The sequence below is a fragment of the Lichenostomus cassidix genome, chromosome 1Aa (assembly GCF_008360975.1).
Source record: "Lichenostomus cassidix isolate B80296 chromosome 1Aa, HeHo_3.0, whole genome shotgun sequence".
Classification (NCBI taxonomy): domain Eukaryota; kingdom Metazoa; phylum Chordata; class Aves; order Passeriformes; family Meliphagidae; genus Lichenostomus; species Lichenostomus cassidix.
The window spans coordinates 52,916,744-53,060,922 of record NC_139480.1 but is presented as its reverse complement, the minus strand read 5'-3'; the positions used below and the strand labels follow the sequence as shown (position 1 = coordinate 53,060,922).

The 144,179-nt window shown below is 40.7% G+C and overlaps 1 protein-coding gene and 1 long non-coding RNA gene across 6 annotated transcripts; one reads left to right on the top strand and one right to left on the bottom strand.

Annotated features, from left to right (window-relative positions):
* The first annotated feature begins 24,853 nt into the window (after window positions 1–24,853).
* MPPED1 (metallophosphoesterase domain containing 1) lies at window positions 24,854–84,643 on the top strand. 5 transcript variants are annotated; one of them, XM_085048986.1, is made up of 8 exons: window positions 25,461–25,833; window positions 33,898–33,982; window positions 37,041–37,305; window positions 42,244–42,429; window positions 55,510–55,731; window positions 74,173–74,288; window positions 78,821–78,934; window positions 81,970–84,643. In XM_085048986.1, exons 3-8 carry the CDS (start codon window positions 37,154–37,156, stop codon window positions 82,086–82,088), a joined length of 909 nt encoding a protein of 302 aa, XP_084905112.1. In that variant the 5' UTR covers window positions 25,461–25,833; window positions 33,898–33,982; window positions 37,041–37,153; the 3' UTR covers window positions 82,089–84,643. The 5 variants fall into 5 exon arrangements, with proteins under 5 accessions (XP_084905114.1, XP_084905113.1, XP_084905112.1 ...); XM_085048988.1 differs by lacking the exons at window positions 25,461–25,833; window positions 33,898–33,982 and adding an exon at window positions 24,854–24,953; XM_085048987.1 differs by lacking the exons at window positions 25,461–25,833; window positions 33,898–33,982 and adding an exon at window positions 25,308–25,446.
* A 34,503-nt stretch (window positions 84,644–119,146) lies between these two features.
* LOC146443872 (uncharacterized) lies at window positions 119,147–130,292 on the bottom strand. Its single transcript, XR_014856112.1, has 5 exons — window positions 130,014–130,292; window positions 128,046–128,132; window positions 127,069–127,187; window positions 125,244–125,471; window positions 119,147–119,465 (listed from the first exon to the last, which is right to left on the bottom strand). It is a non-coding gene; the product is annotated as an uncharacterized LOC146443872 (long non-coding RNA).
* Window positions 130,293–144,179: the final 13,887 nt, after the last annotated feature.

Genomic DNA, 144,179 nt, shown 5'->3' with positions numbered 1-144,179 from the left:
GGCAGTTATCTCTACCTCCCATCACCTGTTACCCATTCTGCCAATTTTCTTTTTTTTTTAAATGGAACCCATTGTTTGGGTGGATCAATAAAAAAGCATATAAAGAAGATATCTGCATGTGGTTAAAAGGCTCTAGAATTGTTAAGGCTTTTACTTTCAACAGAATTTTGAGGGACAGAGAAAAATATAAAATATTCCTCTTAGTTCTGCCCAAGTAGACAGGAGTTGCACAAAGCAAATCTAGCTCTGTGCTTCAAAGAAATGACCATGAAGAGTGCAAGTCTGCTGGAGATAGCTGAAAAAATGCCAAGTCAGTGAACTGTGAGAACAATCTAAGACACCCAGTCTCACCAGGAATGTAAGATGTGCCACCCTGGATCAATCAATTAAACTCCACATGAGAGGAGTATTTTTACAAATACATGGAGCAAAGGAGCTGAGAAAGTTATTTGGGATGTCTCCCGTGAAGTGAAATTCAGAGGCAGACTGATATCTATTTCAGGACAGTGTGAAAGAAATGTATGCTGCTCCTAGCAATGAGATATCCCTTCTGTAGATAAAGTGAACAGTTACAAATGATGAATTTGCTTGCATAAAAGAAAACCAAAACAAACAACAAAACTAAACCAATCACAGTGAAAATCTGTTTTTTATCTGAAGGGTACATTTAAATTCAGCTGCATATGACTGAAGCAAATACATAGTTTAAATCTTCCTGGCTTGTCCATTCTTCTTTATTTAAAGCATTTCTGACTCAGTTTCCTAGCAAGATACTCTGAGCATATAGGCAGTTGAGAAAAGTTACATGTAGTTGAACTTAGTGAAGATATGAAGTTTTGATATTTGAATTTTTTTTCCAAAATTTGGCTTTTCAAGGTCATGCAAGCATAAAAAAAATCTCAACTTCCATTTAGAAAAAGGGAAAAAGAAAAACGTTTTTAGCCCCTGTGGTTGCAAAGAAAGATTTTGGAAATATAGATCATAAAGTCTCACAAGGCAAACAAAAAACCTATTTGTATTATTTTAAAACTTCATCACATTTTTTAAGCTAATAACATAATTTGGGGAGTGGGGTGGATATTTTCTCCATGATATTTGAATGCCTGGTTTGGAAATGCTGAACTATATAGTATTATTTTCTTCTTATTTTGTATTTTCAGTGTTGAGGCCTAAAATCCCAAGTTTCAGCAGAGTAGAATGCTTTCTTCTTCTCAGGTGATAAATCCCTGACAATAATGGAAATACTGACAGAACTGTAACTATATTGTCTCAAACGAGTCACTGTGATTTTTAGTTTCTAATTAAAAGCATATTTCTTTCAAAATTGGCTCTTATATAACTTGTAAATCATTTTGGTGGCAGCTCAGAGGGAAATAAGGGGAATGTTGACCTTGGCAAGCTTGATCTTGGCAAGAAAAAAAGGATTTTCATCTGAACTTCAAATTCTTAAAACCTCTTTATGCAAACAATATATATACTGGGTCAAAGAGTTCTTTAAAAGAAGAAAAGTATGCACCAGCAAGTTTGAAGTTGCAAACAAATTGACAGGTATTCTGCTGCCTCCCTGTGGAAGCTGGGATGCTTGAACGAGAATTCCTTTTGAATCCAGAATCAAGCGCAATGTCATTTTTAGTTCAAACCAATTTGCAAGAGTATTTCTAATTCTTTGCTGGGTTTAAAAGCACAAAGACTGCCCTGGAGCTGAACAGATGGATGCTGTTGAAGGACATGGGTAGGGTGGTGGCCATGAAGGGGCTATGGGTGCTGCACAGGCCCTGAGGGCTCTATCTGATGCTGGAACAGTGGCCAAGGCTACTTTGAGTGATAAGGAACCACATCCTGCTACACCTTCCTACTACTTCTCTACTAAGCTTAAGAAGAAAAGGAAAAAAGTTAATTTTCCACTGGTTTAGCCCCAAATCTGCTCTCTGGTTAGTGCAGGTAGGGAAGCAGCAAACTGGCGGCAGTGCTGCCATTGGGTTCCATTGCTCTGTAAATGGAGCATCCACTTTGGGTCTCCCTCACCCCTGTGGAGCACAACAATGTGTTTCTATTCTCTGCCACATCTGAGGAAAAACTATGGAGATAAATAACTCTGATCCTCCACTGAAAGAGGAAAACAATACTCATTTTACAGAAGACAGTAGCAAACCAAGGGATTTTGGACAAATCTCCTGTAGGGAGTGAATTTCTGGAGTGAGCAGCACAGGGGACTGTGGGAGGAGAAGATGGGGAAGCAGTGGCACTCCTTGGCCAGCACTAGAAGAGATATGAGCCAGTGCTGACACAGCAAGCACTGCCTGCCAGAATAAGGTCATGTCAGGATCAGCATTGCCTGCCCTTCTGTAGCACTGAAAGGACCGATCAGATCTTTGTTGCTCCTCGTCTCATATTTCTACTTCCAAAATTTCTTCAGCAACTGGCACTCACTGCTGTGCGATCCAGGTGCAAGTGAGCCTAGCCTGGCATTTCAATTACAGAAGAAAGAAGAGATGGTGATCTGATTCCAACTCGTCTGAGCCACCTGAGTGAGCTAAACCATCCTCTGGGGATGCACTGCTCCTTACTTAAGAATTGAATTACATTTGGGGGGAGGGGAGGGATGAGGAGGTGGGAGAAAGCTTCCTCTAGAGATTATAAAAAAACTCAGGAGAATTTCTTGATTTATGTGCTTGGAATTATACAGGATTAGTAACAACTGGATGAGCAAGGGCTGGGTGTACACAAGACACCACTGATTGTTTTAGCTTCTCTGGGGCACTTTCCCAAGAATCATGATAAGGTGAGCCCACAAGAATGCAGGTTCAGTGGGGATTTATGTCATTTGTCCTCTAGAAAGGAGACAGTCTGCTCTCCAGGCAGAGGCCAGCACAGACTGTGAGATTATTGCCTCACACTCAAGTCCTCCAAAAGATCTCGATGAAGCCACCAAAACTGCAGAAAGCCACACCATGTGTTCTGCCAAGAATTAATGACGTATCAATAAGAATAGGTATTCCCAGCAATAATTTCCCCTAGAAATTTTCTGTCATATCTTTCTCATATGGCTTTAAACACAGCATGCCTAGTGCACAGAGAAATAACAAAAGGCAGGACATCACCGAGCTTGGAAACTGCTCAAGGAGGTATCTGAGCAATCCACCTGCAGAAGTAGCTTAATCTTCAAATAATCACGGTATTTTGTTTTATTAGCATTAAATGTTGCCACAGGCTGTAAAATTATCAACTCCTAAAAGTATAAGATTGCTTTCTTGGCACAAAGAACCTCAATCTGTACTTAACTGTCATATTTCTGACCACACTGATGTGCAAACATTAATTCCAGGTTTGCTCCTCCCTTTCCCTGATGCCTTTTTAGTCCCTGTGAAGGTCACATACCCTCACAGGGAGCCACTTGTTCTGTCTAGGATGGCCTCATGGCTAGGGCTGACCTGGACAGTCCTGGAACATAGGCTTTACCTAGAAACCACAGCCCCACTGAGTTCCTAATTGCAGAAAGGGCAAGAAGGACATGAGATCTCACCCGATTTACACCCTACGTGCCAATAATGGGAATTTTCTCATGCAGACCAGATGTCAGTTGAGCAAGAAGCAGCAGCACAAGCAATGGCTCCAGTTTCTGCTTCATTATAACTATGGAAGCTGGTTGGCAAGATTTTTTTGTTCGTGCCAAATTTCTCACATTTTATTTCTGCCTCTGTTGAAACTCTGAGAGAAAATTTCAGTTTTCAGATTTTGACTTTCATTTCTTGACTAAAAAAGTGAAACAACTTAAAAAAACCCCAGCAGACACTTCAGGGAAAGGGAAAGTTATTTGTAACCCTAAGAAAAACACTACTATAATTCCTATTACCACCTTTTAAAAGAAACACTCTGAGTGCTATTTGCTGTCTTGCATCTGTCTTTCTCACAGGAAGAAGTACTTAAGTACTTGGGGGGGAAAAAAGGATTTTTGGAGGGATTTATTTCAGTTCTGTGATCCCTAAACCCCTTCTTCTCAAAGAAAAGGGCACAGAACTCGAAATAAGAGTGTGTGGGAAGAAATGTTCTGTAACCATCTTCTTCCATGGAATAAAAAGGACAATGTAAGTAAGGAGAAAGAAGCCCTCTCATTTACTTGCTTCTCATCCATTCTCCATTAAAAAAAACAGATGGAACACCTTTCAAGTTAAACAAAGCAGGCAATCCCCTTTTCCAAAGGAAAATATAAATTATGGAGAAAAACAGGTTTGGTCCTTTCTGTTATTTATGCCCTTTTTCACCTGTGGGTAAGGAAAAAGAATGGGAAAGTTTTGCAAAAGCAGGAATTCTTATCCCCTTTGCCAAATGAAAGAATATTACTGTTTTTAATGAGTCAAATGGTCCTGTTTATTTTTTTTTCCAAAAGCCTCAAACACTGTCTCAAAGCCTTAAAAAAAATCCATAAAGTATTTACTTTTTAATGCCTCACTTCTGAGGCTACATCAGTGATTAATGAATGACCTGGAAGATGCTATCTAATGACTGATTAATAGATTGAGTGAGCAGCTTGTGTTTTTATTTGTCCACCTACCTACTTATCACTGCCTGGACAGTGCCTAGGTGTTTCTTCAGCCTGTGGCTCTCAGGTCAGACTCTGCTTAGCATTTTCACCTAAATATTAAAAACAAGGGGCATAAGGATGGAGAACTTGGTCGAGTGTAGAGACGAACTACTACAAATGTGTGTGGTGTGGTCTTTTGCAGAAATACTTCAGTGCACGTTTAAGATTTCCAGGGCTGAGGATCTGAGCAGTGTCATAATCTCCTTCACTCTCCCAGCTACAATATAGTTGCCTGAAGAGTTCAAACAGACAAAAGATCCTTGTATTTCCTTCTTTTGAAAGAGGACAAGCTCCTACAGGACTTCTTTTCATGAGGCCCCATTTCCATGTAGGACAAGCTGTTGGATCCCAGCTGTTAGCAGCTGAACACAGAGCCCAGAGTTTAGCCAAACATCTGACCACACATCTGTGGAAAAAATGTCTGAAGCAGGCAGATTTTCCAGTTAGCCTGAAAGAAAGAGGGATAAACATGTTTGGGCTGCAGCCTGTGTGTCATACAGTTCATTTATCCCCTTTCATATCTTTTGGGAGGCAAAGGAAACAGCTCAGTTTCTCACTTCACCTACACGTGTGATTTACTTGAGGACCTTCTCGGCCCCAGCAGATTTTGGCTAAGTGGCACTTGAGCAATCAGGTGCTTTGGAGCAGAATGAACACAACTGTCCCATGGAAGAAACTTCAGGGAAGCACCAGGCAGCTCAGCTCAGCAAGGGCTGTGAACCCTTCCAAAGCTGTGAGGGAACAGACAGCAGCACTGTGAGAAACAAGGCGGTTCTGGTCATCTTATGGTGACTGATCATAGAATTGTTAAGGTTGCAAAAGTCTTCTAAGGTCATCGAGTCCAACCAGTAACCTTGCACTGACAGCCCCACCACAAACCATGTGCCTAATGAAATTAATAAGGTGAATGTGTCTTTACAAACAGACCATGAGAATCGGCTTGTAGACAGGGCCAGGAACTTATAGATAGGGAAGTAATGGAAGAATAACAGTTCTAGAAAATGTTGCTAATTGACGCAAACTGTTGTTCAGCCAAGGCCTAGTTAAATTTCTGAACTTAGAGAAAAAGAGCAAAGACTGAATAGAATTATGAATAGTGTTTTGTTATAAAAGAAAAAAGAAAGGAGGGGGCGTGTATATTACAGGGGAGCATAGAGTAGGCAATTCAGGAGGTCTGTACTTTCCAAGTACCTCAGCCTATGGGGAAGAGGTTGATGCATCTGGGAAATCAGGATAAAAAGGAGGCTGCATCCCCCAACAATTTCAGAGACCCCATGAGAAATTCCCCATGGCCCGTCCCTTTATTTGAATACAATTACAGGACTCCTCTGTCCACTTTTTGGACATAAACCTCTGGCGTAGTGCATTTTCCCGCACGCTAAGCACCACATCCACACATTTCTGCAACACCATAAGGGTTGGCTAATCAAACCCTTCCCCGGGCAGCCTGTCTCAACGCTTCGCTACCCTTCCTGCGGAGAGTTTTCCCACCCCGCCATCCAAATCCATGCTCCGCGGCGCTATTTGAGGGCTTTGTCTGAGGGGAAAGGCCCGGGCCGCCGAGCGCCACCAGGGGGCGCCAGCACCCCGCCCGCCCCCCTCAGGACCCGCGGCGGGACGGGGCCGGCTCGGCGGGAAAGCGAGGCGAAAACAGCGCAAAAAAAGCAATGTAAAAGCAAAATAAAGCTCAGTACCTCACAGAAAATGCCTTCCTAATATCCCTCACCTGACGAAATATTCTTAAGAGCCTGGTTTTGTAAATTAAAAAATAATTTTAAAAAAGTTTGGAGGGAAATACCTGAACTAAACATGCTTTTTTTAAAAACGTAATTTGAAAGTATTTTTATAACGTATTTTTCTTATTTTTGACTTTGATTACAGGTATTAGGAAGAACGTGTGAATTTGAGTGCTCCCTGAGTCGTCGCCGTGGTGTAGGAGAATATAATGTTTTGCTTCAGAAATAACGATGAGTAGTTGTTTCTGAATTCTGATTGAAACAGCTGCTTGTTTCGGTTTTAATTAAAAAAAAAAAAAAAAGACATTTTGTCACTTTGGTCTAAAAAATAAAGGAAATCTATGAGTACTACTGTCTTGTTCTGAAATAACAGGAATAACATACAGAGAAATGGAACAGCAGAAAAATTAAGCCTGTGAAGCAGATCCTTGCCTCTTTTTTTCCCGGAGTGAAAAATATTTCACTTATTAAGTATTGATTTAAATTAAATGGATTTCAGTTTAATGAACAAAATTAGATTTTTTTTTTTTAAAGTAGTTCTTAAATGGCAAATTTCTGGCCAGCTGTGTCAGTTCTGCTGTATCTGCAATAGCCTGCAAATGTCTCAGTTTCAGGAAATGGTCCTTTATTTCTTAACAGTTTTGAGAATCTGTTTCTCTCTACCTAGATAAGATTGCCTAAATTATGATTATTCTGTAGAGAGGGTGGAATACAGCTTTCTGTGCTCTCATTGCTCTCAGCAATGCTGCTTTTAATGACCTTAAGCCATGCTACAGAGAGTAATCACTGAATTCTACCTAAAATTGTTTGGGATTTTTTTGTTCCTTTTCTGAAATAAAAAATTATGTTTCAGAGAGAAAAAAAAAATGTTGCCAGAAAAATAATACTCATTCAATGCACTGATTTTTCAGCAAAATCTTAAAGAATTCTCCAAGAGGTTAAAACTACCGAGTTGAATGAGTTTCTTATCTTCTCCTATTCCTTTTAAATAAACACGTACCTAAAACAAAAGAGTATCTGCCTAAAGGAAATATTAAAGAGAAATCATCCATTTTTTAACTCGCCTTTGATTCTCAAACCTTTAGAAATTTCTATGTTCAAACAGTTCTCTGCAATCACAAAAGCTGGAAAAAATCACAAAAGCTGAAACCCAGCCATTTTTGAGAGGGGATATAATTCTGATTCCAGCAAGTGAGGGCAAGGAAAATGCTACACGCTGTGGCAAGAGAGCAAACCTGGGGCTCACACAGTGGGGAATGGGGTCTGTAAGACGCTCCACTGCCAGTGGGGAGGGAGTAAAATCAAGGAGGAGGTAAAGTACACAGTCCAGTGTCCCCAGTGTCCATCACAGGGGGCTCTGGGCAAAGCCCACACATGGCTATGATGAGCAACTTTGAGCTGAAGGACATAGCCCTGACCCACCGTTTGCTTCTTGGCTCCTGACTGCTAAACCACCCTCAAACTTTGCAGGTATTTATACATGACCCGCTGTTTTCAAGGGGGCTGGGGACCTCTGTTCAGCAGAAATTAATACATTATTTAATTTGGAAAGCATATTAAATTCCTTTTTTAGTTCATTACACTTCACTCCCCAGTGAAAGCAGCTCTGTCATTACAAGTAAGATTGCTTTGATATTTACCTGAGCTCAAAAAATGCCATTTCTCAATCTTACTGAAGACGACAAGTAATAATTAGGAGGGGGAACACTGTCTGAGGAATAAAGGATAATAACAAAGGCAGCATTGCATCTGTTGTTAAAATACTGAAATGAAATAAGACTAGGCATGTACCATCCCATTTTCTCTTACAAAGGGTATGGATTTAAGGCTGATTAATATCTTGTATGGCATTACCACCAGCTTTTTTTAAATGAATGTTCTTGCCAGGTCAGATTTGGGAGGTGAAAGGAGCATATTTATTTTTAAATTTCAGTCACAACAAAGTTAAAATAACACAGGTACATCTGTGTGCATTTTCTAGTGACTCATGTATCACTCACCCACCAAGGATCCACATCCATTATGGATCAGGGGAGGCACAGAGCAGAAAGCAAGCACTGGCATGATGTTCCAGGTACAGGGTGAACACAGGGTTACACCTCTATGGCTCCGTTCAGTCCTCACCATTTGCCATAACTGTTTTATCATAAACTCTTCACATGCAGAGGCTGCTCCTCCCCATGAGCACAGAGTGCCTGGAATGGTGGAGTTTTGAGATCAGCCTAGGCTTCTATGCCCTGCTCTAATGCAAATAATAAATGAAAAGCTTATTGTGCCTTCGTGCTGAAGACAGCACCTCAAACACAATTGTGATAAATGCAAAACAATCTCTCTCATTTTATCCAGGTCTCTTTTTGTTCTGCCAAAGCCACAAACAAAGCAGGAAAGAAAAATAAGGTAAAAATAGCACATTTAGTCTTGTATTCCTAGTAGGGCTTTGATGACAACCACACACAGTGGATAATATATACTTCATTTTCCGGCTAATAACATGAACTATTCATTCCTTTCCAACACACTACTCATTCCAAAAATATTTCATGTATGTTTAATATACTGATTATTTCCTCCATCATGTTACTAAAGGCAAATTAAATATACCTAATGATCCCTTCCAGTTCTATAATTCCTTTCACCCAAAGGTCCTAAAGCATAATACAGTTGTTAATTTGCCATGAAAAACACCCTGCCATAGAGCTGTGCTAATAAATGATTTTGGTAGCTGAATCTAATATAGATTTGGTTTCAGTATGACCCACAGTTACACTTTTAGCTTTAAGGAAAGGAAAAACATTCCTTTTCAAGTAAAAGGGAACATTGTGTTTGACCTGAAGTGTTTTATTTCCGAAGAATGAAGATTTGGAAAGAAGTGGCTAGACTAATAAGGAAAGTTTTTCAAATAAAGCTGAGATTATTTGGCCTTGTGTAGTTTAATGGTTAGGACAGTTTTGGAGAAAAAGGAAAAATAAAGGGAGTTTGAAGATAAGTCTATTCCAAAAAAATCATCTTCTCTCTAGTTAAGGCTTTTCCAAGAAAAGAGAGAATCCATGAACCTCCCCAGAACCAGGCATCAAAGGTATGAATTAAGGTTTGCCTCACAGGGACTTTAGGTACAAGACAAAGTTTAAGGGCACAGAGCATTGCATGGAAATCCTTTATGTGGCAACTCAAATATCTCATTTTCTCTCCTATTCAGATATGTCTTTGCTTTTTCCAATAGTTTGTTCACCCCCTCTTTTCATCCTTCCCCTAGAATTATTTTTTCAGCGAAAAAAGTTTGTTCTATCCTATCCTATCCTATCCTATCCTATCCTATCCTATCCTATCCTATCCTATCCTATCCTATCCTATCCTATCCTATCCTATCCTCTTCTTTGTTCAGTTCCTTTTTAGTCCAAGTAAATCAAGGCATAAGACTGCATGACTCAAGCCACCAAACTCTGTGAGTTTTAACATTCACATCAGTGAAAGTTGCGTGGCATCCAGACTCACTTATGGGTGGAACTGAGTCTAGACCAGAGAATCTTACTTTGTTGTGACCTTGCTACAGCACAGAAGCTTCAGCACAGCTGCAGAATTAAAAGGCTTAGGGGTTTTTTATACCTTCATTTTGGATAGTGATAAGCACGATTCATTTTCTAGTTGTCCTTTTATGTGACTTAACATTATGGGAAGTAATGAAACAAAATTAAGGACAGTAATTAGGAAAAATTTAAACAAATAACAAATTTAGGAAGCTGGAAATCATTGCATAAGATACATACAGAATATAATAGGAGTTTTGTATACAAAGCACCCAACTTTGTAATATCTTCTGACTAAGCATCCCTTTAGTAGATTTAATTTTAGCATGTTTGCAGCATCTTAAATGACATTTTCCTCTCAGACGCTATTGCTTTGTGATTTGGGTCTCTTGAAGATTAATTTATCTTCTATTTGCTAGCCCCAGATCCATAATTAAAGTCCTTCTATTAATCTGGGCATGGTGCAAGTGCTGAGAAAGAATCAGAGCCTGCTCCATGAAGCTTATATGGACACTGCAATTCCATCTTGTTTTCTTCTTTTACCCTGAATTTTAAGTACCTCACTTGTTATTACTCATATTTAGACAAAGTTAGCTCTGTGGTTCAATACATTCACAGTAAAATCCAAAAACATGAGGGTTACGGTGTGGGTGCAGACCTCATTTTACAGCATCCCATTACAAGTCATGTTTTCTTAGTGTAATTACATTTTAGCTAAAGCCCTAACACCATCAGATATCAAAAAGATACTTTTACATCACTGTCATTTCATCCTCTTTAGAGAAATAACTCAAATCTCACCTGCTTCAGCACACTGAGCTCCTGCCTTTGAAAGGATTTGCATCATTGAAACTAAGCAGAGATTTTTCCAACTTCCAGACCTATTTAAACAGCTGCTACTTGTACTGCTCCCCTAATTTTGCTTTATGGTTGGAATAATATCCAAATTTCAGGTCTCAAGTGAGATTTTTAGTGGTTGTTTGGAGGTTTATTTATTTATTTTTGTTTAGTCTTGCTTTTTTAAAGTACCCAACATTATCACCAAATTGATTCACACTGTCTGAGCCCTGGAATACCTTAACAGAGTGCCCAAAGTCCTCAGTTTAGACATATTATGTTATTGAAGCATCCCTGTTAGTCAGTTGGCCTGCCCATGTAGCAATGACTGGGTTGAGTACTTAGCACTGTCTAAAATGCAGATACAAATGTGACCCCTGCCACCAGAGCTCTTTTCTTTTTCAAGAAAAGCAGTAAAACTGAGAAAAGAAGTCTCAAACTTCTCCCTCTATACACACTGGTACAGAACTATTCTTTCAATTGCCTTGTGCTAAGTTACAATATCCTCAAACCCACAAACTTGTAGAATTCCTTGAAAGCAGTTTACATAATTTTCTGTGTTCAATGGATACAAACACTTGGTTTTTTTGCAGGCCTATTTTGGCAGGCGATGATCTGAACTACAAAAGACAAGAGGAGGAATTCGCATGCCACTGTTATGTTATACTCATAGTAACTTAAGAGAGTGCTGGTATAAGAATGCATTCCACCCAATAAAAGTAGTAGAAGGTAAGGCAACATTATCAGGAACGACAGTGAGGGGAGATAAACACAGTGTGCAACAATAAAACAGCTCCAGTTTTGCATCATGTCTGCAAACATTAAAAGCTTCTTTGTCGGATTTTCACTCGTGCAATCATGTTCTCAATGTGCACATGCACGCATCAATTTCTCCCAGAGTACCTCCACAAGTCATTAAGAGCTTTTTGCAAATTTGCCAGACAGCAAGGCTTCCAGACTAACTGAATTTTTCAAGCATTAGTGAATTCAAGTGACCAGAAACATTACAATTACCTCTGCTGAGGAAAAGAGGGTTATTTTTAGATGCCAAGGATACATGTGTGTAAGAGTGACCATGCAACTATATCAATCATGAAAAAATTTTCAGTCAGAGATTGCTCTTCCATGAGATGCCACAGTGAACAATCTCCAAGTTCATCTCCATAAAGCACCAGCATATTTTTGATATTTAAGGACTGGACTGTTTCTTTTGGACATTTAATAACATTAATGGCAAGAATCAGAAGAATGAGAAGATTACTGTGGTGCAACTGATAAGTGAGGCTGCAAGGCACAACATCCACACAACATTCCAGTCACATAGGTTTGGTTAAAAAGAGCAGGGAAGAAGGATGGTTCATACCAGTTTGTAGAAACAGGGTGTTTGCTGGGTTCAAGCTGACAGATACATCACCAGACAGGCACTGAGAGCTGAAAGGCAACTGATGACTTTCTGCTCAGTGTGAAAAGCCAATACAACAATTTAAAGTGGAGAGGGGAAGAGAGACTGAGCGGTAAGACTGACATCCAAGGACTGTGGCTTCTAATGGCTTAGCTTGAATAAGTAAGGTTGCTGTTATAAAGCCAAAGGAGAACAGATTGTCGTATCTATGACATGAGACACAGTATGGCAAGGACCATTATTTTAGCAAGAGAAGAAGCCAGTCATGTTTTGAAGAAATATTTGGCAGAGTGGGGAGAAAAAGGAGTGAGGTGTCAGACCATGCTTCTCAAGTTGTGAACCCCTTAGACTAGCTTGGCTTCAGCCTGCTTGTTATCCTCTCTCTGCATATGATACCACCTTTCACATGATTAGCAAAAGCAGCTACGTCACCTCTGCTTGAAGGGGGGAATGTCAAACATATGGCATCTCTCTCAGAAACAGGAAGGCACTTAAGGATTAATTAATCATCTAGAAATATTACCAAACCTACCTTTGCTAGGGGGTATAAGGGCTGTTAGATATTTTAATTACATGGGATGACTGCTGATATGTACATACTGGGTTTTGACCAACAGCCATTGAAAGTGTAGAAAATACAAGCTGCTGAGAAAACACATAAAAAATAAGGGTTTAAAAAGATGAGACTAGAGGAATGATCTGCTTTGAGAAGAGAAATTTGTGCAGAGAAAAAATGAAAAGGGCAAAAGTTTAAAATGTAAAGAGCACATATTTAAATCAGATTTTAAGGTTGAAATTTCAAATAAACAACTGCTGATCTCAAACAGATTGCAGGAAAATATCAGGGAACGTAGGTACAGGAATACACACAGTCACAATCTCAGTTGCGTGTGTGTACAGGAAATGGGAATATAGAAAAAGTAACAGGGAAAACACCAAAAGTGCTTGGCAGCTACCAAGTGGGGAAGGGGACATGAAAAGAACAGCCGTATAAGTTCAGTATTATGAAGATCACTTGTATGAAGACCACCTCAGTCAGAAGCAACTCGGAGAGGTGGAGGGTCTTGAATATTGCAGTAAGATGTGGAATTAACCCAAAGTTGCCCAACCTCCACTTGGATTTGAGTATGTGCAGCAGTGGAGAGGGGTGCTGTATTGAACAGGTTGAACCAGACAGTGACAAAAAACCAATGCAGTCAGAAGGAGTAGACTGGAGAACTGAGACCCTTGGGATCACACAGCGGGTTGAGAGTGGACAGGGTTAAAGACAGGAAAAATGCAAAGGGTTGCATTCCATTTGCTCTATCAACACCTGCAGGAAAGGGGTAACAAAATTATCATCAAGGCAGAAAAAGAGGAAAAATTCTCCTGTAAATCACAAAAAGCAATACAAAATTAGGTAAAAGGGTGGAGCTAAGAAGAATAAAGCAATGCATGAAGCAGAAAGGGGACCAACATTTCAAGGTTGAAAGATATCTTAGGGTCTCATTCTGAGACATAATTTGTGTAGGGAAGATGGATGAGGATGCAGTGTAAGAACAGTTTAAGCAAAGTAACAAGAGCCAAATAGACTTTTCTGTGTATCTTCAACACCACAGGTAGGGTTACCCCCCAGTGTATTTCTTCTTTGCTGAAGCCATTCTTTTGAGAAAAAGTATTCTCACACCTGCCTGAGTGTTGAATGCGTGGTATTTTCTGTCAGAAGAAATACAGTTTTCAAGAGTGCAAAAGTGAGTTAGCATTCTCCCTTGTAATACTATATGAATAAGGTTAGCTTACCCGCCTACACTTAGTACATTTAACATGTTGAAGATAAATTGACTCAATAAATTCTCCTGTCTCAGAAACAGCGAGAACAACATGTTGATGACATTGAAACAGTAAAAGATTGTATTCTAAATGTTCCAACATCTTTGACACATTATTTCCAAGGTTCTAACATCAGTGGCACAAGATTCCTGTTTTCCAGCCTTAATAGTATCATCTTTCATGCTTTTTCTTGGCACCATGAACAAAAAAGTTCCTCCTTTGGAATTTGCCTTTGTGCTTGTCCCTATTCCTTTACTGTGAAAGGATCCACGTCTCCCTGTGCCAACATTTTTTTTCTCCCTACTGTCCATTTGCAAACAACAAGATGACAGACTGGATCCATTCAGTGGATAAAAGAGAGAAATTGTCATAACAACCCGAGCAAGTAACGCATGTGTGTTATAATACCTCTTACCTGCTGACTCACAACTTTGGGCACTGCAGGTTGTTCCAGCTGGAGGAGAAACTGGTTGGTCAGCTCTGATACCATCCTTTGACCTGAACAGAAGAGGATTCAAATAGCAGGAGATTGTCTCTGCTCACAATGCCAGTCATCTGACACAGTTCAGCCCAAAAAACTCATCAGCTTTTTTGTTTGGACCATATTCCCTAAACTTGTTCATTTTTCATGCTTCAGTTTCTCTTGTCTTTTTCATACACTCAGGGTTCCCACTGAAGACTCTTTGTATCTTTGATTCTGGACAATGAGCTTTGTTTGCATTGAAATCTCCATCGCTTTTACCGCAGTGTTTCATGAAGAAGCTTTACAGCTTCCTATGGCTTAGTAGAATTACAAGGGAGGCATTAGGATCTGATTCAAGGCATTTCACAGCCCTATCTGTTAACTTCACTTACTCATCACTGCAGCTTAGGACAGAAGGTTGGCTGCATGCAGGGACTTGGGACTCCTGACAAAAGGCTCCTGAGCAGTGTCAGGTGTATGAACAAAAATTTCTGGCTGAGGCACCCCACACATTGTGTTCTACTAGGGGGAGGGGGGATGCTTCTGACTGAAATGGCCTTTGCAAATTTCGAGATTGACAAGTATTCTCTCAAATTTTAGGATGAGAAAGGGAGAGGAACAATCTTAACTATGGAAATGCTCTCAGTTGGACATGACAATTTATTTTGAGGACTGAGCCCCAAATTATCTTGAATGACACTGCTTGCATTCACATCAGATCTATAGCTAAACCCTATCCAAGGTTTAGCTGGTTTAAGTTTTCCAATCAGTTTTGGCTCAAAAGCAAGATTTGCAGTTCAATGGAAATTTGAGGGGGCTTTTCAGACTTGATTTCAGTCCAAATCAAATCTAAGTGAGATATTTTCAGGAATTCTTCTGAACTGGAAGTTCCCCAAACCATTCAGCTGCTCAGTGATTATCACAGATAAAATGAGCATTGACTTCACAAAGCAGTGATAGGGACTCAAACTCCCAGTTCCAAGTAGTTCCATCTGTGATGTGTTCTGTGGGGAGGACATGATAAGCTCCAAAGTTTGCCAGAAAACTTAGGAACTATCTTAGACCCAGTGAAATCAAGCAGGGCTTATGATGCTTCTAACAAATCCTCTTTGTCTGAGGAATGACACTTGCTACTGAAAAAGAGTCATCTCTGGCACGTCCTGCACTCCTGAGCTCTCCAGCTGAGAAACTCCAAGCTTCCTCTGAATCTCTCCATGAAAATTAAGGTCTGGTGTCTTGTCTCAGCACAGCACCCATACCCAAGAGTAGGGAAGTACTCCTGGCTCACACACTCAGAACATCAGTAGTAGATAGGCCCATTTATCGCAGGCCGTCTTTAAAAATATTTGGCAAGTATAGGACACTTTGATTTTTCTGCCTTTGGAATTAAGGGCTTCTGAATGACTTAAATAATTGTTGCTCCACAAGAACTCCAAGTAGAAGATTTCCCAAAGTCTTCAACCCCTAACCAAGAGTAAGGAGCACTAGCCTACACTCCTACAGGTTCAAAGAGGATTAAAAATGCTAATTTGTGCCTCCTGTTGATAAGAAAGCCAGCTGAACTGCCAGCATCCACTCTGAATTTCTCTATCTCATCAGAAGTTGTTGCACCGAGATGCTAGGTATTTAATGGATTTCCTATAGTCTCACAATCTAGACAAACACTTTTGATTCAAAACTTCTTCCCTGACCTGTATATGATTCACCCCAAAATTTCATAGCCAATTAATCCTCTTCGCTATAGTCTGTTCTACTTTGTATCTGTGAGGAAGCAACCTGGGCAGGGCTCTTCCCTAAGGGAAGGTGAGCCAAGGGAATGCTGTGGCCAACAAGGCAGGTGCCTCACTGGCCAGGCTCCATCCCACAGAACTCAAGGATACCTGGGGGTACAAATCCAGAGACAGTGGCCAGGTCCAGTGAAGAATCCAGATCTTGAGGCAAGACTGTGATGATAAGGCAGGTTCAGGTCAAGTTAGGAAGTCAGAACACGAGTTCAAATCTGGCTGCACTGAGAGCGGATCTTCCTATGTCTCAGCAGTTCCTAGCAACATCTACTTTCATTTGTAACCCATGCAAATGAAATCACACCACTTTGCAACACCTGCCAGCAGTTTTAAAATGATGACATTACACTACATCCTTCTTTTTCGGTAGATCTAGAGTCGGCTAATAAAGCTTATAATTTTCTGCTTTCTTCCCATCTTTTTTACAGAATTTGATGCTAAACTCTGAGCTGTTCCACTGTGAATGGAGTTTTCACTCAGGTACACTGGGACAGATTATATTCCAGGATGGCTGTTGCAAATAGCACAGTACTCTTGTATCAGATTCTCTCTGTGGGAATTGCTCAGTTTCTTGGGAATCCCTGGAGCAACTGTTCCACTGGATTTGCACTTCTGAAAAATACAGGAGAGGAGGAAAAACATGCTCATTCCCCCAAACAATCAATTCTTTGCTCCTTGCTTGTTTAGACTGGCATTTGCAATCAATCCCACAATGAAGCTATTTTGGACAAGACATCAATAGCAGCCAGTGTTAAGCCTGAATCCATGCTTCTGGGTTACTACAAAACCGTAGCTCCAGTTATTCCAGGCTGTAGTGGAAGGAAGTTGCCCCTCTGTTTTTGAATCTAAAGAACCACTGCTGGCCCATTTCAGCAGCCTCTTTCCTACAAGTATCTGTGAACATACTCTACAGTTTTAACCACTTGCAGAACATAAGATAATTTTTCCCGCGAGAGTTTAGCCTTTGACTCTTAATAAGCTCTCATCCTCTTAAGTAATTTTAATTCCCGTATCAAAACCCAGCCCATAAACAGTAGCATCTGTGTCTAATTGAAAATGAGGTTTGAAGCCCTGGTCAGTTAACAGAGAAAAAGTCAAAAGAACCATTTAATCTCTGAATGCTAAATCATGCAATGACCATTGAAATAACATTCTTTTCCTTCCCCTTTCATGCAAATGTTATGTAATATTTCAAAACACAGGAATAAACCTCCTCTGGTAGGTTTAAAGTCCCTCAAAACTGCACATCTGGAAGTCTCAAGAGAGCTCTATGAAGTCCAAAGATCTTAAGAGCAGAATTTCCCTCCCCACTCTTACATGTGCCAGACCTAAATTCATTCTTTTTAACACAGTCCCTATTGCTTTGGGTGTATTTTCAGGCCAGCAGCCTTGGGCTGATCCCAACCTATTTGTAAATATATCTAATTTTGTTCAAAGATACTAAGATGTGCCCAGGGTGTTACTTAGGTGCAGTGGGTAAGCCAGGAGTAGTCCTGGACCAAAGCCTCCTTTAGCAGTCCCTCAAAAGTAGCTGCCCACTATGACAATCAAAGGCCACCATAGTAAAATACTGCAAACCTTGCTTGCAATAAAAGCATTTTCTCTCATTTTTAGGGCCAATTTCTATTGCCAGTCTTCACTCAATATTCAGCCTGAATATCAGATTAAATTTTTACAGAGTCTTGGGAATCACCTATTCATGGTAACTCAAAACAAGTCTTTTAAAGTGTTCAAGGTAGTTTCTACACAGGAACCAAATCTGCCATGTTTTTTTTTTTTTCTAACAAGAATTATGGTTGACACACAAGAACAGCTGAAGGCTCAGTTATGCCCTTTCTGGTATGTTTTTTTCCATGTCCTTTGTGGCCTCTTCTTACTTTGCTTGATGGCAAAAACAGATGAGGTGGGTGTTTGATGTGCTGTTTCTCCCTCTGAGGGCCTGGAGCTGGCTTGGAACACTGCAGCCTTGATCTTCGCTGAATCAAGAAGAAAATCATGAAACTCAACCAAAAGGTCTTTTGGGCCATTTTGCAACTGCCTGTTTAAAGCAACAGTACCATATCAGAACAAATCTAACAGAACCCTCCATCTCTTTAATGTTTCTCCTATACAACTATCCTTTTTCTCCAGTGGGTTTGCATTTTTATGTTTTACATGCTTCCCTTTTTTCCTTTTTGCTGTTCACTACACTTTAGCCACATTAGCAAACATATAAAACATCACCCCTTCTCCAAATATGCAAAAATGTAACACATAGCATCCTACTCTAAACTTTGTCTAAAAGATTATTTCAGCCAAAGTTTTCTTCCTCTGGAAAATTATCATCATACCAAACTGCTTTTGGCATTGTCGGACAATTTGTTCAGAGTTGTGAATTACTTACTCCACAGAACTTACCTATTTACAGTATGTACTGAACAGTTCCTCAGAGAATCTGGCACAGGCTGGATTTATAAGGTACCACCTGTCAGCTAACAGTCACTATTAGTCACCCAAGTTGCACAAGCAGGCAGACTCACTGAGGCTGTTTAGCCAGGCTGGCCTGAGGATTGCCATGTTTGAAGTTATATCTACTTTGGTCAAATATTGGCTGAGGAGGGTCCTGGCTTTTCCATTTTGAGTATGGTGTCCCTTGTTCCTGGCTAGCTGTGTAACAGTCTTTATTTTCTTCTGTCAGCATTTAATCAAACTATTTCTTTGCATTACTGTAAATTTGCTTTGTCTTGGAAGCCAACTGCATTACTTTTAAGGATTGCTTGAAGGATGGGACAGGCTCTCCTGCCAGCCTCAGAGCTGTGCTAACAGAGCTCATGGCAGGCAGTTCTCAGCCTCCTTATAAGTGCTTGCTTCCCATTCTAGAACACTGCTACAAGAAATGAGGGGTTTATGGGGAAATTCCATTGCTTTTCTATGAGCCAGTAGCTTCTTCACTGGCCCCGGTCCAGCAAAACATAGATATATATATTCATCTCCTGATAATTTATCTGCTTCAGTGGTATCTTTGCATTCCACAGATTTCCACAGTGCTCTGCAAGTGAGGTGAGGTGAGGATGCTGCTCTCTCCCTCTTCCTGACTTCTGGCTGTCCTCTAGCCACTGTAGACTTCAAAACAAAGGCTCAAGACTTCCTCAAAGCTCAGGCTAATGCCATGTCCTTCCGGTGGACAAGGCATGTGGTGCTGTTCAAACTGTACATTATGACCTCCAAACTTTCTGCTCCTTATCCAGCTGACCCCTACCCAGGGGGACAGCAGATCACTAGGAGAAGGTAATTATTGCCTTTATGCTTAAACCAAAGGTGCAGCAAGAGAGGAAATGCTGGAGGCCTTCCCCAGGCTGTAGCAGAGTGGTTCCTCAGATACTGGGCTCATCATCTCACCAAAGGCCACACAGTGCAGTCACCGCAGTGCCAGGAAAGGAAAGGAAGACTCTACTCATGTTTTCCTCCAAATGGTAAATCCACACTTCCCCTACCTCTGAATTTCCTTGTCATGATGGGTTTATTTGACTGAATTGTGTGCTTCTCTGATTTAATTGTTCTGTTATTAGGGTGAGTAAAATAAAGCTGCAGCTTTTCTTTTGCTGTATTAGTGCAGTTTAATTACATTTGGGAAAGGCAAAAAGGAGAGTGGGAGCTTGCCAACATTAATGCTGTCTGTCATTCACAGCCCATTGATGACAAGGAGTTGAAAGCTTGGCAGTTACTCTGGTAATCAGCAACCTGGCTGATGACGAATGGAAAAGATTATGTGAAATTTCCTGAAAGGGGGAAAAAAAAGAATTCTCCAAAGAAATAAAATACAAAACGAGAACAAAGGGCAAAAAAACCCCAAACCCCAACTTCTAAATCCAACACTAAATCCTTTTTATAGTGTTTACATGAAAGACACTACATGAAGCAGATAAAATAAATGAAAATTTTCCAGTAGTAAACTGTGTATAATGCCTATAAAAGGAGTATTTTCCTAAAATAGGAGCACAAATATGTCCACTTGATTGTTGAAATGGACTTCTTCCCCTGAGAGGAAGAACACATATCATGGATAAAAACCAACCAACCAACCAACCTTATATTGCTATGGATGGCCTCCCAGTTATGTTTTTTAATTTATAACACTGAAAAGCAGGTAATCTTTTAGAGCTTTTTCAGATATATAATTCTAGAGCTTTCAAAATGCAATACTTTATTTTCTTTTTTATTCTCTCTACTGAATTTCTATTTTTAATACAGGAGGGTGCAGATATTTCATCTTACTATTAGTAGCATAAGCAACTGCTATTCAGGTTTTAGCATTATTATATCAGCCTCTAACATGGTAGTAAACTTCAAGCAAACTCATGTCAAATGAACCTTGGAATTACATCAGTGTTTAAGGAGAAATTCTACAGAAGGAGAAATTCTACATTCTACACAGTTTTGCTGTGACCTGTAGAATGCGTAATTTGGGACATTTCTCATTTGTCTTAATTAAAAGCTGAATATCATTCCAAAGCCATTTTTGGCAGCTTTGGGGAGAAACAATGGTGGCTTGTTTGTGGTTTTGTCCTGTCATTTTTCTGTAGCTGCTGGATATACCTTCTCAGTTTCACAATTCACAGAATTGTGCTTTCGTATTCAAGACTTCAGCCTTTCATTTTGCTCACAATGGGCAAATGAAAAGGTCTTATGGTATCTATAGTATTATTAGACCATATTTTTAAGAATAAGAAAAACCCATACAACTGGACAATGTGCAGCAAGGAATTGTGAGACTTTTGTCCCTTCTATTTTGCCAAACACAGCATAATACAAGAAAGAAACAAATGGCTTTTAATCACGACATCAGGCAACTCAGGCAATTTAAAGTTTACCAGCAGGCAGTGTTGACTGTGCAGGGCTGTGAATAGGGAATTTCTCTTTCACAGTGTTGAACAGATACATCACTATGTGGCTCCAGGCTTTTTCCCCACAGGCAGAGCACCACAGCTCTGTATTTTATGAGGAATTGGAGGGAACACCTAACCACAGCTAAAAGGAGATTGCTAAGGTTTACTGGAAAATTACACCAGGCTGATTTGATTGATAAGTTTAGTGTTAGGAACTAGCTGTGTACTTATCAGATTAAAAATATCACACAGGTTAGAGACCTCCTCCCCACTAACAAAATGACTATGGGCTATTAGTCATTCATCAGCCCCATTTTCAAATTCCTGCAGAAAAGATGTTAAATTTAGGAAACCTGTAATTTTTTTTTTTTTTTTTGAGGGGGGTTTGTGTTAGCAATGTAAAGTTCCACTGCCTGAGGAACAGGTATTTTTTAGATCCTGGACAATACATCATCCTGTCCATGTGATAACCATGCCAGGGACAACCTGATGTTTCTCCGTATATTTCCAGGTTTTATGGACACACAGGCATACATCAGAGACCAGGCACACTACATATCCTCACGTCCTGGCAAAGACCACCCAGAATGTACAGATCAGCTGTTCCCTGCACACATGCATTCCATCTGATCCTTCAGGAGAGTGTGAGTCACAGAATCTTAGGAAGTGCTGAGTGGAGTGCACAGGCACAGATGAGCTCTGCAGGGCATGTGCAGGAAGTCTGACATGTCACAGAAGCACAGAGGATGGAGAACTTTAAGAGAGGATGGATGGCACATTTCAGAGCTATAGGCTGTCACTCAGCAGTGGTCTAGTGCTCTGCTGTGACACTGTGCTGACAGAAGTCTGCACTAACTCTTATCTGTAAAAATCAAACTGCTCAAGAAACGTAAAGAAATCCTAAAGTAGGCTGGATTTGTTCATTTAACGGGTGGTTTTGAAGTAGAGATTTAATTTAAACTACCCATAAATAATTGCCAACCACCAAGAAGCCAAAATAGGTACAAAAATTCAGCTGCAATGATGCCCTGTTATACAGGATTATATTTATTATCCATTTCTGCTTTCCTAAGTGATCGGCTGAATTCCATTTGCCCAACTACCTTTCACTTTAGATAAAGGGGATCATTTCCTCCCCTATCACTTGAAATTAATTTTTGTCTGTTGCTACCTAAGTGCTCAGGTAGAGCATTTTGTCTTCAAAACTAATAATTCAAAAAATAAGATATGTAAGCCCTTCCACCTTGAAGTAAAAATCTCTTTGCTCAACCAAGGGTAACAATTGCTTCATTATGCCACGAATTTGATCAGAATCCCCACAAATACTGTCCTTGCTGGACAACATTATTCCATAATACCTTCCCAAAAAATTAATTATTAAAAAAAAAAGGCACAATTTTATTGAAAATTCGTCTGCACCTCTTCAATTGACACTTGATACTTGAGCTTTCTTCTTGCTGTGGTGCCCTGGCAGGAGTTCAGAGTCAATCAAAGAGATGTTTGCTGCTTCTGAGCTTTGGAAGGTGATGCCACTGGCCTGACTGAAGGCCCTGCTTAAGCAGATGGAGCAGGATGTGACTGATGCAGGAAAGCGATTTTTGAGAGCTGCAGTTTCTTCTGCAGGCAGGGTGAACATATTCTTTGTTTCAATCCATTTGAGTAGCTCAGTTAAGAACTATTAAAGCTGAAAAATCAACATAAGAGTAGAAAAAGTAAGACTGCCTATTTTCCTCTGTCAATCTACAGCTAAACCCAAGTTTGAGAGGATAAGATCTGCTTTCTCTAACGTTGTCAAAGACATGACTACTAGAAATTTCCAATTTAACTCAACTTCTACAGGCCATTATTTCAGTTGTTTCGTAACATAATTTAAAATGCAAACATACTTTTCAGCTATATCAAGCCTATTTGATATAGTTGCAATTCATAATTTTAAATTACCTCAAGTAAATTTTGTTTGAATGTCAGTTTTTGTATAAAAAGAACTTGATGCAAATCACAAATAACTAAAAATGTCAAGTGCTATTCACCATTTTGTAACAATAAAGGGTAAGAAAATTATTTTCTGAATAAAACATTTTAAACCTAGACCAGATGTTTTTGATGTGTACAGTCACAATGTCAACTCTTGGTTGAAAAATCAAAATAGCTAGACTTGCTCACACCGACCAGTTGATTTAGTTTATATGTTCATCAGAAAAGAAAAATCCATTTCTCTTAAGAAAGACAACTAAAATTTTTTAAAAAGTGAAAAGGAGATTTAAATAATCAATATCAAATAGTTCTGCTTGTTGTTTTAAAGAATATTTAAAATGAAGGATTTGCATCCAGCCACCCTTACCCCACGTGGAACATGTAATCAACAATTAATAATACTAAAACCAAAAATAAATAAGAACAATGCTTAGCACATTTGTTTCTTCTTCTTTTTTTTTTTAATAGGAATTTATTACTCATATTTCCCGTGGGGAAACCACACAGCCTCAAGATTTCCAAAAAAAGGTGCCTGTAATTACTTTTCTGAGCTTGTATTCACGCATCTGAATAAGTGAATTGATTGTGAATATGTTCCGCAGCCTCTAATAGGTCCTAACCATTAGGCTGATCAAGAATTTTTCAAGCCCATTTATATTGTTGCAAAAGCGCTGACATTTCCAAATGCAAACTTTCAAGATAAATATCTAAGTTTTGCCTGCAGTGGAAGCTGCGGGTGAAGGTTTCCAGGTCCAGTTTTGGGGTTCTGAGCCTCTGCCCAGGGCATGGGAACTGCTCAGGGGGCACCTGAGGGGCCCAACAGCCCCGGGCAGAGTCTGTGTGTGAGTTTGGCCTCTTCTCGCTAAGGCAGGGCCATGTGTGGGGCTGCATGGCTTCATTTCTTTCCTCCAGAACGTTTCCTAGTGCTGTCTGTTTCATCCTGACACAGAAGAAATGTACGAGGTACGATTTTCTCGTCCAGAATGGGTGTTTTCCAGCTCAGGATTTCCAGACGGCTGTTTGATCATCAGTAAGTCGCCGTGTGTACTAAAACCAGATGTAACTCCACTAATCGTTGCTAGATATCCAGCAAGCTTTCCTGCCTAGCAGGTGATACGGCGACATGCGAGCGGGAATTAAATTTGTTCTTGGAAGGATTTTAAATTCTTTGCGTTTTAGAATCGCTCTGCAGTTGTGCAGTAAAGCCCTTTACATGCAATTTGCCTCTCAATGCATGCACTTAACTCTCCTGCTCTCTACTCATAGTATCATAGGAGAGTAATATTATATATTTATGATTCTACGATGGCCTGATTTGGAAGCAAGGGGAAGCTGCGTGTGCTCGGTGCCTCCGAGAAACACACCAGGCGCTCTCAGGGAAGGGACCTTCCCTCGGCCAGCCCCGTGTCCCCCCGTGCCCCACCAGGACCGCACCTCCGGAGTCCCCCCCGCGCCCTTCCCGCCCAGCACCACCTGCGTTGCCGAAGGGACGGCCAGCGGCTCCCTTGGCCGCGGAGAATCCCCCCGGAGCCCTCCGCCAAACTTCCCCCTGACCGCTGCGGGAAGGAGGGGGACGAGCGGGACCCCCCCGAAAGGCCGGCGCGGAGTTCCTGCCTCCCCGAGGACGCTGCCGAGCTCTGCCCCGGGCCGGGGGACGCAGCCTCCCCTCCCGCCGGAGGCGGCCCCGCGCCGCCCCCGCTGACCCGCACCGCGGCGGGAGGGGACAGCAGCTCCGCCGCAGCGCAGCCCGGCCGCGGGCACGGAGCACCGGGGCCATGCAGCAACGCGGCCCCGGCGCACCGCCGCTCCGGCCGGGCGGGGAGGAGGCAGGGCCGGCGGTGGGGGATTCCTGGCCCCCCAAAGGAGGTGGGGGAGGCGGGGGAGGGGAGGCGGGGGGGAGGGGAGGCTGAGCTCCCGGAGAAGGAGACGATCGCTCGCACAAAATCCTGCGTCCTCGAAGCGGCCCCGGCGGGCAGGGTAGGTATTCGGGGAGGGCACCGCCGCCCCGCCGCCCCCGCAGGGATGGGGGTCGGTGCTGGGCTCCGGGCGGCTGCCCCGGGCGGGAGGATGGCGCGCAGGGCCCGTTCCCGGTGCGGGATCGGGGGAAGGCGGTGAGGTTCGCCCGCCTCCCCCGGCTGGGGACCGAGCAGACGGGGGGGATGGGTCCGCCTGCGTCGCCGTGCGAGGGTCTGAAACCCCCCCAGCCGCACCCCCCACCTACCCACCCCCAAGCGCGTCAGGGCTTCGCTTCTCCCAACCGAGCTTCCCCTCGGCTTCTTAAAAAAATAATAATATCTATGCCCCAAAGCTAGAGAGAGTGAGGCGGGCGGGGGGTGGGGGGGCGAGGGGGGGGGGGAAGGGCTTTTCTGAGGCTCGGGAGAGAGGCGGAGGGAGAGGCGCCGGGAGGCTCGCAGCATCCCGTGCCCCGGCCCTGCTGCCGCCGGCCGTGCGGAGCGGGGCGCGGAGCAAGGTAAGGGCTGGCACCGCGCTCCGGGGAGCCTGCCTGCCCCTCGGGGGCTGCTCTCTCCGGCCGTGCTGCCCGGGGCAGGGCGCCCGCTGCCCCGCCGTGCCCCGCCGCAGCCCAGCCGGGAAGTTACTTTGTTCGCAGAGTTGCCGCGGAGGCCGGGCTGGGACCCCCCGGCCGCTTGTCCCTCGCATCCCCCCGCCGAGCTCAGTGTCACCGGCCGACGCCGCCAAGGAAGCCCCCGTGGAAAAGCCGTGTGCGCCTTCCCCCGTAGTTTCCCCTCGCATAGCCTGGGAAAGGGGTGATGGAAGAGGAAGAACTTCCCTTTGTCATAGGAGAGGATTGAGTGACCTCCAAAGTTTTGTTCCGGGAGGAAACCGCTCGATAAGTTTGGTAGGATTCATGCCGATTTGCATGTAATTTATTGCGCTGTTATTTGGTATCCAGCACGCTCAGAGCAGTGGAACAGACAAAAAAAGGATTGGGGACGTTTAGATAGAGGTTTCAGTGCTTTTCGTTGCTTTCTTAGGACCAGCGTTTTATATTTTGCGCTTTCAGATGGGTAGTGTGGGATACATTTATAAATGTGTATACCTGTCCATGGGTAGCACAGAAGGTATGGATGGAAATAATGAAGAAACTGAGCAGATTTTAAAGATTTCATTCTCTTTGGCGGAAGATCAATAGTTGAAGATTTCTGCTTGCACAGCCTGTACCTTGACAATATCATAATTAAGAGATCTGGTGATAATGTATGGTATTGATAGCTATTCAACTTCAGTTTAATGAATTTTGTGGTTAATTAGGACTAGTGTAAAGGAGCTTTGGATGTTCTGGATAAATTGGTAACTGGGCACGATTATTAAACTTTGCGATTGGCTCATGATGAAGTGAGCTCTCAGTTTTTCTAAGGTGGATATTTGAAATACAAGACTGCATTTTAAAAGTGTATATCTGAAATCTGACTACCAAAAATTATGCATCTTTTGAGAAGACCAGTTAAGGAGTCATTGTAAAATGGCAATCTGTGTTGCACCTATAAGTAATAAACAGTTTCATGATGCCAGGCACTGTAAATTCTCTGGTACTGTGCTACAAAAATGGAGGGGGAGAAGATACACACACGAATTTCTATTTTGTATCTGGATTTCTTTGGAATTATTAAATGTAATAGTTATCTCATGTATGATACATATGTGGGCTGATTAAAATTAGTTCTTACCCATGAAATTTCCATGGTATGTTTAAACAGTTTTAGCTCGGCTCTCGCGGTTTGTTTCATTGTCTCAAGCTATCTGAGACATAAGAATTTTTAAAATTTCTCCTTTGTACATTGTCCCCTCTATCTCCTTTCTTCTCTTCCTGATCTCTTTTGGTCTCATTCAGAGCAGAATAACCGCAGAAAATACCTGTAAATGTTCGAGTGAAGTAAAATGCCCATTTTAAAGATACACAAATGTTCTTGGTGGACAAGAGCCATCCCCTCATGCCCTGTATGAAAACCTTCTGGGCTGCTATTATTAAAATACTTGTTTTGGTGTTAGTTTGCGATGAAAACAGCAAACATTAGAGAATGCAAAGATAAAGCTGGTGCTCTGATCTTTGTTTAAACAGGTCATGGTTTTTATTTAATGCTGCATGCTCATTGTGGGAACTGTCAGCAGGAATGTAAAGCAGACTGGAGTTCTGATTTGGCATACATTCATAGACGATCCTGACATTGATGTTTCTACTTGTTCAGTTAATGGTTCATGGAATGTAGTGTCATATTTATTTAATTGAATGTATTACATGAAATTAGAAAAAAATCTCTAGATTGATGTCCTTCTAGGAACCAAACATGATCAGATCTGTGGCCTCAGGTGCAGTCCTCCTGACCTGAAGAGTTGCACAGAAGCGGACTTTGCTATTTAGTAGAATGTGTAGAAGTGTATAAAGAGATCACAGATTTTTAAGTCAGCTAGAGTTGTGCCTCTGAATTACAAGGAAGGAGACTCAAATCCCCTGAAACCAGGTAACTGCTTAGTCAATTACCAAGTCAGTTTCTTTTTTCAGACATATGGAAACAATATCATATAGTAATCGGAGGGTGTGTTCATAAATTGAGACTTTTAATGTTTTTCACCCATGAAAACAATTTTCATCTCAGTTGGTTAATAAACATAGTAAAAATAATTCAGTGCAGTCTATTTGATTCTTGCTGATTCTTGTTTTGAAGAATTCAGAGGGGATGTGCAAGGTAAGCTGAAGGAAGAGCCTTTTCACATGTTCATTTACGTGAAGATATATTAGAATGTTGCAATGTACAGTATGAGCTTTCAAAATAAGACTCAGTGTAGCACTGGAAACTTTAATTTGGATATTCTGGATCATACATCAGTTTGGGTTCTGTGGTCATTTTCCATAGGTGAATTGGGTCTGTGTGAGAGTGTCTGAGAGCAAAGTGGTCTCATTCTTATTTCTAACTTAAAAGAAATGCCTCATTTTAAATCCTGGATATTCTAGGTTATATTTCAAAATATAAGGAAAGTTCGTAATGTAAGAGAGTTCTCTAAGGTCGGTGGATTGTTGTCCTTTAACTTCCTCTTAGAAAATCATCTTTTCAGTCAATGTTACTACAAATGAAATAGCATGAGAATGTGATGCTCGGGCAAGGTTGCAGACTGACAGTCCATGATAAGATCTATAGCAAAAAGTGGCAGAGCTGCTCCAGGACTGGCTGTTGCTCTGCTTTTTCAGTAGCCACCTCTGGAGGTAAAGCAGTTCATTCTTGGGGACTGCTCACTGCTTGACCTCGTTGTTGAAACTGTCAACAAGTGTGATGGTTTTGCTGTGATTTGATAAGGCAGTGGAAATTGTATTAGGATTAACAATTAGCCATCAGGGTATATATGTGGTAACTGGCAGTCATAACTGATTTAGATTCATTACGGTGACCTAAACAGAAAATGCTTAACATTTTCCATTCAGTCAATATTTAAAATGCTGTGATTTACTGAGGGAGTAAGATTGAGTTCATAATATCATTTAAATATGCTGCATTCTGTGTCATACTAATATCAGTGTAGTAAGGAGTCATCTTTACTCAGATTGAGAGGTGTAATGCAGATATATAAAACACTTCAATTGCAAGTATTAGCCCTCACTTGTTACGTGTCTAATTTATACATTTTTGCTAAAAGCAAGGTTGCTGTATTTAGTGTATATCACTTGCCTTTGCAAGCTTACTTTTTATGTGGCTTGTCCTCTTCACCTTTTAAATTGAGTTCCTCTACCATAGACTCAGTCCAGCTTCCCTTATGGCATTGAGGGTCTTGTCAACGAACCAAAGACTGAAGCCAGCAGAGCAGCTGCACAAGTAGTGTATGAAGGAGGCTGATGGTGACTGATATTTTTTATTGATTTTCCCCTGCTTTTCCTAACTGGCTGTCTTGCACAAGCTCCCTTTTTGCCTGCTCTCGGAGTTGCCTGACTTCGCTTAATGTGCTGCGTAACTCCAGCACCCTGCAAGCCACTTTATTTCTTATCACCTTTTCCCTCCTCTCACTGACTCTTACCACATCTCATCTTCTTTCCACTTTTGTCTTTTGTGATGCTAATCTTGCATTATTTCCCCCTTTTCTGTAAAAGAAAATGGAAGGAGCACAGTGTGCTGCCATTGAACGGATCATTCTTGTGCTGTATTGTTTTTCTCCCACATCCTTTGTTGAGTTTCTGGAGACTGTAATCTGGGGCTGAGACTGTTTTACTGTAGGGTTGTACTGTGTCCAGCATCATTTGCTGCTGGATTTCATCTGGTCTATGGACACTCATAATGCTTAGGTAATGAAAGGATTATTTTGGCTTTGTGGGACAGCCTTTCTTCTGGTTCTTCGGTAGAAAAGCAAAAAATTTCTTCTTGGAAGTTCTCTGTAATGTATTGCTGTTCTGAGTTTTGTCCCTCAACACTTTGTCCCTAATATGAGTAGATCTTGGTGAAAGTTCAAGATACCTTGCCTGATGTAGTGGGGATGGGGTAGATTCAAGCTTAGCTACTGCCAGAGGTTAACTGCCTTATATCTACATACAACAAGAATGACAGTAAAATGTCAATTTCAATATGCTTTAGTGGAACCCTCAGGTTTGACAATAAAATGTCAATTTCAACATGCTTTAGTGGAACTCTCAGGTTTGCCAACACCAAAAAAATCTTCAGATTCCACCATGTTGATCAAACAAGACAGAAGGAAAAAGAAAATAAAAAAAATGTATAGCGAGTTCATTTCAGAACTTGGATATTTTCCTCCAGAATATGTTTACATCTTGATCTCCATTTGCTTTTCATCCCTAAACTGTGTAGTTTTATTTTAGCATTTTTTTTGTTTCACGTGAAAATTTTTTCATCTGTGCAAATAAAATTTTTCAAAGGAGTTTTTTGAGCAGCCAGTGAATCAGCTGATGGACAGTGCGTAGATCTCGGAGCCACGGCTCAGGGGCAGCTTCTCTTTCAGTCCCGTGTGGACCGTGCAGGGGAGTTCTTTGTAGACATGACTTCAGGGCAGGACAGGTGCCTGTTGACTGGTTTTTTCCCTTATTTCAGTCCTGGAGGCAATACCTGGAAAAATAAAGGTGACAAACCCCTTGACTCGCTCACTGAACGTGAACCAGATGGCATGAAGGATTTCAGTGGGTTAGATGGAGCTAAACGAGGGAAAAGTAGAAACAGCAAAAGTAACTGCACAGTAAACATTTTTCAAAGTTTTGTGTCTAAGAGAAACAAAATGTTGCTGTTAATGATTTGCTTGATTAATTTTATAAATTCTCTATCTCCAGGCCTTAGTCGAAAAAGATACACTGATCTCAGAAGTAGTATCAACTATAAATATATTTACATGTAAGCTGTATTCTGCATCCCACCTTTGACACATTTGTGTGCTGGTACTTTGGCATTTAATTCATCTTGAATTATGGGGATAGATAGGCCACTTTTATTTGGTGTTCTTGTCCTTTCAAGATTTGTTAGCATCAGATTTCTTTGTGGAATCAGATGAGGATCTTGGCAACAGGAATGAATTCACAGCCGAGAGGGTGTGGATTGTGCCCTGTGAATTTATTATACATAATTTTCATTGAAATCTCTTTGCATAAAGTGAGTGGCACAGGCAAGTGGCTTTCACCCAGCAGGGCTTGGACAGGTGAAGGCTAGGAAATGAGGAAGTGGCTAGTTGTCACAAAAGAGTAAAGAAAAAGAGCATTCTTCAGGTAAAAATTAAAGCAAACTGTGTCTTAAATAGGTTTCAGTACTTACACAGTCTTCTTCTCATTAATAATATTTTGAAAGATTCAGGATTTTAACCACATGACATGCCCAAATTGCAGACTGAAATGTAGAATCAAATCCCCACAACCCTAATTTGTTCCTGTAGGAATGTCCGTTTTTTATAATTTCCTGACACAACCTGTGTTTTTGGCTATTTTCCTTTAGAATGAGTATTCTCATTTTGGAACTTCTGGTTTTTCCTTCATGAATATATACACATGGTTTACAGTAACATAGCAGATTATGTATTACTGCCAGAGATGAAGGCAAATTTTTTAGAGTGAGGAATGAGTGTTGTGGCTCTTAGATATTTATTTAAAATTTCCTTCCCTAGAGGTAATTACTTAAATAGATTAGCTACATCTACAGGTATTTTTAGATAAGTAAAGGTAATATTGAGTGAAAATAGTGTATTTTTCAGGAAAAAGATTTGGTTTTACTTAAGAAAAATGTATTCATTTAAATATTTCATCAAAATATGAGAATGTTTTATACATTCAGGCATTATTGTATGTAGGATTACAATAATGCTTTTAGCCTTGACAAATACTCAGTTTATTTGTAAATCTTAAAAGCACTCCAATCTTTAAAATATATTGAATATATGGTAAAGCAGAAGTTTAAGGTGAAAATAAAGCAGTATTATTAGATTGTGTTGATTTTTTAAATTGAATAAATGAACAGTTTATTTGTACGGATGTGAAATTGATTCAGAATATGATACTGCTAATGAGCCAAAATAAAATTAAATCTTCGTAAATAGAATATTCAGTTACTGAGTAGTTTTGGGGACCGAGTAGGGAAATGAGAAAAAGTAATTTAAAATCATATAATCATTCAAAATGAGACTAGCAAAGAAGGTTTCTAAGTGGTAACTGCTTTAAATAAATACAGAATTAGATTTCTTAGGTAAATGGGCCATTTTTGTAGTTTCTGGACTCACTGTCTGTATCTTTTCCTCGGTGCTTGGTCAGAACTTTGGTGTAAAGTAGATACAGTATATTTTTGGAGGAAATGTCACAGAAATGGATGTTAGCACATAGTTCCAAAACCCAAATAATTTATCTCATTTCCTACTTGCTGTGTCCATATAATCTTTTTACAACAGTTAAAGCTCAAAAGTATGTTGGCGTTCTTTATAAGGAAAATAATTAGAGAAATGTGTAATATTTATGTTTGGGAGCAAAGGAAGTAACTAATTTGCAGAAAAAAATAATCAGTGAAGAATTTTCTCATACTGTATATGACAGGTCATTATAATTTTCAAAAGAGAACAATGATGTGTGTTTTAGCATGGTGAGAAATACCTTGGGGGATTTTGTTGTTGGTTTTTTTGGTTTTTTTTTCCTAATGCAGGTTAAGGTGACTGAAATTACAGAGAAATAAGATGTTTTATTTAAGACACGGATTTTTTTGCAGGTTACAAACCAGATTGCTCAGTGCCCTGTAGATTGGCAGTTAACAAATACGTGATGTATATGATGAGGCACCGAAGTATTCTTTGACATGTGAAATATGAGGTTCTAAAGAGAAGAGGACAAAAAGAGTAGGATTTTGAACCTTGCAAGTAACTCAGAATTATGTCCCCTGGTTTTGTTTATATGGGTGGAAATGGCTGTGACTTCCAGGGAAAAGATATAGTCACAGGACTGAGCATTATTTGACTGACAACAGTTATCAAATTTAGATTTGCTGGCACAGAAAACCATCTCAGACCTTTCTTAAAAAAGGCTTAGAAGTGCGTATTTAGTTTTATTTGTTTATTTTTTTAAATGGAAAATGTTCCTATCTCTGACAAATCGTATTTAGGAAGCCTAATGATTCCATCAGTGGAAGTGTACATAATCAAACTTAAAATCCACAAGTGTCTCCATGACATTTGATTGTACTGCCTTCCCTTTAAAGCCCTCATTTGTCAGGTGAGCACACCAGTCTGCAAAGGTTTTGGTTTCCCAGGACCTTCATTCTGCTCCAGAAGGTGAAGAGGAGAAGGTATCCCTCTGGAAAGGCTTTCGTCTGCAGAGTGATTTCCCTGGCTCATCCTTTCCCACAGAATAATGCCTTTTTAGGATTACTTCAGTATTCATTTTCCAGTGGCGGAAGATAGCAGACTGATTTCACTGATTGGCCTCTATCTGAAATGGGTATTTTAGCAAAAACCCGTAGTATTTTCAGCCTATTTCTCATGGTAAGTGGTTGCATTGCTAGTTGCAGTATGCTCACTTACTAGTGGTCAGTTTATAGAAAGCATTTTTCAGGAGGTTGACATCCAGGTATTTGTAACATAGCAAAGTTCATTGCTCAACAGAGAACTTCTTTATAGTTTTCTCCCAATTTATGCCTTTTTTTTTTAATCATTATCATCATCAATATTTTATCTTGATTTCTAGTTATTATTTCAGTGACATCTGATTGAGCCCCATTGCTTCAAGCTTAGATTCATACTGTGTGTTGCTGGAATTATTTTCAAGAAGTGTCAGTGGTGTTTTTAGACTTGAGACAAAGAGTCTCAAGAGGTGGAGAGAACAGTGGGGACAATGGAATGAGACATGGGGAGAGACAATGGACATGAGAGGGAGCCTAGAATAAAGCAAAATCTGTGAGTGGAAAAGTGAGATTTAAAAAGAACATTGGGTTGAAATGGAAAAAATAAATATGATGCATAAAAAGGCTGGAAAGTTCATTCAGAAGGGGAAATATTTATGCTACCTATACAAGAGCAGTGTGAAATATAACACCAGAAATTTCAGACTGAAAAAGTAAAAAAAAAAAAAAAAAATCTTAATACGAAGATTTGTTTGAGGACCTCATAAAGTATTTAAATATGTCCGAGTAGTCCTACCTGCCTAGTCCAGTAATTCCTCAGGAGAATTCCTCAGAGTTTCATTCCACATGGTTTATGGCCTGATGTGGAGCTGTCTGAGGACTGGAGCAATGTCCATTGTGCACAGTGGACTTCGGGGCCCATTTGAACACATGCTGGAGAAAATAGCAGGAAAATAATGTACAGAGAACATTCCTGCCTTCAGTAAGAAGATGGCTTAGCTGATTTAATAGATTTTTCTCAGTCTGTGATTCCAACAGCCAGGTTTGTGATATTTATTTTAGTATTCATGTTCTTGCAGTCCTTTTTACATTTCTCTGTTTTTCCCTGGCAGACATCCCGCAGCTCCATAAGTCTGGGGGAAGAGGATGGTTAGCATGTTGTTGCTGTGGGGATTTGAGTCTTAACTCTCTCTGTTGGTAATGCTGGGCATATAATTTTAAAACTTGCATGCTACAGAAGCAGATAATTATTTCCCTGCTGCATTTTACACTGTGGTTTGGGAAAGCAATACATTTCAGAATATTAAAAGAAAGAAAAAGTTATGGTTTGGGGGACTGTTGGAAATGGAAACAGAAAGAGGGGAGTAATGGGTGTCAGTCTGGTTATCAGTCAAGCTGGAAGGAGACAGCTTGTTCTGTCGAGCACCAAGAATGTCAGTAGTCAGCCAATCACTTATGCAGGAAGGAAACCATAGAATGAAAGGTAAGGTTCAAAGACATCTGTGTGTGTTTCTGAAATGAGCTTGAAATAAGCTTGATAGTGAATTACACTCACTGATCTTTTGATCATAGGTGAATTCTGTTTAGTGCAGGGGATTTCTGTGATTGCTATTCATTTTATTTTTACTGCAGGATCTGTCTCCTTCCCCTTCCCCTTCCCCTTCCCCTTCCCCTTCCCCTTTCTCTTCTTCTTTCCTTGTCTTGTCTTTATGGTTTTTGTGTGTCCAGGGTTGGCAGTGAGTGACTGTCACTGAGCAGAAGGCTCAATATGCTGTTGCATCTCTTTTTCTCCCAATCCCTCCCCTCCCTTTTCTTTTACACCAAGGGAAATCGGTTGTCTTCCCATTTTTCACCTGTGTATAGGATGGACTTTCTGCTTCAGTCCATGGCTGCCGTTCTCTCAGGCTGGCCTAGTGTTGTGATTCACACTTGCCCGTGTGCAAGGAGCAATTCCCTGCCTAAAAGCTCTTCAGCACTGAAGGGTGTGTCAAGTGGTGTGCTCCGTGTGTTTCTGTTCCCAAACAAATTTGTCTTTGGAGTTACATGGTGTTGGTTACCCGTGTTCCACTTACCCAGAAAGGAAGAAAGGAAGAAAGCCAAAGAGTGCACACTGGGGTACATGCATGAAAATCTGCTGTTTCTGCAGCAGATTTCACATCTAACTTGTGATAAGTTGTAGGGGACAGAAGCTGTTTCCGAAGCTGCTGTGAGCTCCCGAGGACTTCCTAAAGCTGAAGGGAGATTCCAGGTCCCTAAGGCAGTGCCTTAACTCCTTTGGTAACCTCAGTTGAGTTGTGTGTAAAGTGGGCATAATGCCTGAATTATTACAAAAAGCCTGTGTTTTTCAGGTGGTTCGAAATCCTTATGTAGAGCTGTGGAATCCTAAATTATTTATCTTACTGGAGAATATTTCTAGAGGTCACCAGTTCTAATAGTTTCTTTCAAACAGAAGTAGGTTCACTTAGAACAGTTTGCCCCCTGTAAAATCTCTGACCTTGACTATTCAAACTTCTTTACAAATGCATCATTTAATACTGGAAGCTCCTTAGGGAAGATTCTTCACATCTGCTGTCATAATCCCTTATTTCCTAAATGCAGCAATTTATACTTGATTATTCTTATAAGGATCATGCCTCCCTTCCCTCCCCCTGCTCTGGCACATTCCTTTGTGCTGCTGCTTCTTCTGTAGCCTGAGCACAGCATCTGAGAGTGTTTGAAATCCCAAATTTTCTTTGTTGCTATTCTAGCATTTCCTTACCGCTCCGTTCTAGGGGAGGGCATGTAGGAATCTGCTCCTTTATTCTGAGGCTGCTTTTCTGCGGCTTGTTAGCGACAGCAAGTTGTCATCATCTCACAGCCATTCAGCCAGTAACAAAAACCAAGCTGAATCTTTCATTTCGGCTTCCTGAGAACAAGATTTCCCCAAACAAAAATACCCCACCACTTCTTGGAGCACTTAACATCTGTGCTAGTTAAGCAAAGGGCTGCAGCCCAGATTTTTAAAGATGCTTAGGTGCTTGACTGCCACTAAACTGAATTGGACCTAAGTACTTGTAAATAGCTTTAAAAATTTGAGTGACTATGAAGGCTTCCCTCATCCATCACTCTTGGCAGTGAGGCCCTTCAGAATGGAAGAAAGACACACCAGCATGGTCACATAAAATACTTCTAGTCCTGCTCTCCAAAACTCTGCATGTTAAGTGAATTGGTGCATTGTAGCGTGGCTTTTCATGAAATACATCTGTGAATCACGTTGCTTGTATTCCCTAGAAGAAAAGAGCCCCTGCTTGCATGAAAGTCAATATTTAAGTCAGGCAACTTTTAAAAAGGATGCAAAGTTATACTGTAAAAATACCCACCTTTATAGCTTATAATCCATTTTTTATTAAAACTGGGAAATAAGAGTAAAATTCACATTTAAATTACTTTCTGCTGTTTCTAGGGGATACTCTCTGCATTCTGGTTGGTCTCACTTTGTTCTTCCTCTACCCATTTTCAGTGCTGGTGTTCTAGACTTGCATAACCTTCAGGGAAAAATTTATTCCCAAACAGAAAACCTGTATGGATTTTACATTTTTTAATATTTAGTAACATTTAACTGTGTGCTAGCCTTGGAATCACTCTGTTTTCTTGTGAATCCAGAATTGCTGGGCCAGAATGCTGACTGAAAAGTGTTTGACGAGGGGAGCCCTTGGTATTTGTGTCTTTCACTCAAGGAGTTGTGTTCTCCTCAAGGAGCTCCTTCAGTGTTGCTGTAAAATCGGGATCAGGTGCACAGAAGGCCACACACTCTGTTTTGTTGGTGTAAAGAACAGCCACTTGGAATGCTTCTCTGTAATAAATGGCACAGATTTTTGGGAGATTTAGTTAAACTGGTTCTTGCTTAATTAACTTGCATTGGGGTTGTGCAGAGTCATGTATTCAGTTTCAGGTCTGGTGGGTTTTTTTTGAGGGAGGATGGGGAATAAAAGGTCATCAGTTGGAAAAACATGACGATTCGATGTGCCGTTCTGAATGGCCGTCCTGCCTTTTGGGTTTGGATTAAATGTCTGAAATACTCAAGCAAGGTGCCCCTTTGAGAGTTCACTTTCCCTCCATGCTTCCCACCCTGAATTAAAGTTCATCAGGTCGCCGAGTTGGAAAGGTCTGTGATGAGTTCTTTGTGCACTCTGTCTCCATCCCTCCACCTTCACCTCCTGTGAAACAAGGCAAATTCCAAGTGTCCAACAGCTGCATCTCTCCAATCTGCCCGCAGGCGTTCCGGAGGGGAGCTGTTGGCTGAGGGGATGTCATGGTGCTCCCCCCTGAAGTAGGGAGATAGCAGCGATGGTGGCCTGAGGCAGCCAAGCACGGAGCCAGAGAGCAGCCATGGCCTTCGCCCAGTCGCACATCATGGCAGCCAGGAGGCACCAGCACAGCCGGCTCATCATCGAGGTGGATGAGTACAGCTCCAACCCCACACAGGCCTTCACCTTCTACAACATCAACCAGGGACGTTTCCAGCCCCCACATGTGCAAATGTAAGTGTTACTGCCTCGTCCGTGGGGTGTTTGATGAGCCAGTCAGAAAGGATTCAAAGAATGCTGTTTTGCTGCCTTTCTAATAATAATTACTGTAATGGTGCAAAATCAGTCCGTTTGAAAAGTACTTTTTTAAAGGATGGGAGAAAGATTGCTTCAGTGGTGCCATACGCAGTACTTAGGTATTAAAAAGAGAAATAAAAAACAAGCAGTGGTAATAAAACGCGAGATGCTACGAGGATGATACTTTCTGCAATCTTAATAATGTTTGTTTGCTTTGTGCACTTGCATATTGATGTACATAGCTGCTGAAAATACAGAGCCTGTGTCTGCACAGCACACATTCTGTTGGGTTAGTTATATCACAGCTGCAAACAAGGGAAAAATCATATCAATACGTGAAATACTGTGGGCACCCATCCGACAACTTACTTTCACACCAATGTGCCGAAAATGCCAAGCGCTTAAAGAGTAATTAAAATAATGTGTTTGTTTCTGACTTCTTATATAATGACAACATCAGTAAAATTAACTGCTCTAGATGATTTACTTGTAACGTAAAGTGGAGAATTATAATTACAAAATGAAACCTGCCATAAAGTTTAAAGCCAGAAGGAAGAGCACAACAGCAAAGCTATTACAAATAAATTAAGTATAAAATTCTACAGTAAAATATTTTTATAGCGAATAAAAGTGTCTGCACCATTTTATTGTGTTTATTAAAGAGAGAAGCAGCCTTATCTTTAGATCAGATGGCTGGTTTTCATTTTTTAAAGGGAACCCTTTTCCTTTAGGAAGACTGAACAAATTGTCACCTTGTTGACATTTTTGGTATTTAATATGATTTGATAACTTAAAAACATAGGTCATGTTTTCTGCAGTTAAAAACCTCAGCACTTACGACTGGTTGAATGCTGTGTGTCTGTTTAGTGAATGCTTCTCTAGCATAAATTAGATTATAAAAAAAAAAAATCTGATGACTAACATGTATATCAAGATGGTGAGCAAACACTCAGTATTTGGGGGCAGTGTATTATGGTCTGTGTTGGGTTTTTTTAGATCCTACTGAAATGCAAACAGTAAAATGGGTTGAGTGTTAGCACTGGGAAACATCTTTTGTTTATAGAGCTGGCAAATGGTAGAAAAAGTACAAACAAACAAATGTGGGTTCAGAAATACTTTTACAAATGAAAATGCCAAATGCAGGTTGCCTGATTTGTTGAGGCTTAGCTATTCTTTGTGAATATTCCTACAGCTCCTGGGCATGCAGGAATTTGTTTCTTGGTCTTAAAAGCTGAATGTTTTTTACTGGGCTAAAAATAAGTTATTTATTAGTATTCACTTGGTTCTCAACAATATGCTGTTTAAACTTCTAACCAGTATGAAATCATGTTACTGGAGGCTTAGACAGTCAACTACATGATAGAAACTCAGCACCTGAGCAAGAAGTTGAAAATAAGCTATCCTGAGAAAACAGTTCCTCAGAAGAGTTTAGCAATCTCTCATGAATGATTAACACCATTGAAGGAGCTTGTGCAAATAGAAAAACAGGCCAAATCAATTGAAACATGTACCACAATCTGACCTATTCCTTCTCTTTGTACAGAAATAGTAAATAATGTTTCTGAATACCAGCAGGATTGCTTTTTCTTCCTACCACTGAATAGAATAGTAACAAAGAAGGGAAAAGGAGACATAAAAAGAGTGACAAAAGCACCTTTTATTCACACGATTGTTGTGGGTGAAATCTTAGCCCTGCTTCTGTGCATGCAAGTTTTGTCCTTAACTTCAGGGAGGTGAAGGCTTTGTGCATGGTTCAGAATAGCTCCATTAGTGATGTTGTAGGCAATCATAAACATTTCACATAGACCTGTTAACATCTGAACTCACAGTCAACTGTTTTAACCACGGCGGGAAGAGGGTTGTGTGCTCCTTTTCTCCTGGATTCAGTCTTGCAGCTCTTCCTTGGTGCTCCGTGCAGGTTTGCAGCTCTTTTAGCTCCCATCAGATGCTGACAGCCCTTTCTAGACCTGTCGCAGTCTGGCATGCCTGAGAGATGACTGGGTTGCCTCTGACAAGAAGGGTGGTAAATTCTGCCGGTGTTTTCAGTCCATCAGTCATTTCTGGAAAGTGCCTGTCTCTCCTTCCTGAAGTACTGAAATCTAGTGTATAAACTGACCTCTAGATGTATTTTTGCTCTGAGATGTTCCAACTTTGCTTTTCAGTTTCCCTGCGAGTTTTCCTCCTGATCTAAAGAAAAACAAAAGCATTTGCACGAAAATAATCAGCAGATCTGTATTCCTCTGCTCGTGCTGCAAGCTGTGCATTGGGTGTTGGTGTGACAGCTGCTGTGGGAATGCGTTACACAAGAATATGGGGATTGAGCCTTCAGAAATTATTTCCAGTAATACAACTTCGATGTGTTTGCGAAACTTGACATATGTTTTTACCTATATATGGTCTCAGCGTGTGCATATCACTTCAACATGAGAAATCTGCATCTCATTTATTTGGTTGGGGTTTTTTTTGTTTTGTTTTGTTTTTTTTTAATTGCTGCCCTTTTCCCACGAAAATTCTCTGGCCTATTGCACAGAATTAAAAAGTTATACGTACCTCAGCAACCAGGAAAATGCTGTGCACACCTTCCCCATCCCCATCCAAAGCATGTGCATTATGGGCTGCAGGGGGTTGCCATGGTAAGTCTGCTGTTTTTCCCATACAGCTTCCCATGTAAAATGCACACTGCTCCCTAACACACAACTAACTGCTGTGCTGAGCTTTGAAAGATTTCTGAAGGAGAAGCAGTACTTGCTTTGATGGCTACCCTACCATGAAAAGTCAAAAAGTGGTATTTTAGACCAGCCCATGTCCTTATGTTTGCCAGGGTAGTATCCATGATTTAAAGCTGGCTTAGTAATGCCATCTGTACCTCACTTTGGGAAGTGCTGGGCAGGGAGAGTAATAATTCTGTGTACTGGACTGATGTTTAATCCTTTTAGCTTGAACAGCTACAAGGATAGGAAGGATCAGCTCCTGATCATTTTTATCCACCCATCCCGGTTCATTTAGTGAATGGAGTGCATTATCCTTCACACTGCTCACACCTGATGGCAAATCCTCCCTGCCCAGGCTAAACCCCACCACTCACCACCCACATTCCTTTACACCCCTGCTGCCTCCCCTGCAGCTCATCCTGTGCAGCTCTCCCCCAGAACAGCAGCATTTTTAGCATCTCAATTCTTTTCCTTCATCTGCCTTTCTCCATGTGCCCTGCACGGGGTGTTTCCAGCTGCCCAGAGTCCAAGCACTGCACTTTGCCACGCAAGTTTTGGGGTTCCCACTACATCCTTGCTTACATTTGCCCCTGAAAGGATTGACCACAGCTGGGTTTACTCCTCAGCTCATATTGAGCTACTTTCTGCTCAAAACCTGGAGCTTCAGGAAGACAGCTAGAAGGTGTTTGTACTAAAAGGCTGCTCCTCCAGTATTTCTGTAAAAACCCTAATATTTCTTCTTCCTACAAAGGTGTGGGAGAGATGGGTACAAAAGAATTGGTTCATACTCTGGGTTTGTGGTTACATCGTAGGAAATGCTAAGACCTTTTTCTGTATTTAACAAGATTTCAATGTTTTGGATTTATTCCTCACCCTCTCACTAATCCTGTGAAGTTGTCAAAACCACCTCAGTTTATCCGCCTATAAATTTCATAGCATTTTTTGACACAGAGAAAAGATTGAGTGATTAAAGATTATTATCTTATGTCTTTTAAGCAATCGAGTGCTTTGTGAAAATTTACCAAGTAAACAGAAGTAGTGTTATTAATAGCGAATATCTCTATAATTTTTTTTCAGAGTTTGTTTATGTAAAAGCAGGCTCTGAACTGAAGCACAACCAGCAAGGGACAGAAATATGTACTGTATACTGCAACAGTGAACAAAACTAATTTTATTTGTCCTTTCAAAATAAATGTTGTAAAAGTAAAATAGTTCATAACAATTCTGTATATCTCTCTGGCTTCTAGTGACACAAATATAACTCTTGCATCTCTGGCTTTTTGATTTTATTCCACCACAATTCCCTAACTGGAATAGCAGATACAGTATAACTGCATATAGATACATTTGCTTCTATGTATTTGAACAAAATATGGATTGAGGTTAAAAAGATGGATTTGAAAACGAATATTCCTCCTATAGCAGAGAGGTGTTCTGTGATTTCCTCTTGTAAATCAGAAGTTAGTCTCATCAAACTGGGTCAGATCTTGTAGTTTCCTTGGTTTTGAATGTAGAGATTGGGTTCTGAACAATGCAGCCACACCCCTCACAGCATCGGATTTCATTTAGTGTAATTAAGCCCAGAAAGTCATCACTTTGTCCTCACAATAGTCAGGCTTTAATGTACATTTACAGCTGTTAGGAGAGTTTTTATGTTGCTTTGCATTAGCACACTGAAACATATCTCCAAAATGTGTTAATTAAATTTGCTGGAATTGTGTAACTTGCAGAAAAGAAGTTATAATTAGGAAAAAAAAAGCGCATTTAAATGTATTTATGTATCTAAAATAAATCTTTTCCCTGTGTACAGTGTAATCATATTTGAACAATGAAATGGGATAGTACTATTCCTTTGAAACTGCCAATGCCTTTGATTTATTTGTAAGTATTTTTGTCAGAGTTACTGCTATAGTCCAATCTCTTTTCCTTAATCTCTTTAAATTAATCTATCCACCCAACAAATACTGAAAATGTTGTGATGTGAACATCAAGAATTTTTACACCTCCCATTAGTGTTAGGTTTGTTTTAATAAATCCTGCCATCAGGCAGATTTAGAAGGCTCTGTAATCTTTTGTAAAGGTAAAAAGTAGTATTAGAATTGCAAAGCAGACGCCAAGAAGTGCGTAAATACTTCATAACCTTGTTATGATGCATTTCCTACAGGGTTGATCCGGTGCCCCATGACGCTCCGAAGCCTCCAGGATATACACGATTTGTCTGTATTTCTGATACTCACTCAAGAACTGATCCCATCCAAATGCCATATGGAGATGTGTTAATACATGCTGGTGATTTTACTGAGCTGGGACTTCCTAGTGAAGTAAAAAAATTCAACGAGTGGCTAGGTAGGTATTGAATTCTGGGTGGATTTGAAAGTAAATTTGTTTACTGATTGTGTCTGCCCCTTCTGCCTCCCAGTAAAAACCACCATGAGCTCAGAAATCATGAATATTAATTTGACTTTTAAATTTGAATGGCAGCGAGCAGGAATCAGATTTTTCTCTCGTTAGTTTCAACAAATATTTTTGCATTTTTCCAACTGAGCAAATAGGATTTGTGAGACTATTCATCTGTTCTGCCTTCACACTCTCAAGTATACATTAAGCAGCTTCTTGGTGCTAGCAACAATTCAAGTCACTAGGCCTTTAATGATTTACATAAAACCTCTTCCATACATTGTTACGGCTTTGCTGCCTCCCCGAAAAAGTTGTTGTGACTGAAAACATTCGTCTGTTTAACCCCAGAGGGCTCATAGGTTTGGGTTTTTTTAATATCTGAGGCTCAGCTGCGGCACAGAGATGAATTCTAAACAAAGCAAACCGTGTGTGCCTGTGGTTGCTGCCTTGGATGTAGCAGACCAGATGTAGATGCCTTCTGTAGGCAACTGTTGGCATTGGTAACTGAAATTCTGTTCCACTGGGCAAGAGAGTGATGATTTACATGTGCTTCTGCAATGTTTTGTATATGCTAAAAAAAAAAATGACAGTGAAAATTGGAAAGCATGCACTGTATCCAGACAAAAACCCTCATCAGTGCTGTTCCTGCAGCATTGCAGATACCTTAATTTAGAATAAAAGTGGCTTCTGGATTCTGAAATTTCATTATCAAAAGAAAGGTGAGAGGGAATGAAGGCGTTGGAGAGAGAAAGGACACAGTTTAAGGGTAACGGATTTCAAGTTTATGTTGATTTTCTTTCCCGTAGTTGATATTTTTGCATTTTTTCCCTGTCTTTTTTTTTTTTTCTCCATATTGCAGCATTCCGCACTAGGAAGGCACAAAGCAGACAGATGCATGTAGGCTGAAATGGAATTTCAAAAAGAAAGCCAGGACTTCACAACTTAAACGAATATTTACTAGCAAATAATTATCAGCAAGGCTGATAAATATTTATTTGAGCTCAGGAACCCAATAATATGCCCCACATGGAACAATTGTGTTTTTCTGTGACTCTAAAGGTAGGAACAGCACATGGAATAATACATTGATATAGAGCCATCAACTCTGTTTCTGCACCCAAATGGAGCAGGTTGGTTATAAACCAGCAAGTTTTGACCCTATTTTGTAGGTCTCTACCGTGTATTATAGTAATGTACTGAAACTAGCATTTACAAATCATTCAAACCATATGGTTACCCCTTCTAAATAATCCTCATTTCATTTATCTGCTGGTGTGGGAAGAGAAGTGCTTTGGGATATTGCTGGTGAGCAAGGATGGGGCTGTGCACATGGCTTGCTGCACTGTTTTTGTCTCCAGTTCTCCATCTGCCTCCCTGCTGGTCGCAGCTGTACAGAGTTCTGAAGATGTCTGCAAGCTGAAATCGTCTCAGAGTGGTGGGGACATTTCCCAAGGCATTTCTATGATGGTCTCTTCATCATTTTTATTCCAAAAAAAAAGGCTTCATTTTCTGACTTTTCAGGCATGCTTCCAATTTCATGGTAATGTGTGTTTGGGAAAAGGTGATCTTGGTGCTTTGAGTTGTATTTTTGCAAGAGCATCTTTTGAGATGTATACAGTTAGCAAGTTAAAAGGTTTTTGTTTAGTTTCTTGGCAATTTAAAATAAAGGGAAGATTCAACTTAAATTTTTAATAAAGTTTTTGTTTGCTTGTTTTAAATGAGCAGTTTATCAACTCTTGAGTATCTTGAGTGTTTGCAAAATCTGTAGTAAATGGCAGAATGGTTAAAAGTGTTCCCATTGAAAAGGAATTTCATATGGTTTTGCTGGTTTCCCATTTTATTGTTGAAGGCATGAGTCTCCAACAGTCTTGATTTTTCTAGATAGCTACTTCCAGTACCTTCCATTATCAGCTCCACAGCCAACCCAACCTTCTCCTTCTTCCTTAATATTTCACTTGTTTCTTGCGAAAGTAACTGACAGACTCTGGCACTGACTTTCCCTCCACTGACATCTTTCCTTGTTGTTGCCAGATTTCCCTGTTTATTCCTTCATGCACAGGGCTCACTTTCCCACTGATTTTGTTCTTTCTCTAATCCATGTCTCCTGCTGTCATTAGATTACAACTTTATGCTTTGGAAGAAACACTAGGTTTGGTACAACTTCCCTTGATCTCAGCTTCCCCTCAAGCACCAGATACAAATCCTGCTGCTGCTTTTGCTCCATGTCTTTATGTGCAGCATTGATTCCCACCTTTAAATTTTCTGTTCTGTCATACCCTCTTGGGTCTGTGCCACTCTGGTCTGTCTCTGTTTCATCTTTTCACATGAACTTGCCCTTCAGCAAGTTCAGATTTCATCTTTATGCTTCACATAAAACTTCTGCGCCCGTCTGATGGTAAATTTATTTTACATTACCATCATTAACTACCATGGGCCTTATGGTTCTATCAAGCACATGCTCAAGTGTTGTGCTAATAGAGGCACAGTGGCTTGATGAGTCATTCCCTAAAATCTGTTCTCTCTTTCTGCCTGTCCATGGGTACCCAGCAAGGCTGTTCCAGCTTGGATGATGCTGCTTGCCGTCCCAGTGTTGTCCCTGGCTGGGGCTGGCAGCCCAGGTGCTCTGTTTTGTCTTCCCTTTAGTCACCAAGTTTTGTGCTTCTGACCCCTAAAGCCCTCTACTTCAGTATGTTCTTTCTGGTAATTAACTGTTTTCTCCCATATGTCTTTTTCTCTAAGCCCCTTCTCAGGCAGAGAGTTGAGGTTTTCCTAGGGCTGGGTTGTTTTCTAACTCTGGGGAAGAGATAAAATGTTGATGATCACTGGATGTGCTTATTTTCTCAGCCTTCTCTGGTAGGCAGTCCAGAGGCTTGACAGACAGAGCATTATTTTTTATTTAAGATATGGATTTTTCTTCTCTGAGTTTTTAAACTGCCTTTTGGATCTGTGCAAAGTTTGAGCACAAGACACAGTTTTGCATCAGAGTTCCAGAATATGATGGGCATGGTGTGATGAACTGGGCTTATTTTGAACCTGTCACCTACTAGTTTTATTTGGTATTTCCTAATACTGGAAGAGACAAGTGAAAATTATCATTCTTTATTCTACTCAAGAATTTTTAGGCTTTTTCTGAATCTGCCCTTAACATATTTTTCAGGCTGAAGATTGTTCAGAAGTCCTGTATCATCTGTGTCACTCTTTGTACCTCTTTGTTCCATATCCTTTTAAAAACAGTGAGACCAGAACTGCACATGTTCTGAGAACACTACAGATTTATTCCCTGGCATAATGAAATTTCCTAGATCTCTTTTCCTTCCCATTGTTGTAGATTATTCTGTTTTTAACAGAACAACAAGATGGCATTGTCATAAAATTTCCTAATACAATTCTGTGAACTCTTTCCTGAATAGTAATACCTAGTTCGGAACCCGTCACTGTATCTATAGTTTGTGTACTTTTTCCAGCACTTGAATTATTCTGCATAAATGTATGTTCTCTTTCATCTGTCCTCTTGTTGCCCAGTCATGAAATATCATGATGCACTTTTGCAAGTGAGGTTTCTATTTTGCTAACATTTTTCAGGGAAACTTAGAAAAATAAAGGAGGAAGGGATGAATGGTCAATTTACAAAACATACGAATGATGCCAACCTGCTCATTGTCCTCCCTTCTTTTTTTTCTGAACTGACCTTTCTCCTGTTTTCATATTTCAACTTTCCCCCTTTTTTTTTTTAATCTAGTTTGTTCTCTTACTGTATTTTTCTTCCAAATTTAAAAATTCAGTTTTGGAGAATCAGGGGAAAAAAAAAAAGAAGTTCAAAGAAGAACACATTATGGCAGGACTGAACAGAAGGCCAAGAAGCCAGTGAAACTTTCTAATGATCTATAAGAATGAAGGGTATGACTTCAAACATATGCTAATTTTGCAGCATGTTTAGGGGATTTTAATGATAACACTTCCAGCAGACAAAAACAGTCTGGGGGAATTGTTTCTACATACATGGACCTGTTAAAACAGAAGAGGGTCATGAAAATGATCAGAGGGCTGGAGCACGAGAGTTGGGGTTCTTCAGCCTGGAGAAGAGAACTTCCAATACCTAAAGAGGGCTTACTAGAAAGATGAAGGAAGATTTTTTTTTTAATCAGGGTCTGTAGTTAAAGGAGAGGGGAAAGCAGCTTTAATCTGAAAGAGGGTAGGTTTAGATTGGATATAAGGAAATAAGTGTTTACAGGGAAGTGGGTGAGATAGAATAGGATGCGCAGAAAGATTTAGGATTTCTCATCATCGAAAATGTTCCAAGTAAAGGTGGATGGGGATTTGAGCAACCTGATCCAGTGAAAAATGCCCTGTCCATGGAAAGAGAGGTTAGACTGCAGGATCTCTAAAGACTCCTTTGAGGCCAAACTGTTCTGAGTCTGTTTAATCAGGGCCAGATAAGGTGTTTGATATGATAAGATGTATCATGTTCACTATGCACTGCAGCCTCTCCTTGTCTGCAGCTTTTTCATTATTATTTTTGTTACTTACTCCCTACCTGCATATCAGTCAAATGTGTTACAGGACAAATACAAAGACATATGCCTTAGTACACTCGTCAAATAAGAACTCCAAAACCATCTCTGTTTTTTATCTCCCATATTGCTGGCACTGGAAATAGCCTGCTTGGCTCACTTGCTCACATAATTCCCTTTGCTCAAGCCTGTAATATCATTTCCAAATTGTGTAAGCTCCAGGACCCACTGTCATTTTGAGCTTGTGGGTTACTTTCCTGGAAATTTAACTAAGTAGCTGATCTGTGATATAAGCTGCAACACATACTTCCATATTTTCTCAGAGAACTCTCTTCTCTGCACGGATTGGAAAGATTACTTAAACTAACACATTTTATAATATATATTGTTTCAGTGTGTTTGCCTGAGATTTTCCAATTTTTCTAAGACAGACTTTCTTTTTGAAATTCGAGTTCAAGGTAAATTGGAAATAAAAAAATAGAAGGTGGCTTGGAGTCGGAGTGGAAAACAATAATTAGCTCTTCAGAGTATTTTCCTGAAAATGTTATTACATGCATGTTGTACACACACATGCACAAAAAAGGATCACACTATTTGACATGCACTTCAGGAGTTGACCTAGGCAAACTCAGCACAAAGGATAATATTTTTATTTCAGACTAAAAAATATTTTAGAGTGAAGATGACTTACCAACTGTCATAACTAGCATTACTAGAACTACCTGTTTCTAGAATTAGATTGTATTAGATCTAATCCTCTAGTATTAGATTCTTTAGACAGAATCAGATAATTTTTGTCAATAAATATCATCTCTACCTTTAAGTTCTTGATAAAAGGTCTTCAGAGAAGCTTATGGTCACTAGGCTTAGCTTTACTTTTGCTTTACTGCTCAGCTTTGCAAAATGATGGTAATTATTTTTCTTCCTCTCTTATCAGGTAATTTATATTTTTAAGTACAATAATACATTTAAAAGAGATTAAAATCATGTTGAAGATGAGAAAAAATCAGCTTCAGAGAAGCAAAAGGGATTAGAATTTATATATTGCAGTCATGCCATTTTGACCATCAGTAATTACACTGTTTTTATGTTAATGTAGAAACCCCTTGAAAGAAGTATTTAAGCACTAATTATCTATTTACAAAAGAATGGCTTTGGAAATGCAGTGAAAAACATTGAGCTGTGTAGGGATTTAGAACAGATGTCAGTTTTAAAATACTGAGCATACTAAAAAAAGTGTTGGTTTTTATTGCATTTCTTAAATGTATGGTGGCTCAGATGCATTTGTACATCCAGAAAGGTGCACTGCAACAAACTCTCCCAGTATTTCTCCAGTTCTAGGGAGCTGGGATGTCCTAGGAACTTCAGAATATTAAACTGACTTCTGTGAGTCTCAGGAATATTTAAGTTACATTCCTGTGTTGGAAAGATGATCCAAAGCAAATATTTTTCACATACACCTCCTATGCCAGTGGTGAGAAGCTGTAGAGGTGATAGATGCTAAAGCATTTCTCCTTCACTTCCTCCTTCCAAACACATGCGTGCTTCTGGGGCATCCTGAGCTTGCTTCTTTCCACTAATGGACTGGAAAGTAGCCAAACTTCAGGATTCTGAGTCTGTGGTTTCATAAATACTGAGCCCTGACCCCTCAAATGAGCATGTGAGTAAAAATACACAGTCTTATCCCAGACTAGCAGACAAGGGTAACTTTAGGAAGGCAGTGTGGCCCAGAAGTGCAGAGGACAGCCACAGAGCTGGAAAGGTCTTGGGATGTGATTCTGGGAACTGGCATTGCCTCTGGCAGAGGTATTTGAAAGAGCCTGAGGAAGACAGGCAACCAAATTCTAGTTAGTCATCTTCAGATTTGACAGCCTCTTTATTGTTCCCCCTTGTGAAATTGTGAAAATGATACTTGATCCACCTACCACATGAATGTGTTGGAGGATTGATTATTCTCAGCACAGCCCTTTGAACACCTATTGTGCTGCTCTGTACACAAACATTAAACATGGTTATTAGTGCTGTGCTCCTCGTATGCTGACATGACACACAGCTCTTTGTAGTCTTCCCTTCCAGAAGGTGACAAGTGGGACATGCTGAAAGGGGGACCTGAGGATCTGAATAGGAATCTGTATCAGCCTGCACAGAGATCCATGTAGGAAGTGTAAAATACTTTTTAATTGTTACTTCTTAACTCAGTTTTCCCAGCTCCTTTCCTTTCGTGGTCCCCAGATACAAGTTATAACCAAAATTAGAATAATTTTCAGGGGGCACAACAGCTGTGGTAGAAATTTATCTCCTCAGAAAATTTAAGACTATAAATATCTTAGGAAGTTAAAAAAAAAAAAACCACCAAAAAACCAACTTACGGAAATACTGTGACTTCTGTAGTTGGTGGCTTTTAAGCCATCAAGTGCCATAATCTAAGGGGACACATCACAGGAAGGTTCAGTTCAGGCAGACATGGCAGCTGTGCAATTTTGTAGACATCTCTTGCCGTCCACAGGTGAAGAGAAGGTGCAGATCTGTGTAACCTTTTGTCTTGTCTCACTGCAGCTACTCTAATGGCCTAGTTATGCTTTGGGTTGGTTCTGCATAATTACAGGGTAATTAAATAAATCAGGGTAAAAGGAAGACACTTTTCCTTTAGAAGTAATTTGGACCAATTATGGTATGTGTGTGGGTGTGTATAAAACACAGTATACCAAAGAGCCTAAGTTGGACTATTATCAGGTACTTTTTAGTTTGATTTGCCTTTGTCTGTTGTAAGGAATCCTGTTTTACAAACGTGAGCAGTGTTTTATGTGTTTGCTGTTTTAGTGTTTGGTGTAATTACTGGCTTTTTCAATGCAAGAATGGCTGGAGATGGAAGGTTACAGATGACTTTGGAGGGAGTGTTCATTTACAGTATTATTCCAGATTACACACCATACAAAAAGTATGTTAATGTGAATTTCCCAGACATCAGCCCCAGTGTTTAAACACAGAACTGTCAAAAAGATGCTAAAAAGCAATCTGAGACAGTTATGCAGTCTTTCCACTGTATCACTCACTGCTGTGTTCTAAAAGGTTGAAATGAGAGGGAAGAAGCATTAAGTGGGCACTTACATGATTGTCACTCCTTTTAATGAATACTAAAAATCCTGCTCAGTACAATACCAGGAGAGAAGCAAAGCACATCTGCCTGTGCGAGTTTGCAGTTAGCTTGGCAAAGTTGGGAGTTGATAACAATCGTGAGCTTCAGAGGAAGTCCAAGGTTGATAAAGATGCCTGACTCTTAGTGCAAGGGGAGCCTGGAGCCTGGGCATCACAAATTTGCTCTTGAATTATTTGCAGTATTGGTCTGGTTTACTGGGTTGCTGATAGAACAGGATGAACCCTTAAGCACACAGAATTCCACTTTAGACAAGCTCAGCTGCAGAGAAATAGCAAACAGACAATGTTTCTCAGCAGGCTGCATTATGCAGCCTGGAGTTCAAGTAATGCTTCCCCAGCACTTCAAGTTATTTTGTAAAAATTATGTTCCCCATAAAAGGAACCTACTGGAGTTTGGAAGTTAAAAATTGCCGCAATAATTTTGTAATTGGTGCATAAACATGCAAAAATTAGATGTTCGGTTGATTTTCTTAATTAGTAATCTGCAGTAATGAAAGGAATAAACAAAGATGTTCCTAGCTAAAGAATATATGTGTTCCTATACATATTATATTACCAGAACTGCTGTCATGTTCTTATCCTGAACAAATGAAGGCTAAGAAACTTTCTGGGGAAGGTTTGCTCTAACCTGACAAAACCTCCATGGATGTAGTGAAGAAGTCTGTAATACATCTGGCTATAAGTTAAACAGGACATCCTGGGCTTTTTGATAGTAAAATAATCTCAAATAATAGGAAATCAGATTGATGTAGGAAATTTAGGGCCAAGTTTTTTGTGTGATGGGGTGTTCTGGGAGCAGAGCCACTGCTGCCTGACTGCTTGGATCTTGTCTTGTAGACCTGCTGTGGGTTCCAAGCTGCCTCATTCCTTTGAAACCTCTCCTTCAGACTGGCCATTAGTCACCTTAGACACTTCCAGGAAATTCAAGGGAACTTCATTCCCTTTGAGGGGTCTTTACTCCTCTGCTGGATATAGTAAATGTGTTTTGAATGTGTTGGGCAGTTTCAGATAGATATCGAGTGACAAGCATACAGAAGCATTGTACTTCTGTAAGTTTTGGGTTTTCCCTAAGAAAAAAGGTATCTTTTGCTAAAACTGCTAAATTAAGGGGAAGATAACATGTCTCCAGTATTTTACTGCACACAAGAGGATATTACAAAATGAAAAGGGGAAAACAAGGCAGGAAAGATGAGGAACCATATTGCAGGGAAGGAGGAAAAGCATGGGAGAAGTCTCTTATCCCACATTAAGACAGAGGCTGACAGAGTCGATGGTGGCTTCCCATTCCAAATTGGCAGAAGGCAAAAGTTGAACATGGCCTGAAAGAGAAAGCTCTGAAGCCCAGGGCTGAATTTGAGCCAGTGTGTTTCTGACAGGAATTTTGATTTGTAAATGTTTCCGTTGATTCCAAATCCAAATAGGATGAAGTGGATTGAGGTTGATTATGGAGGAAAATAATTTTAGGTTTTTGCAAGTTAAACATTATGCGAGGGGAAAAAAACCCTTCGCTTTAGAAAAAAAGTGAAATTTTGCCTAGAAATTAAATTTTTATTCACCCCAAAATATTTTAAATGGATATTTTGCTTCATTTTGTTTCCTTGGTAATGTCAGAAGGACTGTGTGAATTTCCAAATATATCCCATTCCATCCAAGTGGTATTTTAATACAGAAAAATATTTAGGTAAAATTTTTCCAACCAATTCTAGTTGCAGTTTATGTCCAGATTAGAGGCATATTTTAGCAGAATCTTCTCAGGTGCCAAGAACAGGAGGATCTCTGGACTTTGGACAAAAACACTTGTCTTGTTTTGGCTGGTCAAAAGAAGAGATCAGACAAAAAAATATAAGTTCCCCCCAGATTCATGACTTTTCTTTTTTTTTTTTTTTCTTTTTTTTTTTTGTTTGAAATTACATCTTTGACTCCTGTAGCATATGTTCTTGCATGTGTTTCTTGGCACTCCTGAAGGGCAGATCTGTTTCTCACATGCTTCCTGCCTTAATTTTTTTTCTGGGGAATTAATTTTGTCCTGGATATGTGTGCAGAATTCCTGTGACAGCCATAAATTTTCTTTAATATCATTGTATACACAGAGCTTCTGTATTAATACCAAGTTTGCTACCTGCCCACCAGCAAAGCCATATGCTAGCATCAAATGTTAATTGGTTATCAGTTGGGGATTTAGTCCTACTCCTCTGCTAAATGAATGGTAAGAGAAACTCACACCAAAGTTAATGGAACATACTCTCTAGTCCTGTTAAATTGCCTGTCTGCCAGAGATTTGTTCCATTGCAATCACAATACAGAATGAGGTTTTGATTTCTTTTAGCACTGCAGGCTCTTCAGAATTCTTGTTTTCTGGTGTGGATTGGCAGGAAGCTGTAGAAGCAGGCAGGATGGAGGAGACCTCTGGAGGGCACTGAGTGCAGCCTCCTCCTCCAAGCAGGTGTGGTTACAGAGCAGGCTGCTCACACCTCGGCCAGGTGAACTCTCAGTGTCTTCAAGGGATGAGATTTCCCAGCTGCTCAGGGCCCTGATTGCACTTTCTTACCATCCTGATGGCCAAATCCTTTCCTCGTAGCATATTCCCACTTGAGTCTGTTGCTGCTTGTTGTACACCTCTGAGAAGGACTTGATTATGTCTTTCGCCTGAGCTCACGTAGTTGCAGACCAGGTAGGGACTGCCCTGCATCTTCTTTGGTTGTGAAGAGACTAGGATCTCACTCTCTCCCCTTGTCCCAACCCCCTTGGCAGCTCTCTAATGGACTTGCCTCAGTTTGTCAGGAGTTTTTCTTTCACTGAACAGCCCACAATTGGATACCACACTCCAGAGGAGGCCTCACAAGTGCTGGATGGAGGAGAAAGATGTAACTAGCCCAGACCAGGGTGTGCTTGGCTGCCATGGCCACAAAGACTCACTGCAGACTCTTCTTGGGTGAAGTTACTCCATCCTAGGTGTAGGTGTGGGAATAACGGATTAACCTGGAAGTGTTTGAATTATCTGCCATCAAGAGCTGTTGGGGTAAAAAATGGAAAAGTTTGCTCTAGGGTTATGTGTAGGAGCACAGCCACAACACCATGTAACAAAAACTGTTTCATGTGCTCTTGGGGATGTCTGGCTCCTGGCCAAGGGCTCCAAATTGTGCAGAAATCTGTTCCTCTCACAGAACTTCATGACAGCAGTGCCCAGGCAGGAACAGGATTTCAAAGATTTATACCTAGGTCTGACTTTGTACTTCAAGAGCACTTGGACTAAAAAACAAAGCACGTTCTAAAGTTTTCTAAGGAGCAAGGTTTGAACAAAGTATTGTTAAATTTATGAACAAGCAGCAGAAAATACCTTGTTAGTCAAAAATTATGATTTAAAGGGTAAAGAGTATAACTGAGGAGACTAAGAAAGGGAAATAGTTTTGCCATTGCCTGGTGTGAAATGAAGGAAAAAACCAAACAACTGAGCTGCATACTCATCAAAAACACAGTTGTTAATTGAAAAGCTGACAGACCTGTAACTACAGCAGTGCTTCTGGCCGCCACTATAATAAATGTAACTGTACATTTAGAGTAATTTGCTAATTTGCCTAAGTAACACCCACAGACAGCAACATGACATAAATACATTAGTGGAAGCAACAACTATAACCAGCTCATACAGGTTCTTGGCTGCTAGATGGATGGATCAGATGAGCTGGAAAAGATTTACCAAACAGAATAGAAATGGAGTTGGTAACAATATTGTGGCATACAGGCTTTCTTTATTCCTTTAAGGCCTATAGATGCCCTTAACACATATTGCAGCATGTAAATAATACTTTAAAATTGTGTGTATGTGTGTACACACCTGCACAGTTGGGGTACACATCTGCAAAATGCTAAGTGTTTCAGAAGCAAAAAGGAGAAATCTTTCAGGCAAATCATTGAATCGTCAACATTTAACATGTAATTATAAATATCTGGAAAGAGTTGTTGGTAAATATTCTAAAGACACGTATGTATTTGGTCCATAGGCAAGAGTGGAACCTGTACAATCAGCTTTCCTAATAGAGGTGTTAACAGGTGTCTGAAACTTGTACTTCAGAATCACTGATGTCTTCATTTGGCAAAGTTCAGCCCTCTGTCATCCCCCTTAGGCTGCCACTATTCTGTCTTCTGTTTCCCTAACTCTGAGTCACACTGTTGCATTTTATTCTGAAGTCCTACTCATGTCAACTTTTGCCATCACATATTAACTGGTTTTTTGCATTCTCTAAATAGCCTAGCTCTAGGTTAAGTTTGGGCTATTGCTAAGGATTTCTATGTTATCAACGACGCATTTCTAAAATTAAAACCCCACAAGACTGCTGTTATGCAAGGTGGGTTTAATTTTCAGTAAAACGTTTCTTTCTGGTCCCAATCTCCTCCTCTGACCGGCTTCATCCTGATACAAATTAACAGTGCAGAAACAGAGCTAATGAATGCAGATTTGCACATTCTGTCTTTGTTTCCTCCCAGATGTACAGAGAAGGTTTTTACTGGGCTCTTTGAGACAGGCAGTGCTGGCTCTCAGGGGCAGAATCCAGTGAATAACCAAATGTGGAGTCAGGTGGAAAGTTTCTGTTTCAGTGCTGCTCTCAGGAAGAGCCCACGTGTGTGGGCATATATATGCTTGCCTTCATCAGGAGGTTGTTCTAAGGTTTTTCACTAAATACGGGTTGTAAAATATTCTTGAATATGAGTCACTTTAAATTATAGTCCATGGATCTGAGGAAGTCACTGAGAAAATGGAGCAGGAAAAAAAGCCATGGGATAGAGGCAAACGGCGAGATTTCACTGTGGAATGTGGATTTTTGACAGCTAAACCAAATCCCTGCCTTGCTTGAAGGCTTGGTATTAATGTCAGGGCAAAGACCCCTCTGGCTGACCCAAGTTCTGAGTGTTAGACCTCGTCAGTACAGGCTGACAAAAACCTCAGCTCTGGGAGAAGAGAGCTGACATGATTTTATGAAGCATTACGGCTGATCTTCTTTGAACCCTAATTTCTGTCAAAGAGTTATCATCACTGTCACAGTAAATGATACTTGCAGCACAAATGGCAATTAACTAGAAGTAAATAGTAGAGCAGAAGTCTGCAGACTGGTTTTTAAGGTTGATGAGTTGAAAGTAATTTCAACACATTAATGCTAAGCATGCTAAATCATAGTGTGCCATGCAAAAGGCAGTAATGTCATTTACCTGAAATCACAAGGAATTACAATAACATGCAGTAGGGTAGGCTCAATTGTTTCAAATATGTGAGCATATTATAGGAATCGATAACAGTTTGTCTCTCTGTTTTCTTTTATCAGATTTTCCATAAAACAAGTAATTTGTTTGTTTTTCACTGTTTTAGGTAGCCTGCCCTATGAATACAAGATTGTGATAGCAGGAAATCATGAATTGACCTTTGACCAGGAATTCATGGCTGACTTAATCAAGCAGGACTTTTACTATTTCCCCTCTGTTTCTAAGCTGAAGCCAGAGAGCTATGAAAATGTACAGTCTCTTCTAACAAACTGCATCTATCTTCAAGACTCTGAAGTGACGGTGAGGGGATTCAGAATATATGGCTCCCCTTGGTAAGCAGGTTTTTAAGCATACATAAAACAAAATATTGTTGATTGCTGTCACATCAGCCATTTTGTCTGCATCAGCTGTATTTGGATTGCTGCGTTAGGAAGAAAAGTAATACTCACTTCGATAAAGTTTTTTATATTTTCTTGTAATGAATCATTCCTGTGACAAAATAATGTACTGTACTGCGGGTATGCTTAACCAAATAATGATGGGGAAAAAGATGGTGTGCTCTTCAAGCTCTCAGCCAGGAGCTGTTGCCTAACAGTCCATGTAGGGGGCTTTTGTGTCATAAAATATGTTTTCTGTACTTGATGAGTTTATCTAATCAATTTTATTGCAAGGGTACATTCTTTTGATAATTTCCATCCTGCAGATCATATTTGAGGTTCATTAGTGTGTACAGCAGTCATTTAATACAGCGAGCTTGTTTCAGCATCTATGAAGGTCTTTTATTTAACATCCCTCAGAATCTTACTTTCTTTTATAAAGCAATAGCTTTCCCCAAGGTCTAGCTGAGCTTCTAAACTAAAGTCAACAAATGAGTGGCAGCTTAATATTTCATGGATTTTGCTTTACTGCACAGTGAACACTTAGAACCCCTTTACAATATTGGAGGCAAGTGGACTTTGGCTTCCTGACTTCCACCCAGGACCTTGTCTGTGCTGCTTCTGAGTCTCTCCCTAATGTTATATTGCTGTTTGTTATTTCTCATAACAGGCCTGTAAATTTGGTCTTTCGTGAGCATTTGGTATATGTTTAAAATAAGTAAAAATGTATTATAAAAGGCAGGTTTTTAAGGGAATATATTATTCTTCCTTTTAAAATCACGTCAGGCTGAAATGTAGCAAACAAGTTGTCAAACCTGATGCATATACCCCAATGTGATCTTTCAGTGTGAATAAACTGTGAAATCTCTTGGATTTTTTTTTTTTAATGAAAACTGGCTTTTTCCCATTTGGTTACTTGAGATGGGTGTTAATTTTGTCTAAGCTTATTATTCTACATTTGTCTAGGTTAGTTTCCCTCTAAAATGCACCCTTCTCTCTCTCCCTCTTACATCTCCAGATCTTTCTGGAGTTTTTCAACCTACCCACCTGCTGTGTTGTAGTTCATCTTCCTCTCATGTATAGTGCCTGCAGTCAACGTGCAGTTTACTTAATTTTCCACATTATTTGGGAAGATGTTAGATGGTATCAGTCCCAATATTAACTTCTGAGAAATGCCACTTGGCATCTTTTCCCATTTTGATGTTCAACTGCAAGTACTGTAATTATACTCTGTTTACAGAATGTCTGGCAACCTCCTATCTTCACTGCAGTGTTTGTAACCAGGCACCATATTTCCAGTGTCAGTAATAATTTTCCAGGCATTAAAGTACCAAAAGTGACGTGGAAGTCTTGAGTGATTAAATTAAAGCAAAACACTTTCTATAAAGTAGCATTACATAGAGGCTAAAGAGAACCATTTGAACTCTATGTGTGTGATTAGATCTGTAAAAACCTGTTGAGAAAACTCTTGTCCACCCACTAACCCATAAATAATGTTTCTGTAAAATCAGATCCTGCCACTCTGCACAAGTTGTCTGAGCTATCTGCCATGACCTATTCTTCAAGTAAAAATACTGCTTTCCATCTTTTATGCAACTCCAGGTTATAGCTACACTTCCACACTCCGTGTTTCACAGTGTTGCTAACTCATCTCCCACCCCCTTATGGTCCAGGAAGCTGCAAGGTCTCCTGAAGATACTTGCTTTCTCCATATGGGAGAAAGTCTTGGTGAAAGTTTTCCAGCCAAACTGGTCTTTTTAGTTGCCATTCAGTGATGACGTTTCCATGCCAGTTGATGACCTGTACCGTGGAAACATCAACAGTAACAATAACAGCCCTTCATTAATCTATCTGCTAGCTGTTTGCTAGATTTCAGGCTGTTGTACACTCCTGTGCCTACTGAGCACTACTGTTCTTTGGCATTTCTGTTTCTACTTCATTCACCCTAAAAGGAGAGATTTGTCACACCCTCTCTGGGAAATCAATCTCAGTCTCTTTCTACATCATAGTAATGTAATTTCTAAAAAAATACTGAAATTTGCTGAACTTTACATGGTGAATCTTTTTCTTTTTGACCTTGCATTATGAAGCTAGTCCTTTAAAAGACATTTATGAACATAGTCAAGACTTCAAAATTGAAAGTTCTTTTAGATCTCAGAACTCAGTAAAAAAGTTAAATTTCATGCAGTTGCTTCTCTGGTATCCTTAAATTATTTTCTGCCTTGAAAATATGCACCTAGCTTTTTGAATGGATTTGTTTAATTAAAGAACTTTTGTGTGCTGTCCTTAGATGACTATTTAATGAGAAGGGGAGCTATCTGGAGATGAATAAACTGGGGCCCCAGATCCTGCCTTTCCATTTCCGGTTACAGCACTGACCTTCTGTCTTACATCACCCTTTGTAGAAATAATTAGAAGCTAGAGAGATCCCTCATTCATAAAAGAGGTTAATTAATCGTTGCAAAGTACTGTGAGAACACTGGAGTAAGGTCTGAGTGAATGCCAAGCAGTATTAACTTGGTGTCGTTTGCCTGTAGCCATCTGCATTTTTATATATAACCTGTAGACATTGGATTTTACTCCTATTTAAAATGTTTTAGTTGCAAATTAAACCAGGAGAGCCTGATTGGTTTGCATAACATGCCAGTCTCTAAGGTCTTTTAAATATGTACCACTTGTGTGTGGTTAAATATTTTTAATAGCACTTGGTATTTTGTCCTCTATTATTATCTAAAACTAAGTGGTTATTTTTAATTGCATAGACGAAATGGGACAGTGTTTTGTCTCAGACACCAATGCTCTAACTCTCCTGGGCTCCAAGGGCAAGAATTCAAGTGCCAGATTGAGCCTCTACTCACTAACGAAAATTTAACTGTCTTAATTGTTAATTACACAAGTATTATCATTGAGCAGGGAGCAGCCATTTTGAAATGCAAGTTGCAATGCACAAAAGCAGCTACTTAGGAATTAATACTTGCAACACCCATATCTTGGACCACGGATTGTAAGGATACATGGTAAGGAAGAGAGGTGTAAAAACGTTAGAAGCTTCATGAGAAACTTGGCACTAGCAAGATTTTCAATGTGTCCAGAGCAATGCTGAATGCAAAGGATGGCTCGTTTTGGCATAGGGCATGATGCTTCTCACAGTGCACCATGCAGGCCTGGCTGCCAGATCTGGATGAGCAGGGCAGCAGTAGAAAGGCAAAATGCTTCACAGAATCCCTGAATCCCAGCATGGCTCAGGCTGGAAGGGACCACAGTGGGTCACATCTGGTGCCACCTCCCTGCTCCAGCAGGGCCATCCCAGAGCTCACAGCACAGCACTGTGTCCAGGGGTGTCTGGAATATCCCCAGGGAGGGAAACTCCACAGCCTCTCTGGTCTCTGTTCAGGGCTCATTCACAGCCCAGGACAGAAGTTGTGCAGGTGGAGCTCCCTGGGCTCAGTCCCTGCTGTTCTCTGGTGCCATTGCTGGGCACTGCAGCAGAGCCTGGCCCTGCTCTGACCCTCCCTGCACACAGGGGCACCCAGGGCTGAGGCTCCTCTCAGCTGGGCTCCTCTGGAGGCTGAGCAGCCCCAGCTCCCTCAGCCTTTCCCTGGCAGAGATGCTCCAGGCCCTAAATCATCTCAGCCTCCGCTGGCTCAGCTTCAGGAGCTCCATGTCCCTCCTGTGCTGATGATCCCAGGACTGGACACAGCTGTCCAGATGTGCCTCACAGGGCTGGGCAGAGGGGCAGGATCACTGCCTGAGCTGCTGGCAATGTTCTTCTGCTGGCAATGCACTTCCTTGTAGTACAGCCCAGATGCTAGGCTCTCTTGGGTCTTCTTCAGTATAACGCCTGGACACCTTGATTTCTTTTTTTTTTTCCCAGAAACTAGTCACAGGAAGATGCACTCTGGTTCCATCCCAGCAAAACTCAGGGCATGGCCAGAACATATTCACAGACCTGGAAACAATCTTGTGTAGACAATAGCAATAGTTGCTGTGAGTGTGAAACAGAAGAATTTAGTTCCCCAATAACATTTACTGTAAAATGGAAAGCTTCTGATTGAAAAGTACTTTTAAATGTCCTTTTTGTTCTGAACTTTTATGAGGATAGTCAAACTGGCAGATAGAATAACACAAATAATTCTATAGAATAATTCCAAATAATGTAATTTGGACTGCTAAGACTTCCCAAAGGTGAAGCCATTTTCTAGAGGGTTTTAGTTTATTTTTCGGTAACACAAAAATCCTAACATAAAAGTAAAAATATAGCGGAGAGGTGGCAGAGAATACATCCTTGGGTTTTTCCAACTGGCTAGCCAGTTCTGGCTGACCAGATCTAGTGGTGGTGAAAGGCAGTGATCTAGTGGTGGGTTGGACTGAAGATCTCCAGGTCCTTTTTCAGCAATCTTTTTGTGATTCTATTAGCCCCACTATGGAGCTAGAACTGTGTCAGGCAGATACCTGAAATGGGCATGTACCAAAAAATGCCTTTCAACAGGGAATTTGCTGTTGATATCGCATTCACTACAAGCAGTAGATGGTCCCAACAGGTGGTTCAGAAGCCAGGAAGCTGAGATAATAGTGGAAGTTTGAATTTGGATTTGAAGCAGAAGGTCTTTTCTGTGTCATCAGACTGGGTACTATCTCTATGAAGACATCATTCATGGAACCATATCAATAATTTATTGGAGAGTATTTGAGTTACAGATTTTCAGTCTTCTACTGTAGTTCATTAGATATGTCCATCTGCTAAAGGACAGGTATTCTGTGTGTATGCTCAGATCTTGTGGAAAATGGCAGGAATTTTAGTGGCCTTTCTATTAAAAGGTGGATTATTGTGCATTAGTGACAGAATAAGAGTACACATTTTACTTGATAGAGCAAAAGAAACGCAAGTGGCAGAAGGAGATCTTTTTCCTAGCTACTGATTTTCCATAATGGTTGTAAGCAGATGTATACAACTGCAGGAGAAATTTTGGTCCTCCTGCTTTCAAACAGGCATACAAGGTGACAGGAGAGCATTTATTCTCTTGCAGCACTTCTTTTCCATTTTCCACCATGTGGAAAAGGAAGGGACAATCACAACTCTCTTGCAAACACATGACAGTTTCATTATTCTAAATGACATATTGGCCTGGATAGCTTAAAGAAGCCCGTTTGGATGAGATTGCCTCCAGACTCATTATCCAGAGTGGATTTTTACTTGGCTTCGATTTTCTGGAGGGACCTATTCCTGTGAAACAGAGCCTCATTTTTCTTTTTGCAGAAGTAAAATTTTTTTCTAGTGTCTATATATTCTCATTTCCTCCTTCATTCTTTTGTTAAAGGCCTTCTGAACTTCAGAAACTCTTAATTTCCCAGTCAGGGATGATGGGAGAGCAAATATTAATATCAGCCTAGAAAGGAATTTGTGACCATTTATCCTGCAGTGACAGATGCCTGGGCTGGACTCCTGGGGCTTTGTAGCTTCCCTTCAGTGGAGCTTGGGTTAGATGTGGCCCTGCAAGTTTCCACATGGACCAACAGCTCTGGTGCAACATGGTTTTTCCAAAATTGAGAACTGAGGGAAGAAAGTTAAGGGTGTGTTTGCAGGGAGCATTTTTATTCCGTTCAAGTCCTGTTTTTATTGAGTTTAGCAAACTGGGTGAAGGCTCTTCTGTGAGCTCTGGCTTTGTCAGAGGAGGTGGCTGAATTCCTTCCAGTCTAAAAGACATCAGCATGTGGGTTGCATTAGTGAGTATCAGCCCCTAGCAGCCTCGACAGGGGTCTTATTCTCCAAATCAACATCATCCCCCTGTGGTGGGAAGGCTGGAAATTAGTTCCAAGCTGTTGTCTCTTTTCTTGGTGCAGTTGTCTGGACTATTCCAGCCAAGTGTCTCTATGCAAATTGTATGTCCAGTGTGGTCAGCAGTGCTTAGCCATGGGTGTGTAACTCTCATCTGAGGTGTTATTTTCTTGTCTGATACATGTTTTATCACAGAGTAGGTGATAAAAGGTGTTCTACTCTTTGCCAAATGTTCTCTTTCTTCTTTGAGTGTGTGCATGTGTGCACATGCACTTTGCATAGAAAGGCTGCTAAATTCCGTGTGTCATCAGGGGTGTTTCACAGACCATGCAAAGGCAGAACTGAGGCAGCCTTATTTTGGTTCCACACAGGCTCCATGCCTAGGTCTCCATTTCAGTGCCTTCCTTCCTCCTCCATCTTTTCAAGAACGGCTACAACAGCATCTTCCATTCCTCACTGAACTCATTTCCATCAGTACAATGATGTAGCAAAGATTTATAGATTCATTTCATGAGAGGGGCATGCTTTTATTTGCCATTGATGAATCGCCTAATATTTACTTTCCCGGACCTTGTACAAATTTTTAGTCATTGAGGTGAACATCAATTAAAATGAAACTGTATTAAAATAAAATATTGACTCCATTTAACATAACAAACCTCCCAAGCTGGGAGTGTGGCTTCCATGCAGAGCAGCAGCAGCAGCAGCTCAAGGTGTTACACTGGGGGTTTCACTCCCTGTAAAATTCACAGAGAATAAAAACTTCTGCCTTTGAAAGTGACCATTCCAATTCTTAGTTCTTATGCCCCCTTTCAAATCAAAAAACCTATTCAGTATCTTGCACATAAAAAAACCATATAGGGAATCAAAATTTTTGTTACTGGACAAAACCATACTAGATGTTTTTCTTAGTCAAATACCTGATCCTTTTATATTCTCTTCTTGCTGCGCCCTCACTTGTGTCAAAAGATAAAAATACAAATAAGTGAACTGCACTTGCTTCTGTACTGTTTTCTGAAGTAAAATTCCCTCTAAAATTCTGGCTAACTTCAGATTTAGTAGATTTCTGAGCAGGTGGCTTGTTTTCATGTCTCAATTTTTATCTGGGTGGATGCAGAAATCCTGGATGTGGATGTATTATAGAGTGCTGGGTTTTGGTTGCTCAGAAATATGTTTTAAAAGTGTTTGTTCCCTGATTGTTAAAGCTGGGAACTATTTGGAGCCGTTTTAATTAGTGTCTTTGAGGCAGGCAATAGAAGTGAGTAATTTAGGTAGACTGAGATGGTTCTTGAAGAAAATGAAAGTAATGAGTGGGAATAATAGACTCTACTCATTATTTAGAAATGAGGCATCTCAGGTTTCAGAAATTTTGAGAGAAATTTGGCATTTAAGCCTCCCTGATGTGGCTGTATTACTAAGGTGAGAATGCTGAAGATGTTTTCTTTCAGGCATTCAGTATAAGGTAGGTAAGGCGTGACACGTGTAAGAAATAGCAACATGTTCAGAAGACAGAAAGCAAAGTTCATCATCCTGTTAAAATATATTATCAGTTTAAAATATATTATCAGTCTGAGGCACATAGATACAGGTTTAATTGTATTTTAACAGAATGTTGGAGTGATATTTTTGTTTCGTCTTTCATGCTTACAAGAAACCATTTTCCGTTTTGGAAGTGCTGCTTCTAAAATACTTAAAACCACAATGCACTGTGGTTTAGTTTGCAGCATATGGAAGATCATAAGTGTGGTTTTTCCTGCAAAATGATTTTGATCTATTAAGCTCAGCTGTTCAGGGAAAGTGGTGCAGAGAACTGAACGATACTGAACTCCTGGAGTGTGAAAGGTTTTCCAGTGGCAGAAAGTGAGATTGAACATTCTCACTGTTTTAACATTAGGAACAGATCACTGGATCATTTTTCTGCTTAGTCTTTTTGTTTAGCTAAATTTTTTTAGCCAAAATTGGTGCATTTGATGTGATAAATCTGTCTTGGAAAGCTTTTTTTTTTTTTTTTTGGCATGACTTGAAAATACAGAAGATGTGAGTATCATTCAGCAGGCACTAAGTATAAGTATACAGGTGCTGTTGCTTATGTGAGCAATCATACTGAATTCAGGAGAGGTCTTTTTAATGAATGCTTCCATACAAATTAAGTGACTGAAATGAATTAGCAAGAATCGTTAACATTTCTGAAAAAAAGTGTATGGAAGAAAATTAAAAATTTGTTAACTCCAGTTGAATTTTCTGTATCATGCTGAATGAGTATAGTTGTTATTAACTAATTAAACTCTGCAATAGGTATGTGAACAAATGAAAATGTAGACTGAACTACATGTATTGTAGTCCATAAATATCATCACAGTCCAACCAATGCAATCAGTTCTGGTTGTAAGGTACTCCTGAGTTACAGCAGTTTAGACTATCCCTTTTTCCCCTTTTTTTTTTTTGCTTAATGAACATTCCAGAAAATGTTTTCTCTCAAATAAAATTTCTTCCCACCATTGCCTGAGGCTGAGAAGTCTGGAACAGTTCAATCCAGAAGTATCACAGTGGAGGAAAATCAGTGATTTGGACACCTCTTGCATGTTGTGTATTAGGGATGTGGATCAGTTTTTAAACTGTGACCTCTTTCAGGGGGAATTTAAGGAGCTAATGAAGCCAAAAGTGCTCTGCATCCCCTTTGCAGTACAGCTTGTCCACTGTGTCTGTACAAATGTGCAGGACACACACGTGCACGAATATAGACCAGAAATTACGTTGATTTCAACGTAACTATTTTGGGCAAATCCTGTTTCTTGAAATGTCTGAACACATTGTGTGGCTTTGTATTTCTTCCTGTGAGTGGAGATTTGCATTTATTTGTTTTTTGATGTTTCTCACTTCAGTTAAACTTGAGAGCAGTTGAAAAATATATTGCTTCAGTTTAATTAGCTTGGTAGAAAAAAGTCCTTTCTTGGGCAGTAATTATTAGTTGTATATTATTAAAAGGAAGTAGTTCACACTCAGTTACTTAGCAGAAATAATTGAATCTTCTGATCCAGTAAACTAGCTCACTTTGGATTCAGCTGGTTTTTAATTTAAGACCTGTAGAAGAGGAGACCTGTAATCTCACCATGGGGAATTGGCTTCACTTTCCTGCAGTTCATAAACCACAAGAGTGAGATTGCTATCCCCCACAGCAGTTTTCTCTTTATTTTTCACATTTGCTTGAAAGTTTAATTTTATGAGACAGAGCTGATTTTCAAGTGGTTTTTTTTTGTTGTTTTGTTACTTCCCTCCCCCCCCCCCATTTCTTTTTCTTGAACAAAAGGACTACCAGCTCTATCTGTAGTCTGGACTGTAGTCTCAGACAGCAGCAATTTCAGGATGTTTCAAAGATGTAAACACAGTTGGGCGCTGCGATGAGCCCTTTGGCGATATTCCAAGAGAAACACAAATAGCCAACTAGTTTGGAGCGGGTCTATGTGGAGCTGATTCTCAGCTGGAATAACTTGGCAGTGCTCCACCAGCTTTTGAGCTGTTTACACCTGGTGAGAATCAGCCTCCCTACTCTGTGGTAGCTTGCATGTGTGCATTTTGCCCAGGGTTTGACACAGTAAAGGTGTTACTACATCAAGAAGGAGATGGTGACTCTGCAGGAACAACTGTAAATAGGGCCACTGTCACAAGAACTAATTGTAACACAGCTGTCTTGAGTTCTTTTTCCTCACCAGATTTTAAGGGGAAAAGTAATTTGCCACTTGTGAAACTGCTTAACATCAGAACACTTCCTTAGGAATTGCCATTCATAAATTATTTTATTTAATAAATGAGCATTGCTGAAAATGAATTAAAGTGAGGATTTTTCTTCACCACTAAGAAAGCAGAGTAAATTGGAACCAATCATAAAATTGTTTTGATTGGGAAAGACATCTAAGATCATCAAGTCCAAACACAAGCCCAGCACTGCCAAGGCCAACACTAAACCCTGTCCCTGTGCACCACACCTATGCATCTTCTGAACACCTCTGAACAGGGATGGGGACTCCAAACCTCCCTGGGCAGCCCCTTCCAGTGCCTGACCACCTTTTCCATGAGGAAATTCCTCCTGATGTCCAACCTGAACCCCCCTGGCACAGCTCGAGGCCATTTCCTCTCATCCTGTCCCTGTTCCCTGGGAGCACAGCCTGACCCCCTGGCTGTCCCCTCCTGTCAGGAGCTGTGCAGAGCCACAAGGTCCCCCTGAGCCTCCTTTGCTCCAGGCTGAGCTCCTTTCCCAGCTCCCTCAGCTGCTCCTGGCTCTCCAGACCCTTCCCCAGCTCTGTTCCCTTCCCTGGACACTCTCCAGCCCCTCATGTCTGTGCTGAGGTTCCAGAACTGGACACAGCACTCGAGGTGTGGCCTCAGCAGTGCCAGCACAGGGCACAGTCCCTGTCCTGCCCTGCTGCCACCCCATGGCTGGGACAGCCCAGGTGCCACTGGCCTCTTGCCCAGCTGGGCACACCTGGGCTCAGTCCAGCCACTGTCCCCAGCAACCCCAGGGCCTTTCCCAGCTTTCCAGCCCAGCCTGGAGCTGCAGGGCTTGGTGTGACCCAAGGGCACAGCCTGCTCCTTGGCCTTGCTGACCCTCAGGCCATTGGCCTCAGCCCATGGATCCAGCCTGTCCAGGTCCCTCTGCAGAGCCTCCCTGCCCTCCAGCAGATCCACACTCCCACACAACTTGGCATCACTTGGGAACTGAAGGTGCACTTGATCCCCTTGTCCATATCATGGATAAAGGCATTTATCAGGGCTGGCCCCACTACTCAGCCCTGGGCACACCCCTGGTGCCTGGCTCCTCCTGCATGTGGCTCCATGCCCCACCAGGCCCTGGGCCCATCCAGCCAGTTTTATCCCCAGTGAAGCAGGTGCCCATCCAGGCCATGAGCAGCTGCTGTCTGCAGGAGAATGTGTGGAAGATGGTGTCAAAGGCTTTCTGAAGTCCAGGGAAATGCATCCACAGCCTTTCCTTCATCCACAGAGGGGTCCCCATGCCACAGAAGGAGCTCAGGTGGCTCAAGCAGGACCTGCCTGTCATAAGCTCACACTGGCTGGGGCTGATCCCCTGGCTGTCCTTCCCGTGCCCTGTGATGGCACTCAGGTCTAGGGTGGATCCCATCCAGCCCCATCGACTTGGCTGTCTCGGTGTGGCAGTCACTGACCCTTTCCCCCTGCACTATGGGGCTCCATTCTGCTCCCTGTCACTGTCTTCCAGCTCAGGGCCCGGGTACAGTGAGAACAGCCTGTCTGAAGGCATTGAGTGCCTCTGCCTTCTCCTCAGTCCTTGTCGCTGTGTTTCCCCCCCACATCCAATAAAAGATGGAGATTCTCCTCAGCCATCCTTTTGTTGCTGATTTTTTTTTTTTTACTGTCTTTTACAGCAGTAAACAGATTAACTTCTCTCTGGGCTTCAGCCCTTCTACTTTTTTTCCCTGCATAACCCACAACATCCTTGTAGTCCTCCTGAGTTGCCAGCCCTTCTTCCAAAGGTCTTAAATTCTCTCTTTGTTTCCCTGAGTTCAGGCAAAGCTCTCTAAATATTCCAACACAGGGATGCACCTGTGTGTGTAAAATATATTTCTGATTATGTCATTTACATCAGCCAAGTGCATTTTTTAAGGTATCTCAGATTCCTAGATAGCTGAAGGAGGGCTGTTAAACATGCACCTTTTTGGCATAGAAAGCTGTATTGCAGGAGTTTGTTTCCACCACTGCGCTGTGGAGTGAATTTAGGACTGTGGGAAAACATAAATATGGAGTTTAGGATTGCTTGGATTTTATTCACTTCAGGTAGACACATGGAATATGAAGTATCAATATGTGCTTTTTTATATGAGAAGTTCATCCGTTGCTAAACTGAAAACATTAAAAATAATGCACTTCATGCTTATATGCACACATGTTGAAATAAAGTATTAATTTTGGAAGCGTTTTCATGCATGTTAAATCAAAATGGTTTTGACTTTTCTAAGTAAAACAAGGTAAAAATTAACAAGAGAGGAAAATCAGAAAAGAAGTGGCAGACAGTTAGTCCATATGGCCTAAATACTCCTAGTATTTTGAGACAAGATTGTAAACCTGGTGAGTTACTAAACTGAGTAACTCTTGGGGGTAAATGTAACTGGAAAGGCTTAGTAACTCAGTGGCTACTGTGAGAGCCTTTTTTATTATTTCTCAGTGCATCTATTACATATCCTACATATTTTAGTCATGTTCCAGCAGGAAGAGCCCCTCCTTGTAAAAAAGGGATATTCCATCTCCTCAGGTGGCAAACGCCTGCAGAGTCTTAGGGGACTACAGTAAACACCAATTAATTGGAAGTGTGGAAGAACATTCTTTTTCTTTAGCTGTCTGGGCATCTGACAGTGAATAACCATAAAGATGCCATGCATAGATGCCATGCACAGATTTTTTTTTTTCCTTCCAGATTGACCCATTCATGGCAAGTTTTATCTTTAAAATGAGATGGTGACTGTACTGTGCACAGAGGGGCTGTTAATTCCTCCCCTACCCCCTCTTGCTGTGGCTGCCAGCTATCAGCATCTGAAGTATGGGCTGGATAACCTGGCTGTATCTATATTTTTACATACTGAGAATCAGAGAGACTGAGGGAACAGGCTCTAAGACATCAGGAACTCAAGACCTTATCTCTGCATTAAGTCCCTAAGACTGTACTGAAAATCTGTACAGTTCTACATCTGCATCCTCAGCATTCAGTCTTTGGACTAATTATTCCAAATTAGCTTCTACCTTTGTTTGTTTTATTATTTTTTAATAATATCAGTTTGGGTATTATCATTTGCCTTCCAGCAGAATGAGATAAACTATTTGCATTTGGTACTGGCGTATTTTAAATTCAATCTTTCATTAATTTTCCTCCTTACCTGTTACCTTCTTGCTTTCTTGTTATGAAGATAAAGTAGATTTCATTTTATTTTTCATTGTTTTATAACAGATTAATGTTTAGAAATGATCAGTTCCTATTAGTCATAGCTCATTCTTTCTTCTTCGCAGTCACAGATGTATGAAATCCTTTACTAAACAAAAGATGAAATATTTCATGTGTAACTCAAATTGCAAGAGAAATAATTACTGACAAAGGGCCACACTCAGATTTTTATCCTTCTTTCCTTTTGTGAAAACAATAATTTAATTTGATTCAGAGTTTCAAGAATGACAATCTTGGATGCAAAGCAAATAAGGCAAACTTCGCCACGGAAGCAGAGTTGTGTGTTGTGGCTGGTAGAGGATCTGAGTTGCATTTGCTGCTCCCTGCAATCTCCTGATGCTCTGCAATCCATCTCATGTCTGAGCACCTCCCTCCTGCTTTCTCCTTTCTACCTGCTGAACTGGACTTTCTGGCCATGTGTTTCAAGGGATAATCTTAGATGAGATTAACCATCATTTCCATTTGTTAGTTATAAGTTCTTACCTTTCATTAAAGAAGACCTGGCTCCAATAATAAGAATGAGAGAATTTAAATTTCTTTTTTTGCATAGTTTAATTCCTTTTTTCACTTCTCTAAAATCATACCACCCTTGTCTCTCTCACGTGGAAGTTAGTTGTAATATAAATCTTCTCATGCTCCTCAGGACTTCTGAAACCTGTGTTTCCTTAGATCTCAGTCATGTTTGGCTCATATGTCAAGATGTTGAATGAAATTTCAAAGCCTCTAAACAAATAGTGCCCTGCCAGTCATTCGTAGCACTGATAGCTGCTTTTGTCCCTTCCCTTCCTGCATTGGATGGCCCTTTTGCATGCAAGAAAGAAAAGATAAAAAGACCTGTGTTATTTCACAACTACTTTAGATGAAATGGCTGATACAAAAAAAACCCCAACAAACCAAAAAAAACCAAGCAAAATACCAAAACCAAAACAAAAAACCCAAAACCAAAAAACACCCCCCCCCCCAAAAAAAAACCCAACCCAAACCAGAACCACCCCCCCCAAAAACACCCAAAAAACCCAAATCAAGCCCCACAAACCAAAAAAACAAAACATAAGAAAAACCACATTTGTGAATCCTTGCTTGGAGAGGAAGTAGAATAAAAAAATAATAGAAACAGTCAGTAAAATAGTTAATTCCTTACTGAGGAAAGGCGAAAAAGGCAGATGCAGTGATGATATTAAGATTATAGCAAGACCAGGAAAATTCAGACCTAAATGTCCAGCACTGAGTCTTCTTGGGCTAGGAATCAGGACGTGTTGGAGTTTTGCCTGTGTTTGCCACTGTTGGATCTCCTTTTGGTGCTCCATGGCCCTTGAGTAGTCACTCCTGCCAGTATGCCTTTCAGCATGGATAGTCCAGTCTTCTAAATATGGAATATCTGCTGTTGCAGGACTGAGAAAGGTGATTTGGTCCATTCTTTTCCCACTGAGCTTCTTCACCGACACCAACCAGTATCTGTTCATTTTCCCATAGGAGAAAAGTGGCAACTGTGGTGGAGAAAAGACTGGAGCAAGTTACATGTGTTTGTGAACCTTTGAAATTTATTTGGTAAGCAGAGGAATTCTAGTGAGAGAACTCGCCTTTCAGCTGAAAAAAAAAAAGTGTAAAGGAGACAATAGAAATTGGGAGGTTCAATGTGTTTCAGGTCTGTACTTTTTGCATGCCCAGGTTCTCTGGAGAGTCCCCCTGAGCTGGTAAGTGCGTGGAGAGGAAGGAAGCCTTTCTTTAGGTTAGAATGTTTAAATTGAAGCAAGGTAATGGAGAATCAAATTTCAGCCTCTCATCGCTTGTAGTAGAAAAATCCATGTACGTTGATAGTTCTCCCAGTCAAGTATCCCATTTTTTGTATGGCTTCATGTCAGACTGAGATGGGTACTGGTGGTTTGAAAATGGAAAACCTTCCATTTTCACATAAATGACAGGTCAAATATTGTAGTGCATCACCACTTCTTACTGTAGATCATATGTAAAACTAAGTAAAGCCCCATTTAAATGACAAAAGGATTCTTGGACTACATGGTAGTTCTTTCCAGTAGTAGCTGAATCAAAGAAAAAAAGCCTGTAATAAATAATTAGAGGGGTAATGGGTTTGACCATTATATATATTTTTTTAATATTACTTTTTTCTGTTACTGTTATAACAGAAATGATCCTTTCAAAGACAACTAAAGTGCTAATGATAGCAAAGAAGGTCATTCCTAGGAGGTTAAACTGGTTTAATTAGAATTTATGAGAAGGTTACTACAGGAGTGCAGAAAGATGTTAAGGGGTTAACCTATAAGAGATTACATTGTAGTCAGTGTTCTGTTAAAGTTTGAATTAATTTTTCCCATGGGTTTTTCACATTCTAATTTTCAACTAAATGAGACATCTGTTTCAGAAAAGGAAAATTTGCTATGGTTGTCATAGCAACTATCATTCTGTAAGAAAATTATTCCAATGGTTACTTTAGAACAGAAAGATAGAAATTCAGTACATAAAGCAACATCCGACTGCTAGCACAAACTCTGATAATTCAGCCCTTTTTTGAATGGTAGATTATTTGACCTGTGAAACTTGTTCATATGTTTTAAACAGAAGGTTAATTGTGCTGTAAACAAATTCACATCCGATATATTTTCCCCCTTGAGTCTTAAATGTAGACAATCATTATTCTTATCAAAATAATAAAATGGTTGCATTTCAGTAGAGTGTCAAGGCACTCAAACTGTTTGCCTGAGAAAGGTAAGACCTAAATCAAAGTACATTTCTACAGATGAGTGCTTCACTTCAAAGGTGAAATACATTAATGATGTATGTCTTTAATTGCCAAATAAATTTTTCTTGGGTTGGCTTTTTTTATTTTTGAGAGTAGTGGATTATTCTCTTGTAGAACATACATGACAATATTTTTTTTGTCAAATGTAAAATACTATTGAAAAATACATTATAAAAATAATTAAACTTTTCCTGAGGAGGCACTATCTGGGAATACAGAAATTCAGTGCTTGATATAAGAATTTAACTTCATTTTCAGGTTCCATCATAAATGCAAATTTTAGACAAAGTTGTCTTTGCATGATATCCAGGGCACAGGCTCGTTAATGGGTATTAGAGAAGAGGGCTTTTTCCCTACTCAGAAACTTTGATGGCTGTTTTGTAATAAATTTTCAGAAGAAGGGACCTGGGGATTTATAAAATCCCTATGTGCTTATAAAGATGGTTTTTGCTTTGGGGGTGGGGGGCACTGAAGTGTGTGATTTGTCTTTCTTCTCTCCGCTGTAAAGCATGCCAACATCCTCCACTGAATCCTTTCTTGGACTTGGGATATATATATTTTTTTTTTTTTTTGCCAGAAATATTCCAGACATTTCCTTCCATCTCGGGATTGTCACAAAAGACAGCATAATGGCAAATCACACAAGTTGTAACATCTCCTCTTCACAAAAGAACAGCTCCAGCATGCATAACTTACCAGCCCCGCGCTCGGCGCGCTGCAGTCACCACAAAGGCAGCGCGGGAGGGAGGGAGGGATGGGGGAAAGTGCTTCTTGTCTTAATAAGCAGATCATGCCTATTCATAAGGGGAAATAGGCTTTTTGGAAAGTGGCTGTGTGTAGTCCAGCCCTGGTAGAGGCAGGCAGAGGCTCTCACAGCTGCGGGTGCCGTTTGTGGTCATCTGGATTTCAGCAGGATTAAGCTGACTTCTGGTGAGACCTGTGGCTGTCATGATTATTTCTCTTTAAAAATGCTTCACTGTGTTCTTAAAATAATTATTCCATAAGTTTTGGATGTTTTCTTCTTGGGCAAACACTGGCCTTTGCCCTCAGTATCTTTTCTGTGTCTAGCACACCTGTGGGATGGTGCTTCCCCTCACTTCCCACTGGGGACCTGGGGACGAGGAGTGGGAGCAGGGATGCAAATCCACTGCCACTGTCAATGGCTTTAAAAACATGATTTACCATGCTGACAGCTTCTTTTGCCACCTATTTGCCCTTGCAAATATTTTCTGTCAGTGAGCTCTTGCTCCTGGAAAGCATGCTCTGGGCCTACAGACAATTTGTCAAACAGTTGTGTATTTTCATCTCAGTGAAGAAATGTACTTGGCATGTAAGGTGTGGAATGCAATCCCAAGGCAGGAATGGATGAAGAGTTCAGAAAAAGCCAACCACAGAATATTTTTGTAAAGCCTCCTATTTCTGTAATATCCAAGCACCTTGCAAACCTCAAGTTTTTTATTTTTAGGGCATTCCTGTTTGGTAAAAATACTCTCCTCCTCTCAGCGGTGAGCTGAATGTAAGGATTGTTACCTGGGAGGAAGTACACAACTTCCATATCACTAAAACCCCCTTTCAGGAAATTTTAAAGGGATAAGGTCTCCCCTGAACTTCAATATAGTCACTGGCAGCAGGAGGGTGAGGAAAGGCTGCTTGGAATGTTGAACCAGTGACCAGAAAAGCATGACTTTGTGGCCTGATGTAGGGATGTGTCTATTTCTTAGCCAGCTGCCTTGGCCTGAGCAATGTAACTCAGAACAAGATTTGTGTCTCACTGCTAGTGCTGTTAGCATCTCTTCTTCACACAATTTCTTCACCTCCCTCATCAAAGCTTCTGGATGCTGGGATATATTTCTGCTCCCAATGGCAGATGTACGAAGTTTCACCGTTTTTTCCCTGGGACAACTGTTCTCAAGACCCTGGTTATCCAGGGCATGTGATGAAGAGGTAGGGGATGAGAAAGAAAGCTTTTTGGTCATCAATAGTTGAGCCTCTTTTTGTCTCTGGAAGAAAATCAGTCTGTTCATTGTTCTTCAAATATGGGTATGGGCAGAAGATGTCAGTCAAAAAATTATTAAAACTTTTGACCTAAAACTAACCCCTCAATTTTTATGTCCTAGAATTGGAGCCTAGTCAGCAAGACATAATTTAACATTGTGATATAATTACTGTGAAATATAGTTTTTTAATCAATGGGATAGCAAGATACAGATAAATTGTGTTCTGACTGGCAGTGTTACAGTCCCGCTGCTCCATGATGAGCTACTCCATAAATATGTTTTAAAAAATGTAAATGCCTGTCTGATAAGAAATCCTGAATATGGAAAGTCTTACTTAAAAGCAAGTCAACACACCAGAGGACAGAAGAAATGTACAGTGTAAGAGAAGCAGCAGCATTCTTGTTCAGATGGGGTGTATCCAATTAGGGAAACAAAGCAGCAGAGATGATGTCTCTGACTTGGGAGCAGGATCTGTCATGGTGCCAGGGTCTGTCCTGGCCCAGCTGGTCATAGGCTAAGGGCCAAACGTGATGGGAGCCAATGTGAAACATAAATCACATGTAGGTGTCTGAGGCAGCTGTTCTTCTAAATGTTGTGAGAGTCAGCGTGATATTCCACACATGGAGATCTTGGTATCCAGGGCTTGTAAGTAGTTGGAGGAATACTGTGAATATTTTACTGTGTGCTGTCTACTGGAAATGGGGAGGACTGTACTGATTTGTCACACAAGTTAAACAGCGCTGGTTGTATGGAAAGAGGGGATTACTGTGCACACACAGAAGAAAATGAATGTTATTTGTGTCTTCAAATTCCATGGTAGTAAAGAGTCAACCTCAGAATTTTAATTAGATAACCAGTACATGGAAGTAGCACTGAAGACATTCTCCTCCTCTCTTGGCAGGCAACCTTGGTTTTATGGCTGGGGCTTTAATCTTCCACGAGGCCAAGCACTATTAGAGAAATGGAACCTTATTCCAGATGGAATAGATATTCTTATAACACATGGACCACCTCTCGGTAAGAAAATAATAGTGCTCTTAGCTGTGTATTTCAGATGATTATATGGTAACTGATGGCTCTCCTCAGAATAAGAGTGCAATCCTGGCTTACAAAAGTTACAAGTAACATGCATACTGATTTCAGCAGCACCAGGACTTCAGCTCATGATTACCTATGATACTGTTGCTCAATGGCAGGGAATAAAATAATGGCACAAAAACTAAAACACATAAACCCATAGTAAACTGTGTAAATAAGCAGGGTCTGGTTTTCCTATGCATGTGTCTAATCTGCCTCTGGTGAAATTACTAGATTGAAAGCATGAAGCCTGTTTGAAGAGATATGCAGGAGTAGGTTCTTATTTTTTATCACTTTCTCCCTGACTTGCAATAGCATTCCCCCACCAAAAAGTACCCAGAAGCTCTATTTTTTCTCATCATGATGACTTGGTGCATCTTCTGCCTCACAAATCCAGATGCTCCCCATTGTTTGCCTGTTCTTTGGAAAGGATGGTTGAATTGCCTATCTGTAAAACAATCTGGCCACACAAACAGATGAAAAAGAAATAGTTTTGCATGTGTGTTTTCCAAATATTAATATAGGTAATAGAAAAGCTTAAGAGATTTCTTGTATTCCTAGAAAATTTTGACATTATCTTTGCTACAGAAATAACATAATCACACAAGACTTGTCCACATTCAGTAAAGGCTTAAGTCTTTTAAGCTTTTTTCAACCTATTTAACATACAGCAGTCTATATTTAATGCAACTGTGTGTTTGACTCTCACTAATTTGATAAACGGACATGAAAAAGAAGCATGTACTCAAGTGTTCTGCTGAGTCTTACTGTGCTTTGTGTGAAATTAAGGCAGTTTGCTTTTCTAAACCTTTCGCTTCCCCAATTTCCTGAAGCTAAAACCCTCGTCTTCCACCCTTTCTTCTCTTTCAGAGCTGGAAGGAGAAAGTATCTAAAGGGTTTGTGTTTTGTTTTCTTTAGAAAGACGTGTTTGCATTCCACTGCTCGCTAATCCTGGGGGAAAGTAGTTCTTTGTGAGGAGGGTTTCTCACAGTTAGGGGTGTGTGTTTTGATTCTTCACCTAAGTGGAGTCTCATGCCACGCCATGCACTGATTTTAATACGAACCTGTTGGTAAAAGTGGACATCAGAAATTAAGTGTTGCAGCCCAGAGATCCCAGCCCTAAGTAGTTGGTCTGGGGGCAATCCCTGTTAGCATCCATGGCATGATGCTGTGTCTTTGATGTAGTTTTAATTATGTCATATTTAAAACGTTTTCAGAAGTTTTTTCAGCACTTAGAAAACTGCTTTTCAAACCAGTGGACCACTGTAAAACAACCCAATCTTCAGGTGACTAAAAATTCTCTTGAAATCCAGTGTTGGAAAGTGGAGAGAGGGTTCACACCACCCAGCTTCAACCATTTTAGCCACCAGGCCTCTCCAGCAGCCTCTGGGATCAGGAGAGGGAGGAGGATCCCTAAAGAGCACTGCAGAGCTGGCACTCAACAGACAGACTTTAGTAATAAATTTAATTGTAAATTTAATAATTGAAAAGTAAATGAATAATGGTACTTATTCTGAGGGAGTGCCACCCATCTCCAGTGATTGTAATGGAATAATGTGAATTCCCTCCATCTCCATGTCTCAGTATGTGTTCTCTCTATTTTTTTCAGTTCTTAATCTTCAACCATCCCCAAGAATTTTCTTGTTTTTCAGAAGTTCCTGTTTCTTTGTCTCTCTCTCACTGATCCATTAGTACTCCTGCCTGAGGGCAGGAGCTGTTGCTCTCCCTGACACCCGTGGCAACAAATATATGCCACTCCCAAGGAATTAGCACTCTGCCTAACTTGCAGAACCACCTTTTTGTGCAGCTCTGGCCACAGAGCTTTTGGGAGACAGGATCCTCCTTGACCCTTCCAGCCAATTATTTTAACCAGAAAGCTGATTCCTGTTGTTCTGGTCTTGGAACTCAGAACCTCACTGGAGCTGCTCCTAATGACCATAAATAGCAATCAGCCCTCTTGCAATTTCCATTTTTTTTCTCCAGCATGGCTGCCTAAATTCTGTCCATCATCCATTTTCTGTACTGTTTTCTCAATCCCTCACTTCAAAAGAGTGTGCATCCTCCTAAACTAGTTCATACTCCATTATTACATAAATTTGAAATGGTGTGGTTTAGATGCAGAAGCACCATTAAGAGTTAATGAACTTTGTTTTTCATTAAGCCATGTAACAAAAATCCGAGTGATTTTTCTCTTCTGTTTTAGCATTGTGCTTTGGGATGAAACCAGGGCAGGCATACATGGGAGGTTCACACAGGATGAGAAAATATGAGTTGAAACAGCTATTTTTGACCATTTTATTAATAACCTGTTTGTAATTAATAACGATATGCCATATATTTCACAGCTTATGAAATATAGTGTTTGTGATTATGGGATCAGTGGTAATGCTCATTTCCATATCGTCATGTTTTTGTTTCCTAAAAATCTGCATTTATGATTCTTTTCTTTCCTTTCCAAAAGTTCACTTTCTTTTCTTTGTTTTTAATTTAATTTCACCTTTAAGTCTTCATTTGCAGCTGTCTGCTTGATTGTCTGTGACAAAGATTTATACTTTCCTGACAGCTGCAGAAACCTGTTTCAAGTAACCAAACATTAAAAAACCCCTAAGATGAACTCTAATTGTTAGCTAGGTGTAATCAATTATTCTTAGTTTGTGTAGTCAGGTGTACATAATAAGCTGCAAACATATGGGAAGGCTTCAGAAGGGTGATAATGCATGTAAACAAAAACATGTTCAACATAAATAATGCTTAATTTAATGGAGAAGTTAATTTTATGTATTTTTGTTTGTGAAGTTTTTGAAGTGGAAATACTTTCCACTTTATGTTCACTGTGGATATTTTGACAATTAACTATTTCAAATCATTGAAGTAATGAAACCTATGGTTATAATATGTTTACTCTGAAAAAGAAAAAGCATGACTGGATTCCAGAGTAATTGCTGGCCTCACTTTGACACTGTAAATCCTGTTTTCCTCAGTGCATTTTGACCTCCCTTTGCTGACACGAGGGAATTCAGCAGAAGTGAGCTTTGCTCTGTCTGGCCATACTTCAGTGGGGCTTTCTCTTTGTACATCCCCTGGTAGATGCCAAGCAGCACCTTCAGGTCTTTGGTCCTGATCAGAACTTCCTCTTTTTGGCACTTAGGATGCCCCATTCCCAACCTTTTTCTGAAAATTGAACTTACCTCAAGGAGTAGCTATGATACAAGTGCAAACTTTAGCCATTTTCATAAAACCTCACAGTTCACCGAGCCTGGTTTTCAAGCGCTGGCAGCTAAAGAGGCATTTCTCAATGTGTGAACCTACCCTGAAGCTCTAGCAAATCTGAGAGCTTGTCCAAGAGCTTGAATACCACTCTTCTGGTCTTTTAAGCCAGTTGGTTGGCTGCTTAGCCATGCTTGAGTGGACATCAAAAGGAAATGTATGAAAACCAGGTCCAGGCTCTGAACCTCGGGCTGAAGGCACAATATATTCACACTACTGCAGCAATCCAAGAGATGCAAACCTGTGGCAGGCGCACAGGGAGAATATCAGAGCAACAAAACAAAACCAGGAAGGTTTTATCTTTCAGGTTTCCAAATTTCAGCCCAATGAAAGTGACTGAACAATAGAAAGAAAACAGATTGGGTGTTGCAAACACTCCAATACAACAACATCCTCCTTAAACCATTGCTTGGAAGGAAACAGGAGACTTCAGTTGGCACTAAACATCCCCCTGCAGTATTTTTAGACAAAGAGGCAAGTTGATGTAACATTTTTGTCTATATTTATAAGAAATACATTTTTTCCACAACTTTTGTGCAAGGAAATGCAACACTTAAAGAAATCTTTTGCAAAAGGCCTGAGTTTCTCTTCCTACCTGAGATGCATCAGTTTGAAAAGTGTCATGAAGTGGTTAAGCCAGTTTTCCTTGAGGATGTAATTTTTTGGGGATGCAGTAGATTCCTCACCTGAGTTCCACTACTGCAGGATTCAATGTGATAACAATATAGTTTTATTATTGGCAACACAGATTCCATTTCATCAGTTAAAGTGTTCATTGTAAAAAAGTAGATCCCAGGATTGGATTTAGAGAGTTAAATGTTCATTTAAATTCTTTAGAGACTTGCTTTGGACTCACTGCTCTTTACATCTCACTCTCTTCAGGAAGAAAAATGGGTAGAGCATTGAGTTTTTCCATTAACAACAGTGCAAAAAATGCTTTGATTGCAATGATTATTTATATTCTTTGAAAAAAACTGGAAAGAGCTATCATAGTCCTTTTTATCCAGATGAGGTTTTCTGGTTTTCCTCCAGTATTTTTTCTTTCTTTCCTCTTCTACTTACCAAGGCAGACAGTTTTTGCCATTTCAGTTCTTCTGTGTCTGTTTGTGAAAATCCATGAGATGTGAAATCTCAAAAATGCTGTGTAACAGCACAACTTTGTGGATTGCCTGTCTTCTTTTAAAGCTTTCCTTTCTTTTCCAAAGGTTTTCTTGACTGGGTTCCTAAGAAAATGCAACGGGTAGGATGTGTTGAGCTGCTGAACACAGTCCAGAGACGAATACAGCCAAGGCTTCATGTTTTTGGACATATCCATGAAGGTCAGAAAACTTCTATTTTTATATATATTTAGAAACCACAAACAGCGAAGGTTTAAAGAGCATTTTCAAATTTGAATGTCTGAACAGAAGCACTTCTACAATTCAGATACATATTTAGCTACATAGATAGAGAAGAAATTGGCTGATACCCACATTCCAATATTTTTACTTGAGCTTCTCTTTCAGTTTCTACACCTATAAAACAGGTTGATATTTCCTTCACTGGGATGATCAGTGTGAATTTTAAAATAAGAACACAAGTCCAGTAGTTACAGAAAGTGACTAAATATCAGGATTGAGGGATCATATTTTCCTCAGCTGAATCTGTGCTTCACAATAATTCATGTAAGATCTCTGTATCTCAGCTTCTGTGCTTGTAAATTGGGTAGGAATGCTTTGAGGGGTGCTTCTAAGGCTAGTTTTCTGCTTCTGGGATTGCTCCAGCCTTTGCTGTAGGATCCTTGTGGGTCTCACCAGTGTAGAAATGGAAAAACTGGAGGAGCTGGCATTTGGATACTCCTGGTTTTGTGAAGAACCATTGCCCTTCCCAAGAAGTCCCTCTCTGACTTGCTGCTGGGGGCTTTTACCATGGCACATGAGAAGTGACATTGCTGGTGGTGTAAAATGAGTGGATAAGAAGTTCAGATCATCATTTTATAGCTCAAAGATTAGCATTATTCTCCTCATGTGTCTCATCTGTGGTGATCTGCTAATGCCTGGGTAATTTCCAAAATGCTGTTAAATCACAGAGTAAACAAAGAATGCTGCTAGAGCAGTCTTTGATATTCCAACCAAGAGAGCAGGTGAATACACTTCAAACTCACTGTCATTCCAGAAACTGTAAGCCAAGAGTGTTGCAGGGGATATAAGCAAACAGTGAGCCATGAAGCTTCAGGCAGGTAAACAAAACCACATCTGCTAAAATCAAGCCTAACTTTGGCTCTCAGGGGGAGAGAATGGCACCTCCATAGAATGGTAAATCTTGTAGTTGGCACAGTAGGTAGGAAAACAGAGAAACAAGGTACTCTTCTTGTTAACTATCATAATTTAGAGAAAACAAATGGGGAACTGCAGAGCCTGTTTTTCAGTGGGATGCTAAATCTCTGCAGAGGAGAATTCCCATTGCAGGCAGCCTGTGCAAACAAAGCTGCACTTTGGAGAGAAAATGCATGATTTGAACAGATGAGTTCTTCCTCTGAGTGAGCATGGCTACATCTGCAGCAGTCATTTACTGAACATCTGGGGGAAAGAGATGCTTGTAAGATGTTTCTTCCCTATTCCCTCTCTGCACTGCCATGTCTGCCAAAAAATACCTCTGCACATGGGCTTGCTGTGATCCACCCATGGAAGGGACAAACAGCATGGCAGGGGCTCTGGCTAAAATCCTGGTTTCCCCATCACAGCCAGCACTTAGCTGAGGTCATGGCCAAGGAAACTCTGTTGGCAGTAGGACAGGAGTGAAAGCTGTAGCCTGAGGAGTCTTCAAGCAAAAAGAGTGTATTAGCAGGCTGATTCTGTTCTCTCCAAATGTGTATCGGAGGAGACAGAAAGTCCCAGCTGCTGTGCTGACTGTCCTCCATGCACTTGGTGTTTTCCTCAGAACAGTTGTTCTGTGGCAAAGAGAAAGTGATTTAAAGAGATGTCTGTGACAGGAGCCTGACAGAGTTTTCTTTCCTCCCTAGTCCCTAATTATAGTGTGGCTTTTCCATGGGAGGTGCAGGAAGGCCCTGCATTATTCAGGGTATTTTGAGGAACAAAAAAGAAGGGAATTTGGCTACTGTTTCTTTGTTTGCAAATTATGCAGCTTTGAATGCTTCTGAAAGACACAGAATTGCACTCAGAAAAACCATAGGGTCCTAGGTACCTAGGATTTGAGCAGATAGAACTCAATGTATATAGCAATGAATACATTTCACTATTAACTTTGTCAGTGGTGAGATCTAATCTTAGTACAAACGCATTCTACCAGGTGATTTCCCCAAAATCACATATTTCTGATTATGAATGCAATTCTTCATATTGATCAACTTCAGTGAAAGTTTCCAACATGAAGCTTTTAGCTTTCATATAATCAAGCTTGGGTTTTTTTTCCTAGTAATTCATTAAAAGGTTTTTGACAATGGAGAGTGTGTCTGCTTTTTCATAACACCAGGGCTGTCAAAGGGCTTCTTCTTCACTTTCTGAAACAGCATTTCACTGTATTTCTACAGGCATTAGAGCTGGAAGTTTGCTTTTCTGCAGATTTAGCTCTGGAATTATTTGCCTTGGGTGTCTAGCCAGACATGAGATGTAGTTGAAGTTTTTTCACCACTGGTGTGTGTGTGTTCTCCTGTGGTAATATTACAGTGTTTTAGGGTATGGATTCACCTTGTCTGTTAGTGCATTAATAAAGCCATTTTTTCTCTGCCTGGGCAGGCATTTTAGTGCCTTTCTGTCAAGTTTGGTCAACAAGTTCTAAGACATAGCAAGGAGAGGTTCCTACTAGGCAAATCCTGCCCAGATGCACACGCAAATGTCCTTGGCTTAGTCAAGCAATACTTTTTCTTCATTGGTTGCTTAAAGGATGTTCAATGCAGGACAGGAAAAACAGGTGGGAAGATTAAAATCACCCATGGTTTGCTGCAGTGATGGCTGTGACCCTAAATTATCAGAAGCATGTTTTTGAAAACGCTGCAATTGCCCAAGGTCTATCTTCTATGCCAAAACTAAAAAGGTTTTTAGAAGAAAATCTTTGCAGTGAAAAGTATTGGTCTTTCTGAGGAGGTTTGGTGAGCTGGCTGCCAGAAATAGTAGCCAGCAACTACTGAGGGGCCATTTTGCTTTTCTTACACAGTTTAAAAGATGACAAAAAGTTCTGCTGTAGGACGAAGATGTTATTGATTCAGGGAACTTTTAGGTTTTGCACTAAGAGAATTTTTAAATTCCTTCTGAGTAATAAAAAATGTGGTCCTTACCATTCTGTGCTAAAGGAAATTAAACAATAGAGAAGATAATAATGAATAATGAGAGTAACCAGAATTTTTCTTCCTTTGTAGGTTATGGTGTCATGGCTGATGGAACTACCACCTATGTGAATGCATCTGTGTGCACTGTGAATTACCAGCCACTTAATCCGCCTATAGTTATTGACTTACCTACTCCGAGGAACACATGATTATAATGAGGATTTAAAGTTGTACCCAACACATTAGCAACTTTATATTGCTGGCTGAGAATCCCAATAGGGAACCATTCAACAAAAAAAAAGCAAAATCCTTCTTTTTTTCCCTGCTAGCTCTTTACAGATCAATTTAGAGTAATAAAAGTGGACAAGGAACAAAGACATTTTGGTGCCAGAAACAGATTAAAGACTAACATTTCACCATTAAAATGTTTGTGAACACAGAAAAATTAATGCATTCCACATATATATATATATATACACATATATATATATATATCTATATATATATCTCTAGTAGGGGCTTTTGTATATACCGTATATGGGACTTATTAAAAGAATGATGTCTTTCAAAGGAGTGTTTCTTTAAGAAAGTTTGCAGTTTAAACATAAGTGTTTAGACTAGGATTTCCTCATTTCAAATGTTTTCCAGTGAGCTCTTGAGAAAATGAAAATGATGGTAAAGATGTTTTCCCTTAATCAACGCAGCAAATATAAAAGATGGTGTACAAATGACCAGTCACAGGAGGAAAGCTATTACTCCAAGTCCTCCAGGCCTAAGTCAAGTCTTTGCATCTATTCAAAACCAACGCAACAGAGGCCCTAATTCACTGTACTGAAATGAAGTTTTACTACATCTGGCATTACAGATGGTAAGGGAAATGGTGCATATTGCCAGCATGCTGTAAACAGCTCAACATTCAAGAAGGGAGACTGTGTTAAGTGCAGTATAAACTCAGGAATTTGTAACCTGGCCTCGCCTGTAAAAAAAAAAGGATTAAAAAAAAAAGGATGACATTTCCCTTAAAAAAGAAAGAAAGAAAGAAAAAATATAACTGTGTTTATGGTATGGCGATATGTGATTGTATTTAAGGAAAAAAAAAAGATAAAAAACCCACAAAAAGCTCACCCAATGATTAGTAATGGTATTTTAAATAAAACCCACTGGGACCATTGGTTTAAAACCTGCTAAAGGGACATGCAGTCAATGATGAGATTACTGGTTTGAATTCGGCCCTGGTCAGGAGTGGTTAAATGTTATTGTGATGATTTTGTCCTTGGGAAACATTACAGCTGTCATGGGGAAGGCTCCATCCCAAGGTGTGGTTTGGGCACGCACTCCTGAGTGGCTGTGAGTAATGGACAGAGCAGAGGTCACCTCAGGGCACCTGGCACTGCTGTTTGCCACTCATGGACACTGCTGAGAGAGGCCCAGGACACATCGAGCAGAAATCCATCTGTGGCACCAGGCAAAGCAGGGAACATGTCAGGAGCTGGTTGGGATGATACACAGCCATGGTGCTGCCCATGCAGCTCTCCTGAACAGTTAGCAGAGGTGTTGGAGCTGCTGGAGTCCTGTCCTGGGCAGAAGCTTAAAAGTTGATTACAAAGCCACCCACAAAAAAAAAGGGCTTCAGCCATACCCTGTGAGAAATGGATTTCTGCTTTGAACTAACAAACGTGTCCTTTTGCCTTGATGGAGATAATTTAACTGCTGCATTCTGAATGTGGACATCCTGAATTTGGGGCTGACAGCATCTAGAAAATAATGTTTTTCACACACATTGGGCAGACCACAGCACCACAGCTCAGAGTTGGTTGCAGGTCTGTGCCCAGCCCACATCTGCACACATGCATTGGAGAATTGTGGGTGTGACTTCCTGGCTGATACATGGATGTAAATGTGAGCTTCACGTAGCAGCTGCATGTACATTATACACATCAACCATTTAAAACACCTGTGTTGCAAAACCAGGCCGTGTGAGCTTCGATTCTGAGCAAGGTGAGCCCAAACTCTGCTTTCCACTGGCTTCCCGTGGGCAGCAGCTCTGCCAAGTAACTGACTGGTGCTGTGGATCCACAAGAAGCCATTAGACCCCAGAAAACATGACAAGTCACAGGTCTGTTATTTCTTGTAATCTGTTGGGTGACTGATGTGCTGCTTTTTTCCTGGAAACGAAACCCAAAACAATAGGTGACGCCTGCAACTGGTTTTTGGGCTAGTGGTTCACAAGTGCATGAGCAGTCTGCCATGAATTCAGATTTTGTCAAAGCTACTGCTGTAGAAATTTCAGGATCAGCTCCTAAATCAGTAAGAACTGAAATTTACAGTTGAATATGAACTCCTGTCGTCATTGGGAAGATGAACAATAGCATGTAGTTAGAATAAGAGTGGCTTAGCTAGTCACAATTCAAGTGGTTTGCAACAAATGTGGCAGGAAATTGGCTGTATGTTAAAGTCTGAAATGTTTACATTCGCTCACGGCACTTAAATGTTAAAGTTGGGGGAAGAGGTCCTTTTATTAGCCTCAGCAAAATTTCTATGTCAACCATAAACTATTCTCTTAAAAATAATTTTTCCTAAGGTATCTTCCAAATACTGTGTATTTTTATGTGGAAAGGATATGAAAGCAACTGTTACTTCAAAATATCATTTAAAGTACTTGAGGTATGAAAGCCTAAAGATTATTTAATCATTTTGGCATAACTTGAATGTTGTAATTTTTGGTCAAGCATGTTAGACGAATAAAGTCTTAAAAAAACCAAAACCACACAACAAAAAATAAGGTCTCTTACTGTCCAGCTCATGTGATCAGCTCCGTTTCGGAATGACTCTTCTCCAGGGGTAGCAGCCAGGCTGTGGGAGATTATAAAGTTGTTACTGTGGAGGTCAGGAACTGGGATACCATCCTTTGGGAATGGAAGGCATTTGGGGAAAGGACAGTTCCTGCTCTGAGTTGGGTGTAGGGACACATTTTCAGAGAAAGAGGTTAAGGCCAGGTCACTATTTTAACTTTGTGGGCACAGAAAGACCTGAGCTTCTGATCTATCTCTGATAACGGAGGCCATGAAAAGGAAGATTCCCACAAATGCAGTTGTCAGCTCTATTTAAATTTGGGATGCCCTCTCAAGTAATTTCCTGCCCCACCTCCCCACTGCTGACCTTCCCTGATATTTATCCAGGTAGCATCGCTCCTGAAGGAAGATGTGCTGGTGTGAATCACTAATATGTGTATTCCCATCACCAGGCAGAATTGTTGCAGATATTACTTCTGGTTCATTTCAGCAATGAATAGGGGAGATATCACTGCACGTCAATGAAAGAAAAAAAAAATAAAGATGACAAGATTATTTTTACCTCCCTCAGTCACATACGGCTGAGGATGTGAAATGTTCCTTGACTAGAAGGAAGGAGCAGGCTGGAGCTCTGCACCCACCCAAGCAGCTGCTTTTGGTGCTGCAGGCAGCTCCCACCCAGGGCAGCTACAGCCCAGGCTGGAGAAGCTTTGGGCTTTTCCCTGATGCTACTTGGTAGCCCCCAGAACGAGCGGTCAGTGAGGCCACTCCAGGAACGAGGCTGGTGGCAGCAGTACGTGGGGATGTGTCTGCAGCAAGGAGGGATCAAAAACCCCAACTCAGGGTCATGCTTGGGGACACAGCAGGTGACAAAGTGGTGTGGTCTTGCTGCAGGAGGGAGCCAGAGGAGACAAGAAATAGTTTGTCTTTTTCAGTCACTGACTGCTGCCAATAGTCAATGCAAATACTTCAGAGGAAGGAGGAATGAGACATCCCTTAGAAGGCAATTTTTGGAATAATCTGCCCACGGGGATCTTTGCCCCCCTCTCATTTATTGCTGTTTGTGTGAGAATTTCTCTCCTAAAACCCACATTATTGCTTTCTGCTCAAGTAACTCACATAGAGCAAATATAACTGCAAATGGGCTTCCCTTTCAGGTACATTCCTGTCCCTTTCTTGCAAGTCTCTCTGCATCTGCGATTTTAGTGATATTTTGGAACAGTGAACACCCTGGATGATTATGCACAGTGCATTAAAACAACAGTATTTCACTTATCCTTGTACATGTGCTGCTGCTTGGGTTTATTGGCTGTCCCTTTACTCCCTTTTTATGGGAAAAGTGAAAATAGGAGTATTTATTGTACACCTCTTTTGTGCCATTTGTTTTTTTGTATATGGCCCATTATGTTGATTTTTACTCACTTCATCTAGAAATTAAAATAATTTCAGTTCTAGCTAGACTCTATTTGTAACTCTCTTACTTTCCCATCTCGGAAGTGCTCCCCTCCTCTCTTTTTTGATGAGCCATTTGGGAGTTGGTGAGGTGCAGCAATGCCAGAAGAGGACCTCCTCTTCCTTCCTATCGGAGCATGTAGACAGAATTCTCTGCTACTTTCTCTCCTGACCTTTACCCAGTATCTTCATTTCTTCAGGAGTTTTTTGGATGATAGTATATGTCTGCAATGCCCAGTGGAGCACTGTGGTGAGCACAGTCCTCATCCCACTTTTGGGGTCTTTGCTTCCTGCCAACTGCCTGACTCATGACCCGTCATTGCCTCCCATGAACAGCTCTTCCACAAAGGTCTTTATCAAAACCTTTGCAAATGTCCTCACCAATTATATCAGCCATAGCTCTCCTGGCCAGGACTTTGATGCACAAAAGCTTTCAAATAGATTAAAGGAACAGGCTTTTCTTTAGCACAAATCAGTCGGCATTGTTTCCCCTGGCCCAGGGATGTGCATTCCCTCTCTAGAGCACCACGGGCTAAAGCTGAGCAGAGCAATACCCTCACCACATGTCACTGGCTCTGTGCACACTGTGCCCTCGTGCTCTTTGCTCCCACCCAGGGCCATGCTGGCCTGCTCGGTGGACAGAGGCTTCCTGCCATGGGAGAAGAGCCCATTCTCGTGCTCAGAGCTCTGGTCTTGCCTCTGCACGGCCTCAGGGACAGGGGGACAGCCATGAGGAGCAATGACCCAGACGGGCTGGCCATTTTGAGTGCTCTGATTGCATTTATCTTGTCATTCTTTCTGTGTTCTGAATGGGATGAGCAGCTTGAGGAGGGCCAGATGGGAAAATGCTGGTTGCTATTAACATGCTGTAGCGGCTTATGGTAGGATTAAACTTCAAAATCAGGGAAAATGCTTTGCCTAACCACATGAGCTGCCCAACACCCCTTCCTGCCCCTTCCCCACTGCAGTTAGAGCCTGGCTGTGGGGCTAGGGCTGGTCCAGCTCACTTACAAGTGCAAATTTGGAATATTAGAAGATACCAAGATCGGTGGTACAAACCTTTCCACAGAGGCCACTGGAGGGGTGAGAAGGGGTCTCAAAGGGTGCTGAGGTGCCTTCTCCCAGTGAGTGCCCCCTGTCCACAGAGGAGTGGCTGCCTGTGTCCTGCTGGGGCCCCTGCCCGTGGGGTGTGGGGCTGAAGCTGATGGAGGGGAGCAGGGGACTCCATCTGTACCTCTGCAGGGCACAGAGCCAGGTGGCCCTGGTGCTGAGTGCTGTGAGCTTCAGAGAGAGCCTTGTCCCTGCTGGGTTTCTGTTCCAGCCCTGTGGTGCTGCTGTGCAGGAACATGAGGGGCAGGGAGCAGCAAGGGCAGGTCCTGCGTGGTGCTGCACCTCCAGCCTGCTGAGGAGGCCTTTGTGCAGACAGAGATGTTCTCATCTGTGCAGTGGAATAACCCCCAGGGGCACATTTCAGGGTCTCCTCAAAACTTTATTTCCCACCTTAATGACCTGGGCCAAATTTTCTAGAAAGAATGATGTTTTGCAGGATAAAGCAGTTTAAGTAGAGTGGGCAATTAAACCAGTATTTCCATTTTTGCTGTTCTTTTATAAGGCGTCTGCATGGCACAGCCATTCTGGTTGCATCTGTTACCTGGTATTTTAAAACGCTGTTGCACACGGGTCAGCTACTGATGACATTTCCTCTATCACCAGCTCCTTGGCTTCCCGTGGTCAGTTCTGTTGGTCCCTGCCACTTCACACCACTCCTGCTGGGCCTTCCTGAGAAACACCTTGCCATGGACACCCCCACTTTGGATCCCTCTGTGGGTTCCCCACGGGTGATGTAGGAGGGTCAACCCATCCTGGCCTTGGTTTTGAGCCCACAGATAAACTTCAAAATCTTGCCCAGCAGCAATAGCTGCAAAGACCCACAGCAAGCCAAGAGTTGTGTAGGACAAGGAGACAGATCCTTCTGCTTGGGATGAGCCTGGGGACAGCTCCCAGCATCACCCCAAGCCCCTGTGGGTGAGCAAGTAGCTGCAGATGGGGTAGAATCCCTCCATGGGGAAGGAAGAACCCTACTCTGGGGGAATGACTGCCAACAGCAAACAGAGCAAAGGCAGAGCAGGTAAAGCATGGCAGGGCAGGGCAAGCCTCCAGAGAAAATTGTCCAGTGGGGTTCACAGCATCAGAGTTTGTTCCATCTGTTTGTGAAACAGTACAGACCTCTGGCACACCACAGCCTGCCCATGGTGCTTTCCACCCCTCAGTCACACACCACCTCTGTAGCAACATCCATACAGGAGAAAGGAAAAGCCACTATGAAACCACCAAGGAGTCAAGAGAAGGAACTGCTTCACACCTGCCTCCCCATCTCTCCAGTCTGTGCCCTCTGGATCCTCAGCTCTGGGGAGCCATGGTTTACCCTACACCTTCAAAAGCTCCTTCTTTCCCCACCTGTTATGGCTGGAATGCAGTGTAAACATAATTATGTTTATTGCTTGTTCAGAAAGAAATAATAGCTCTGAAGTGTTACCTATCTGATTCATTTCTGCAGATACCCTGAACAATAATTAATCATATGTATTAACATGGGGTCAAGAGACCTGTCAAAACTGGAGCTCCTGAGTGGTAAACAGAGCTCGTGCAATTAGCAGTCCCCACTCTGAAAACGCTCGGATTGATTCATTGTTCTTTCTAACACCTCTGAAAGCCAGGGAAGTAATAAATCATGAAAATATAGACAAGGCATTCGGCAAACTATGATGAAGACACTTCATCAGCAGCCTGCAGTTCTGCGTCAGTGTGTTTGCTGTGGAGTCAGTGCTGAGCTGGTTGCATGACAGCTGTAACCACCAAGCACTCACCAAAACTGCAATAAACTCAGAAATTCTGTGCCCTCTTCTGAGGAAAAAGTAGGGGATTTCTTTAATGCTTTTTATCCAACTGCTACCAAGCTGATGCCATCCATTAAAATAAAGGTACAGGAGCATTTAGTGCACAGATTTTAATTGGAATAGTAGGGCTTTCTCTGCAAAGCCCACAAGACTGGGTAGATGGAGGGGAAAAAGGGTGAGGCTGCATTTGCTGGTCAGGAAAGAGTTCTTCCATCTCTCCACAAGCTCAGAATGCCACAGCACAAGACACCTGTCTGTCCTGGATCCTGGACGTGCTTTGTGAAAGCAGCTCCTTTTCACTTGCAAAAAAACCCAAAAAACCCAACATTTGCTAAAGGAATAAAGGAAAAAAGAACAACAGTGGCAGAAGAGGAACAGTTCCTCCAAACTTTGAAGCTGGTGTTATCTATTAGAAACAACAAAAGGAACTCAAAGCTGGGAGATGGAAAGCAACAAAATGTATGAAAGCAAATTACTTGAATGGGGCTCTCAGAAGTGATGGTGATGTTTCGTGCTCCCTACTGGCTTTGTTTCTCTTTCTGAGTGAAAAAGGAGAGCACACTTTAAAGAGCAGCGTTGTCCCAGTAGTCTCTGCTTGGCATAACTAACAGTGGTTGTGTTCTGCAATTGTGATGTTGGTCTAAAAATCGCCAGGAACTCACAGCCCACATGCAGAGTTGAACTAAGAAGGTGGTATGTGTTTTGCTGGTTTGTTTTTTTTTAATAAAGAGAAAGTAAAGACTGTTTCAATTCTTTAGAAGTTCCTTGTAGTTGTAAGAGGCAGTTACTTCTCCTGACTCCTTGATGATTTATTTCACAGAGGCTTTTCTGGCTGGGCTGAAGAAGCCAAGAGAGACACCCACTCTGCCCAACCTTCACTTTGCCTGGCCACTTGAGATCAGCCTCCTTTCCATAGGAAATGTTTAGCTGGGATATGAGATTTCAAATCCAGGAACTTGAGCTATAGGAAGGCAAAAGGTCAATTCTTTGGGGAAAGATTTTGCTTTAGAGGTTGTTCAATTGGTGATTGATAAGTAAATGTGGTGCACAGCCTTTTTACTCTTTCCACAAGGGAAGGCTAAGAAGTTTGGTGTACCAGGACAGTGAAAGGCAGAGAGCATCCCCTCACTGGGTACCTGGAAGAAGCAGGAAAAGACAAAACCAGGGAAGCAAATCAGCTCCTGTTGCATGGAGGAGGAAAAAATATCCTGCAAAGGACAGGCTGGCACCAGAATGATGAACTGATGGAGGAACCATAGCACGAAGGACACTGCTTCCTAAAACCAGAGAACACTGCTGCACTGATTCCTGATCCAAATTTGTAAAATTTACACTCCAAAGGGAGCTGAGGGAGAGGGATGTCTGCCTGGAGGAAAATGAAGGACATTAGAAAATGCAAGGACCTGACTGAGAAAGTGCTGCTTAACTAGGAGGAATAAGTTAAAGAATTTTTGCTTTTTCAGGGCAACATAAAAACTACATAGCTTGGAAGATCTCCACTTCTGCAGAAGACAGGGCTGTCTGGAGCCACAAGGAGAGGTTTCAATTAACAGAAATGTCTGAAAAGAAGGGACCACAAAACCCTCAGACCGTTCAAACTCTCAGTGTTGGCAACATATAATAGAGACAGACTATGCTGTGCAGAAATTCCTAAATTGATTATGTATCAAGATTAAAAGCCCAGGTAATAAATGCAAGGAATAGAAATTGCCTGTTTAGAACCATGCATTAGAACTAGCTGATATTAATGAAACCTAATAGGATGACACATGACAAGAATTTTGATTAAGTTGTTTATAATCTCTTTAGAAAAGATCAACTGGGCAAAAGGGAAATAAAACTGGCTCACACTATGAAATGTTGATGCTGGCAACTAAGAAGTTAGTCAGCTGGAATATTTACTCATCCACTAGATCTAAGAAGTAAAGCTTGTGGTGTCCCTCCAGGTGTTACATGCTCCACACCATTACATTGGATTGAGTTACAGAATCATGGAGTATCCTGGGTTGGAAGGCACTTACAGGGATCACCAAAGTCCTCTTTGCCCTCAAGGGAGTCAACAACTCCTCCCAGTTTAGTGTCACTGGCCAAATTACTGAATGTTCCTTAGAGTGTTGTGTCCACTCCTTAAACACATATCAATATTGTTTGCAGCACATCCCACACTTGGCATTGAGAGGCGCTTGTTCTGAATGGTAAAAAGTGGAAATTTCAGTCTGCCAGAATTTCTGAAGTCCCCAGATGGCAATTTTCTGACAGAAAGGCTACTTCCAGCAGGGACATCTACATCATGGCTCATCTTGGTGGACAAGGAGAACTTGTTCACAGAACGAGGGTGCTGAAGCAGCTTGAGGTATCAGCAGCACAACTTTGGTCACATCCACTGTGTGAACATCAAATAAGGAGATGAACCATGTCAGATAAACTCTTTGTCTTTCAAAAGGAAAATTTCACAAAGCCAAACGCTTACACAGCAGTAAGGAGAAAAAAACCATTTGAATGGGAAAAGGTAGATGGTATTTGCAAACTGTTTAATCAAGTTTGCCAAAGAACAGACCCAGAATAAAGAAAATTTCAAATTAGTTTCAAAAAAACCCCACCCTGGTTGTGAGGGTAAATAAAAGCAGACTGGGGAAAAAGATGTATGAAAGGAGAAATTTGGGATAAAAAGGAACAAGTAAAACAAACACACAAAGGGGCTATCAATGACTTAAAACAGGAATGAAAAGAATACAAAAGCAAATGGAAGTTTGGGAGGTATTATTAAAATGGTGGAATTTTAAGCTATCTTTGCTATTGCAGACCAAGTGGCCTGTGGTAGCAGCAGGGATGTTGCACAGTTATTTTTAAGCCTGGCAGTCCAGAAAGGGCATGTTAAATTGCAATTACCAAATTCCTTGATTCAGAGTTGTATCTGAAAAGGTAGGTTTTTTTTCAACTGCTAATAATGAATGAATTTTCAGACACATTAGGACATGAGAGAAGTCTCAACAGCCCAGAGAGGGCTGAAATTGTGCCAATATCATAAAAAGGAAGAGAAAATTGCCAAAGTGAGAGAGCATTACCCAGACTTTGATCCCTGGGAGAAAAAGCAGTGAAGGGATTGATTGTGCAATAAAGTAATAAAGAATTATAAGAATTAAAAGGGGCTAATAAAATTAAATGCTAATCAAGGTGGGTTTAAGGTAAATGGATCTTCTCAAACTAATTTGATATCTTTTTATGAGATTACAAGTTTGGGTGACAAATGAAATAGTGTTAAGGTAATAGACTTGGTAATAGACTTCTGTAAAGCACATGACTTGGCACCTCTGTCTGGTATTTTGAGGAGGAAGCAGGAATGATATAATTTTGACATGGCACACAATAAATGAATTAAAATCCAGCAAATGATGCAATTAAATCACAAATCATCTTAAGGAGGCTATATATTTTGCAGGGTCATACATGGAATTATATGCTACATCTTGATCAGGAAACCTGCCTCCCCCACCCCAAAAAGTGAAACTTTAAAGATGAACCAAGTGTTGGACTGCAGGAAATACTGAATGGGATATCTCACAGGTACTCTCTGGTCTAGAATTTTTTTAGAAAAATGAGGCCCAGCACCTCGGTCCTACATTTCAGTATGGCCATGTATAAACCTGTGTCCCTGAACACAAGGACATGGAGTGACTTTGCCTGGGGGAGAAGAGCTCTGAAAAAAGAGAACTTGGATGTGTGTCTGGCTGGCATAAAGAGCCTGGTGTGCCCAGCTAGTGCTGCAGCCAGAAGAGCAAATGCAGCAATGACTGGGCAAAGCTGGCAGAAGGAGGTTGCACGTCCTCTGCCTTTGGCAACCCTGTGGCTGAGACTTGAAAATGTCCCAGTTCAGACATCCCTGAGCTGAGTAGGAATATGAGAAGCTGAAATTGGCTCCAAGAAAACCTGTGGAAATGGGGAAAGGGCTGGAAAATTGGCCCTAAGAGGTGAAAATCTGGGAAGCTCACTCTGTCTTGCTGAAAACAGAAGAGGTTTGAGTTGATTTTGCTGTGACCTTTCTGTAACTGCAGGGTGCACCAGCTGGAAGCCTCACAGAGGCAAGTTCATATCAGAAACAAGAACATCATCTTAAAAATGTATGTATTCATGTGTGTTTATATGGTACTTTCTTTACAAAGAGAGTAATTAGCCACCAAAACAACCTTTGAATGATTGTACTGATTCTTTGCAACTGGTAATTTTAAAATCAAGGTCTGATGTGTATCTTCAGACAGAAAATAATTATGGGAGTTCCCTTCACTAACAATAAACAAGCAAACAAACATCGATGTGAATCCTTTTGACTCAACTTATTGTGATTTGGATCAGGCCCTGCCTTAGTTGTGGGAAATGCTGCAAAATGAGCAGTGGCCAGGGTGCTTCAGCTTCACTGGCACTGTGCAAACCTCTGCAACCAAGGAAAATGCTCCTGTACCTAGGCATGTCATTTCACACCCTGGCAGGCAATTAAAATGCAAATTAAAAATGTTAATTAGAACTGTTTCAACATCTATTCTAATGCACAAGATGGGAATTCTGTACAGTGTACAGAGAAGGATGCATTGTTCCTTAGGCAAAACCCTCCTGCCACTCTTGCTCTGGAGTGAGTGGAAAGAGATGCTTTTTTTTTTTTTCCTAAACCTGTGGGGGGGAAAAAATAAAAGAAAAATAAAAGAAAAATAAAAGAAAAATAAAAGAAAAATAGAAGAAAAAAAAAAGAAAAAAAAAAAAAAAAGAAAAATAAAAGCAAACGGACTATTGAGATCTGATCCTGATCTCAAATACTTGCATAAATCTCCCAGAGCCAGAGGTGTGGTTCTTGATTTAAAGAGGTCAGGATCAAGTCCTGTAAAATTACTTACACTGAAAGGCGAGAAAGGATCTCTACCACACAATGAAACATCTGTGCAAGAACTATTTTACTATTTCCCTCCTGTCTTTTTTAAAAATCACAGACAATTTAGGTGTAGTGACCAAGACAGACTCTAGCTAACCCAAGGCACTGGAAGCTCCTATGTCTCAGTGGGGATTTGGGATGGAAGGAGCAGCTGTGCCATGGCATTTAGCCCCCATAGCTCTGCCTGCACAGCACTGCAACCCCATTGTCACACTGACAGCAGCTCTGTAAATGCACAGCAGCAGGTCTCCTTTCCACGTTAAATATGTAGTTGCTCGTCCCATTAAGGCTCATCCCAATACACCCTGATGTTTAAGACAACTTTCTTCCCTTTCCTACTTTAAATCTACCTACATCAAAGATGAATTCTGGATGCTCCCAGAGCTGTGATGAGGTTGTTTTTACAGCTATTTGAGCAGCATGTTATACCTGCTTATTTGAAGATGATGATATTTGTATTGTTGCTAAGAATTCATGCCAAGCATAATTTTGGGGCGTTGTGAAGATATCATATTTGCATATTTTAAGTATTGATATAATACAAAATTCTCTTTATGACTCTTTTCACAGCATAATAATGCTCTTTCCACTGCATGACAGCCTTTAGCATAGAAAAATTCAAAACCAGAAGAAAATTATTTTTTAGAAAAGGGATCTTTTTTTAAATCTGACTTTCATTTTCCCATGTTTGGAGCATTCCTTACTGCTCATGACCTGCTGCATATCATTCTGATAAAAACAGTAATTGCACAGAGATGCAGGCACTTCACATGGTAATGCCTTAATCAAATGAGTGTATTTGGAGGAAGTTTGGATTTTCTTTTCCTGCAGCACACTCTATTTCCAGCTTTGCAGGCTCCATGCCAGTTGTCCATATAGAAGATGATCCATATGAATGTCTTCCTTCATTCCTTTCTCTCCAGCCCCTTTGCCCAGCCTCAGCCCCTCTCTCTGCCCTTCCCTCCTTCATCCTTTGAGCACAGAGAGACTATTTCTGCTTCCACAGGCTCCCAGCCAAGCCTGGGATAGAAATAGCTGCTGCAGTCTACAGACCTCTTCTTCCTTCCCTCCTCTGATTCCATCCTTCCCCTCTCTGGCTTCCTTATGCTTCTAGCAAAGAGCTTTCTGTCCTGCTCCAAGAGGTCTCTCCTGGAGAGACACTTGCTTTTATTTTTATGGTTGGTTTTTATGTAAAAATACCTTTCTGAGTGATATTTATTGTATTTTAACCACCTGAAAGGTCTGTGGTGCTTGGCTGATGTAGGTTTTCTTGCAGTGCAGGTGGTGGTGGCTTCACATAATAATGTCTGAATCAAACAAGTGACTGAATATGGAGGCAGTTTGTTGGTTTGTTGTCTTTTGGTTTGTTTTGGGGTTTTTTTGTTTGTTTTTTGGGGTTTTTTTTGGGGGGAGGGGTGTTTTTGTTTTTTTTCCCTGAAGCACACTCTATTTCTAGCCTTGCAGGCTCCATGCCAGTTGTCCATGTAGAAGACGATCCATATTATCTCGTGATGGAAGCACAGGGGCTCTCTCCAGCCCCTCCTGGCTGCATGGCTGACCCTTGGACAGCAGCAGCTCCCAAAAAAACCCCAATTCCTCTTCTATTACAGAGCTTATCCATCCAGCAGTTTGCAATTTTTATACAAAAAATTGCCTTGGTTATGTGAAAATGCTGGCAATTCAAATTATGTTTGTTGGGTTTTTGTTGGTTTTTCTTTTTTTGAGGTTGTATAAACAGTTGGTAAGTGACATCCCTGCCTTTAAGAACTCAGTAAGAAAACCCAGCATGATTTGATTTGTTTGCACAGCAAAAAGATTGTTCTTTAATCCCTTTGGAGTTGTTGGATTTGATACTCCTGCCAGTCGAACTAATGAAAAATCCTGTGGCAGAATGTGTGTGGAAGCTCAGACACATCCATCCCCTCCCTGAATTGCCTGTCCTGAAGGTGGGGGTGGCTTGAAAAAGGCACAGCTAGGGACACAACCCCTCCATCCCTTCGAGGAGCTGCACTCCATGCCAGCAACCAGCAGGGATTAATTTTGTGTTAAATACAGTCTTACTGTACTTTTTCTCCGAGGTTATATGGACTATTGTAAAAATAATTCATGTAATATTTGTGTTAATCTTAGGTATCGAAGTAGCAATGCATTGTTTAACTTATATGAGTGATTAATTGACTATATAAACTGTATGGAATGATAACAGAATTTGTTTTCTATTAATGGAATTAGGAATTTTTGCAATGATCTAGTGTGGGAAAACATCCCTAAATAACAGCAGTTTCAGTCTTCTCTGGTAATCAACTAGCTAAGTAGAAATTTCAGGGACTTACAGACAGGCATCAATTTGGAAAATAAAAGCCTAGAAAACATTTTTTAATGCTTATATTTTCCAAATACATCCAATTCCAAATGTATTTATTTTATAGTAGAGTACAAACGACACAAATCTTAGAAGATAAAACAGAAAGAATACAAAACATCCAACCTTAGACCTCCCCAAAGCTTTTTACTTAAAATCTTCACAGAATTTGCCTGAAAAGTTCCAGATGAAAAGAAGCATTTTCCCCCCCAACAAGCCCCACGTGTTAAAATGTTCTTCACTGAGAACCTTTGAGATTCGTGCAATGATTCATACATTCACTAGAAATAATAGGAAAAAAAATACATCCCTCTATTCCAAAGACTTTCCTTGAGATATAAATATATATTTATATGTGTGTGTGTTTGTACACCCAAAAGGTCCTCAATTTTTTCCCCCCATAATCTCTCTTGACTTCCCTTTATATGCTACTTGGGAGAAAGAAAGATACCAAATCAGTGCAGGTGACAAGGACAGAGCTCTTTGGCATTCTGATGGAAACTGATTTAGGAATCAGACAGTGAAATATTTATCTATCAGTTCTTCAGAGTGGGTAAGTGTTTAATTGCTGATATAATCCCAGGAAGCAGGTGCTGATGATCATGTTATTCTTTAATTACCACAAGAGTTCAATGGTCCAACTATTATCTTTTCCTTGCCAAGTACCCCACAAAATATTAAAAAATATTTCCTTCTAGAACTGGTAATCTAACCAGAGATTTTACCTGCAATTACTGTTTATTGTGTAGACAGAGAGATAGCTAGATAGATAGATGATAGATAGATAGATAGATAGATAGATAGATAGATAGATGATAGATAGATGATAGATGATAGATAGATAGATAGATAGATAGATGATAGATAGATAGATAGATAGATAGATAGATAGATAGATAGAAATATGCACTGAGAAATAGGATTTTTTTTAATAATGAAGGCAAATGTATTAGAAGTAATACAATTGGAAAATGGCAAATGAGAAAATTCAATAGCATGTCTTGTAAGCCTCTTTACTTGAGCTAAGAGTGTGTCATTAATAAAATGTATAAAATTTAAAAATAATTTTCTTAAACGAATTGCTTTTGGAGACGTCTTAGGAAGCATTATTTTGACAATGTTAATTGTTGTCTTTTTCTTTTTTGATAAATGGATTATGCAAAATTAATTCCCTCACTGTGTAGATTTAATCCACAACACGGGACCATTGTCAGAATTTAAAACTATTTTGAGTTTTCTAATGAATAGATACAAAAAAACCATTCTCAATTAATTTATTAGTTTGAAATTATAAATCAGTCACTGTCTTTATCTACAGTTTCCTGCATTTGACCAAATCCTGCTGGAACAACGCCCAGAGATAACAATTATAGGATATTTTTGAAGACGAAGTTCCACCATAGTGTTCTAAAATATTAAGTAACTTCTGTCATATCAGTGCTTTACTGATGAAGAACCTACAAAACACAGAGACAACCTAAAAACTTTTTCCAGTGCTTTGAGCTAGAAGTAAAACCATTAGCTTATCTTGCTAAAATTTCTTCAAAAACCACACTGATGACCCAGGTCCACTCTTAATTTTCCCAGAATATTAGCAAATCAAGCCTTCCTTTATTATCTCTTACTCTTCCTGTGCTAATGCTGTTTCTCTGGGATGCATGTATGAACACCTGCTTGTGCAGGGGTTTGCCCATGTGCAAAGAAACTAATTTACAGTAAGTACAAGTTTAAAAGGCTTTCACTACTGTCTGGAGCTGTGATGAGGAGGTGAACTCTCTTCCTCTCCATGCTTCTTCTGAGAAACACAAGAAATAATTGAATCACTCAAACTGTGCAAAGCCCCATCCATATCACAGTGCCCACGATGCCATTTTAATTTGAACTTTCAATTCCCACGGGACAAAGGCTCAGCCTGAAGAAGTGAGAACCCAACTGGAACGGGCATCATCTGCTTCACCTGATGCTAAAACACATGTGCATGTGTCCTGCATCTTTCAGGTATTTCACCTGGTACATTTTTCAGCACTTCAGCAGTTTTAAATATTTTCAGTGCCCTGCCACGGAAGAATATATTGCATTAATTGCTGAGGGTTACTTCTGGGTTTAGATACATTCAGGAATTTTAACCAGGCAACAGGCCAGTGACCCAGCATGTCCTTGTGTACCTGTGCTGGTTGTCATTAGTTTTCTGGCAAATTCAGATTGGTCTGCTCCTTCCCCTCTTCACAACTCAGCATCAGAAATCACTGATAACCTCTTGCAGACAGAACAGCCACAAATAACAGTTTTAGTAGAAGAAGTTAGTAGAAAGCTAATTTCCTTGCTTTAGTAAATTAAGTTACCTAGGTGATAAAGGGATCTGTACCTCGACAAATTACTTTCTGTCTTGTCAAACAGCAAGTTCATACCTGTCTGGTAGGATTTTGGAATCAGAGATTGCTTCTTGATCTAAATCCATGAAGATTTAGTGTTGATTTTTGTGCCTGCTTGGTTTTTTCTAATTTTTGTTTTTGCCTAGTTTATGTCATGTTAGAAAGCTTGACTTGAAAGCTGTTGTCATTGCTTTAACTGCAAATAGTAATCATCGTGTCCTGGAGGATCATGATGAATAAAAATCCCATGCAAAGGAGTCTGAATTTTACTCCTTTCCCCCTGAGCATGGTCAGTGCCCACGCAGTCAAGAAAACTGCAGTGATAATCAGGGAGTGAAGCTGATCCAGCCACAGACAGAACTTGCTGCTCAGCCTTCAGAGAGGACCAGCCAGGGACTCAGCTTTCAGCTGTGTGGCAGTGCCAGCACATTTCACATTCTCACCAGTCCTAAAGAAGGTTTAACATGTAATTTCTGTGACTGGATAATGGAGCATGTTTGTATCTACCAGCTTCCTGCAGCTCCAGAGGAAGGGGAAGCTCTGAAGCCACATTTTTGTGGCTAATTGCAGCCAAGTGTTTGCTTACTGCATTTCAGAATCCTGCCTGCTGGTTGATCAGTGTTTTGAAGGAGTAATGGAACCAGGGGATGTCCTTACACACACAGCATTAAATTGGTTCAGGGGCCCACTCTGGTTTTTTTTTTTATTGCAATTGAATAGCAAATATTCAGAATTACTCCTAAACAGATAGTGATTATTATTCCTAGTTTATTAAAAATGTTAGAGATTGTGGAATTAGTGAGGTTAAGCAAAAATCAAAGTTCCCATGGAGCTAGGTGGAGAAACACTGATATTCAGAATATGTGAGTGTGTATTTGCTGTTTGAGGAGATAAAAGGTATCTGAAGACTTGCAGAGAACGCAGATCCCTAGCCTAGAAGAAAATCATGATAATTTTCAATCAGGAAGGTTAGGTTAGACAGCTCAAATTTCCTGACTATTATTTGATGAGTGCAACTGACCTGTCTGACATCTGTGATATTGAACAGTCCATACAACTTTATCATAGAGTTTAAAATTTTTCTTCATTGGCGTCCAGCAGTGCAGCATTGGAGACTGATTTGGCTTCTGGTCCAGAACTTGGCCAACAAAATTGGATGAAAATGATTGGCATTTGCTGACAGCATCATGAACACAACTGGTCAGAACTGCACTGCAGAATGAAAAGCTGCTGGATTGTAAGAATGCCTTCGTCTGTGACTGGCTGCTGAGTACTTGTTTACAAATTATTGCAAGATTCTGTTTACACAAGATTATTTTAACCTATAACATTTTGATATTCTTGGGAAGTGCAGATGGTATATTTACTTAATCACTGTCAAAGCCCTAACTTTTTATTATTTTAAACTGATTCTGAAGTCAGTGTTACTTCTGCTCAGTGTTTTCGCATGTGTTACGCTTGCCTTGTTTCAACTCTTTTTCACTCATTTTTAATTCTCCTCAGTGTTCATTTTTCAGAGTGAAGTTTTTCTTAAAAGTGACTGAATGCATAAGCCAATGGTGGGAGTGCTAAGGTATCTAAGAAAAAACCCCACCCCTTTCTAGACTTTTTCCTGTGTGAGTAGTTTTTGAACCTTTCGATGGTTCCACTGCTGGGGTTGATTTTCCCTGGGACATGTTTTGTCCTGTTGTTTTAACCTGGCTCAATGTAACCTTATGACATTGCTGCACTCTGAACTGCAAAATTAATTCCAAAACTTTAACTCTAGAGTGATGAGTAAGGGACTTTTCCCAAAGCCAGCAAGCTCCAGTCCTCTGGCAGGCTCTGGATCTGATCTACCACCTGTTTATTTTTTTTTTTTTTAAATACATCTCCATCTCAGTTTCTCCCTAAACTCTCTTGGTATTTATTATTGTAATTAGGTGCCACCTGTACATGTCAGTGGAGTCGTCACAGGCAAAGGAATGAGTGGGTACACAAATAATGCAGTTTCCAACCCAAAGTACTGAGTACCCCTGCGGACTGAATGGAGGGAGAAAGCAATTTATGGTGACTGCAGCTTGGGTTATTTTCATTGCTCAGAGCCTGGATGCTTCCATGAAGCCTTAGGCTGTTTATTCTCTCAGGCCTTTGAGGAAGAGAAGGAATTGTGCCAGCCACCAAAAAAAAAAGGGGTTTATTTGGGCTTTGTATCTGTATACTTAGGTGGAATGGACTGAGAAATCTATGAGGAAATTTAACTCAGAATACTACCTTATAATAAACATGCTCAGACATGGATTGAGACCTTCATTTTTTTTTTCCTGAATAGAATAAATAAAAAAAAAAAATATTTGGAATGGCTGCATAGGGACTTAAATATTATTGCTTTATCATCTCCAGAATACTGGGCTGGAATTTCACAGTATCGAGTTTGTGTATAAAGGAAACCTTATGTAAGATAATGAGGTACTTTGAGGCAAAACTTAATGGCTTTACCTTACTCTCCCTACTGGTAGTGAATACTTGATAATTCCTAATGATGCTTTCTTCATACCTTTGTAGCAATATGCTCATTGCACATCTAAAAACAGTTTGGTAATGTAATTTCTCTATAAAATGCTGCTACTAACCATATCTAAACTAATTAGGCACAGTCAGAAACAGCCTAAAAATGCAGCATGCTCGCTGAATGAGCAGATTTGGAATTTGGCACTGTTCCTACTACATAACTCGACTGGGATGCTATTACTGATGCCTTCCTCTCTGGGCCACAAGAGCCAGATTTCTGTGTCTCCTCTGATCTCCTCTGCCCTGGGGCAGTGCTGTGAGCAGAGGGGAGCAGCTTGTGTGGAGCTGGGGCTCTTCTGCCTCTTCCTCACACCTCGGGGAGGATGCATGTGGCAGGAGAGCTATGAGGGCACAGTGTGTCTGACCAGCCCTGGCTGCTGCATTTTTTAGTGACCACCAGCAGCAGTGGGAGAGCCTCCTCTGGGCTTTCCTTGCAGTTCTGGGTGTGCAGGAGAGCCACAGCCTGCAGAAAGTTGGGGCCATCCTAGTATACATCCCATGCACTTTTGATTTCCAGCTTGATTTTTATTTCAACAAAAGCTCTTGAGCCACTAGCTGCTGTGTTTCCCCACATTTCAGCAAGTGTGGCCAATTTACCATGGAACCTTGATGCACAGAGCAGGATCCCAAGCAGTTAAATGGGACCTTACAGCCACTTGAGGCGCTTCTAAGTCTGATTTGAATTTGGTCTGCAAAACTCTAGGTAAAAAGAGTGTATTGTACACTCTTAGTGTTCTCAAAATGACAGTAGGCATTACATGGGCTGTGGCAATTTTTTATTATTTTGGCTTAATGTGTATATCATTGCACAAATAGTAACAAGGAGTTTTCTGTTGCTTTCTCCAAAAGTTGGATCAAAGCACAAAGGATGCATGCAGGTAATTTTCTGGGCTTCTCAAGAAAGAACCTATAGGTAATGCAATAATTGAGCTCACAATGGGCCAATGTTTAGATTTACCAGCCCTGACAATTTGTTTGCATCTTTAATTTGCTCAATCTGTTATTTCTTTTTCAGTAGCTAAACATTTCCATGCAGAAGTAGTCAGAAAATTCAAGCATGTTCCAGGCAATGAAAAATTCTAAATATTTGATTTTTCTGTTGTGGGTTTGGTTGTGCTAAAGAACATGGATGCAGCTCTGCAAGGGGAATACTTAATTTTTTTTCCTGGAATGATTTCCCTACTTTTCTATGAATCCTAACACTAGGCTGAGGCCAGCGTGGCAGGGAAGAGGACCAAAATGCATTTTTTACAGGATCTGTAAGTATTGATGCCAAAATGAAACAAAACTTCTGCATTAATAATCCACTTCTCTTACCTCTCTTAGATCACTGGCCTTCGTGGCAAGTCTACCTGTTCAACTCTCAGGCACTAACAGCTGTAATTTGGAATCCACCAGAAAGAGGGAAAATCCAGCAGAATGTTTTAGGACAGGCCAGCAAAAACAGCCACTGGAAAATCTCATCTGCCAGTCCTGCCTAGCTTTGTTAGACGACTGCAGATAAGCTGTCTATATTTTTTTTATGCTGCTTTTGCACCTGTGAGGCCTTTGTAATTTGGGGTTGGTTGTTTTTGTTCTCAGAAACCTGATTGTGCTTAAATACAGAAATTTTATTTGTGTACAAAGGATATGAAAAAAACATATCAAAAAGAAAGGGAGAGGATGTTTTGGAATAGAAAGAATCCTAGGGCCCATCCTATTAAAAAAATTTTAAAATCACAGTTTCTCTGCTGAAACTCGCACAAAACTGGGAGAACAAGACAAAAAAGAAAATGCAGGACATTTTTAAATTGAATTGGGTCCTTAGTGTGCTGTTTAAACTACTAAACCCTGTGATTAGACACAGTGATTGAGCTGCAGTGTAGAAGAATAACGCCTTAACATGAGATGTAAATCAAATACATGCTGCGATCACATCCTGGCTAAGTACCACTGAGGGGAATTTCTCATGCTGTCAGGTGCACCTGAGTGACACCACCATCCCAGAAGTTCCACCAAAGTTCCTCAGTTACTCTACTTCCACCAACAAATTGTTTCACCCTGACAGCAAAAACAAATCTGAAGAAAGGAACATGGAAAACCTTCACAGCCTTTAGGATCATATATAGGATATTCCCAAGAACCCTATCTCTGCAGAAGACCTGGGCACACTGGCTCCTGCTGGCCTGGCACCTTCTGGGCCACGTGTGGAATTGTGAGGCTGAGTCTGAGCTCACTGCCCACTGAGCAGTGCTTTATTCCACAAGTCGTGAATGAAATAGGATGGCTCGTGATATAAGCTGCAAATCAAAGCAAAGATTATCACAACCTGCCCTTAAATGAGCTGCACTCACTTCGTGACTGTTTCAAGAGGCATAGTATGTCTTTTTAGGGTGTTCATTATTGATTTCTAATATAGATCTAATTGGGAACCTCAGATTGCTTTTGATTTGATCTTTTTCAGCAGAATAAGACTGAAGCCCTAAAGGAAACTAGTCCCCTCTTTGATGCATGTGCCAAGCTGCAGTCAGACTTCAAAGGGCAAAGGATACATTTTGAATTTCCTTTCAACTTTCCCCCATTGGCCTGGCTGCTACCACATTATGAATTATAAACAATTCTATTTTGCGCTTGTCATTGCACTTCACACGAGGATCTCAATGTGTATTACAAACTTCAATTAAATAGAACAATACCCTGAGAACTGGGTTAGCTATAGTTAGAAACTCTTTCAACACCCGATGTTTAGCCTTTTGAGGGACTGCAGATAGTTCAAGCAAGTCAAGGGGGTTCAAGCAGAGAGGAGAAAAGGGCCTGTGATAAAAAGGGGGATGTCATTAGGCAGGATATTAATCAACACCTCGCTTGCAGCATGTTTACCCTCCTCAGGCTTTTATTAAAAAGGTCACAGTATCAAATTCAGAAGACCAAGAAGCCAGACTTCAGTGAGAAATTCTTCATCTACTCCTTGAGACAGACTCCAGCTGAGCCTTGCTAATGGCAAACAGTCAGTGGGCATCATCCAGGAAAGGATAAAAGAAGACATTTTCCATGAAGTCATCCAGACTATGACTATCAGTAACATTTCTGTAAGAACTCTGAGCCATGACGACAGTCAGAATGGCAGAGGTATGGATTAGCAGTGGCAAACCTCTCCCCAGATTAGAAGGCTCTCCTGGGGCATCTCCATATAGATCTACGTAGGCATGTCTTTGAGGGGCCTGTCAAAATCAAAATATCTCCGGAAATACAGGGCTTGAATCTCACTCACACAGAGGCTGGTGCTTATATAAATGAGGCTCCTCAGGCCTGCCTCTAGTTACTATTATGGATGACAGTTTCTATCAAGATTTTTTTCTTCACTTGTCTGAGGTTCTTTTAAGTATAAAATAGCTCCCATGTCCTTTTGCTTCTTCTTGAGTGTAAAGTAGACAAGATCTAGCCTGGAGGACTCTTCAGCTGGAGATGCCTGCCTCACTGCTTCCAAAAGAGAAAGAAACCAAGGGATTTTCCACAGCTCAGGAAGGTGTTTGTTCTCCTGCCTCAGCCAGGTTCAGCCTTCAGCCCACCCCGGCATTTCTGAGGGATGAGAAAAGAGTAGGACCACAGTGTCACCTTTGCATTCACCTGGCGTTGAGGCTTCAGGTTCAGTAGCTCACCAGAAGTGTGGCTATTAGGAGGAGAGCACACAGGCTGTTTTAGGGGCTTTTGGGCAATTTTCAAGGGCAGAAAGGAAAATATTTTTAGTTTGTTTTCAGTGCTTCCGTCTGCAATTCTACCCATCCATAACAGTGCCTGATAACATGGCAGACTGTGCTATCCCTTTGCTGTAACTACAAAGCACAGCTGTCTGCCATTTGTTGTCCAAAATGTTGGAATGAGGACTCAGAGGGTGTTATCTGCAACCAGCAAAGTGCCCCAACAGTTTTCTGTAGTGCAGTCATGTGGGCAATTCTAAAGGTTTTGTGTCTTTTCTTTTCGTTTTCTGCCCAATGGTACTGATGCATTCATGGGCAGGAAGGCAGGAGTGCTTTTAAATAAAACCTGAAATCTTTTAGTCAGGGTTCCCTCTGTTTCACCTTAGTCTTGGGGGCAGAAAAAAATCACACTGAACCAACACTGACAAAGATAAATAATATTTTTTTTTCATTTTAAGTTCAGCAGAAGAAGCCTCTTACAAAAAAATGGCCTCTCAGGCTCCCCTGAGATTAGCACTGAAGGTTTGTACTGCCCTGACTTCAGCAACTCATGCTAAATTTAAGGTTATGTGGGCTATTAATGCTAATCTGGTGGAACCTTTAAGCAAGAAAACTAACTTGAGAGGTGGCCAGGAAGTGTCAAATGCTCACCCTTTTCTTTGTCCGAGGACGGCAGGACAAAATAGCTATTGGGAAAAAGGAATTTGCATTAGTTCTCCATGGAAATACTTTTTATCCCAGGCTTTTCCCCCCATCAACTGGATTAATTTCAATTGGGAAAAAAAAAAAAAAAAGGAACATTTAAAATAGAAAACATACAGATAAGGAGCTAGAGAAAGACAACTGCTGGGCTTTAAATTCACACCTTCACTATTAGCAATAGCATCGCTGGGATTTTGCTTCAGTAACCCTGTGATTATTGTAGTTCATAAGCATACTCAGAGATAAGGAAAAAAAGTAATCTCACCCAAATGCAGCAACAAATGTTCATGGAATGATAGTCTGAAAACATTTCCATTTCATCCAAATTTTAAAACTGCTTGCTTACACACAGGAGTATGCAGACACATGTCTCTAGCCACAGCCAACTTACTCAGTTGTACGCTCAAATTCACAAGAAAAAATAATATAGTTTTCCTACTTGTTCTTCAGTCAGCCCCTGGAAATGTCAGTTACATGCATCCCAGAACTCCTCCTTTGATACTGTACTATCTTTTGACAAGTAAATATCCTGAAACTCTTGTGCAATTGTGTTAAAACCAGCAGTCAGTACCTCTGGTATCTGTGAGAGGATGGCTCTCTCTGACAGCTCCCAAGCAGATTTAGGCAGAATGACTTTTTGCCCTTCCTCAGTCTAGACAAGAAACATACACAGAGAATCACTAATGGATCCACTGAATAAATTATAAATCGCTGCTGTGGCATTTAGCCAGTTGAAGAGGGAAATATCCATGGAGAAGGCGGACTCTGAGATCCCGCAGGCAGTAAAACCTGCTTCCAGGAATTCTGGCTTGCACCACAAAAGAGAAAAGGGGCTATGCAAGTAGTTAAGGGGGAAAAAATAGACTATAAGTCTGGTGACAGGCCAACAAAAGCACAGGATTCCAACATTGACCTAAACTAAAAAAAATCAGCCGAAAAAATTCGGTGATCTTACAAAGAGGGTTTTTCTGTTAACGCAGAAAAAAGGGAAGTGAGCGTTAACTAGCCCAAAAAATCCCAAACGTATTCTTCTCATCTGAATAGTCTTTAGCAAGCAGTGGAAATGGCTTTGATTGAAAAGGCACTTCAGTCCTGAGATGAAAGAGAGGGCAATTATGTCCCCTTCCTTTCTAAATTCAGGTACATTTAGGGCGGTACTTTTTAATCTGGTCATCCCCAGTAGGAGTAGTGCAGCAAAATGATGGAGCTGAAGGCAGCAAAGGTACAGAATGTGTGAGAAGGGGTGGGGAAAAGTGTGTTCATTCCAGCACAAGATATACACAATCCCATTTTTCAAATCTAACACTGGTGTTTGAATTCCAAAACCTGCCACTGGAATTTACTACTGACTGAGCAGGGTGGAAATCCACACTTGGGGGAAATGCAGGAGGAGGTCATATGGCAAGCAAAAATAAAAAAGACAAAAGGCAGTTGGTTGTAATAAACTGCAGAGTAAAGCACGGCTAGGCTGTGTTATGGACATACCTGAAAATGCCTAAAATCTCACTGAATGCAAAAGGCTAAATTTCATGAAGTTAAATATCAATGAAATCTCTTCGACATTTGCATTTAACTTCCAAAATTAGCCACATCAGTTTTTTTAAATTAAACCCAGTTTTACTTATAAAATAAGTGTCAGGAATGGCACAATATCGAAGAATAAGGATAATAATTTTTAAAAACTGTATCAGAATTTTGAAGAAGAAGCTTCTTATTTTTGGGAATGAAAGCTGACTTTCCACCCACTGCACTGTCTAAACGAAATATGTAAAATATCTTGAAAGCAAAGTTTTCAGAAACACAAGTAGCAGCCAGTTTTACTATAGCTGTGGTAAGAGGTCCTGGTAAAAACAGAAAAACAGCAACAACCAAAAAAAAAAAAAAGTCTTTTTGGTTCAAAGATATTTTTTTTGCAGCATGTTAAATATTACGATCATATTTTATACCCCCATGTTGAAGCATAGAAGCTTTGCCACCTTCTTGCTCCATGCAATATGAAATACCAAAAAAGAAACAGATGGCTTTTGGTCCTGCGCTCCTGTTTCCCTGTCACATCTCACATGATCATTATAACTGGATGGAAAAGAAAATATGTTTCTTACAGAACTGCAAGAAACCTGCTTCCTAATCAGGAAAAAACTCCTTTATCTTGAGATGCAAAAACACTTTTCAGTATTACCAGTGCTTTAGAGAAAACATGCATGTGGGACAGGCACTTCATTGGGATTGTGGGGAGAAGAAACAGGAGAAGTGGAGCTGTGCATGCAGATGGAAAGCTGGTCTGTGCCATGGAAATGAAGATTGCAGTGCACCTTCTGCCTGCCTGACACTGCTGTAAGTAAAAAGCACTGTACTGCTGCTTTTTATTCTTCTACTGTAGCCAAAGTCTTGGGGAAAGTGTTACTTCTGTAATCTTTAAAAAAAACCTGTTTTGTAAGTGCAAACTTTCCTAATTTATTTAATTTCAAGAAGTTTTTGTTTATTTCAGAAGACCTAGCACACTTTGATCTTAAAATGGTTGGAGAGCCAATTAAAAAAAAAAAGTCACTTGTTCTTGCAAACCAGGACTTGAAAATTCTTCTACCATGTGCAGTTAGTACTTTCCAAGTGTATCCCTGACTCCCTCACCTGTGAGGTAAAATAATCACCTTTAGCTGAAATAATGGAGCTGGAGCCGAAAATCTCAGCCTCTGGACCAGGCATCTGGACATTTAAGTGGCATTTCTGCATTTGAAACCAACTTGAACAAAGTGTGGGTTTCTCTGATTTCCAGCTCATGAAGGAAAAGGAGCAGCAGGGATGAGCTGCTTCAGGGGTGTGCAGGTCCTGTTTGGCCACTCACAGTTTTTCTTGTCCTTCCTGAAGGACTCTACAAACCCACTTTCACCTCCTGCTTTCACTGAGAGGGAGATTTGCATTATTTCAAGGATTTTCTTATGGGCCACCTTAGGTAGCTTGCTTGCTGTTCAAAGCGGGGCTGTATTTTTCTTCTTTAAAAAGTTCCTTGCACAGCCTCATGTCCTTTTCTATAAATGGCATAACTGTGCTGATTAGCAATAAAAGAAAGTTCCACCACCCACACCTGCTCAGTGGAGCTCCATTCCTGCAGCTCCTTCCTGTTTCTGGAAGATTTTTCTGTTGAGAGGAATGCTTAATTAAAAAGCAATCAGTACATCAAGATAAATTAGAATTTTTCTCGTTCTGTGCTCTGCCCTGTCACAGGTCTGGCCTTCCCTTTCTGGAAAAGCTCAGAAAGAAAAGACCTTGGAAACAGCTTACACAAGAAGGCTCTTGTACCTTCCCCTGGAACAAAAAGCATTTTCCTTTTCGCATGTGAGAATGACCTTGGCCAGAAGAAATCACCCTTTTGACAGTTTACACAGTTTTAGAGGTTTCTGTGCTTAGCCTGTGGGCTCTCCTTTAGCCTCACAGCACATATCTTCAAGTGATTTTATATAAATGCTCTTCCCTACAGACATGTGGACTCAGTAGGCTTAGCTGCCTGAGCATAGATTGGGGTGGAAATGCATTTTCTTCTCATGTTCATATAAGCAGTAATTCACCAGGCAGCTCTCAGAGCCTCAGCACTGTGGAGGAGCTTGTGTTTTATCCCTGGTTTATATGTAGAGCTGTGTCCTCATCTGGCAGCCATCAGTCTGGCTCCATTAACCTGAGTGCTGATTTACACCTGTTGTGGGTTTGATAGCTGCTGTGCAACAGGAGCTTGCAATAGTAAACCCAACTACAAGGAAAAGATGAAACATCCATGGAGGGTCATTCTGGAATGGGCCATTTTCCTTCTGACCAAATGTTCACAACAGACAGATTCATGTTTTGAGGTCACATTTGCAGGATAATATATTCTTGGGAGTGTTTGGAATATTTAATGATATGCGATGGTTTGATAAAATTATTTGACAAAATGAGTCAAAGGTTTCTCACATGCCTCTGCCTTGCCTGGAAAAAGACCCACATTCTTCTGAATGCAATTAAAATGACTATTGCATGAAATAACTGTGAAATATTAAGTACACATCAAAGTGGGCAGAGGAACAGAAGCCACAGTGAGGCTTCCCTGCTCCTATTTCCCCAGCAGTGTCTGACCCAGACCTGTGTTCCCTACTCACCTTTTCCTCCACTCTTAGTAAATACAGAGTGAAAGGCTCCATCCCACAGAACAACTTGCCATGTTGAAATTCCATTAGAACCTTTTCTCCATTACTCAGAACAGAGAAAGGAAGGAAGATGCAACCCTGGCAGCCTTGTAAATGAGGAAAGATGCCAAAAGAATATCCCTGCACAGTGAGGGACAGCACATTGGAGGCTTGGGGATGATAATGCACAGGGGAGAAGAGGCAAGGAAGGGGAAATCTCCAACAAGTTTTGTATGGATAAAAAGAAACATGGAATTAGATTATAGTGTAAGAAAAGCTTTAATATTTCTCAGCCTGAAGAAGATGTAATACTGGAAAACAGATGCAAACATGCAGGTATCCCAGAAGGGATATTTCCCTGGAGCATGGCTGCTCTATGCGAGAACAAAGTTTGTGGCACTGCTAATCTCTGCTGCTGCTGCTGCCATGGGTCATGACTCTGACAGTCATTTGTCTGGTCAAATCTGTGGCCCAGAACAGGAAGACCCAGAGGTTCAATAGGAGGAATCCTCTCACAGGTACTGGGCCAAGGAGGAGCAGGAAGAGCGTTGTGGATGAACAAATAAGTCTGCAGTTGATTAGATGGCACTGGCTGAAAACAAAAGGCACTCAGCTGCTGAAGAAGGCACTTGGCAGCATGAGGCAGACTGCAGAAAAACTCAGAACAGGAAGCTAAACATGAACAAAAATAGAGAATTTAGTGTGGAAACAGAAAGTTCAGGATGAAGCTAAGCCAAATGCCTGATTTGATATTGAAATGTTCTGCAAATTTTTCTGCAAAGAAGTCCTGGAATTCAATCTGATTTCCAAATGACATTATTTTAGATGAAATTAGTTTTTTTAAGGAAAAAACACCAAAACCATTGCCTAATCTGTTTCCATTCATTCTGGTAATTCCCTTTGTCAGCTGAAAGACCCAAGTGCCAACAACCCCCTGGGCAGCTCAGTTCCTGCCCTTGAACAGGCCTAGGGGCAATCTGTCACTTCTCCTGTCACCTCACCCTGCCCTGCTGTCTCTTTCCTGGCTGCTGGACTTTCCTGGGGAAGGTTTACTCAGCTTCCAGCAAATCCCTCAGCAGCCTGAGCCCCAGCAAGGCTAAACAGAAAATATCTGGCCTTGACCATACTCCATCCTTTCCCCATACATTCCCCTCTCCAGGCAGCTGTGCTGATCCTGGATGAGCCCCTTGCTATTCTAGGCCTGACCAGCACACCCTGAATTAGTGCTTTTAACACTTTCCCTTTTCTGCTTCCACCTCTGAAACAGCTGGCAGTGGGGAAGGACATTTTGTTCCAGGGGCAGCCTGAATCCCAGCCGCAGCTTTCCTTAGTCCTGAAGGCACTTAACTCTTGCTCCAAACCAGATCTCCACTCAGGCCTTACTCATCACAAGGCTGGCAGGCCGGCCAAGAAATGTGTGTGTTCATAGCTGCTGGGGCTGGGTTTTACAAATATTCTTAGAGAATCCACCAGTGGTTAATAGCATCCCACCTAGGCCAGTGCTCTCTCTGTCTCCTGCCTCAGCTCCTCTGCAGTTGGTTGGCAACACCCAAGCTCAGTGCCATTAGCCAGGATTCTTTCTTACTGGAATATTAAACTGCAATCACGCTGCTTTAAAAGCTTCACATTTCTTTAATTCTATTTTTGTGCAGCACAGCCTTGCAGCTCCACAGTGGTGTGTTTCAGTGGGTATCCTGCTCATATACAGATGCTGTAATGTCTATTCTAGAGACTTAATCATAATGCAAAGCTCATCAACATATGTCAAAGCCATCAGAAGTTCCATGTGACATATGAAACATCTCGAAATAATTTCCACAAGGTTCTTTTCATCCCTCCTTATTCAGCTGTTTTCTAACAAAAAAACCCCCACAACTTAAACCTGTATGGCTTTTGGGTTTGTGAATGTTTTCCTTTGTGGTTATGGGTTTTATTTATGAGGTGCCATGTGAGACAAAAGTCATCCCAGGCTCATACTTTACTAGTTCAGTAAATTTTCCATACTTTAATGATCAAGCTGCATACTTTACTTGTTACTTTTTAATATACTTCAGTGATCAAATTGTATAGCATAATGATCAGTTTTCCTAATGTGCCTGAATGAGTTGCATACCTCATTAATTTACATACATACTTTACAGGCTAAAATTGTAGAGTGTTTGGATGAAGTGAATAATTTAACAAGCAGCCTTTTCTCACAGCCTGCACAGGAGCCCAGGAATACGTGTGAACCAGGGCAGGATGAAATTGTAAAGGTGTGGGTGGGAAATTTTGAGTTGAACCCAAAATGGAAACAAAAGATTTCAGAGCATCTGGAAATCTGAACCAGCACTGCAAACCTGGTTTGCATTTGCTTTGTCTTTTCAAAAATGTTCCCTTGTGGATTAATTTTGGATTTCAGTGATGGATTTATCCCTTCTACCACTAACACGGCACAAAAAACTGTTCAAGGTGGATATTGAGTATTTTAAAAAGCAGTACAAGCTCCAGCCCTGCCATGGACCAAGTATCTCTTGAAAGATGTGGAGGCACCTTGTTTTATTGCTCAGCTGAGGTGCAAAGTGTTCGGGGTCCTGGAGGACTAACTGTTAAAAGAGACTTCATGTTAAAACACCCAGTCCTGGAGAGCTTGACCCCAGCTTGAGCTTGATTGTGCAGCTTGAGGAGTTGCTAGGGATGCTTAGCACCTCCTGGAAGGAGGAGAAGCTTTACAGCCAACCCTTCCCTAACAAAACCAGCTGCCGGTTCTAAGGGGAACACCAAACCTTGCAGGACACAAATACATTCTTCAAATAATTATACAGCTCCGTTATAGTTCATACAATTGGTCTTTCTCTTGATATGACTCAGCTGAAACTTACTGAATTTTTTCCATCATAAAAGCGAGAAAGGGGAAATGTGGCATTTTCAAATCTTTGCGAAGTATAGCAGTATTTCATACATGAGAACCACGTGATCTATTATATTTGTTAAGACTGCATTTTAATTTCAATGAGCTGAAAGCATAAATATGTTTAAGTCCCTGTCTATTTTTTTAAATAACTATTATTAAATGTAGCCTTGCCACTTAAGGACAAAGTAACAGTTGCACTACTATAAATATTAATGCTAAATTTACAGAGAATAAAATACATTTAAGCAACCTTATACATTTTTTACTAAAGCTACACTTACAATAAGCACTTTGGTAAAACTGCCTATTGCCAGCTGACACACAGAGCCTCTAACCAGCTACAAATGCCTGTAAAACATTAGAAATGTTTAGAAATGCACTGCAAATTTTGGAGCTTTTTATGGATTCTCCTTCATTGGAAACCTATGGTCTTTCCTTCTCCTTCTCTTGGGCATCACTCAAGCCCTGCAATTATTTGATACCTGACTGATTTTGACTCAGGATTCGAAGAGGCTGAAACAGGTCTCATTGGTTTTCCAGCTTCTATTTATGACAGAAGGTTTAATTACCATACAGCTCTGTTTAACACAACATTCTAGTATTGCCATGGCAATAGAGATTCAGTTTGCTGTTGGACAATGATTATTATTTTTTTCTGATTTTATTTGTGCTTTGAGCATATACTTTCAGAAATGAAACATGGTTCCTTTCTTAGGACATAAGCTGCGAGTTAGTACCTTTTTCTAGCAACCAAGTTTCACATCCTTTGCCAGGTTCAGAAATGAGCTGTGAGGTAACATCATCTGGACTCCTGAACACTCAGATCTACTCACACCTGCTTCCTGCTGGGAAAGGCAGGCTGAGAGGAGAGAAGCCAGAGGAAAAGACTGTGAAAATAAATAGGAGAGAGACTTCTTTTGTTTCCACATTTGATAATGTTTCTATTTTTTGCAGTCATGGTAAGGATGGCTGCATTGATAACAGGACATGATGATGAACTGATGGATCTGCTCCTGCAGCCTGCACCAAGTGAAACACTGTTGGCACTGACAGAGAAACAGCAAATCTGGTTCAGTTTGGGTTGTGGCAACAATTCAGAACATCAGAAGACTGTGTCCACGACTGCAGTCAAGATTTTCTCTGCAGTTGACCAGTCTCTATATTTGACCTTCCTGCTACACCTACTCTGCTGTTCTGTTTTGACACCAAGAACTGTTGGGATTCCCACCCCAGTCATGTTCCTGTATGGCCCCTGCCAGCCCATCTGGAGACATCAGGAATCCTTGGGCATATTTGGATATCCCAAGTCCTACCTCACCCATGTGGGGCCATCTGGCTGTATCCATGGGCATGCTTTCAGCTTGCTGCATGTCCAACCAAAATCCAAGTAGGACTTTACTTATTAGAGCAGTTTGAAAGAGGATAAGGGCTTCGTGGAGTGAAACAGAAGTCAACAGAAATGTAAGTGACTCTGTAAATATATGTGAATCACATGCTTAGTTAGTCATTGCTAACACATCCTGTCCCACCTTTTAAAGAAATGCATTGTAGCTTGGTGGCTCTTCTGATGTCTGGGGTGGTTTATATTTCTCAGGAAAACTTTCCAGTGTGCTGTGAAGTGCTCACAAAAGCTGAGGTTCTTGAGAAGATGCCTGAACTCTTTGTCTCATCATTTAAAGGAGAAAAGGTCAAGCACTTGACAGAATTCCAGTGCTTATTCACTCCAATGTCTTCTTTCTCTAACGGAGAAAATGTCTGTGAAGCAAGAATTCAAACTATTTAAAAAACCTAAACATTCCAAAAGGGCAGTCTTTTTGTAGCCATTTAGCAATTCACATGGAAACACCTGAGATCCATATACCTTTTAATTGCAGGTGTTTTTTACATGAAGAAAGAAAACATGTTTATCAGAGCCATACTTAATGTGAATATTTTAAAAATAAGTTGCAGTTGTTGAAATGAGCCAAAAATAGTTTGTATTTCTGTGACATATGTAATTATAAGCATGGAGATAAACAACAACATGCAGTAAAAGCTAAAAGGCATTATAGCAAATATCCAAACATTCCAGAAAAGGTAGTGGTTAAAACAAGAGATGAAGCAAACAAAAATATTAGAGGGCTGCCTTAAAAAATTACATTAAAATATGTATAATTACACTCACCCGAGCATATTTTATTTTATTTTTGTTCCCCCCCCCCCCCATGGTAAGTTCATTTTCTTCTCGGTCAAGGACTTGAGACCCTTTCATACTCATTCACTTCAGCTCATCCTGAAGGCTTTCTTTCTTCTCATCCTCCCTTTCATGAAATTCCCAGCCTATTCTAGAGTTCTTTCTGATTGTAGTGTTTCCCTCAAGGTATTTTTGATTATTTTTTTCCCTTGCTTGATAACAATCTTGCTGTGGCAGGAAGAGTTATTTCCTCTAGAGGCTGCTGCGTTTCAGTAGACTCCAACAAGAACAGTCTAAGACTACTTAGCATACAGCTTTTCTTCATTCAGAGCTCTCCAAATTCTAGAGAGAAGTGGTTATTTTTATTGTTCTTATTTTACAGGTGGAAAATCCCGGAAACATGCTGCTTGGCAGCTTGTTTGTCTGTGTTTCCCCTTATCTGTCTGTGTCAGAATAAGGAGTGGCCAAGAGCATGAATATTGAGAGCCCCAGGTGACAGGTGGTAACTTCTCCATCCACTGTAATGTGCTCACATCTGATCAGATGTCTTTATACTCAGCTGCTACATGCTCCTTTTGCCTGATAAAACCATACTGCCTGCCTGCAGTAACACATTATATCTAGTTAGAACCATTCTCAGCTTAGGAAACTTAACAGAGCTATTGGAAAGATGTGATGTTTACAGGATTGGGACACAATTTACAGACAACTAGAGGAGGAAAAGGGTTTGTTTGGGAGAGAGGAAGGCTCTGATAATTTGCTATTTGCTTTTTCCTTTCCAAATCTTACCTTCACAAGAGCTCTAGGCTTGATTTGGTATGTTTGCTTTGTGGAATTACCAGAATACAATCAATTAAGAAGCCTGCAATCGTCAGAAGATGATATTTGTACATAGGCCAAGGTTATTGGTAGCGCTCAAGCAGAGAAGTTTTGAAGCCTTTGGGGTAGGACCCAGCCAGGCAGAAATAAATAGACATGAAATAGGATGAAACTTATGTTATACAGCAAATCCTAAGACGAGGTAACTATTTCCTTTATCTTTATGAGGGTTTGTTCTAAGCAGAGCGCTGCAAAGCTTGCAGGTGGTGCAGCCAGCTTTTGTTTCTGCTGGTATTCAGATGCTCTGCCATCCTCAATTGCTCTCAGGAAATCAAAATAAGAGAGCTTGCTGTCATGAATGCTGATTCCTAAGCGAAGGGGAAAACACAGAAAGAGATATCAGTGATTTTTAAATCATTATCTCATGTTGTCTGAACTGATTAATTATTGTGATGTATTATTTGTACTGCAGCAGCACTTCAGGATATGCTTGTGGTGTCAGCGTATAAATCTTGTTAGTTCCACACCAAGCTTTTTATTGGGTCTAGGATACTCATCCTGCCATTTAAATTCAACCACAGTCTCAGCTGCAGATCCAGGCCAATCTCCAGATGCTCAGGAGGAGACCTGCTTTAGCCTGGGCCCGAGTGCAAAGCCTTGCTGTCCCTCAGCAGCAGCTCCTTGCTTTTGATCACCATCCACTGGTGAGCTCCCCATCCCCAGCGCTGCTGCAGGACCTGCAGGCTCCCAGCCTTGCCCATGGAGCTCTCTTTCCTGTCACAGTGTAAACACAATCCAACAGACTCTGCTGAGGAATGCATGTTCTTGGTGCTCAGTGCTGCTACTCCCCCTTGACTTTCACAGATGCTCAAGTGCTGCTTAATCCTCCCAAATGGGATGGTTCCAGTTCTGAGGGGAAGAAGCAGAACCACGTGCAGCCTTGGCTGCTGCCAGACCCATGCTAGGATATCCAGTACCTCTCTGTGGTAGGGTTTTTGGATGTACCAGCACAGCTCTGTACTCCCAATTTCTCTACCCCACAGGAGTAACCAAACTTTATGCCATACAACACTTCTACTTACAGGTATGACAGAAGGGCTTCACTCCCCTCTCAACCTGCACTTCACTCAGCATGGCTGGGCAGGCCACTAGAGAATTATTTTATGTATTCTTGGCAGGACTCAGCCTCAGTGTCTCAGGCACAGGCTCTCTTCCCTCTTTGGGGTTCCTCTGAGCTGCACAGAGGGCATTTGGCTCTGCTGCTGGTGCCTGGAGGTGTATGGTGTCCAGAGAGGGTTTCTGTCCTGTTCAGGTGTGGCCAGCTCATCCCTGGGAGCCCACCCCATATCCAGGAGCCCCATCCCATATCCAGGAGCCCCACCCCATATCCAGGAGCCCATCCCATATCCAGTAGCCCCATCCCATATCCAGCAGCCCCATCCCATATCCAGGAGCCCCATCTCATATCCAGGAGCCCCATCCCATATCCAGCAGCCCCATCCCATATCCAGGAGCCCCATCTCATATCCAGGAGCCCCATCCCATATCCAGGAGCCCCATCCCATATCCAGAAGCTCAGCCCATGGGCTCTGCAGGCTGTACTCACAGCTTCCCAAATTCTGCCTGTCACCTGAAACATCTGCTGGATTAGAGGCACTGGAGAATTCCATGTTCTGTCACACTGGAAATGGAGTGGGTTACAGAGCTGACTGCAGATAGCTCCAGGTAACAACAGTGAATATATTTTTGCATCAAATATCAGCGTGGGGAATCGTGAGATCTTGCATGTGATTTGGGAATTTTTATTTTTTTTTTCAGAGTACTTTGTTATGAAACTAAATTAATTTTTATTTGCATATTTTACTATAGAAGGACTGGAATTAAGGCAAGCTTCACATATACATAAAACATATGATTATAAAAGTTATTTAGCGTGAAAAATTAAGACAAGATGAATAGCACTGACCATTGCATGAAAAGCTACTTTCCTGCAGTGTCCTGTCACTTGTGGCCACTCCATGAAAAGGCACTTGATGTATTTCAAACAAGGGTTCCAAATAAATCCGGTGAGGTTGCAGAGTTCATCACCACAGTGGATACAGGAGCAGGGCCTTGCTTTGCCCTGGTTTTCCCAGGACTAAGCCAGTGCAGCCAGTCTGTGGAATTTCCTGCTGTTAAAACATCACCAGAGAGTCTCCAGAATGAAATATATACCAGGCATGTTTGATGCTGACCCACTGGCTCCCATGGAACTATTCCAGACTGACCTTAGAGTTACCATCTATGGAGAGGTTTATGATAGACTTTAATAATTTTATAGCTAATGATCAGGACTATGGATTCTTCACACACATGTTAGCTAGGCAATTGCTATCCTGCAGGGGAAAGTCTGCACTTTTTTCAGTCTTGCATTCAGGTTTTTTTGTTAGAATTATGGTCATGGCAAGTCCTAGAGAGCCAAGACTTGACAGAAGAGATGGCCCCACCACACACCCCTCATTTTCTCGTTCAGAAATGAATTACTGTAATGTATTTTTATAATCTGTTTCCACAGTAAATCACTGGGGACCAATGCCTCAGCTACCAATCACCAGAATATCCAGTTACAAGAATGTCTAATTAATGGGGAGAGCCAGTAAAACAAAGAGGAAGCTTTATAAAACAGGCTGGAAAAGAAATTAACTATAGACCCCATATCTGCTAGTAAGAAAAAAAAACATTCAAGAGCCCTGATTTTGCATCTTGCAGCTGCACAGCACTCCCACATACTACCCGTGTCAAGCTGGCTCCAATATTGGAGACAGTGTGTGGAAAAGGAAATAATCAACACCATTTCAGCGGAGAAATAAATTGCCAAGTGGGCATTAAAATTTTAGTAATAAAACTAAATGCATATGCTAATCTACTCTGTATTATTTAGAAAAGACTATTTTGGATCAAGAAAGGAATAATCTGCACAAAATTACAATGAATGGAGGTGTTTATCATCAAGAGGTCTTTGAGAAAGAAACAAGCAGCAGATTCCTATTAGGGTTTCAATTCATAAAAAGTTGATCACCCAATTAAAGGTGAACTGTGAAAAGACTTTGGTAATTTTATTTCAAAAATTAGTCTGGTCTGGCAGGCACTGGAGAACAAAACCCAGTGCTGCCAGGCATGTGACCTCTGGGGGCTGGTTTGGTGCAGAGAACTGCAGTACCCAATGCTGGAGCAGGTCCTTTGTGTTCTTCAGCCTCTGCTACAGAGATTTTTCTTCTTACTCATATTAATATGGAGAATTAAAACGATAGTTTGTCATGGCAGCAGCACTGGATCATTTGAAAGCTAATGTTATCTTATAACCTGGATTAATTGTGTTTACATTTTGAACAAGATGTTTCACTCGCTGGCTCTGTTAAACTGAAATTTAAAAAGTGAAACAACCTAGCAAACAAATGAACATACTCAAAGCATAATTTTATTTTATTTTTTTTTGTAAAAAGCCATTTAACTTTTGTTGCCTGCAAAATCAACTCATTATACAAAAATATTTTTCACACTTATATAGCTTTAAGGCTGTGGGTATCTCCATTAGTTTGAACAGAGTTTTTCGTATACTTTAACACTCAGTAGAAGCTTATAGGCTTTGATGGGTGTGAGCAAAGAGGTCCTAAGGAGATAATCATACAAACCTGTTTAGAAAACTGATGAAATGATCATCAACAAGATAAGTGTTGAATTCTTGCAGTGTCCTGTGCAGATCACATATTTTTACATAGCCATCTCTATTTTTATCCTTTATGAAAGGCGTTATTGAAATCTTGGAAGTAATCCCTGAATTTATCCCTGAAAGACAGCAGAAGTTTATTTTAGCTCCTTTGTTAAATTGGCTAAAAGGATACAAACAAACACACAAAATAGGAGTGGAGGGGTAGGGAAAGATTTTGAGCTTATTTGTGTGTGGTAAGTTCATAAAACCTATTCAAAGGCTGCCAAATTGTTCAGAAATAAACCTCAAATCCAATATGCCCTCCATTTAATTTGTACATGGCATTGCATGGCCCAGGCCTCTTGTTATAAAGAAATGCTGCTTGGGAGATTAACTGGTTCCTCTCTCCATTCAGAACTGCAAATGCAAAACGTAGTTCTTTCTTTTAAAGCCTGTCCTGATCAGAGTTACAGAATGTTTGTTGCATCTTGACTTTTCCTCTCACATCACTTTCTGGCTTATATTTTACTGACATCAGGGACTTTCACTGCCATCAGGGACTTTAATCAAACTTATTTGCATTTTTGTCTAATCATATTCTCAGCCCCTCAGATGCTTTTTTTTCAGGTTCCCTACTGGTTTTCTCTCTACTTGACTTCTTGAGTTTAAGCAGGATGGTTTCTTCAAGTGAATGGCTTTTCCTGTGAAAAGTCAAGAATGAACTTTAAACCTAAAGGAAGTCTTTGAAAGCAAAACCTCTTGTCCAGTGGGCCAAAAACGTGAGGTGTTAAACACCTTGTCAAATGCAAGGAAGTTTGCTTAGATCCAGCAGTACAATCTGAATTTTTAACTTTTGCAAAAAATTAGTGATATTTGTTAAACTTTATACAGCCCTTTTGCCTGAAAATATCCCTTATGGGACAGTGGCTGTCCTGAATCAGACACTTGGTCCGAAAACAATCTCAGTCATTTGTGTTTTCATCTTGCTGTTGCTAACTGGCTCCTTTTAAAACTTGCCACTGTTACTCCTATATAATCCAGCTTTATTTTTCCTTTAGGAGCTTCTCTCTCATAACCAGAGGGTTGCTCCTAGCAGCACACATTGCTGTGAAAACACAGCTCTTCATTCTGTGTCTACTTTTTCTCTGATGCTAAAGATTTCTGTGTGCTGACCTCCTGTGTTTATGGACCCTTCCTCAGACTCAATGCTCTAACCAAGCCCAGGCAGAGGCATTAAAAAAACCCCAAAAAACCAGGAACTCTTTCTGCCTATAAATTTAAACTACCCTGTTGATCTTCACTTTTCAAATTGAGTTCATACAATCCTTTGGTACAAATTAGATTCTTGCTAGACACCCTCAGTTTTAATAGTCTTTCCTCACATGGAGAGATTTCTGGGCCAGATATTTTACAGTGTGTTTGGAGGTAGCATTGACTGAGCAGCAGTTTTTAATTTAGAGGTTGTTTATTCTTAGTCTGCAGCCCACTTGTGAAGCTCTTGCACAGCATTTCTCAGGGATATTTTGTTGTGTTGCATGTTGGTGCACCATCACATAGATGGGGGGATGTGGAGGGTGTTCTCTTTTGCCTCTGCTTTTCCAGTTGCAGGGTCCTGCAAAATAACTGTATTTCCTATAGCTGCTGCAGAATTCCTAAACTCCTGAACATAATGTGGCTCTATGGATTTTCATATATTTCACTTTGGCTACTAGCAGATAGCTCTGAAGAGTCTCTTTAAATTTTTCTTGTTTCCTTTCTTGATAGACAGCAGGTCCTTCTCCCTTTCTGGTGTTTCCATATTGTTCCTTATAACTGTCCTTGCTTGACTAAACAGATTTTTCTGCCATACCTTTTTTTTTTATTTTTTTTTTTTATTTTATCCTACTTTCCTGGGATCTTTTCTGTATCTTTGGATCTTTGATTTGATCCCTTAAAATGGAATCTCTGAAATGTCGTGGCTTGACTGATCTGTTATTTTAAGATCAGCTAAAAATTCTTCAAAGGGCTCCTCCCTCTGCACTCTCACATGAAACCTGTGTCTTTCAAAAGTTCAAGTTTCCTTGCAAGTCCAATATTCCTTCAGCTTACTTTCTGGAACTACATGGATTGCCCTCTCACCCTGCCTTGGTTTCATGCACTTCATTAAAAACTCTGAGAGCTCCTACTCCTGCAATATTCCAGAAAATAGTTGTGAGCTTCCTTATGATTAATCTGGACACTGTAGATATTCTTCAAGGCATGATGTGAGTCTTTTCAAGGAAACTGCAATAATGCCTGTGTGATTTAGAGGCTCTAAAAGCCCCTAAAGAGCTGTCACTTTATCTCTCACTTTCAAATCAAAGGGTGGGCTTTGAAGGGATGACTTGGTCCACATTGTACCTTCACTGCAGAAAAATTCAGCAACCCTCTTCAACCATGTTTTCCTTTCAGTGCCACTGTTCATCACTACTGTCACCTTCCACTTAAATCTTCACCCAATCACAGAATAGTCCCAGTGAAAGAAGAGGCCAAGATTTCAAGATTCATATTTTTGGAAAATCGAGGCATTCAACATTTTTTTGTCTAATAAAAGATCTCCATGTGGTAATTATTCCACTCACAGCAATAAATATCTACATGGAGAAAATGAGGATCTACATAGATCAAGCTGCAATGCCAAAAAAGCAATATTTTCTTGCAAATGTTTAGTATTTTTTCTTGAAGAGCTGCAGAACCACTGCATGCTGTTCAATGCCTGTTTCTAATTTGGGCAATTTGTTCCAAAAGCAAAAGGAAAAAAAGTGCACAGCAATATGTTTTGAATTGTAAGATGTCCAGAGCTTTTGTCTGCCTCACAGTGTGCAATCACAGGGCACTGAAACTTCTCCAAAGCTGGCAGGGTGAGGTTCAGAGCCCTTGCAGAAAGCCAGAATTCAGGACACAGGTTGGATGCAGCCCCTGGGCAAGGGAGAATGCAGAATCACAGAAGGGGAGTGGGTGCTGCTGAAGTGGCTCCTGTAAAGAGCAAATCCACCCTGCAGACAAAGGTCTCCTCCCAGCCCAATGTGACAGGTGAAAGGAGTCAGTTTTCCAGCACACTGTGGGCTGAGGCCCATGGGGAACACCCTGGCTTGGTTTTGCAGCCGTGCATCGGTTTTGCTGACCAAGAGCAACCTCCTCACGCTGACCCTACGGTGGTCCTCACTCTGCTTCTCACATCTCAGCTCTCTGAGGGGTCCTGGATCTGGCACTGGGCTGGATTCCTGCCTCCACATCCTCCACACACATGGATTTCATCATTTGGACAATGATTCCAGCTTTAGAGCCATTTGTGCCTTTCCAGGGCCTTACAGGAAATCTGAGAAGTTCAGAGGTTTGGATTCAACTTCTCTTACACATCCAGATTTCCAAGAGAGAACACCAGACAGAAGCTGCTAGCTCAGGACTGCTCCCACTATCCAGGAGGTGGGTGAGGAAGAGTGGGAGGCAAAAAGAGAACATTCAGCAGAACAGAAAGGTGGCAATAATCGATAACATGACATACTTTTGCAGACCATGAGGGATTAAGCTGTGAACTCATTCCCAGATGAAGCTGCAGGTGACAAATTCCGAAAGATTAAAATCAGAGCTGGGTGTCCTATATATACAAGTCAAGAAAAGTGGAATCTAACAAACAATTAGAAGGTAATTTTGGAGTAATGAAAGTCCCTTCTGCAGTTTTAAACCAAAGTGTCCTCACTCAGGATGGGAGAGCCCCAGGACAGGGGTCAGAATATTCCACATCCATCTGGTAGAAGGCTGCTCTACCTCAACCAGAAGCATCTGGCTCCAGCTGCCAGCACCTGACAGCATCCAGTTCTACCTGAAACACTCTCCAATTTCTGTGTCTCCAAATAAGGGTTAAGCAATGTACATCTGTGTGTGTTGTTGCAGTTCCAGCCATGGTTTGTTGTTACAATAGGCTCACAAAAGTATTTAACAAACTAAATAAGTCCAAAGGATGTGGACCTGCCAGCATCTCACATCATGACTATTTTATTTTTACTGGGCATGACTTCTCCATTGATTTAATTACTCTCCACTGCACTGTTTCAGGAGGTGCATTTGCATCTTTGAGCCACACTGGATAATTTCTGTTAGCAGCACAGCATCTTCCTGACTTGCAGAGATGCTTCTTATTTACAGCACTGGAGGCAGGGCTGCCTTGCACTTGGCATTGCAGTAGCAGGAAAGAAATAGGAAATTCCTGACCAAGAGAGCTCTTCCTCCAAGTCAGACTAGAGACAACAGGCTGGAACAAAAAACGTAGGGGAAAAGCCCAGTATGAGGCAGTCAGGGCCTAAGTTTCAAATCAGACAGTTACAAATACAGTAATAAACAATGCCTGCAACCCAGCAGCTGCCCCACCATCTCTGTTTTATATGACACAGATTTTTACAGGTGGAACTCTGGTTGATACCTGTGGGTGTCATAAGTGCAGTTTATGCCAGAGAGCTGCAATGCAGGTGGGAGAGATGTGATGCTGAAAAGGAAGGACAGTTTTGCTCTTATTCTTTCACCCTGTTTGGGATACTGAAACCCAAAATTTAAAAAAGTGGAGTAAAAAGGCAAAAGCCTTAGCTTACAGGCAGCTCTCTCAGGTTTTTTGGGGGTTGTGTGCTGATTTCCCAAGCTGCCTCTTTATCTGCAAGACAAGGCTGCTCTTCTCTGTTTATGAGTCTATCAACTTTACCAACAATGTCATCGGGAATTATCATTCTTGTAAACAATAATTTATTAGTTTCTACAACTTCCAGACACCTTCCAAGCACAAAGCAAATCTGTTCTCCTGGGGATATATTTTTACACGGGTTTTGCTCCTGAGGGTTTGTACTCCTAAATAAAAAATATGATGCGTTTCAGCAGAAGAGTGAAAGCACAGGCAAAAAAAAAACCACCAAAAAACATGATAAGCATCCAGGTGGTGTCTATCCACAGCCTGGGAATAGGAAGTTTTCACAGCACTGTAGTGAGGCAGAGGATTCTCGTGCTGCCTCAATCTGCTGGCAGGTGCAGGAATCTTGTAGCAGCAGGAGCAGCAAGTTAATCACTGCTGACTCGCTGGGGCAAGAACAGATCATTAGACTCCCCTGCAAGCAGCACATCATTTTGTCATTTGTTTGTCAAATGCTCTTCTCAGGAGCAGTGACCTCTTAACTGTGAGTGTTGGTTTTGTTTCAGAGACTGCCAGACGAGGTGCTTGTTCCTGTCACATGGAGCCCACAGCCATCCTTGTAAAGGCTGGTTTTTCTGCACTCCAAAGCCATTTCCTAGCAATTGAAGGAGCTGCTAGAGGTGTGTGAAGCTGAGTGTGGTTGTCACTCGGACCTGCACTTGCTCTCCTCCCTGGCTCTGAGCTGATTGCAGTGTTAGGAAGCACAAGCTGAGGTCACACCAATAAACAGGGCAGAGAGTGCTCCAGGCATGAGGACCACCCGGCACATCTCTGCTGGAGAACCTTCTCAGAGGGAGCAGCAGCCTCCAAACTGCCCAGGGGGAACTGTCCTTGAGGTATCTTTGCTCCCAAGCAGTGCTGGGAGGGATCAGGGAAAACATTAAGTGTCACAAATCAAAAATTTGGCAGCCCAGCAGCAGTCTGGGAATGTCTCTGGACATTCTGGTTTGCCATTAGTGACGCTGCCAGAAGGTCTGTGTAGTAAGAAAAACAAGCCATGGAGAATATCTGTAAGAGAAGTCTCACAGTGCACACAAGCCAGGCTTATCTCCAGCAAATCAAGGGAATAACACTATGGATAAGCTTGGTTCAGCATCTTCCAAGCCCCTTTTTCAGAGTCTTTTTTTTTTTACTAACGTTGTATTTGTATTGCACACTGTGTCATCTTAGCAAACAAAACACAAACATGGAAAGTTAAATGCTAAGCTCATAAATAACTTACTTGGTCTGATTTTTAATTTCTTTCACATGCAGAGCTTTATTTTCTGCTGCTCCCGCTGCTCTCCCAGCTTTGAATGCTTCTTTTGTTTATTATTCTAATGGACTTGTAAATGTGCATAGCTGTCGTCCGTGATGTGTTGGCTGAGCCTGTGTCACTGGATGGAAACTCTATCCCCAGTTCCTTAAAAATTCCTGGGGAGTTAGTTATCCTTTTTCATCTGTATCATACCTTGAAAAAAGAAATGCTCTTTTTAAATATTCATGTGTTCCCCATAGGAAGACATTACAGATGTCCTTAACTGACTTAACAGCTTAGCTCTCGCTGACTTCCCTTCCTTACAGAGGTGCAGTACAGCACTGAAAATGAATGAGTGACTTCATATGAGACTCAAATTTGGGGCTTATGCATTGTAATCACAGAGTCACATCTAAAAATACCGCCCTGAGGACCAAATTGTCAGGAGTATTCTCCAGCTCTCAGGGCCGCAGTCTTTCAGAGTCTGGTTTGAGGTGCATGGAACTGGTCTCCTAAAAATCCATTCTCAAGTGTCTCAAAGTGGCCAGACAAGTCTGAGATGCTCAGAATTGTAATCATCCTTCAGAAACCTAGGTTTAGCTTCACAAACACTTTTTGTGTTTTCTTGGGTATAAATCCTTCCATAGGCTTTTTTTCCTCTGGAGTATCTCCTCCTGCTAGTGCTCTGATGCATGGCAATGCCTAATTTAGGCTCAGCTTCACTCTAATTCCTTTATTCAAGTTACAGACATATCAGGCACGGAAGAGATTTTAGCTATTCTATAAAAGGAGGGGCTGATGGGAGTGAAGTTATGCAGAGATAACTGCATGAAAAGGACACTCTTCAATGTGCCATAGGAATAAGGAATAAGAATGGAAAGTAAAATCGAATGGAGTAGAAAATAATTCACAGATGAATCAGTGGTTGGAAAAGAATCTATATAGTTAATGCAGTTTGTAACCAAAATGCAATACACTCAGATTCTATATATTAGAGTGATTACTTTTCAAAATAGACCTGTAATGAAGGTAGCTTTTTATATAATGTCACACACAGCTGACACCTATGCCACTGCAAACACAGTTTATAGCACAGCTCCTCTTTGTTGAAGGCAGACAAGTTTCCCCCACTTCACAACCAATTACTTGTCTATAAAAACATTTCACGATATTACTTGGAATCTTTACACAGCATGAAATTGCCTTGCTTTCTTTTGTTATGTATTTGCTGCGTGGCGTTTTTCTTCTGACTGGATGGCTTTTATTTAGGTTGAAAATGCTGCAAGTAAATGTAAAGAAGAAAAATGTAAAGAAGCCTTTCTGAAAAGAAGAGGCTGGGAGCAGTGCCTTCCCACAGGTGTGCAGCAGGGACTGTCCTCACACCTCCTGGAGGGAAGCTCTGCTTGCAGTTCCCACCTGGCCCTAGAAATCTGGAACTGGCTTTCACTCCTGGAAAACTGAGCTGAACACTTGTGTGTATAAGAAAAACTGAGTAAAAAGAAGTTAATTTAACCAGTGACCTACAGTGCTATCCGAGAAGAAAATGCATGTCAAATTAAAGGGATCAGAAATACTGAAGCCAAGAAAAAGCCCTGTCTCTGGATTCATTGGAAACTGACGGATCTAATTGAGCTTAGTACGATAAGACATAGCTCCTGTAACCCAGTGTCATGATCTGAGGTCACAATCATAACAAAATAAAAGATTTCTGGTGCAGTGTAATCTATTGTCATTCACTGCACTACCAAAGGCTCTGTAATCCTATAAAAGATGCATTATTGCAAGACCTAATCATTTAGAGTTGTCATACCTTGCCCAAAGCTGCTTCAGTTCTTCCAGGGTGATTGGAATGCCAAATGTGCACAAGAACTTCTTCAAGTCCCTTGGCTGTAAAATGCCATTTCCTTCACTGTCAAGCACTTGAAAATTCTGGAATGCAAAAGAAATCATCACTAACAAGAACCAACAAGTTTGACAAAATGTCTGATCTTTCTATAAGTTGAATAAATAATGGGAATTGAGAAAGAAACAGAAAACAATAGAATTATAGGATACTTTGGTTTGGAAGGGACTTTCAAAAGTCATCTAGTCCAATCCCCTGCAATGAGCAGGGACATCTTCAACTTGATCAGGTAGTAGAGTGAAAAATGACAGACCTGTAGATTTTCTCTCCAACTCATTCTGTATCTAATATGAATTAGGTTTTGCTTTGGTTTTGGGTTGGTTGGTTGGGTTTGTTGGTGGTTTTACCACTCCACTCGCAAACTGAGATTACCAACACTGCTGTTTAATTTACACGGTAAAAAAAAATTATAATCACTTTTTCACTTGTGCCAATTCATTGACCAGATATTCCAACTATTTGAGAAGTTGAAAAAGATGGAAATATATTTAAAGGACATATTTTTGAGAGTCTTTTTGCATGGTGTAAGCATCACCCTCAGTGCTTCCCCGTGCTGGGAAACACTGAGTGTCAGCAGAGCAGAAAGTTCAGGTCTCAGATGTAGCCCATTGCAACTCTTGCAATGGAAACATTAAATAAAACAGCAGCAGAATATGAAGAAAGTTTTAGAAAGAACTGCTATAACATCTACGTAATCAGTGTTGCAAAAATTGAATATTATTCAAACAGTGGATTTTTTTTTAATTACAGAGTAAGTTTTTATCATTAATGAGCTATTTTGCAAGGGTCTCTTTGAATATTTATAGAATCTGAAGATCAACATTGCATGATGTTCTGAAATCTATTAGGGCTGCTTATTTATTTAAAGAAAACATTCTTCTTACCCTTACTAGGTCATGCCATCTGGTTCTTGCTTTGATAACAAGATAGTAATGAGCGTGATCACAAGCTAGCTCTGCATCCCTTATCATCTGTTTTTTTCACAGAAAAGAAAAAAAAATAAAATAACAACTAAGTATGTTCCATGTTAGTGGGAGCTTTAATCTCCACAAGTTTCCTTCCCTTTTGTTGTTCTTCACAGTGGTAGTGGTTTGGTTTTCTAATTTCTAAGATACACATTAAAGATTGTTACTTCACATCTGTGTAAACTTAATTCTTTAAATATTGCCTTATTTCCCTGGCTGAAGGTTAGCCAAGATGTTTTAAATTTTGTAATTCCCTATTTATTTTCAAATCAATGTTGTTCAATTCTCCCTCAAACTCAAGAGCCAGCATGGATCATTTATACACATAGAAGGAAATGTTAATTATCTCAGAAACAATTATATCCTGGAGTGACTCCAGGAAGATTATCCTTGATTTACATCAATTACATAGACCAAAACTATCTTTGTGAGTCACCAAGGCATGGCTAGAAATGGGTAGTAAGACTCACATTTGCAAATTCAGCCACAATTACAAGTGCCTAAATTCTGGGAGCTGGTGCTTCTGATTGAATCCAAGCACACAGAGGAATATTGAGTCTCAGATGAGGTTGTTACACTGCACAGAAATCTGACTAAATCCATGGGCTGCATGAGGACTCTGAGAGTCACTGCTGGAGAAAAAATTCCATAAATATTAACAAAATGACCAACAAAACAATCTGAAAACTTAACTGTGAAAATGCAGGTGCTCTTAAGGCTTTCAGTCACTGCGTCTTCTTTGTTAAACTTCTGAAACAGGGAGAGGAAGTTCTGGAGCTAAAATCAATATATTTCAATTTCTAGCTAAGTATAAACTGAACCAGAAATGAGAGCACAACAGTACCTGGTAATCTCAGATTCCAGCTGGTAGTGAGATTCAGTCATCATTTGGGAGGTTCAGGTTAGATAATAAGACAAATTTCTTCACTGAAAGGGTGGTTAAGCATCAGAACAGGCTTTCCAGGGAAGTGGTGCACTCACTGTCCCTAGAAATGCCCCAAAAATGAGCAGACACAGTAGCATTTGTGATATGGTTTAGCTGCCATGGTGATGTCTGGTCAAAAGTTGGACTCAATGATTTTGGAGGTTTTTTCCCAGCCTTAATAATTCCGTGAACATCAGTTTCCTTTCTTGTTTTAGACTCATGTCCTTGATTCACTCAGTTGTCCAATTCAGGGAAAAAGAAAAACAAACCAAGCAGATAAATATTACTACCATCAGAGCCAACAGCAGTGCTGTAAGAGACAAATAAAAACTGGGAAATAAGCCTATGTGTATATATCACATCATCACTGCCACAGCGCAGATGAGTTGCTGATCAGGAGCTTTTCCAGTCCTGTTGCATCTTGTCATTATTTTTATGAATTTCTCCCTGTTTGCATAGTTAAACAGAGTTTCACACTGAGTTTTTAGAATGAATTTTTTTATTGCTTAAATGTTGTTTATCATTAAATTTACGCTCAGTCCTTAAAATTCCACTCATTTTAATTCCACTCATTTCCCTTCTCACAGGAAGGGAAGCTGCAGTTCTGCTCTCTCTATCCTCCACCCACTCCATGGCTTCAACTCAGCCATATTGAACTCAATTCAACTTCAGTTCATATATTTGACCTTACAGATTTAAACAGCCACCAGGGCTAGTTCTGACATTTCAACCTAGACTCAATGGATTCCATGTCCAATTGAATGCATCCATAAATCACTAAGAACTTGGTAAAGCTCCCCACTTAAGCCTGATTAAGATGTATTTTAATACCACATTTCCATTTATACCCACTGCCAATGTTCACACAGTTTACTCATTTCTGTAAACACATCAGGTTATAGTAGGCACTGTGCAACTATTTTTCTTTCTTTCTTGTGAGATGGCATGAGCCAAGGAAGTACCTCCTTATTTTCCTGGGTGTGAAAGAGTCAGCAGAATTCTTGCTCATGTTACATGGAGTTCAGGCTCCTTCTCAACAAACCTAGTGGGTACAGGAATTCCTCAAGTGAAGAAAAAGCTGCTCAAGTCTTGCTGATACTGTCACTGTTACTGTCTGTTTCACAGGATAGGTGTCCTGACAAGGAATATTTAACTAAATATATGGAAATAAATCTATTTAACAGGTCTACTGCATATTTTTAAAACATAAACAACAAAGGTTTGCTCTAGACTTGTACTGGCAACAGGCAAGTATTTTAATGCAGTTTAAGAAAACACAGCACTTGTATTGCCTTGCTAAACACTTGGGAGGATCCTCAGTAAAGTGCAACTGTATTGCTTTCATCTCAAGCATGTAGGAGCATAAAGAAGCCACCCCCATATAAATTTAGAAATTAACTTCCCCTTTCCATCAGCACTAACACCAAGAGGTACCTCATTTCTACCCATGCACCCACTTAGAAAACCTGGAATGAAGAAAGGGACACTTTACAGTAATTGATCTACCAGCTGAACAGCTTCTCCCATGAAAACAGACATAGAAAACTGAAGCATCTTGAAAATGATGCAGTTCTTCAGAAAACTGGAGTGGTGGTGATCAGCTTTTCTAGTGGTGTCCAAGCTGGTTTGAACATCCCCCTCCAAATGCTGATCTTTCCACTTCTCCTGGGGAACAGGGATGGGATGAACTGAGCAAAACAACAGCAGCTGCATCTTCTCTCCTTTTTAAAATGGAGAATATCTCCATTAAAATGGAGAATTTAACATATCTTTTACTCTGTGCATATCCATGGTGAGAATTTGAAGAGCACATTCTAATGGTAATTACAGAAAATAATAAGCAAATATAGAAAAGCTGGAAAAAATCTTGATCAAGATCACTGTGTTGCAATCTTTAGGGACTAAGAACACCTTCTTGAAAGATCATTCTCATGAATAGATGGACTGTTCCATGAATGAGCAGTGCAGAGGGACTCTTTTCTAATTGCAGAATACTTAATAGCTATACTCACAAAAGGATGGGAAAAAATAACCTGGAACATATTTTCCTGGCAGAGGTTGCAGGGCAAACAATAAAAAAAAAAAAACCAAAACCCTGTTTTGCCTTGAAAACTGAATGTCTTTGAGCTGGAAGTTTCTGAGAACACAGAAGACTTGAAACTCAACATAATTTTTAGCATCACTTTCCTGACAGCTCCTCCAAACCAACTTTTAAAACAAATGTTTGTATCAAAATAGCTACCAGCTTCAGTGCCAAAAGTGAACCAAAGCTCGATGTATTTACCCCACAGACACCCATCAGCATTTCATTAAGGTGATTGAGATATTCTTCAGCAGTCATGGAGTGATATTTAGCACCATTTGCTCTGTGGTTTGGGCTGTTACATAATGTAGCTCCTGGCCCATTCTATCTCCCATCTGCAGGAATGAAATTGTATCGTAGCAAATATTGAAAGTATATTGAAGAGATCTGACAAATAGCACAGTAATAAAGCAGAAACAGACCAAGAAACCCTGGATTCTTTACAGCACAGCTTGACAAAGTCCAGCAGTTGTCTGCAGCAGCAGTGGTGTCCACCCAATTTGCACTAATGGCCTCAGCTGCTGTAATTTTCCCAGCATGAGATGAAAATCTCAGACTGGAGAGAGCTCTGCTCCAGTCTGAACCAATGTGAGTTCCTTCAGGGGATTTGCCATCAAAACCCCTTGACTTAACAGAGCAACACCCCTGAAACTCTTTTTCCTGATGTTTTGGCAAGGCTCAGTCTCACACAAACAGCTTTTATTGTCACAAGTTTATTATCCCACAGCCCAGCAAGGTCAGTCACCTCCCCAGCAGGGCACTCAGGTACCTCCAGTCCTGAAGGACTAAAAGGTACTTTCTAGGCCATAGCAAAGCTATTTTGGTGACTGTTTGAGATCTGATTCCTTCTGCTCATTGTGCAGTAGTACTCCAGGAGCCTGATTTGCCTTGCTTCTGTGGGGAAGAAGAAAAAAAGCATCTTGTGTAACCTCTTGAGCATTTTAGAACTTTTCTGCAACATAGGAGTCATAAAGAGAAGAAATTCGTGACCGATTTTAAAATGGGAAAAACTGGCAAAGAAAAATGTACACACTGACATTTCACTGCAGCCTACTCCTGATTGATAGAAAAACCACTAAGATAATGGTCTGTTGTAAAGGCACATTTCTTTTCTTTTTAAAAGGTTTGCATACACTGACATACAGAGCCTGTACAAGTGCTCCAAAGAATCACTAAAGAGTTTTCACTGTGTCATTTCACCTTCTCCTAATTTTACCCTCTAAACCCTCTTCTTCACAACAGGCATGCACTATCCTTTTGTTTCTTTTTAGTTTTCTTTTTCTTTTTTTAATTTGAGTTTATATTGAAATATAGTCAAGAACATTTGCACTTCTGTTATCTTCCCACTAAAGATTATAAGAAGAAGATCAGGTCTCTTTTTCTGTAACTGCAGACCACCCTCTACCCCAGTGAATCACAACTCATTGAAGAAATAAAAGTTAGGAGGTTTTCTTCCTTTGCCTTCTGGTTTCTTAGACTTACTTTATATTAAATGTGGGTCACACTTCCCTTTACAACTATGCGATATAGTAACATATGGAAAGAAAAGCTGTGATTCTTGTAATTGGCAAAAGCTTTAAATACAGACAAAACACTGTTGATCCTTGATTTAAATCAAAGAGCTGGCACACTCCTTTTGCCTGAGGTTAGCCTGTTTCAAACACCTTTTATAAGGTTACTGGGTGTAAAGGTGCACACATTCTGGTGGATATCTGATTAGCTGGCTACACTCACAAACCTCTAAACCTCTGGGGTTGAATGAGGAAAAACCTGGATATTATGTCAGCCACCCACAAGTCAGCTCTTCCTCTTGTTCTGAAAGAGAAATAATGACAGCAGGAAATAGTAGTAACAGCATGAAAAAGGTAAACTCAACCTCTGAGGAAAATTACAGAGGCACAGCATGGATGTTAAAACAGACCTTGAAACCAATGACAAAGCTGTCGTTGACTTCGGTGGCATTAGAGTTTTACTCACAACATCTAGACTTAAAGCATGAATTAAAAAAAGAAATGAGGAATGGATAATTACTTACTAGCTTTAGTCTGCACTGAGCCTTCCACCCTAAGCTATTGGCTCAGATTCCATGAACTCCATCTTTGAGGGCTGAAAATGAAAACCCTTGCTTGCAGTGCCGTGGAATCAGTGACATTACTGATGGGGTAAGGCAAGTAGCTGGCATGAAGAAAAGTGCTCCCAAATTATGAATATATTCCTTTTTTATTCACTCTTATCAACAGTAAATCCATGAAGGCCACCTCCTCATTATATGGGTGGACAACACGTCTATATCTACACCAAGAGTAAACCTTGCCCTCTTACTGGGATTCTTGATACCCTAATAAAACTCTCAATTCCATTATAGGCAACAGCATTTCAACATTCTCTAGCACCACATGATCTTCTAACACATTAGATGAGAAATAAAATAAGTTCTAAAATGGCTTTTTTTCCCCTAAATATGGGTTAAAAATTATCTGGGTGTTTTATCCTACGGCTCAATTTTAAATTTTAAATTACACTGAAAGTTATCTCTCTTCCTCGCATTGACAGTAAGCCATTTAAATATAGTTCTATTGTGTACAATTCCAATTCTGTCCAGAAAGAGTCAGAGAGCAAAAGTTGACTCTATTTCTGAGACTGCATTTTAAGCAAAAGCACCGAGTGGCAGGCCAAGATAAAACTTCACCTGGAAAGTAACAAGTGCCAGAGGAAACAACATTACCTCGCTTAGCAAACTTGAAGAAATGTGTCATTTTGCAGAATTTGCTTCTATCACTGTTCCTCATGAGCCACAATTTCCTCCTGGACAAGAAATGCTGCAGAATGGCTTCAGACCCCAGAACCACATAGAGCTTTTTTTGTACTTCTCCCACCTCCTGTTTCCCTGAGAAATTGTAGTTGCAGCCCCTCCTGCTGCTGAGGGTTTTCTCCAAAACTTTTTCATTTCCTTCAGCTGCTTTGGAACTCCTGATTTGGATGTAATTTTTTGTAACTATCCTGCACAGCTCTGTCCTGACTTTCCAAGTGTTCCTACAGCGATTACTCTTGCCATTATATTTTACTTAATTGCGCAGTTTAAAAGAAAAAAAAAAATCATTAAGTAACTGAACAGCATAAGGAGTGCTAAAAATTTGAGAATAATTAGCAAATTATCATTCCTTTCTATGAATGTAAAGCTTCTGGATAAGCAAGCACATTTTATGTTCAGTTGAACAAGTATTTACCATCAGATCAAATGCTTAATAGTAGCGATAAGGGAATCCGGCAGCACAAATCCAATCAAAGCTGGGGAGAATCAGCCACAATAGCAATGTCAGTGACTACAGTCTCAACTATTAGCACTTTCATCTGGAGAAAAAAAATTATAAAACTCTGTTGAAATTGCCTGTGAGATTAAGTCATATTAAATTATATGACTGGGTCGTTGTTCTGTGCTCACAAAAGGCAAAGTTTTCTTTAAAGGAAGAGGATTGATTACAACCTTACAGGGAGGAGGTATTGGAAACCTGTACCTTTACCCTTCAGAGGGCACATTCTGCCCAATCCCCTAATGCCACTGCAGTATAATATAATACAAATAAACAAAACTTACCCACTTCCATGCTGGGGACAGCTTTTGCCCACTTCTACGGCTTGGCCTGGAATAACAAACCAGAAAACAGGTTTGTTTTGATGTTTACCACTATCACACAGGGCTGTCACTGTCGGAGTGACCTGTTTCACCTCTGAGGAAAAGCAACTCTGCCCAACCAAGCAGCAGCTGCCTGGCTGCTCCAGATGAAGGTGCAGATCAGAGCAGCATCTTAAACTTGCCCCTAAGGTGAGCAATGGCCTTGGCTCACCTGCTCAGCTGCAGGGCCAGGATGAAAAGCAGCAGTGCTGCTGGGGCAGGGATTGATGGACCTCTTGTTGGAAGCATCAGGGAAATCAAAGCAGGAAGAATGTGAAAACTCCCAGTTGGAATTCTGCCTAGATAATTAAGTGCAGACCCCCTTTCTTTCACAAAAGTTGCAGAGAGCCTTAAAGACCACAAGTGATGGAGAACTAGTTTCAGCCTGCATTTCACCTGAAAACAGATGTGCCCAGGCAGTTAGCAGAGACACAAGGTAGTCTGTCACTTCAGTTTGGCCAAGGAAACCCATTTAATCACTTTATTCACACAGAGCTCTCATCCTCGTTCATTCCAAGCTTATTTCACCCAGCACAAGGCAGGGCAGAACAGCAATATTGCAGGAAAGAAAGTCCCATTCAAATGATCATAAACAGCAGCAGGAGGACAGAGTTTCTGGGCAGTCTTAGAATCAGAGAATGGTTTGGGTTGAAAGGGGCTTTAGATATCAACTCATTCCAACCCCTCTGGTACAGGCGAGGACAACTCCACTGATTTCCCCATGTGATTGCTTTGTATAGGGAAAAAAATCTGCCTTTAAGAGTTGCTGCCTCTTCCATGACTCTGTCCTTCAGCCTTTTAATTACTTCATCAACAGTTCTATTCTGGGCATATTTGTTCTCTTGGTCTCCAGTCTGTTTGATTACAGAGCTGAAAGATCGTGCATGAAGACAAGTCACTTATTTTGTAGTTTCAAACATCTGATTCAGCAATAATGAGTGAGAACTGCTTTAATGGCAAATTAGACACAGACACAGAAGAAACTTAGATGAAAAATAACATGGTAGGTTTATTAAGTTAGAATACACATTGATTCCAAGACCTGTGTTGTGCAAACATTTACTTTACAGAAAAAAAAATTAAAAATTACTGATACTGTTCTGAATTATTTCTTTTGCAAATGGAGATGCTAGACCCCCAAATCACAGGCTGAGTTTCTAATGAGCCCAAGTTTCTACATCAGCTAAGCAGCCACCTTGATCCTTTAATACCTCCTCAGTTAACATGAGATGGCTAAGCTAACATGAAAGAAGTTAATGAAAGTATTTCCATTGAATTTAAAAGGGAAAAAAAATCATCTTATGACATTTTCTGTCCTCCTGGTTCCCGAGTAAATCACTTCTGTGCTTTTTTCCTTTGGAGGGATGTTCATAATAATTTTCTTTCTTGGGCCCTATAAGAAATCCATGGATATGGACTATATGCCCTTCTTGCTGAAATACCACAAACTTCATCACTAAGTCATTAAAATAAATAACAATTAAATATTTAATAATTTTAAAGGCAGAAAGAAATTAAATTAAAGAATATTCAATGTGTCCCACTTGTATCTATTTTACATTCATTATGGATTTACTGTAACCCATGAAAAGGAAAGTTAGAGCAATTATTTTTGTTAAATTTTAGAGTGTGTAGTTCCATATAAGCAAAAAGCAGAAATATTCAGCAGTCTCATTTTATAGATTTATTAAGTGTGTTTTATAGTATTCCCTAAACTTGAAGATAATCTTAACATTTTAACTCTTACTCTAAAAATATGCTAATGAAAAGAGTTTTACTTTGATCTGAGCAGCACACAGCAGATTAACCCTAAGCCTCCAAAAAAGGGATCAAAAGATGACAGTGTGTGGTGACTCCCTCATGAGGATCTCAGATGGACTCACCTGCTGAAGGCACCTGGTCCTTCTGAATGGAAGAGGTTGCCAAAACATCACCAACTGATGACTATCATACATCAGCCTCAGGGACAATAGTATTTAGATTTGAAGCTCTAGGAGATTTGGAGGTTTTTTTTCCTGTGACGGTAAGAGGGCTGTTTGTAATTGGTTGAGAAATGATTACAGCAGAACACAGATTGTCCAGATCATCACAACGTGGCAGTGACATCCTGTTGATGCTGCAAAATCCAGGGAGGGAAAAGCCTTTCTGCATTTTATCCTGGTTAATGCAGAGAAGCTACTTGAAATGGTGAAAAACAGCTTAGGCGGGAATGCTGATGGAATGACAGAGTTATGACATTTAGAAAAGGAAGGCAGGAGAAGAGGGGGGAAAAAATGTAGATTTCTACCTTCTCAAGGAACTGTAGTCTCTTGGGAAATGAGTCTAAAGGGAAAACAGCTTGAGGATTGCTGGAGGTGCATCCCTGGAACATACCAGCACAGTACAGACGACCAGAATATGAAAGCCCATGACACAATGTGAGATTCAATACAAAAAAAATACCAAGAGTAATAATAATTTGTATTACTGAAGCATTTTTAGAATGAGAGGGATCAGGAAAAATTTTGGCTTTCTATTTAACAATGAAAGAACACTACCAACAGATTGCATTAAGGGGATGAAACACTTAAAACCTCTTTTTGTATCCATCTTTGATAAAAGTAAAATATCAGCAGGTCTCTTGAACAATGAATATCAATAACAAAAAAGGGAAGAACAAATTACAGAATATTGCTATGTATTCATATTAGCTCTTAAAGAACTAGCTAAAATTGTCTCCTAAATCTATGCAGAAATGCAAAGACATTACCTAGCTTTCAAAAGAGGAAAAAACTGGAGAGTTACTGGCATATTTCTAAGAAATCTATTCCTGTTTTCAGGCAGTAATTACAGAGTCACAAAGAGTTCAAAGCGTGATAAGAGACACAAGAGTCACTAGGGATCCTTGAGATCTATCCTGATTTCGGGCAAGCTTGTATTTTAAATTATATGTCCCTCCCACAAGCACCACCTTCACCCTGCTTTCCTAGGAAAATAAGAATAATGCAGTCAGATTTTTCACCCACATCTGCCAGCCTTTCCCCTAAATTTGGCACCCATTTAACAATTTCAGTCAAACTGGAGCGTGGCAGGGGTCTTCAGACACAGTTATTAAAAGTTCTGTGGAACTGACAGTCACAAAAGGGGGAGACACTCTTCATTCTTCCAGCTGGGAAGGCAGATCCAATATTTTTTCCATGAGTTAGCAGCTAGCCCAGCAATCAGCATATGTGCTCCTCTGGGCTGGCCACGGATGTGTCTTGCCCAGCTGCTGGAAGTGTGCAGTGAGAGGAATGCTCTTTTCCTACCTTTAAGGAATTATCCACAGTCGCATTTCCCAACGCTGTGAGACACCAAACTCTCTCCCATCTCACCAGGGCTGGTCAGGGAGCTCTTCACTCAGGCCTAGCAAACCCAGCCTAACCCTCTGCTCTGCCACACCAGCTCTGGGTGCCAGGATGCTTGTTGAAGGTGTGGAGGAAGCACCAGATGGTGGCTTAGCAGAAGTTGGGGATGGAGATATTTATTAGTGAGGTCGCTGATTTATGTTGAGCTTGGCGTACTGTGTCCTGGTGACAGAGCTCTATTCCATGTTGGTGAGTCATCTGCATTTTTTGTATCCTGCCAGCTCTCTGCTTTGACAGTCCTTCAGCAGAAATGCTATTGGACCTCAGTAAAAATAACTTGGAGGAATTTCTGAAAGATCTTTTGACCTCCAGAACAGGAAGGACAAACTCAGCTTCCAGGGGAAAAAAAAAAAAAAAAAAAAGAAAGGGTTGATTTCTTGACTGAAGTACAGCTCATATTGGCTGTACCAATCTTGGAATGCATCTGCAGGAACACTCAGTAACCAAATGATATTACATAGAACGATCCAACCATAAGGTCTTAGATATATCCTAGTGTTTTGCAAAAGCAAATTTAGAAAGCACTTTAGAGACAGAGGCAGCCTGCTAGAAGTTTTGAGGATTAAGATGAAGGTCATTGTGGAACAGAATCTTTCACCTTAACCACTTCAACCTGTTAAAGAACCTACAGGTGGAAAGATGTGCAAATATCAGGATTCCACCCACTACAGACCATTGGTCCAAAATCACCACTGTAATTTTGCTTTTCTAGTGATTTCACGTAATATTACTTTTCCTTTGCTGGTTACAAATGCTCACTAAAGAGAGAAGTGGACACAATTTGGCAAATGAGAGCCACACAGCACCCATTACATTACAAGGAAAGAAGTAACATCAAGGTTCATGAGGAGACTGGAGTTTAATTTTAGCAGGTTCAGGAGGAGGGACAGAAGCCTTGAACTCCTGTCTTGAAGGCTTAGAAGGTTTTTGGGTTTTTTGCCAGGAATGATTTGGCCACCACAAATCATCACCGGGGTAAGAGGAGTAGAAGGGAAGGAGATGTAAGTCACTGCTGATACTTACAGAAGCAGCAACTTACCTGGGATAGCTCCCAGACACTGAAAAGTCCAGGAAATGAATGAGGTTCAGATGTTTCAGTCATTAAATCACTTAATCATGATGCAATAACTAAATAACAGCTCGAGCTGTGTCTTCAGTGAGGAATCCTGAGCAAAGGAAACCCTGGGGTTTTATACCCTTAGAGCCTTAGCATGGACAAGTCTGAGGCCATCAGCTCCTGCTGTGTCCCCAGATGTCCCTCACAGGTGCCAGGGGTCCCTGTGCCCTCTGTTTGTGCAAAGCTCATTGAGTTCATGCTCAACCTGCACACCTGCACTGAATGTATTCCTCAACAGAAAGAACATTGTAGTCTTTTTAAAAATACCCCTGAGGGCTTGGATCATCCCAAGACCTCCCTAGAAGGGACAGGAGGATGTCTGAGTGCCTGAGAGGCCTCCAGAGGGTGGATGAAAGCTGAGAAGTGTGCAGAGAACCTGTGGCAAGGCTGTGAGATGGCAGAACAGGCACCACAGGAATGGGCTGGGTCTGGTTTTGAGCCATAGGGATGAGCTGCCAGTTCTGACGTGGGAATGTACAGGCAGGGCAACCCCTGCAGCTGGGGAACTCGAGCAACACAAAGAGCTTACATCATTTAAGAGGAGATGAAGACATCTGAGGAGAATCTGGGGTGAGAAAGGGCATACTCCTGTAGAAAAACAGTATATATCCTCAGCCTATCTGAAAGTTTCCTTTCTATACATATTTTTTCTTTATATTAAACAGAAAATTTTATATAATAACTTTTTGAAAGCTCTGTTTGCCTTTTTTTCTTCCCTTTGTTGTATTTCTTTCGATATACGTGAGCTGCTACCACTTAAAGTCACCAGGAAGAATGGCAATTTTTAAATTATCCAAAAGCATCTTGTAAAAGATTCCATCAGAAGAATTATCCTTCTGTTTATTGTATAACCTGGAAAAAAATAAGAATATAAAATGACTTGGGAGGTTGAGAATAATATATAATACAAATGTCGTGAGGCAAAGATGATCAAAGCAATAAATTTCCTCTCAATACACAACTAAGGGCACTATTAAGAAGGCTATCCTTGGAAAGTAGCCTTCCCAAGCTCCTCCTGTTGACTACAGAGGTAACAGGAACCTAATTTAAACACTGTATTGTTACCTGGAAGAGCTCTGTTGCCTCCAGAAGGAGTCTAAGGATACAAACCTTTGTGGATACCGTGCATAATTAATGCTTGAATTATATGGTGGAGCCTGGGAAGAAACTTGGCTCACCTGACACTGACCTGTCCAATTCAGCTGCGTTGGAAGAGGGAGCTTAGATCCCAGCCACTGCACAAGTAGATCTGTCAGAAATCCTGAATGAAAGCCCTTGTTTGCCTCCATTCAAGGCCTGGCACATGAACATAAACTGAAATCCCTCAGTGCTCCTGGCTGTGCACCTCAGCAGCCCAGCAGCAGACAGTTTGCTCAAACCATCGTGTCCTTCCGAGGGGAGCTTCCAATGAAGAGGTGGAGCTGATATTCCCTGGGCCTGTTCAATGACCCTCTTAAATCCCTCCCATATCAATTAGCATGCTCGAGGATCAGAGCCCTTGTCACCCCTGTGTCACTGCTTCCCTGAGCTTTCAGGATTTTCCAGGATTTCATTCATGTCCGTGAAGATTTGCAGCAGTCTTGGATGAAAGCTGAAGGCTCCTGGGGACACATGGCATTCTCTGCACTCCACTTACTGTGCTTCTATTTAGAAGACACTAAAAAAATACCTGTGGTAAAAATAAACAACAAAAAAAAAACCAAACCTCAAAAATACCCCACTTGTAACTGAGCGTATCAAGTGCCGCCTTCCTATACATTCCTTCTGGGGAAAAATAAGGAGAGAAAAGAAATCAAAGCTTTCATTTTCTTTTGAGAAATCTAATCCAGACCATGTATACTGCAGGAGAGAAAGTGTCAGGGGGGTGACAAGGAGGGGAAAGAGCCACCATTTCCCAGCAATTGTGAATCTCTGTTTAGCTAAAACAAGTGTAGCCTTCACAGAGAAAATGGCTGTGAACACTACACGGCAACATCTGCTTTGTGAGTCTAATCCATAAAAGGCTTCCAAATGCCCTTAAAAATTGTTCCCTCTTTTCCCCAGCCTGAATGCCATCTCCCAGGAAGCCATCTGGGACAAGCATGCCAGTTATTCTGCTGTAGCAATGGCAGCATTGTCCTCGAGTGCCTCCGGATGAGTCACATCAATGCAAAAGTCCAATTATAGCAGAAGCCCCCCAAAGCAGAAGTATCATTTCAAATAAATAAGACTGATGTAGCTGAACCACTGGAATTCAGAATGCAATTCAGTCACTTCATCACCTTTTGCTCAAAACCCCTGCATCCCTTAAAGCACCCGAGCTAAATCCCCAATCTGGTTACAACATTCCCAGCACAGATGTGATAGTCTTAAGCCAGTGTGTATGCATTTAGAGGAGTCAATTACCTTTCTTTTTTTTTTTCTTTTTCCCTTATTATTTTAAAATACAGCCTTTTAAAAACTGGCATTTCTTACCACTTTAGAGCAGCGAATGAACAGTGCCATCCACTGTTTCTCTACTTAATCCACAGCATTTTCCTAGGATGTCTTCAATGAGATTTAACATACAAATTAACACCACATTTGGAACTAAGAAATGTAGATTGGTGAAAAGACATCAGGTGAAATTCATGTTTAAGGAGTCAGGCTAAATCATTGAATGAGACCTCTAAAAGGAGGTTACAGCAAAGGAGATTTCATGAAATCTCTCCTCACCCATGGGTGAGCCATTCTAACATAATTAGCTATACCAAATACCCCTCCAATCAAGTCGGTAGTCTATTATGTTGAGTATAAATTCTCTCTTCATCTTATCCTGAGAATTATATTTTCTTCTCCAGAGCAGTCATCAGCTGCCTAGACCATGACCCTGATGAGTAATGTTGCTAAGAACAGGTGCCTTTAGAGATGTTTACTACAGAAGAATTAATGATATGATGTGAATGGAACCTTGTTTGCTAAACATGGCCAATGCAAGGCTGCATGTCCCTGACAGTGGAATACAAGCTTTGCCTTTCAGGTGTATATTTTAGATGCTGTTCCTATCAGAAGATTCCAAACTCATCCCACCTATGGCGTTGCAGGTCTTGCTTTGCTAAATATTTCCACTTTTCAGCAATGCCACAGCTTAATAATGCAAATATGCAAACGTATTCAGTGTTCACCCTAACAGAATCTTAAAAGTATTATTATCCCCACACCTCCCTGTGCTTTGCTAGAGCACAGCCTCAGTGCTCAGCATTTTCCCAGACTGATCTCACAAGACTTCCCTTTCATCCTTTTAAAACAAAAGCAGAACAGCCACTGACCACGATGATGAATGAATTAAACCATAACAGTTTGCCTCCCAGTACCTTAACTCTGTGTTATTTTCTTATAAATAATGTTTAGAATTTCAAGTAAAGGCCACTTTCCAATTCAAAGTGGCTGCAATTCCTGACTTTTCTTATAGCACAGATCCCTCATTGACACAAATAATGGTAGAAACATTATTTAGAAAATTGTATAACTGTCGAGTCCCAGGTAATTCAAAGGATAATTACTTGTTCATGATCAATGACTAATTATATACCACACAACACAGAGCTATAAAGCTGACAAATGGTGAAAGCACATAGTTACAGCACACTGTGCTGGGAACATGACTTCCATGAACCTGGTGCATTACACCCAAAGTTTTCTCATAAGATATTTATAGAAAGGAAAATGTGTGTGGTAGAATTGGTTGTACTGATCACACTCGTGCTCATTCATATTTCAGGATCAAGGATTATTTTCCAAAAACCATTTCCTATTGATGCTGTTGTGTTTGCTCCTCACACACAATGATCAGCAGGACACCAGGTTGTGAGGTCCTGAAAATGATTTCTTTGATTTTTCTATTATGTTTTCAAAGGTAAGAAAGAGTTCCACATCTTTCTGGAAGTCACTGGCTGTAAGCAGAGAAAACCAGAGTTTCTGAGAGAGTAGATTAGACATGATTATAAACTAATCTGATTATATAACTGAAGTGTTATTGTTATAAAATGTTAAGTGTAATTCCCTTCTTGTGAGCATTGATATTTTGACCCCATGCTCCTCATGCTTGCAGCTGTTTGGACTCCTCACTTTGGGGACCCTGCTCATACTGAAAATTCAATTTTATGTTGAGACTATTACATTTTAATTCCTTGTTCTTTACAACAACAGTCTACTGAAGAAAAATAGTGATTAATTTTGATTTCTTTGTGTTTGGAAGTGCTAAATAATGTTTGAGAATGTCATGGATCTGCAGCACAGATTTCCTTTGCTGAGAAAAGGCTTGTCTCACCTCTGAAATGCTGAAATAATGTCAAACTTGCAAGAGCTTCCAACATTCAGAAACTAAATAAGTCACATGAGGAATGGGGAATCTCTTCCACCAATCTTTTCTTTCTGATACGCTCAAGGCAAACCAAAAGATTTAATATCTCCAGCTACAGCTGCCATATTAAAAGACAGGAAGAAAGTTATGGTAAGAAAAGAACTTACCTTAAATCTATTACAACTCACACATCATCAACTTGCCTCCTAAATTTTTGGTCTTTTAAAGAGTGTCAACACAGCTGTAGGACTTCTATTAATCATGCCAGTACACTCAGGATCACTGGACTGCAAAGCCTTATGAAAATCTTCCCAATTTTCTGTGGATTTACCTGAAAGGATCTCCTCCACCTAACAACTGAATGAATTAGTAATGTTGGTAAGGAGGAAAAGAAAAAAAGTGGTTCTGTGGTTTTGACAGCATTACCACATGGAGAAATGTACCAAAATAACAAATTTAACACTTCCTGAAAATGAGCTGTGTTATCACTTACAGTAGTACAATCTGGAACAACAAGGGCAGGTTTCTTTAGTTCATCTGTTCCATTA

Coding starts and splice junctions, on each gene's coding strand:
- MPPED1 (XM_085048988.1), top strand. CDS start 37,154: ATGGCCTTCGCCCAGTCGCACATCATGGCAGCCAGGAGGCACCAGCAC. Junction 42,430..55,509: donor TTCAACGAGTGGCTAGGTAG/GTATTGAATTCT, acceptor TGTTTTAGGTAG/CCTGCCCTATGAATACAAGA. Junction 55,732..74,172: donor AGAATATATGGCTCCCCTTG/GTAAGCAGGTTT, acceptor CTCTCTTGGCAG/GCAACCTTGGTTTTATGGCT.